Here is a 127,714-nt window from a genome sequence, read left to right as displayed (position 1 = left end):
TTGGTTTTGGATTGTGATTGATCCGAATTCGTGTTGCTAGGGATTTAGGTCCCTCTTGGTTAAGATCATGTTGTACAGGGCTTATTTTACCAAGGTTGTTTCGGATTTTAGTTGTAGGAAATTATGACGTTTAGGCTTTCAGTGACAATTTTTCCTTATTAGTAGTACTTTGATTTCTTTTGTTTGTTTACTGTGGTACTGATCAGAAAGATGATTGAGTTAGGAGTTTTTCTGCCGTGAGCCCTAAAGAAAGAAAGAGGATGATTAGTTTGGAATCTTGTTGTTGGGAAAGGTACAAGAGAGAGTTTAGTTTTGTTCTAAAGCTTGTAGGTTTGATTTTGTAGCTTACTACAGAATGGTATGTTATATTACAGTAAGCATGAAGAACATATTTGATTTAGGTTTTAGTTTCCTTCTTTGATTCGGATTAACCTGTACATTCCTTGCTGCCGTGAACCCTGAAGAAAGAAGAGGAGGATTAGTTCAGTTTAAGCATGAAAGACATATTCGAATTTAGGTTTTAGTTTCCTTCTTTGATTCGGATTAACCTGTACATTCCTTCTTTGTTTCGAAACATGCTGTACAAGAATTTTGGTTGTTAGGCATTCGTTTGTTTTCAGAGTGTGATGTACAAGAATTTCAGATTTTCTAAGGATTTAGATTTCCTGTTTGATTCCGGAACATGTTGCACAAGATGGTTCATAGGGCTTTAGTATCCTTCTTTGCTTTCGGAATATGCTATACAGAACCCGCTTAGTAGTTTCGAGTTTTATTTGCTCCTTTATGTTCTGTTGTAACATGGTTAAAAAGGCTTTGCTTGTCCTATGAAACCATTAGATTAGTTGGTCTATGTGACACTTATCATGCTAAGTTGTGTAGCATATTTATATATCTCATCTATTGGTTTTTAGGGCTGCCGTGTATTAAAAATGGTTCTATAGGGCTGTCGTGTATCCCAACCACTCTAGCTTAATTTGAATATGCAAAAGGGATAAGTTAATACCCTTTAATCTTGGTTTAGGGCTGCCGTGTATTAATAGTAGTTCTTTAGGGCTGCTATAGCATGAGGTTGAAGATTTTGTTAAAGATGGGTGCTTTATGTATAGAATTAGGTTTTGGAAGAGGTTAAGAATAGCATGCATGTTTATAATAAGCTTGCACAACCTTCTAATATTAAGCATATAGTTTATAGTCTTTCTATTACTGCCGTGGGCATAAACAACATGCATATCACGAACATGCAGTCCTCCACTTTTAGGGTGCAGATTTGAAGTTTGCTACTTCCTTAATGAGCAAGAATAGTTCTTTAATTTAAAGCATGTGTTTCATTAAATCTCTTTAGGAGATTATGAGTAGTTATAAGTAAAGAGAGACCAAGGTCTTGATAGGAAAAGATTAATATTTTAAAGTATAAGAAGTATAAGTTTTATAGAGTTTCAAGTTCTAACTAGTTTAGACCCTTTTTGTTATCAATTGTTTAACATGTTATTAGATTCTTTGTTAGTGATCCTTTAACCTGCAGTTATAGTTTTATGTTTGGCATGTTAGTTTCAGATTTCATGAAAACATTTTAGATGTAGATTTTCAGTTTTAGTATATGCAGCGAACTACTTTTTATTCCAAGTATATAGTTAGCTTTTTCTTTAAGCTTTTAGTTTCCCTTTGTTCTGCTATTAGGCAATGAACATAGAATGACTTGGATTAAGTATTGGTTTATTAGGCTAATTGGAGGTTGATCCGGCAGTGATTTTTGGTTTATTTTATGATGAAGTAGGTAGTGTAATCTCTTTAGTGCAGAAGTGTGGGTGAAAGAGTGAAGATGAGCATATGTAATATGTTATTTTGGTGAGTATCATGTACTAAGACTAAAGATGATTTGAATTGATGAAATGAATTTAACGAGTGAGAAGTATGTGAGTAAATTAGATATGCAAGTAGTAAGTTCAGAGTAGAAGTTTAGTTTAGAAGATGAGAAAAGAGATTTATATGTTGATCAATATAGATTTTATACTGAGAATTCCTTTCTGACCATAAGTATAATGGCATAATTGATGTTCAGAATTAAAGTACTTGGATGTGTCAATATCAAGGATTCCATTTGGTCTCAGCCGGTTACTAGAATCTGAAATTATAGGTTTATAATTGTCATGTGAGAATTTTAGTGCAGTTTAGATCTCCTTGTAGTGCATTTTTATTAAGTATTAGTGTGCAGATTTTTATTTAACATTGCAATGTAGATTTCTGTTAAGCATTGTAGTACAGAATCTTGTTAAGCATTGTAGTGTAGATTTACTTTAAGTATTTAGTTCTTTAGGAGTGCAGATTTGCTAATAGATAGTTTATGGATAGCATTGTAGAACAAGGCTTTAGATTTCCCTTAAATATGCATGATTGTGTGTTACCTAGTTGATTTCACTTATAGATGCATATGGAAAAATACCCTAACAGTATTTTGAGTTTAAGAAAAGTATAAGAAAGATAAAGAAACGAAAGAAAAATGCCAAGGCCTTAAGTAGATCCCAAAAATTAAGACTTTAGGGATTTTAGCACACAGGGTGCTTATTAAAATGTCAATACATTTAAAGAAAAAAGTAATTAAGATATTTTACTTTGAAGAGGCTAGTACCCGACTTCCAAGGTTGTCGTTAAACAAATCCAGGTGACCAATTCCAAAGTCTTGGCCCTAGTAAGACCAAGGTCTTTACCCTCGTAGGACTGGTGACTAGCTACCACAGTCTCTATTAGGGAGCGCGCATAAGATGGTACTACGCCTGGGCCCAAGAAGAAGTTTATTATTATTTTGAAGTATTAAAGTATAAGTTTTTGGAAAAAATGAAACAAGCTTCAAAGATGCTTAGAATCAGTAAGTTTAGTTCTTTAGAATTCTAAGCATTCAGTATTAGTTTTATTTGTTTCCCTTATTAGTTTATTGAGTATGATTAGTCTTATTTCTAGCATGCTGTTTAGACTTCCCTATGCTATTTATACTCTTTGCTATTTCGAGCATGAGCAGTATTGAGTTCTTAGTTCTATTCCATTTGCTATTGATTCTAGCATAAGCAGTATAGATTCTTATTTCTAGTACTTTGTTATTAGATGAGCATGAGTAGCCTTCTTTTTAGCATTTCAGTTTCAGTATCTTTTGTGTTTACATGCACATATTTGAGTTTTTGTTAGTTAGATAGCGCTTACTAAGCATTTTGCTTATAGATTGCATTTCCTCTTACTGCAGATACAGGAAAGGAAAAGATTTAGCAAAGGAAAGCGACAAGGTAGCGCAGATGGTGTGTGATGCCAGGACTATGGAAGTCTTGGGACTTAGTCTAAGAATTTGTTAGATTAATTCTGTATATAGGTTGATAAGAAAATTTAAACTGTAATTTATTTTGTTTCCGCTGTTCATTACTTGCATGATTTGATTTTATTAAACTACGTGGTGATGTTATTTTTTTTGTGTGTTTGATATATGTTCCGGCCACCTGTGGCTGATGTATATTATGTTTATATCTCAGTTTAAGGTCACCGGTATAGGGAAGACTCTGCTGAAATTTTTCGGTAGAGACTCCTCGTGATTTCGATCATACCGGTTAAGTAGAGTTAGTAGTTAAGTAACGGTCATCCTTAGAGAGTAGTATAGTATAGTAAGAAGGGTGGTCGTTACAGAAGCTGTTAGTACAGCGTGCTACGTGCAAAATAGAACAACCCTAAATAAAGTACATAATAAAACCTTTTTTGAAGTTTATTATAATAAACAACCCAATATAAAATATTTTAAAGTATTTGGGTGCCCAGCCTTCGTCTTAAACACAAGGGAACATTTAGGAAAATTTACTTCTAAAGTAGAAAATAAAATTTTTGTGGGATATTCACTCAACAGTAGGGGATACAGAATATATAATAAGGTTACATTAAGAATTGAAGAAACCACCAATGTAAAATTTGAGGAATCCAAACCAAACTTAGATCAAACCCAACTTCAGCCAATTGAATTCATTCAAAGCAATAGTAATCAAGAAGGAACCAATCAAGACTTAAATCATGAAGAGGAAGAAAGAACTCAAGAAAAGCAACCTCTTACAACCATAAGAGTTCACCCAAATCATCCAATTGACCAGATAATTAGTGATCCAGACCTAAGGGTTCAGACTAGGTCATCATTTAGAAACCTAAGTCAAATTTTTTTAATTTCAAAAATCGAACCTAAAACCATAGCTGAATCCTTACTTGACCCAGACTGGGTCATAGCTATGCAGGAGGAACAATTTGAGCCAAATGAAGTTTGGGATTTAATACCACCACCCAAAAATAAAAAAGTAACAGAAACAAAATGGGTGTTTAGAAATAAACTAAGTGAAACTGGGGAAATTACTAGAAATAAAGCTAGGTTAGTTGCTAAAGGGTTTAGTCAAGTAGAAGGACTTGACTATGATGAAACTTATGCCCCAGTAGCTAGATTAGAGTCTATTAGAATATTACTCAGTTATGCAGCTCATAAAGGGTTCAGATTGTATCAAATGGACATTAAATCTTCCTTCCCAAATGGATTAATAAAAGAAGAAGTATATGTAGAACAACCACCTGGGTTTGAAAGTCTAGAACATCCTAACTATGTATTTAAATTAAAGAAAGCTTTATATGGACTTAAACAAGCACCTAGGGCATGGTATGAAAGGCTAACTTCTTACCTAATATTCAAAGGGTTCAACCAAGGTCAAATTGACCCAACCCCATTCGTTAAGTTAATAAAAGAGGATATTTTTATAACCCAAATCTATGTAGATGATATAATTTTTGGTTCAACTAATTCAGAATTTTTAGATGAATTTACAACTCTAATGGAGCAAGAATTTGAAATGAGTCTAGTAGGCAAATTAACTTACTTTTTAGGATTACAAATCAAACAAACAAATGAAGGTAATTATATTTATCAACAAAAATACACAAAAGAATTACTTAAAAAATTTGGAATGGAAAATACTAAAGAAATAAAAACACCTATGGCAATAAACACAATCCTAGATGAAGATGTCAATGGAAAACCAGTTTACTTAAATTACTATAGGAGTGTCATATGTAGCCTACTGTACTTAACTACAAGTCGGCCCGATATCTTATTTGTAGTTAGTATGTGTCCTAGATACCAAACCTGTGCTAAAGAATTACATTTGACTCAAGTCAAAAGAATCTTTAAATACCTTAAAGGAACAACAAATGTAGGTATTTGGTATCGTAGAACTAATAATTTTGAATTAATAGGGTATTCTGACTCAAATTATGCTGGGTACAAATTAGACTACAAAAGCAAAAGCGGTGGATGTCAACTACTAGGTCCATCGCTTGTTAGTTGGTTTAGTAGAAAGCAACACTGTGTTGCTCTATCTACAACTGAGTTAGAATATATAGCCATAGGAGAATGCGTTGCACAACTATTATGGATGATGCACACTTTAAAAGATTTTAACTTAAACCTTACAAATGTAAAAGTATTAATTGACAATATTAGTTCAATTAATTTAACAAAAAATCCAGTGCATCATTCCAGAACCAAACACATTGAAATTAGGTATCACTTTATCAAGGATCTGTTGGATCGAGATCGCGCTAGAGGGGGGGTGAATAGCGCTCGCGGCTATTTTGTTCGACTATCGGAATTGTAAAACGTTCGTAGAGTAATTAAAGCAGCGGAATAAAAGAAACAAACACAAGAACACAGTCGTTTACTTCGTTCGGAGCCTAGGTCGACTCCTACTCGAAGGCCCGCGATCCTTGATCGCTTTCCGTGGGCAACAACTATAATTTCGTATGGATATTACAGATGAATTACAAAATGTAACTATAATTAAAATTATACCGACAACAGTAGTAGAAAGGAAATCTGAACTCCGGGTCGTCGGATTATTGCAACAGCACTTCGGAAGCAGCACTAGAGCAGACCACAGCAGAATGGAAGCTTGTGAATTCTTGTTGAGAGCTGCTGGTCGAGACCTCTTATAAAGAGGGTTCAAGGCGCCTTCATCCTATCCAAGGCGCCTTGAACGAGCCGAGTCACCCGCGTGGATCAGCACCGACCTGTCGAACCTTATCTGGTTCAAGGCGCCTTCATCCTATCCAAGGCGCCTCCAACCTCGGTCCAAGGCGCCTTGAACTCCATCCAGGCGCCTGGATCCACTCGCTTCTGCCTCGCACTCGAGGCGCCTCAAGCTCCATGGAGGCGCCACACTATTCATCCGAGTTGTAACTTGCTCCTTTGTTCTGCAAAATGTGTTAGTCCCAAAACACATACCGCAAAACAAAGTTAGCATAGTACACATAAACTAAAGTATAGACAGTCTCCGGACTAACTTCGGGTTTCCGACCGAAACCCTAGGTCGACCCGACGCCTCTTGTTCCCTCTACGGGAACGCGTCCTCACCTACTCCACTCGGGAGATTTACATGTTGCCAGTCCGATCGGCCGGACTTTGCTCGGCACTCGATGCTTCCGGACTTTGTGCTCTTCACGACCCGTCCAGACTTTCACCTGGTTCGCGACACGGGACTTTCCACCTAGGGTTACCACCCCTAGGACTTTGCTGAAGCCATCGACCTGCCAAGACTTTCCGCATAGGGTTACCACCCCCTATGACCTAGGGTTACCACCCCCTAGGGTTTTACCTTGACTAACAACAGTTAGGACTTTCCTGAAACACTCAGCAAAAGCTGTCAGATAACAACGCACCTTAACTTTGAATCCTTTGCCATTATCAAAACTTAGGTTCGATCGTCGGATGCTTCCCGCACCAACAATCTCCCCCTTTTTGATTATGGCAACACGTAATTCAAAGTTAAGAAAAATAAGATATGTAATAACTGCATAAAGTTAACCAAGCTTAAATAAACTTCAAATGTAATAATAGTTAAGCTGGAAACTTTTAACTTTGTAATATTAGACTCCCCCTTAATAAAAGCCCTCCTTTTATTAAATACTTTGAATTTTCCTTTAACTTTAATTACCTACTCTCCCCCTTTGCCATATATCAAAAATAAACCAGTTTGAGAGTAGACAGGGAAAATATTCAAAGAGGGAAAAAGATAAGTTTTCTTCTTAGCAAAACTACTTAGCCTTTTGAATTTTGGATTTCGCCAAATTTGAAAATAGTTAGCTATATTTTTAGCTTTGAAATGATTTGTCTTGAGAAAATGTTTTGCCAAATAGCTAAGTTTAGAGTACAATATAACTAAGTCTAGTTAAAATAGTCTTTTTTTAAAAAAAAAAAAAAATAGGAGTATTTGAATTTTCAATAAAAAGGATTTGTTTAGAAAATATGAAGTCACTTAATAAAAACTTTTAAACGGTTACAAAAAGTTGACTAGATTTGAAAATAATTGAATATTCACTACATAGATAAGTTTTCTTAAAAACTGTAATTAAGTTTTGAATACCCATTTTGAAGAAAATTTGATACTAAGGAAATATTTAGTTTTAGGACAAAGGGAGTAGCAGTAGTTTGTTTTCCAATCCAAGCATGAGTCAAATTAAATTATTGAGTTTAATTTGATTAAGTATCAGAGCCTTTAAAATAATCAGGTAACGTAATTTGATTAGAACCTTAAGTACTATCATGCTTGACCAAAAATTGAAACATACTTTTCCCAATTGTCTAACCTTTAGCTACTAGCTGATTGCCTAGAGGGCAGTAGCTTTCACATGGTTAGTCAAGTTAAGTCCTTTTGGTCCAGTTAGAATTGGCTAGAGCTGGAAGACTTGACTTGATTACTCTTTATGATGTGTTTAACGCCCAGACTCATATTGATGCACAAATATAAGCATTCCTGAGTCTAGGCTGTACCCTATGCATCTCACGCCTTTCTAAGTTCTTGTACGTGAGTTTAGTAAACTTCGACTTATCTCCAGTCATGTGTCTGGAGCAGCCACTATCCAACATCCATTGATCCAATTCCTACATAGGAAGTGGTTGAATTGTTTTAATGGATTGAAGTAAACTTGTTAGAGATAGATTTGCAAGAGTTTTGAATTTTGAAATAATTTTGAGTTTAAAAATAATTTTGAATTTGAGTTTTAAAATAAAGTCTTAAAATAATTTTGAAATTGAGTTTTAAAATTAAGTTTTAAAATAATTTTGAAATTAAGTTCTTAAAATAATTTTGAAATTGAGTTTTTAAAATAATTTTGAAATTGAGTTTTAAAATAATTTACTAATGAATGTTATTACTTAGTCATCTCACTCGATCTAAATTTTCAATCAGGGAATCCTATGATTGATGTGAGATGATTTATTGTTGAATTCAGGATTTTGGTTTAACTTGTGTTAGATTCAGGTTTGGCTTTGGGTTCAACAAGTAAGCATTCTTTGGATAAACTTCTGGGCTATGGTGAGTCACAAGGAGCTCATTAAAGTAACCATGCCTTTGAGGTTTTCCAAATAGTCCTACCCATTGAACTTAATACCAATACTTGGTCTAACTAGTCAGGATCCATTTAGGGGTAGCTTCGGTCAGTTCCACTTGGTCAAATGCACCAGGTCGAAGCCATATCTTCCTAGACATGCGATGCCCAAGCTTCCCTAACGTACTATCATCCAAAAATTTCACCAGTACTGTGGTTCAAGTTAACCTTAGTCCGTTTTAATCTAATCTTAATTACCCTGCCGGGTAATGTACTCTTGTTTTACCCATTTCGGGTAGATTAGGTTCAGTTACCCTGCCGGGTAGTTTAGTTGGGGGTGCCAGCGAGTCTGGATCCCTCATCTTTATTTTGAGTTTTACTTTCGAATTTTGAATTTAATTTTGAATTTTGAATTTTGAATTTAATTTAATTTTAATTTTGAATTTAAATTTAATTTAATTTTAATTTCGAATTTTTAATTTAATTTAATTTTAATTTTGAATTTTGAATTTAATTTAATTTTAATTTTGAATTTAAATTTAATTTAATTTTAATTTTGAATTTAAATTTTTTAAATTCTTAGGATTGTTTTTCTTTTTGCTCCCCCTGGATCATGGCCTCGATATGGTCTATCGAGGTAGTATATTTGATCCTTTGGAACCCAGTATTGTCCAAGTCCAACTTGATTAACCAAGTTAGACTTGGAGACCCATGCTTGGACTGTTTTATTACTTTGTTTGTTTATTAATGATATATAAGATTTATATTTACTTTTGTAACCTAGCCCAGTTCTGTTGTAGATGGCTCTTTGTGTCCCAAGAATCAAGTCCAAATTCTTGGAGCCCAAAGTAAACCGTTCTAAGGTATTTTCTAAATCTTTAACCCGATTTGTTAGACTTGAATTTTCTTCCTCAAGTTTTTGAACTTGAGTTGGAAATTCAGTCTGACTCTGGTCAGGTAAGGGTTTGGTGTTAGCCACTTCTTTAAGGACACTTACTTCCTTTAGAAGTGACTTAACCTTCAGGTTTGACTTAGCTAATTTGCGCAATAAATAGCTAACTAAAATGTTCAACCGGGAGATACTTACAGCGGGGTCTGGACCTTCGGAAATGGATTCGGATCCGTGGCTTTGCTCGGACTCTGCCTCAGACTCGCTCTCGCATCCGGATTCGACGACTTGGTCCCGGGCCATTAATGCAAGTAGACTCGTTTGTTCGAGCTCGTCGTCGTCGTCCTCCGATGAAGATTCGTCCCATGTTGCCTTAAGGACCTTTTTCCTTCTTTGCTTTTTGACCTCCTTCAGGTTAGGGCAGTTGGTTTTGATGTGCCCTTTTTGGTTACACCCGTAGCATGTAACTTCAAACTTCATCTTTGTATTTTGTGGGCCTTCCTTTGATTTTACTGCCTTCTTCAGATCTCTTTTGTCGAATCCTTTCGTCTTGTAGAGCTTCTTCACGAGGTTTACCAGCTCGGTTGTAATGTCACCTTCTTCATCCTCAGAGTCTGGTTCAGTTTCCGATGCTGGTTCGGATCTCCGTCGTGGTTTTGGTTCCCGGGTTCGGCTTGTACCTGCAACCAACGCAATACCTTTCTCGGTTGGCTGTGCATTAGTCTGCTCATGAAGTTCAAATTCACTAAAAAGTTCATCTAGTTTTAAAGAGGATAGATCCTTGGAAACTTTGTAGGCATCTACCATTGATGCCCACAATGTATTCCTTGGAAACGAGTTTAGGGCATACCTTATTACGTCCCGATTTTCTATCTTCTGGCCAATTCCGTGAAGAGAGTTAAGGATGTCTTGTATTCTTGCGTGAAGAGAACTCGCCGTTTCGCCTTCCTGCATTTTTAGATTATATAATTTATTAAGTAAAAGATCTCTTTTACTTACCTTGGTGTCATCAGTGCCTTCGTGGAGTTCGATGAGCTTTTCCCAGAGCTCCTTTGCAGAGGAAAACGGGCCAACTCTGTTGAGTTCTTCCTTGGTAAGACCACACTGAAGGGTGCCGGTAGCTTTGGCGTCGGCTTCTACTTTTTTTATTATAGGAGCGTCCCACTTCTCGCAGGGTGTGGTTTTGCCGTCGTCATCGACTGGCAGTTTCAGTCCTGTCTTTATGATCATCCATGTTTCAAATTGTATCTTTAGATACGTTTCCATTCTTCCCTTCCAGTAGCCAAAATCCTCTCCGGAGAATAGCGGGGGGCGTACAGTGCTGAAACCCTCTTGTTGGGCCATTTATAATATGTAACAACAAAGAAAGACAGAATATGTTCCAAGACTAAGTCTTGGATTAGTAGTGCTGGAATAAGGAATAATAAAGACGAACTCGAGTGGTGTTGCACCTACTTCGAGCAAAAGTTGATTCGAGGGAAAAAAATTAGAATATAGCTATAAGGCTAAATTCTAATTCGACTCCGAAAACAAAAAAAAACTGCGAAAAATTTGTTTTGAAAGGTGGTTGCACCAATTCAAAACGACCCCGCTCTGATACCAATTGTTGGATCGAGATCGCGCTAGAGGGGGGGGTGAATAGCGCTCGCGGCTATTTTGTTCGACTATCGGAATTGTAAAACGTTCGTAGAGTAATTAAAGCAGCGGAATAAAAGAAACAAACACAAGAACACAGTCGTTTACTTCGTTCGGAGCCTAGGTCGACTTCTACTCGAAGGCCCGCGATCCTTGATCGCTTTCCGTGGGCAACAACTATAATTTCGTATGGATATTACAGATGAATTACAAAATGTAACTATAATTAAAATTATACCGACAACAGTAGTAGAAAGGAAATATGAACTCCGGGTCGTCGGATTATTGCAACAGCACTTCGGAAGCAGCACTAGAGCAGACCACAGCAGAATGGAAGCTTGTGAATTCTTGTTGAGAGCTGCTGGTCGAGACCTCTTATAAAGAGGGTTCAAGGCGCCTTGAACGCGCCTTGAACGAGCCGAGTCACCAGCGTGGATCAGCACCGACCTGGTCGAACTCTATCTGGTTCAAGGCGCCTTCATCCTATCCAAGGCGCCTCCACTTCCGGTCAAGGCGCCTTGAACTCCATCCAGGCGCCTGGACCACTTGGCCTTTTCACTCGAGGCGCCTCAAGCTCCATGGAGGGCCTCGCTGTTCATCCGAGTTGTAACTTGCTCCTTTGTTCCTGCAAAATGTGTTAGTCCCAAAACACATACCCTGCAAAACAAAGTTAGCATAGTACACATAAACTAAAGTATAGACAGTCTCCGGACTGTCCGAGTCTGACTTCGGGTTTCCGACCGGAAACCCTAGGTCGACCCGACGCCTACTGTTCCCTCTACGGGGAACGCGTCCTCACCTACTCCACTCAGGAGATTTACCTGTTGCCAGTACGATCCTCCAGATCGACTGGACTTTTGCTCGGCACTCGATGCTTCCGGACTTTCTGCTGAACATCCGCTTCACCGGCCAGTTCAGACTTTCACCTGGTTCGCGACACCAGGACTTTCCACCTAGGGTTACCACCCCCTAGGACTTTTGCCTGAAGCCATCGACCTGCCAAGACTTTTCGCATAGGGTTACCACCCCCTATGACCTAGGGTTACCACCCCCTAGGGTTTTACCTTGCCTAACAACAGTTAGGACTTTCCTGAAACACTCAGCAAAAGCTGTCAGATAACAACGCACCTTAACTTTGAATCCTTTGTCATTATCAAAACTTAGGTTCGATCGTCGGATGCTTCCCGCACCAACAGGATCATGTCAATAAAGGAAACATTGAACTCAAGTACATTGAGTTAAAATCTAATTTAGCTGACATATTTACTAAACCCCTCCCTGAAAGTGAGTTTAGCAATCTACGCAGAAAATTAGGGATGTGTTTAATAGATTAGAAATTTTAAAATTATTTTCAAAAATGGTTATTTTCAAAATTCTAAGGTAAAATATTTTTATGCTTTCAAAATTTCCTATTTTTATAATTTCAAAAATAGTTTTAGCCTTAAACTAGGACAATCCCTTAGAAAGCATGTTCCCCTAGGGATAGTACTTGAGCATCTCACCAACACCTTAGGATTCCCTTGTTTGTGATTGCCAAACATAGAAAGGGGTGAGATGCATAGGCAAATTGCCTGGACTTAAGATGCTTATGTCAGTGCATCGATACAAGTCTGGGTGTTAAATACCAAACAGATATTAATCAAATTAAGTCATTCAATGTAGTTAAACACTAACTGATGCTTAGACTTAACTTAACTAACCAAGTGAAAGCTGCTATCCTCTAATAGTCAGTGAGAAACTAACTGATTAGACAAATTTTTGTAATGTCAAGTTCAGGGGGAAATTAATTATTTTTATACTTATTTTAAAATTAATTTTTGAAAAATACCTCTTTTTAAATCAAGTCAAACCTAAGTATTTTAAAAATTTCTTTGGATTTTTCAAAATTAGTTTTGAGAGTTAAAATCATTTTTGAAAATTAGCTTTATGTTTTTAAACTTTTCAAATTCAATTTTGATAATGACAACTTCTAAACTTAAGTTTTTGGTTTAAACCTTCCAAACTTATGTAAAAAGTTGATTTTTAAAATTAGACTCTTCATTTTGAAAATTATGGTATTATATTATACTTAAGTTTAAAAATATATTTTTGAAAATTGGAGGTTACAGACTCAGAGTTGAAAATAAGTTTTACTTAGTTAAGTTTTACAAACTCAAACTTGATTTTACTTAGTTTTAAAAAAACTTGACTTGTAAATTGAACTTAACTCTAATATTTTTTTTAGAAAGATTAAGTTAAAATTACAATTAGCTTTAAAGTTAAACAAATAGCTACTTTTTGAAAAAGATAAGAGTTAAAAGCTTAAATGTTTTTAACTTAAATCCCCCAAGATGATCTGACTTACATTTCTAAATTTTTTTCCTTTCATTTGTTTACGAGCTGCTCTATGTTAAATTTTTGATGAATGTCAAAGGGGGAGGGTTAGGTGGTTAAGTTAGTTAAAACAACAAAAATAACAAAATTTAAAAAGCTAACTTAACAACCTTATGCTTGTTTTTTACTTACATATTTTCACAAACTTAACCAGGTTGTCATTGCATCAAAATGGAGGAGATTGTTGGTGTCGTTAGCACTAATGCTCTAACTCAAGTTTTGATGAATGACAAAATATGTTAAGTTAGTTTCGTTATTATCTAACACTCTGATCGAGTATGCAGGAGAAATCCAGACAGGTCGACGGGTTGACCTGATGTCTGGCACGAAGCCCAGCTAGGTCGACGGGCCGACCAGATAGCTGGAACGAAGTCCAAACGGGTCGATGGACTGACCGGACGTTTGGCACGAAGTCCAGCTAGGTCGACGGGCTGACCGGATAGCTGGCACGAAGCCCAGACTGGTCGAAGGGTTGACCGGATGTCTGGCAAGTAAGTGGAGGTAAGTCACTAGAGGGGAGTGGCTGTGAGGATGCATTCCCGGGAAGGGAACTTAGACACCGAATCCGACTTAGAACCATTTCAGAACTCTAAGTCGAGATCTTGACTAGATTCCGGTCTCGAGGAGACGGAATCTAATTACTATTCTATTTAATTTTTAACTGTGCTTATACTCTGTTTTGCAGGATATATATCTTATATTTGCTTCCGGACTAACGTTTTCTTGCAGGAAGGAATCTGTTAGAAAATAAGGGTCCGGGCGCCCAGGAGGGATCCGAGCGCCCAGAGGTGAAATTTTATCCCAACGTCGCCTCGCCAAGTGGAGCTCACTGATTGGTTTGGCTATGTCACATCCAGGGTGCCTTGAAGGTTTGGGCGCCCTGAACCTCCTATATAAGGAGGGTCAAGGTCGAAGCTCCAATAACAACTCACGATTCGCTCTCTTGTGCTCCTGCGACGCTGCAAAGATATTCTGACAAAGCGTTGCTCCTTTAATTCCTTTTTTGTCAGTATTATTTCTATTTATTAGCATTCTTGTACTTCATTTGTAAACAACTATTTCGAATTGCTATTAAATTGTCCATCCAAAGCACCCTTGCGTGCGAGCCTTGGAGTAGGAGTCGACACAGGCTCCGAACCAAGTAAAACTATTTGTGTCGCTCTTTCATTCGCTTTATTATTTTCCGCTGCGTATTCTCGATATTTTTTTAATCGATATTCATCCCCCCCCTCTATCGAACGCTTACGATCCAACGACTTCTTCTTATGGCATTACCCAAAATTGTTAGATAGAACTAAGATAATTATTAATGATTTGAAGAGAGATAATAAAAAATTACATATGAAGATTAGTGAATTGAAGAAATGTAATAGTTACGAGGGTGCAGTTGATTGTAATGATTGTTGGATCGTGAAAGTCGATAGAGGGGGAGGGGGTGAATATTGATTTAAAACGTCGAAAAGAATATTGAGTACGCAGCGAAAAAAATAAAATTAAAGCAACTCTAACATAAGTAATTTTTTACTTGGTTCGGAGCCTTGGTCGACTCCTACTCCAAGGTCCGCACTCGTTGAGTGCTTTCGTTGGGCAATCCACTAGCAGTTCGAAAATTCAATTACAAATTTAAGGCACAAGAACTTAAAACAAATACCGACAATAGTAAAGAAATAAAGGCAGCACGTTGTTGGAGTCGCTTCGAGGCGTCGAAGGAGCACAGCACGGCAGAGCAAACTTTGGAAGGCTTTTTTGTGAGTTATTCTTTGCTCCAGGGTGCATCCTCTTTATATAGGAGGCTCCAGGCGCCCGGATCCCTTCCGAGCGCCTGGAATACGTAACCCGTCCAACCAGAGTGCTCCAAGTGGCAAAGTGATAAGGGGATATACTTTGCATTACAAGCGCCCGAACCTATGTTTTCCAGCAACCTGCAAGAAAACGTTAGTCCGAGGTAAAATGTAAAACTACCCTGCAAAATAAAGTGTTAGCACAATTTATATAAGGAATAAGTATTAATTAGATTTCGTCTCCTCAAGACCGGAATCTAGTCACGATCTCAACTTAGATTTTCGAAGTGGATCTAAGTTGGATCGACACCTAATGTTCCCTTCCCGGGAGCGCGTCCTCACAGTCACTCCCCTCCAATGACTTACCTCAACTTACCCGCCAGACATCCGGTAGCTCGTTGACCCGTCTGGACTTAGTGTCAGCTACCTGGTCAACCCGTCGACCTAGTTGAACTTCCCTGCAATACTAAATTATCACAATAGATAAAAACAGTGTTAACAGAATTCAAGTATAACCTAGGGTTACCTCCTAGGGTTGTCTAGCTTCAATCATTAGGACTTCCATTGTCTGGCTTCACTCACCAGGACTTTCTCCACCTAGCTTCACTCACCGGAACTTCCACCACCTAGCTTCACTCACTAAGGCCCGGCTTCACTCACCAAGACTTCCACCACCTAGCTTCACTCACTAGGGCCCGACTTCACTCACCAAGACTTCCACTTTGCCTAACCTTTGGTTAGGACTTACCTTTACTAGTCATCTAGTTTTGACTAGACTTCTCTCTCCCAAACATCAAGTCATGTTTGGGTCAACCCTTGGTCATATTGTCAAACATCGAAACCCTAGAGGTCGATTGCACCAACAATGATCTCCTGGAGGATGTGAACAACTTTGTTTCTATGAAGTTGAGTAATGAAATATGTTCACTGAATAGGAAGTTTAGAGTTGCTATTGCTGTAGTTGTATTTACTTGGATTTTGATGATTTTGAAGTGATTGATGTAATATGCTATAAGCAAATGAAGTAATGAAAGGTGTTTTGGGGTATTTAATGTTTCTTCTCAGTGTTTTATGGTTTAATATTTGATACAACTATCCAATCAGCATGATAAATGTATGGTGTTTGAGGTTTTAATATGTAGTTCATTGTTTAATTTTCCTTCTCAGTGTTAAATCTGCCAATATGCATGAGTTCATGGTGGAGATAGATGAGCAACAGTAGGTGAGGAACTTTTAGTTTCTAATTCTGAAATTTCTATTTGGAGGTTGTGAGCTACTATTTTTAGATTCTTATAGATATCACGTTCTAAATCTAAGCTAATGTTTTGGAGTTTGTGGCAGCTTACCATGTTCAAAGTTCCTTTCGTTACATGGTTCTTAGATTCTTATAAATATAAGATTTATGAAAAAATAGTTTATTTGGTTTCTTGAGCTTCATCAATATGATCTTTCGAAGTTCCTTTCATCACCATGAAGACCTTTTGATGGTAGTTGAAAAAAATAGAATTTAAACAAGATACAAACAATGGTCTTCAATCTGCAAGCTAAGAACAGTCCTCATCAATATGGAGATTCATCATTCACTTTAGTACCAACATAAGCATACAATATAAGAAACTGAATTCATTCAACAATTTCTCTTAAGTTACAATAGTTGCATAGTGGAAGAAACAATTGTTGGTTGCTACTCGGAAAACCTAGAGGTTCCATTGTACAAAAATTTTGTACAAAGGTCTGAACCTTTTCCTAGCTACCATGTGTTCTTTTAAATTAAATTTTGGATCGCCTGCGGAACTTAACACGTTTGATCCAAAACTTAATCTATTCGTTCTTTTAGGTTTTGACTTGGGTCTCCTGCGGAACTTGACACGTTCGACCCAAATCACCTTAAGTTATTAATTCCATTAAATATTAATTTCCATAATTGGTTCCGTGGTGAGGCACACGACCTTCTTAGATATGGGAGCAACCACCACCGACTAGACAAAACCTTTTATGGAAAGATAATATTTAATTTCCTAAAATAACTTTAGGTTAACCGAAAAGAACAATCAAATCACAAGGGAAAGAAAAACAAAAGAACACTATATCGAAAACAAATTCGAAACTCTAGAATCGTATGCCTCTTGTATTTAGTATTATTTCCAAAAATAACTAGTATGATGCGGAAACAAAAATTACTAGTTATACCTTTTAGAAAGACCTCTTGATCTTCTACCGTATTCCTCTTCTAACCTCGGACATTGTGTGGGCAACGATCTTCCGAGATGAGAACCACCAAGCACCTTCTTCTTCCTTGCAAGTTTCAGCCATCAAAACTTCTTCTAGGATGAAGAGGTTCGGCCACCACCACCATGCTCCAAGGGATACTAGAAACGAGGCTTGCATTCTCTCCTTCTTCTCCTTCCTTGATCCGACCACAAACAAAAGCTCCACCAAGAGATAAGTTTCGGCCAACAAGAGGAGAGAAGAGTAATAGGGCCGGCCACCAAAACCAAAGAGGAGAGGAAGGAAAAGAATAGAGATCATTAACCATAAAGCCTTCTCTATCCCCTCTTTTATAATCCTTGGTCTTGGCAAATAAGGAAAATTTAATAAAAATTTCCTTAATTCTTTTTCCATTGAAAAGGAAAAATTATTTAATTAAAAATAATTTTCTTTTTCAAATACAATGGCCGGCCACCTCAAGCCCCAAATCAAGGAAAGTTTTAATTAAAACAAGAATTAAAACTTCCTAATTTGTTTCCGGAAATTTATAAAAATTTCTCCAATAATTTAATCCCTTCATGATTGGTTAATAAAAAGAAAATTTTATAAATTAAAATCTTTCTTTTAAACATGTGGATAAAAAGAAAGTTATCTCTAAAAATTAAAATATCTTTTAATCTACAAATAAGGAAAGATATCAAATCTTTTCTTAATCTCTTGTAGAAACTTATAAAAGAGAATATTTAATTTTTAAACTTTCTTTTAAATCGTGAACATGGTTAAAAAGGAAAGTTTTTCTTAAAATTTAAAATCCTCCTTTAATCAACAAATAAGGAAAGATTTCAAATTTTAAACTTTCTTTTAAACATGTAGATGATTTACAAATAAGGAAAGTTTTTACCAAAAATTAAAACCAGCCTTTTAAACTACGAATAAGGAAAGAGATTAATCTCTTCTCTTAATCTTTTGTAGAAAGTTATAAAAGGAAATTTTTAATTTTTAAACTCTCTTTTAAAAACATGATATCCACATAAGAAATAATTTTAATAAAAATCATTTTTAATATTCTAGTGGCCGGCCACCTAAGCTTGGGACCCATGCTTTGGCCGGCCACCTATATGGCTCATCCACTTGGTCTTGGCCGGCCCTAGCTTGGGTTCCAAGCTAGCTTGGCCGGCCCCATTGGATGGGTAAGAAGGTGGGTATGCGGTGGGTATAAATCTCTATATACTAGAGGCTACGATAGGGACCGAGAGGAGGAATTGGTTTTGGTCTCCCGATGAAAATAAGCATCCCGTGTTCGCCCCGAACACACAACTTAATTTTATCAATAATAATTCATTCCACTAAAGAATTATTATTGAACTACCGCACCAATCCCAAATTACATTTTGGGCTCCTTCTTATTATGAGTGTGTTAGTCTCCCTGTGTTTAAGATAACAAATGTCCACTAATTAAGTAAGTTACTGACAACTCACTTAATTAATATCTAGATCCAAGAGTAGTACCACTCAACTTCATCGTCATGTCGGACTAAGTCCACCTGCAGGGTTTAACATGACAATCCTTATGAGCTCCTCTTGAGGATCGGACATTCTCAACCTAGATCACTAGGACACAGTTTCCTTCTATAATCAACAATACACACTATAAGTGATATCATTTCCCAACTTATCAGGCTTATTGATTCATCGAACTAAATCTCACCCATTGATAAATTAAAGAAATAAATATCAAATATATGTGCTTGTTATTATATTAGGATTAAGAGCACACACTTTCATAATAACTGAGGTCTTTGTTTCTTTATAAAGTCAGTATAAAAGAAACGACCTCTAATGGTCCTACTCAATACACTCTGAGTGTACTAGTGTAATTATATAGTTAAGATAAACTAATACCTAATTACACTACGACCTTCCAATGGTTTGTTCCTTTCCATTATGGTCGTGAGCTACTGTTTATAATTTATAAGGTACTGATAACATGATCCTCTGTGTGTGACACCACACACCATGTTATCTACAATATAAATTAATTGAACAACTACATTTATCATAAATGTAGTCATTTGACCAATGTGATTCTTATTTCTAGATAAATGTTTATATCAAAAGATAGGCTTTTAGTATACACTCTAACAACAATAACCAAAGTTGTTTTAGTTTTTAAGACTACAAAAGAGGGTTAACTAATATCTTCTAGCAAAACACAACTCAAGACTCCAGGAAACTCATGCTGAAACTGAATTATCTATATGAGAAACTTTTTGATTGCATCCTGCAGTTACATCAGTTTGAGAATAGATTAATATGAGTAAATATCAAGAAATTTCAATGACAATTGAACTAAAAATTTTAATAACTGCAATTACATCAGTTACATCAATTTGAGAATATTATTACTTGCATCCTACAATTACATCAGATGAGAACTTCATTGCTAGTCACAGAACAAGCAATCACATACTCCCTTCCTCAACCTACATTATCGAAGCTTGCAGAAACAAACTAATCACAAAATTTCACAAGAAAGAAGAACAAAAACAAGAAGAAGAAGCAACACTTGTGGATCTTTTTTTCTGAAATAAAAGACAAAAAATGGAGAATAATTAAAACCTGAACGACAATGGTATCTGAACAACTATCAAACCTGAAAATTTTTCAATTTGTTTAATGTTTGACAACTCATCTGGCTTTCTATCCATTGTAGAACCTTGTAACAAATAACAAAAGTAAAATCAATTATCACCAAAACATAACATCAAAGTAGGAAATTGCACCAAATATATAAACTAAATCTTTTTTTGAGACTTTGCCTTTGTCCTTTTCTCAATTTGCTCAATTTTGGATTATTTTCATTTCGTTGATGGATGCCCATGAGACCTTACTTTTAGTGGACTATGAATCTTTTTGCTCTCATTTCTTGATTCTTCATATATTATGTTACTGTCTTAGTCACCATCTAATGAATCCCCAATATTGATATCCATAAATCTTTTTTTGCTTCTTTCAATATCCCTATTAAAACAAAACACCTCTCATCATTTTTTGAGTCCCACTTCTTGTAACAATGGTTGAAGATTATTATATCTTCGTCTTTCCTCTACATGCTGACAAGAATCATCATAAATATTGGTGATTTGTTGATATCCACGTTTAATGCCTTTGCGCCATCGTTCCAAAATATAATTTTCTGAAACTGTAATGACATTTCTTTTCACGAAAACAGACATCAAATGTCTACACACAATTCCACGAAACTCAAAGAGACGATACAAACACTTTATTTGACATTGTAACTCACTATATTGTACCCAAAGGAAATTTCTTTTAGAGTTGTTCCCTCTTTTCCATATACAGTTTCCATCACCTCAAAAAAAAAGTGTTGACCCTTCTTGTTTCACAAATGAAGTATTACCAAACATCAAACCTCGCAGTTCATTTTGAAACAACTTGAATATCTTGTTAGTGTAAACACTTTGAAACTACTTTTCAATTGGATTGCCACTGATGAGTGAAATAATTGAATTGAAAGACGCAAAATTAGAATTATCTTCCTTTTCAATCTTGCTTTTCAAAGCATGCTCATATTGTTCAACAAACTGCTTCAAAGTTCTTTTCGAAATAACATAATCATCAAAAAATGCATTCACACTCTCACTTCTTTGACGTGTCGACATCCCTATCCAAAATTTATCTTTCACATACACAGACATCCACTTATGACAAATTTCATATAAAGAATGCAACCAATCATTTTTCTCCAAGCTAAATTCTTCGATCATTTTTTTTCCCAATTGCTATCACATTATGTGAATGTCAAAGAATTGTAAACAATATTCTTCAAGTTTCTCTTTATCCACTTATAGTTAGCATGACTATTAAACTTGGCTAGAAGTTTTTTAATAATATGTCAAAGACATGAACGATGATGTGAGTCCGAATATACCTCAAGAATTGTAATTTCTATGGCTTTGCATTGATCTATAATAATAGCTCGTGGAGCTTGTCATCTCATGCATGTCAACCATGATTTAAATAGCCAAATGAAAGTTTTTGAATCTTCTTTAGATATCAAACCACAGTCAAGTAATATGGATTCATCATAATAATTTACTCCAACAAACTGAGCAAATGGCATATCATAACTATTGGTAAGATATGTAATATCAAATGTAACGACATCAGAAAAAGAATCACATGTAGCTCTACATCTTGCATCATCCCAAAATATATTTCTTATGCGAGAATCTTCATCTACGTCAATCACATAAAAGAAATTTAAATTTCTACTTTGTATATGACAAAAGTAATTATTCAAGGCTTCTACATCACCGTTCCCAAGCCTTAATCCCCGTGCTTCAGCCACATAATTTCTACACTTTATCTCATCAAACGACAAATTTTCATAGCCACCAGGTTCAATAACAGATGATTGAAAACTCTTCCTCAAGATTATTCCCGCTTGATCATTCAACTCTAATTTCCTCTTAGTTTGAGAATATAACACTTTATTACATCTAAAATATATTGACTTCCTTGGACTTAATGGGTGATTGTGTTCTAGATGAATACTAGTAGTGACACATAATTCATCATTCTAAACTATAATATTAATCTTTGCTTTGCAATCTATTTTGCTATAAGGTTTAGGATAAAAGAAAATTTTCACTCTAGGAATGGTCTTACCATTTTTAGAGCATCTGAAAGAAAAATACTTCATCTGGCCATCATCTCCTTTTTTGAAACCCAACTTTGAAATACCAAAACCAAGACCTTGGGCATATGATTTGTAAAAATCATGAACTTCTTCTTCAGATAAAAATACATCCCAACTTGTGGAATATCAACTGCATTTGAGCTTGACGAATTACCTAACACTTACACATCACCCTCAATTAATAGTTCTTGCTCCATAATAATTTTACAACCTAAATTAAAACAAAATTGAAGATGGAAATAAATAATAGCACAAAGAAATGTTTAAGAACATAATTAGAAAAAAAACTGAAGATGGAAATAAATTTAATATATTTCCTTTGTTGTTATAAATACACATAACCATCAGTAGTAACAGACCATACAAGTTCAACATCATACTATATCTATAAAACTACCAAGTAAGTGCATCAATTGCTGCAAGCAAGTTAATATTGGCATGGTGCCTACAATAGTTTGATGCACAATACTTTTCTACAACAACACTGAAGAGCATTAAAAAGAGAGAGATCCTAACAATTTAGTCCGAAAGTCAAACTTGACAAGAATTATTATGCATAATAATGACATAGAGCCACCGAACGTAAAATAAGAAATAAATGAGAAATGATATTAGAGAGAATGAAACGCATGAACTTTTCAAATTATAACAGCAAAAGAAACATTCTTCGTGACCCCGAGAAGAATGGAAAGGGTAGGAGATACCGTCGAGGGAAAGGGAGAAGGTTACATCCTGCTCTGTGGGCTGTGAACACCACTGCCAGGTTGCATGGAGGCGGCAGCAAGCAGAACTTGTCGTCTGGAAAGAACTCGGTGAGGTAGATGGCGCAGTCAAAGGGATGCTTGCTGCTAAGGATCACGGATCATGACGTAGAGGAAGAGGGGGAGGCCGTCAATATGGGTCCTCGATGGGGAACCAACGACAGGGGTGGAAGGACAAGGGAGAGGTGGGGTGGCAGCAAGCGGAGCTTTTCGTCTAGTCACGACGTAAGGGGCAGCTCTCATGGAGGTGGAAGGACTGCTGGAGCTGGCGCTGGAGCCTGCCAGGGTCGGTGGGGAGGCGGCAACCGTGAGCAGAGAAGAAGGGAGAGGCGGGGCGGTAGCAAGTGGAGACGAGGCGATGGATATTGGCAAGAATTGATTGAAACTTTAGCATGGGCTCATGAATGCACATCTTTAGCATGGAATTGATTGGATGTTGGACCGCGACAGTCGACTAGAAGGGGGGTTGAATAGCCTGCAAAAACAAAACCAAAAACCCTTCTCGACTTTTCTTAAACTAACACTTGCATAAAATAAATAAGCAGAAAGTAAAAGAAGAGGCTCACAAAGATTTGACTTGGTTACAACCGGGGAGGCTGTTAATCCAAGGAAAATATCACACTAGTACTCCTTCAGGCAGAGAAGCCTCTTACAACAATAACGCACAAAGAAATAGAAGCTAAACTACAACTGGGAGCACACAAGTGTTGGAATACACAATTTCTGAGTTGATGAAAAGCTTCTGGACCAAGGTTGTATTTATAGCCTTGGCAGGGGCGCCCCGAAGTGTTCCGGGCACCCTAGGAGGGATAAAACTTTATCCCCAATGCATAGAACTCGGTTTGACCGAGATCTGGGTATATTTTCGGTCTGGGCGTCCGAAAGGGTTCCGAGCGCCTCGGACAGTTCCGGGCGCCCCGGGCGGGAAAGTCAACCCCATTGACTTTTTCAGCCCGGGTCTTCTGCTCCGGCTCCGTTCGCCTCAGTCTGAGTCTTCCGCTCGCTTGGGTGATCTCTGCCATCCGGAATAGAGCTCACCCGAACCCAACTTCCGGTCTTCTCGAGCAGGCTTCCGCTCCGAATTCTCATCCCTCGGAATCATCGTGTGCTTCCTTCTCGTCCACCAGCATACTCATCCGCAATCTTCGTCCCACAGTCGCACCCTGTGCCGACCTTCTCGCTAGCTGTGTCTCTTGCTCCCCGAGCAGTCTTCCACTCCGGCTTCTCGTCTCTCGGAACCACCGCATGCTTCCTTCTCGTCCGCCGATGTACTCTTCCACAGCGCCTCGTCCCTCAGACGCACTGCGTGCCGTCCTTCACGCTAGCTGCGTCTTCTACTCTACTCCCTGTGCTCCTAAGCTCCTGCACACTTAGATACAAGGTTAAAAACTGACAGGACCTAACTTAACTTGTCGATCACACCAAATAACCTTGGGGTTCCAACAAACTGACCCTTTTTTATGTGAGAAACTCAAGTTAAGCTAAGGTAAATAGACATTAAAAGAACTAAACTAACTAATTTTGCAATAAAGTGTAAAAAGAGAGAAAATTTAAATTTTGGTCTGTCTCCCCCTAGACTTATACTTTTCCTTCTCCCCTTTTGATTACATAAAAAATTAGGTTCAAAGAAAAACTCTAAGGGAAAAAATTTGAAAATTTGAAAAATTTTGCAATAATTTTCAACGAAAAAAATGTTATAAGTTAAAAGATTTCTAATTAAAATTTTAAGTAAGAAAATTTTCTAAGTAAAGCTGTAAGTAAGGGAAAAACAATTCTGACTAGGAAATTTTTTAGAAAACATTTTTGAAAAAAAATTCTAAGTAAAAATTTAAGCCAAAATTTCTAATTTCAGAAGAACTTTTAACTTATATTTCTAAGTAAAAGTTTTACGAAAAAAATTTCTAAGTAAAAAAATGTTTAAAAGACTTTTTAAAACATTATTTAATTTCAACCTTAATGTTTTGTCAGAAATTTAATTAAATATTTTTATTTCAATATTTTGGCTTCCAGGTCGTGACGAGACACTAGGTCTTCTTGGTTATTGGAGCAACAACCACCTCCTTAGACAAAGCCTTATAAAGAAACTCACTGTTTAATTCTCACTGTAAGCGCTAAATCTGATTAAAATTTAGATTAAGCAAGACTTAGGAACCCAATATAGGTTCCAGCCAACTGGATTAAGGAAGAATTTCTTAGGGACATATTTCTTTGAAATATTTCTAATTTGTCCCTTATAATATCTAAAATACCAATTTAAATTGTTAAATTTTCTAACATTGGTATTAGATGAGCATGCATAGTTTCTCAAGTTATTTAATTGTACTTTTAAATTATCATTTTCTAATTTAATTCTTTTGAATTCTTCTATTGGGCAAGATTTAGCTAATATTATTTTTAAATTCTTATTTTTTTTTCTAATTTACAGCAATCTTTTGTTAACAGTTTAACGAATTTAAACAATTTGTCGGGAGGAAGAGATCGTACCTGATTTACCTTGTCGATCGTGTCTCCCCCTAAACTACTGCTCTCTTCTAACGTGGCTCCCCCTTCGATGCTCTCGATGCTCATTTCGAAATAGCTTGACTCGCAGTCGTCGTCTTGATGACTTGCCATTAGTGCAAGTCCAGATAAGGCTTCGACTCCCGATTTGAACAACGTATCATCCCACGTCGCTTTTAACGCCTTGCGTTTTTGGACAGGCTTCTTACATTTATCTTTGTCCTTGTTCTTTAGCTTGGGGCAGTTGTCCATGACGTGCCCTTCTTCGTCGCAGTGGTAGCAACAGATGGTCTTTTTCTTTCTGCCCTGTGGATGGTTAGTTTTTCTAGACTTACAAAGATTCTTGAATCGTCTTACCATCATTACCATTTCCTCGTTGTTGAGAGAAGACTCTGACTCAGGTTCGTCTCTCAATGCTTTGAGGGTGACATTGTTCTTGGGCTCCTTCGTACCTGCACATCTTGATCGTGCACTTCAAATGTCAAGAATAATTCTTCCAATGTAATTTTTTCTAAATCTTTCAAAATGTAAAAGGCATCTACTAGTAATGCCCATTTTGTATTTCTAGGAAAAGAGTTTAGTGCATACCTGAGTGAATCTCGATTACTTACCTTTTCTCCAAGATTCGAAATTTCGGTGATGATTTCTTTAATTCTCGAGTGCAGATGCGTAACTGTCTCGTCTTCCCCCAGTCACAGGCTGGTGAGCTGATTGTGAAGTAGATCACGTCTAGCGAGCTTGGCTTCGGACATTCCTTCGTACAGCTCAAGGAACTTCTCCCAAAGTTCCTTCGTGGAGTCGTAGTTGCCGATCCAGTTGACTTCTTATGGCGGAAGAACGGTTAGTAGATGGTACTCTACTTTGTCGTTTGCCACGTAGTCAGCCTGCTCCTTTTTTGTCCAGTGATATTTCTCCTTACCTTCCGGTGTTGTAAAATCGAATTCCCTAATTAACATTAAATCAAAATCGATTTTGAAAAATACCTACATTCACTTTTTCCAGCTAGCGAATTCCCCTTCGAACTTCGGCGGGTAGATACTCGGTCCGACCATTATTTCGTTGCTTCGTTCGGCGGTTAGTCCTCCTGAAGCGCCTTGGCTCTGATACCACTTGTTGGACCACAGCGGCCGGCTAGAAGGGGAGTTGAATAGCCTGCAAAAACAAAACCGAAAACCCTTCTCGACTTTTCTTACACTAAAACTTGCATAAAATAAATAAGCAGAAAGTAAAAGAAGAGGCTCACAAAGATTTGACTTGGTTACAATCGGGAAGGTTGTTAATCCAAGGAAAATATCGCACTAGTACTCCTTCAGGTGGAGAAGCCTCTTACAGCAATAACGCACAGAGAAATAGAAGTTAAACTACAACTGGGAGTGCACAAGTGTTGGACTATATAATTTCTGAGTTGATGAAAAGTTTCTGAATCAAGGATGTATTTATAGCCTTAGTCGGGGTGCCCCGAAGTGTTCTGGGCGCCCTGGGGGATAAAACTTTATCCTCGACGCATAGATCTCGATTTGATCGAGATCAGGATATATTTTCGGTCCGGGCGCCCCGGGCGAGAAAGTCAATCTTGTTGACTTTTTCAGCCCGAGTCTTCTGCTCCGGCTCCGTTCGCCTCAGTTCGAGTCTTCTGCTCGCTTGGGTGATCTCTGCCATCCGGAATAGGACTCACCCGAACCCAACTTTCGGTCTTCTCGAGCAGGCTTCCGCTCCGGCTTCTCGTCCCTCGGAATCGTCACATGCTTCCTTCTCACCCGCCAGCGTACTCATCCGCAGTCTTCGTCCCTCTGTCGCACCCCATGCCGACCTTCTCGCTAGCTGCGTCTCTTGCTCCTCGAGCAGTCTTCCACTCCGGCTTCTCGTCCCTCGAAACTACCGCACGCTTCCTTCTCGTCCGCCGATGTACTCTGTCGCAACGCCTCATCCCTCAGACGCACCGCGTGCCGTCCTTCATGCTAGCTGCGTCTTCTGCTCGACTCCCTGTGCTCCTAAGCTCCTGCACACTTAGACCAAGGTTAAAAATCGACAGGACCTAACTTAACTTGTTAATCACACCAAAACAACCTTAGGGTTCCAACAGCAACAAGCGAAGCTTGTCGTTTGGTCACGACATAGGGGGAGCTCTCATGGAGGTGGAAGGACTAACTACTGGAGCCTGCCAGGGTCGGTGGGGAGGCGGCAGTCGTGGGCAGAGAAGAAGGGAGAAGCGTTAGGGTGTGGAGGAGAAGGGAGTTGCGATGGAATCAGGTTTTGTTCGTATTTGACGTGCTTCTTTTATTTTTTTTATTCATTTTTTCCTGCTTAATATAATTACTCCTAAATTTAGCACTATTTTAAAAAAAAAATTAGTATATTTTTCATTCAATTGAGTACCATTTAAATAGAATCTAATATATTTTTTATCCAATTGAGGTGGAAAAAGAGTCATGTTCAATTTGATAAAAAATATATTAAATTCTAGTTTAATGTACTGATTTTAAGAGAGATTATATCCATTTTTAGACTTTTTATATCTAACAATATGAAGGATAATTAGGTAAATTGATGTCCATTATGTTAGTTAGGAAGTGAAAATAATAATTTTTAGATATGGGGACTGCATACAAAATTTAAATTAGAATTGAGGACTGTATACAAAATTTTTCTTATATTTACATACACTCTTTACTATAATTTACTTCCATTACTTTTTTCTTCCAAATCAATCACTAACTTGAATATTGAAATGTTAATATTGGGGATCCTTTTCTTTCCGGCATTAATATTTTCGATGTGATAGGATGGCACAAAATCTTTATTTGGTCAATCGTAGAGTTATGTTCCTAATTCATTATTGTTATCGATTTGGACAGCAGGGATGATTTTATCATGATTCATAGCTGATGCAACAATGAAGAGCATTTACAATTTAATTTAAGTGGCAACGAACGACAATTACCGCAATCGAAGAAAACATGTGTTGATTTTTTAATAACATAGTGTTTTTTTTAGTGGCTTGAGGGATTTTGTCGGACATCACAATATCCATTAACGTGTGTTGATCTTGACACAAACTGTTAGGGCTGTGAGGATACAACGCTTCGAGACGAGAAGACAAAGTCCAATTTGAAGAGAATAAACAAAAGAAAATGAATCTTCCTGTACCTTGGTCGAAGAAGAATGATTCTTGTGCTTCAAAAAGATTCTAAGTTCTGAGAGCAATATAACCCTAAATTTTTCTTAATGATACGGTGGTGACGGAGAGAGACCTACTTGACATAGGATCAATTGTCAGGTGGAGTGGTCAACGTCCGAATGTCAAAGGACCGAACAGAGGACAATGGCAATCGTCGATCGGATAGTCAGGCCCCGACCGACGGAGGACAATGTCTTGTTAAGGTATGTCGTCAGAAGTACTTTCCTGACAAGTCTTTTCATAGGACATATCAAAGAGCATGCTCATGCCTCAAGAAGTATGCACGTCGCACACTAGAGCTCTATATAAAGAGGGGTTCATCATCGACGGAGATACACTTTATCTACTATTTGCGCATAGTTCTACAGTTGCTTCACTTTTCTCCACATTCTGATAACTGACTTAAGCGTCGAAGGGTCACCACCTGAGATCCCTTCCCTGACCTGGTACTAACGTTACCTATTTTGCATAGCAGAGCAAGGTCTTCAACCGATTAACGAAACCATCACATTTCCAATTTTCTACCTTCCCACTTTTGAATCACTTAACAAGAACAAAATAATATGTTCAATTGTAACAAATCAACCCCTTCATGTCTTATTGTTCAATAGTTAAATTTTATGGTATAATGGAATGATATCTAGTTATCACCTAGATATATTCATGACTAAGCGTATTTATAAAAATTTTCCTTTCAAATAAAATACATAACTAAAAAATATTAGACTTCTAAATCAGGGGCGGAGCCACGTTGATGATTGGTGGGGCAACTGCCCCACCTCAATATTTTGTACAAATGCCCATAGATATTATAAAATTACAATTTTGCCCCAGTAATTGCCCCAGTAAAAAAAAATAAAACTAGGGCTCGTCCTGAAATTCCTTCCTCGCTGTCGCTGCCCTCTCCCTGCGCGACGACGACTCTGAGTCTGAGATTTTCATTTTTCTCCGCTCTCCTTTTCCTCCTCCGCCGCCTTCATAGTCCATAGCAGCATAGCTTCTCCAGACTCCAAGCAGAACCTCATCGACGACTCGACGAGGCTCTCTTTTACGGTGTCGACAGCCGGCTTCCCTCCGCCTTGTCAAGTTGTCCTCGCCGCCACTCGTTGGATTCGACGACGCTAGTCACGCTACTGTGCTTACCTCCACCATCCACCCTATGACCTGTGTTGGACAATGGACATCATTCCCAGATTTCCCTAATTTCCACTGCTTTGTCCGCCGGATTCAAGACTTCGAGGACAACTGGTATCTTCCCCAATTTCACTTATTACTGCTTGCAAGTTGGAATCCATATCCATTCCATGATTTCTCTTATTATTTACTAGTTTTGGTTGATTAAATATTATTGACTTTACATAAGTTACATTACTAATTTACTAGTTAACTCACAAATCACATTGCAGTAAAATAACACATTTTTTCATGTGGGTTTAGTTGCTTAATCAATTAAGTTGCAGAATTGTACTATGACCTGGTGAATAATGCTTCATCTTTTTGTATACAAATCATCTATTTTCCTCTTGCATTCTTCTCCTTGATAAGTGTCGTCACTAGAAAATAGAAATCTTCATTGACTTCTGTGTTTTGTGATTGTCTCCTTATTGTACAGGACGAAAATTATCTATTTTTCTACTCTACTAATCTACTCTGCTTGAACAATTGTGTAATTTGTGTTATACTGTTGTTGTTTTTCTTGAACTAGGACTTTTGAATTTTGATCCTCTGCATCAAATCATTGAGGATCAAAAGTTCACCAACTTCATAATCAATAATGACATTCATTGCCCCACCTGTTATAAGGGGCCTAGCTCCGCCCCTGTTCTAAATCATCCTAAATACTTCCCGATTTACGTTAACTGCTGATTGGGAAATTTCTAGGAAGACAGTTTGATCGTCTCAAATTTAATATTATCTGAATGATTAATTATAAATTATACAAATAAAAAAATAATTTATGAAATAACCACGTAAGTTTATAAAAAAAAAATAGAGATCGAGACATCGAGTTTGGTACGGTACGGTCCGACCCACAATTGGTCGAAAAGTTTGACTTCCACAATTATAATTTTCAACAACCTGCTCCTGCGACAATGACTCCTTTTACCTGATTCTACCACTCGTTCTAAAATTGAGACTGCTTCAAAATTTAATCTTTTCTTCGCAGCAAGCTCCAAAATCCAATCTTTTGCTGGAATCGAGCTTCAAAATCCAACCTTGACTTGATCAAGTCTTCTCCCTTCCTCAGATCGTCTCTATCTGTCTCTATTTATATCCATTCAGTTCAATCTTCTTTCTCGTCTCAGTTTATTCAATTCAGTTGAAGATTTGTTCGAATTCTGCTCTCTGAATCTTGCAGTTTCTGGTTTCCCCTGTTTCTTCATCATAACTTGCAGACGGAGTTGATGGCGTTGCCGTCTTCCGCCTCCCCTGGCCGTTATTCTCCGCCTTTGTCCGACACCATGCACTCCTCTCTAGCCCAGGCCATCCCCAGGGCATCCGCCGTTGAGACGCCGCAGCACCAGGAGCGCCGGTTGAGCGCTTCGTTACATGTCCCTACCACCCTCTCCAACCTCCTCCATCTCCACGTCGGGAGCGCGCACGGCGCTGGCACCGCCGCCGGCGATCTGCCAACCCCGGCTGCTATCCGGCCCCACACGCCGGCCTTCTCCCCCAAAGAAGACATATCCTCTCTGTTCCAGGAGATCCACGGCCGCGGCGACTGGAGCGGCCTCCTCCACCCGCTCCACCCCTGGCTCCGCCGCGAGATCATCAAGTACGGCGAGCTCGCCCAGGTCACCTACGACGGATTCGACTTCAACCCCTTCTCCGAGTTCTGCGGCAGCTGCCTCTATGGCCGCGACCGCCTCCTCGCCAAGGTCGGCCTCGCGCGCACTGGCTACACGGTCACCAAGTACGTCTACGCTATGTCCCAGATCGAGCTCCCCCGGTGGCTCGAGCATTCCCTACACGCCGACGCCTGGAGCACTGACTCCAACTGGATGGGCTTCGTCGCGGTGAGCGACGACGCCGAGTCCCGCCGCATCGGCTGCCGCGACATAGTTGTCGCCTGGCGCGGCACCAAAGCGCCCACCGAGTGGTTCGAGGACATCCAGGCGACTCTCCGCCCTCTCGGCGACGGCCACGGCGACGCCAAGGTGGAGCGAGGCTTCCTCGACGTCTACACCTCCAAGAGCGAGAGGACGCGCTACAACAAGACGAGCGCGTCGGAGCAGGTCATGGCGGAGCTCCGCCGCTTGGTGAACCTTTACCTTGAACAGGGCGAGCAAGTGACGCTGACCATCACCGGCCACAGCCTCGGCGGCGCTCTGGCGCTGCTCAACGCGTACGAGGCCGCGTCGGCGCTGCCCGAGGACGTCCCCGTCAGCGTGATCTCCTTCGCGGGGCCACAAGTAGGGAACGCGGCGTTCGGGGAGCGGCTGAGGGAGAAGCAAGTGAAGGTGCTGCGGGCTGTAGTGAAGCAGGACTTGGTGCCGCGGTTGCCGGGTATCCTGTTCAACGAGCGTCTGAAGACGTTAGAAGGGGTGGGGAAGAAGATGGAGTGGGTGTACGAGCACGTCGGGGTGGATCTGGGGAAGGACCTGGTGCGGCGGTTGCCGGGGATCTTGTTCAACGAGCGTCTGAAGACGTTGGAAGGGGTGGTGGGGAAGAAGATGGAGTGGGTGTACGAGCACGTCGGGATTGAGCTGGGGCTGGACGTGAAATCGTCGCCGTTCCTGAAACATGGCGTCGACGTCGCCGGATTCCACCACCTGGAGACGTACCTCCACTTGGTAGACGGGTTCGTGAGCCGAGACAGGGGGTTCAGAAGGGAGGCCCGTCGCGACGTGGCGCTGGTGAACAAGGGGAGCGGGATGCTGCGGGAGGAGCTCCGGATTCCGCCGAACTGGAGTCAGGCGGCGAACAAGGGCATGGTGCGCAACTCCTTCGGCCGGTGGGTGAAGCCGGCGAGGGAGGCGGAGGACATCCCCTCGCCTTACAGAGAGGTTAGCGGATGCCCTGGCGGAAGAATTGGGGAGAAGTCGTCTGTACATTCACTCTGTTGAAGAATGATTCAAAATTAATAATTAACGATTAATGAGGTGATAATTAGTGGGTTGATAATTAATGATGATAGTGATTATAATTAGTAACAGTAGATAAAAAAAAGTTGTCCCTTAATTGTGGTAAAAGACGAATACGTTCGCCTCCAGTGTTCCCATCAATCCGTCCCAGGGTCAATACGGAGGATGTAAATTACGGGCGGCTACTAGTCTTTGGAATAGTGACTAGCACATAAGGGAGATATTTATCTCGGTTTTACCGATATTCGAACCCCAGATCTCATTATAATAACATCTCATGTGTTAACAACTAGACTCATTCGAAGAAAAAAAGAAATTATCCTTCAATGGAAGATATGTATATAGTTGATTTAGTGGGATAATGTTGAAATTACTACTGATTTGTAGATGTGGAGTTAATAAGATAGAATTGAAAAGTTAGTGTTTTGTTTAAGTTATGTAATTAGTTTATAAATAGATTATTTATTCTATCAATGATTAGAGAGAAATATTATGATTATTAGATTAGACAGGTGTTTTTTTTTCAATTTTCATTGATTCATAATGCTTGTGAATAGTGGTCTAAATTAGGATTTCCTTCCTCGATCTTGTATATGATAAAATTAATTTTCTCTCAGTCTCATATAGCGTCAGAGTGATTTACCTCACACTCTGGATCCTCAAAACAATAATCACGCCAGTGGCCTCCTTGACTAACTGAGTGTACATTTTGATGTATAATTTATTTTTAAATTTATTTACTAAATATTTGTAATATAATTTATAGTATTAGAGAATTTAAGATTGGATCATAACTTATAAGTATCTATGTATATGTAATTATAAATGTATTAAAATAATTCTTAAGTTGATGAATTGATGAGTTTGGATATCATCTATTTTGTGAGATTAGTCCTTGATCTATCTAAATAGTTGTTTCTTATTGACAGGAGACATTGAGATGTTGAGAGTTAAATGTGGATGCTAATTATGGTAGCTAATTTATTGAAGTGCTCTGCTATAAGATTTCATATAGTTATTTACATATAGAGATATGCCAATGAAGATTTCATTGCAGCTCAAGTACAAGTTTTTTTCGACTTAAGTTATCCAAGTCACCTTGGCTATTGAGACTTATATTTTGACAGCTTAAGCAAGCATCTCCATAGAGGTGTGGACCCAAGATGATTAGGTATAAGTCAAAGTGCTCGAAGGTATTTGAATAGTCCATAGAGGATTCACCTCTTCTTGCGAGGAGATGTATACCTTACGGCCACTTGTCAGGATTATTACTCAAAGTATATGGTCAAAGCATCACAATGTTAAGAGTATTGTACTCTTGGACACATGTACGAATAATTTGAATCCGTAGGACGAGAAAGTATTTCTTGGACTAGGTGTGACGTAGTCAACCTAGTTGAGACTAACACATAAGTCATGTCTTGAACTAAGTGGATATAAGACGAATGAAAGGAATGAGATACGATTCATTATAGCTATTAAAGAGTTTAGAAGTGGTTCTGAAATCAACTATAATTTTTTAGTTAATTGAGGATCATGATATACTACTAGGTGTCATGATGTACTACTAGGTGTCACTTATAATTGATCCATAATTAATGGTTAATTATGGACGACCAATATAATCGGGAACCTATAAGGTGACACACACTACGCGTTTATCTTAGAGACTTAAAATGAGTTTGAAAATTGAATTCTCAAATTGAGAGAGAGATAGAGTTTAGTTGGAATAAACGGAAAGGATAAATATGAAAAGATATTTATCAGAACGGAAACGCGAATGGACCATGACTATTGTAGGAGATATTGATTCATTATGGTTTGATAATAAACTAAAAGGAGATTGGTTTAGTTATGAAACAAATTAGTCTAATAATAAACTAAAAGAGTTTGATTTAATTATGAATCAAAATAGTTTAGTTTTAAACTAAACTTAATCGTAATGGTAATTGTTCGGGTTGACTTTGTTTATTGAATTTGGGAGATGACTTGTTCCCCAAGTCATGTAGAAGTATATAAATACCCTTCTATGAAGAGGAGATGAGTAATTTTATTCTTTGAAAGAAAATTCTAATTTAATTAGGACTTCTTTTCATCTTCTTCTCCCTCTCTCTAGTCTCCGCCCAAGCTCTTATCGCCCAAGAGTTACCACCGTCCATCTCTAACCACCAAATTCGGTGCTGAAGAATTCGGTGTCGATGAATTTGGTGCTGACAATTTTGGTGCCGACGATTTCGATACCAACGAATTCAATGTCGACGATTTTGGTGACGCATCGCCCATCAAATAATGTCGTGGGAATTCTCTCGGATTGTTTTATCTTCATGCTTGGCTAGTACCGATCAGAAATGAACGATTTGTGGCTTTGTGAAGCTATCTCAATGACAACTCAGCATGGATATGAGTAGAGACAAACTCCATTAGGTTTACTAGTTGATGTTCTTTCCAATTCACATCATCCGTTAGGTATACCTAAAATAAAAGTTATTTTAGAAAAATTTATTTTATGATCATGTCTTGCCGTGTTGTATCTTTGCATGTATGTGATGTAATAATTAAGAATTATTATGTTTTCATTTTCACTATGCATGTTTTCTAAAATATATTTTAGCACACAATTACATCGGGCATTATCCTACATTGCCCTCATGAATGTCATTATCGACGATGAAGACCTCACTCTCAAGGTTGTCAATAGCCTTTGACAACAATTACAAAGAACTCTCTCACGCTATTCAGACTCGTGACACCTCCATCTCGTTTGATGAGTTGTATGAGAAATTACTCAATTTTGATGTCCGACTCTCAACACAGTTTGATGTGCCTCATACTCCCACTGCCTTTGTTGTTTCCCATTACAGTAAATCATCTCCTTCTGCAGGTTCAGTCATAGGTCAGATTCGGTCTTCTGGTGCTTCACATGGCCGCGAACCCTGTGATCTGGGTCCTAATTGGCAACCACGGTCTTCGGCTACCACCCCCAATCCATGCCCTTACTTAGGGTGTTGTCAACTTTGTGGTGTCACTGGTCATTCTGCTAAGTGTTGTTTTTCTTACCAATATTTACCATGGATTCCAGAACAACAATCAACCCCTCCTCGCCAGGCCTACATTGCTGCTCAGGCTCACACGTCTTCTCCCCTGCTTGCTAACCCCATACACACCGAATGGCTCATGGACTCCAGCACCTCTCATTATGTGACCAACTGACCACTGATCTAGTCAATCTCTCTCTCCACTCTCCATACACGGGCTCGGATACCATTATTGTGGGCAATGACATTGGTTTACCTATCTCACACATTGATTCTCTTATTTTACCTAATTCTTCGCCCTTATCTCTTATCAATATTTGTGTTCCTTCCATGAAAAAAAAAATTAATTTCTATTGCCCAACTATGTTACACTAGCAATGTATCTGTTATCTTTTTACCCTCTTACTTTCAAGTGAAGGATCTACAAATGGGGGCTCTGCTCACGGATTTATATGATAATGGGATCTATATTTAGCCACTCTCTTGTTTTAATTCCATTTAGTGTTTTTTATTTAAATTTTCATTGCAATTCATGCCATTTTAATAAAAGCCATAAGCTTCTATTTTCTAGTTCCACTCTAACTTTCTCACCACCTCTCGAATTAATTTTCTCTCATGTATGGACCTCTCATATCCTCGTTGGATGATAATAAATATTATCTAATTTTTGTTGATCACTTTTTTAAATATATCTACTTTTATCCACTTAAACACAAATTTAATGTCCTCCCGGTTTTCATTAACTTAAAAATCTTATTGAAAATTATTTTTCTCCCGGGTAGGGTTGAGTTAGCTAGTGCGAGGTAGAGTTGTTATCATAAGACAAGGGTTCGAATATCGATAAAATTAAGAAAAAAAATCCTCGACATACTGATTAACTATAACTTTTCAATTTATCTCTTACATAGGATCATAAGATCGACCATATAAAATTATTGAGATGACAAATTCTATCTTTCGGTACCATTGTTGAAAATTATTTCAATCAAAAAATCATCTACTTTGACATTAATAATATAATGAGGATGAATTTCTCGGCTTAAAATCACTTTTACTCCTGTTGGGAATATCCCACTAACTGCCTCACCTCATAGCATCTCTAATACAAGGTTTGTGAGAGATTTTTAAAATCAAAAAAGTTGAATAAAAAAACTTGAACCTCTTATAGATATGAGGTTTGAGGTTTATAGTTCAAGAGCAATAATGAAAACTCAAACCTACTCTTTTGTATTAAAATTGATGTATATGAATGGAGTCATGCAACTACATACTATGACTTATATCATAAAAAAGCTCACTTAGAGCTTTACACATTAGGGATGTTTCAATGAGATTTTATAATATTGACATGGCATATTGAAATCATAATAAAAGCTCATTTAGAACTTTAACGATTGGAGATGCCCTCAGATGTTGGTGCAGGTTGTACTAACGGTCTAACTTAGGTTTTGATGAATGATAAAGTAAGTTAAGTTAGGTTTATTGTGATCTAATGGGTTAACAAGTGTGCAGGAAAAGTCCAGATAGGTCGATGCACTGACCGGATATCTGGCAAGAAATCAAGCTAAGTCGACGAGCTGACCGGATAACTGGTACGAAGTCCAGATAGGTCGACGGGCTGACCGGATATCTGGCACGAAGTCCAGCTAGATTAATAGGTCGACCAAATAGCTAGCATGAAATCTAGACAGGTCGATGGACTAACCGGATGTTTGGAAAAGCGGTAAGTTAAGGTAAGTCACTCGAGGGGAGTGACTTGGTGAAGACGCGTTCCCTGGTTGAGGGAACAATAGATGTCAATCCAACTTAGATCCATTTCGGAAATCTAAGTTGAGATTTTGATTAAATTCTGGTGTCGAGGAAACAGAATCTAATTACTACTCTACTTGTTATATATTATGCTAACTTTGTTTTGTAGGGTAGTATAATTTTTATTTGCCTCGGACTAACTTTTTCTTGTGGGAAAATGGTTTGCTGGAAAAGGTGGTCCGGGCACCCAAAAGGGATCTAGGCGCCCGGAGTGGTCCGAGCGCCCGGAATGCCTAAGGCTTATCTGTTCACCAGCTTGGAGCGCGCTAATTTGTTGGCCGATGTCACAGTTCAAGTGCCCGGAAGGGATCAGGCGCCCGAAACTACCCATATAAGCAGTCTTCCACTAGGAGCACTAAACACAACTTTCTTCTGCAATTGCCTTCTTGCGCGCTGCTCTAAAGATACTCCTGTAACACTGTGAAACTTCTCTAACAACCTGCGACTCTGATTTTTATTTCTCTTGTTGTCAGTAACTTTATATTATAGTTCATGTACTTATTGTGTAATCCTTTTCTGAACTATTAGTGGATTGTTGAACGAAAGCATTCGACAAATGTAGACTTTGGAATAGGAGTCAACAAAAACTCTGAACTAAATAAAATTTGATTTATTAGTATTATTCTTATTTTTCTCTTTTGTTACGATTTAATTCTCAATTTTCGACTATTCGTTCCTTCTAGCATTCTTTATTATTCAACATCAGACACGTCACGTATTAACCATAAATGTACGAATTCATTTTAATAATTTTATTTATTAATTCAATGTTTTTTAATGCTTTTAGTTTTGTTTTAATTTTCAACTACAATTTTATCTTTTTTTAAAATAAAAAGATACTTTATTTTAATCATCATTAATGTTAAACGATACGAAAAAGACTTTCTATCATATTTTTTCAATAATGATAGTGATTATAATTAATAATAGTAGAAAGATCCCATGTTGAATGTATTTATAATAGCAATCATGTAGTTGACTGAGTTGGATAATGTTGAAATTAAGAAATATAATAAAATTAAATAAATTTAGTTAGCCTTATTAATTATGTTTGGAATGATTAGTCTGTTCCATAAAAATTTTCATTAGTTAAGATTGTACTTAGATGATAATTTAAATATCTTATCATGACATCATAACATCGGGATAAGTAGCGTTGAAATTAATGATTAGTAAGTGTATAGTTAATCGGATATAATTAAGAAGTTAGTGGTTTGTTTAATTTAATGTAATTACCTTATAAATATACTATTTATTTTATTAATGATTAGAGAAAAATATTATTTCTTGACCTATTATTTTATTTTATTTTATTTTCTTACCATAAATGTACGAATTCATTTTAATGGACTAATTCAATGTATTTTTTTAAGCTTTTAGTTTTGTTTTAATTTTCAACTGCAACTTTTATTTTTTAAAAAAAATTAAAAACATATGATCCTGGGATCGACAGAGAAAGTGAGGTGGTTTTGACATACGTAATATTTCCGTATTATTAATTAGGTCATCCTTATTGTTGGATATTATAATATCTATTATTGGTTGTTATTGTTGTATTATTTTATATTCATTTTAATATTTATTATTTATGGATTTACCGTCTACTCATTCATTATATTTTATTTTATATCATGCGAATATAATTTAAATTTTATTTATATAATTTAAATAATTATTATTTAAAATAAATAATTATATTATTTTTAAATATATTTGTTTTATAAACCGATCATGCTAAAACCGTTGTGAATTTACTAGCCGTTAACTAGTTGTGGCGTAAATCTACTAGTCGTTATAAAAAAATATACCATAAATTCAATTTTATTTATTAATTTTTAATTTTTTATTTTAAAATTTTAATTTTTTTTAAAAATAAATTCATTGGATGCATGCACTCGATGAATTCTTTGAAAGCATTTAATTACTTGAACGCGTTTAAAGTCATGTTAACATTAACAAGTCACATTGGTTTATAACATGCAATGTATGTTATAAATTTTTTAATATAAACCCCTCCCTCACTATATAGGTGGGGTTTATAATTTTTTTTATAAACCTATATCAAAATTTTGTGACCAAGTTTATAAAAAAAAATAGTAGAGAGAGGATAGAGAAAGAATTTTAAAAGAAGTGGAGTTTTTAAAAAAGAGAAGTTTTATGATAATATAAAATAATTTTTAAATGAAGTAAAATTTTTAACTTTTGATGTGATAATGATATAACAGAGTATAAACTTCTTTAAGAGATTTACGACTATGGATACTATAATAACTTACCAACGTGAAATCCCATATTCAAACGTCACATTCATTCATTGCATGGATTTTAAACTCCGGTTGCTTTTCAAAAAGTATGATTTCCCTTATCAGCCCACCATACTGTGGGACTTAATCATCACTAATATTTTCATCACGCTAATTTTAATTTTCTAATTACTTTCTTTTAATGTTATGGGGCAGTGAGGATGACAATTTTATCTTTTATAAAATTAATCATCATTAACATTAAATAATACTAAAAAGGCTTTCTATGCTAATTTTTCAATATTGTTAGAGTAGTCTTAGCATCAGTTAAAATTATTGCAATGTTAATTAAAGTTAATCTAATATCAGTTAAAATTGCTTTGACTAAAATTACTATAATACACACACCGTCCGTGTGTCGATGCTCCTGGTGTGGCGGGCGAGTCGACGAGGTCGATGGGGCTTTGGTTGTTGGCGACAGAGCGACAGAGGTGCTCCGCGATAACTAACATGGGTGTTTTCATACTTAAATTCAAATTATCTCATATATTTATGATATTTTATTTAAATATTTAAATGTGATTTAGTATGACATGAATTTGGGCCATGGATATGGATTTGAGTTTGATCTATCTAAGTTGAGTTTAAAGATAAGTTCGAGGAGGAGAATCAATCTGGAGCAATCTCAGTTGTTCATATAAGATTCTAAAAAATATGGGCTTTCCATTATAATCCTGACCATCCAATTCAAGGAAAAGTAGATCATCATCATAGACCAAGATGGGGTACCTTTGATTCAAATTTAAACTAATTCTAGTTGTTGATCCAGATCTGAAGAATTTTGGACTGTTGATAGATCATCGGCTTTGATTCAAAAGATGAAACTATCATTTTGAAGAGGAGATAGTTAATAACAGAGGGTCGGGTTGCGCGTAGAACAAGGGATTATTCATCGCCAACAACCGCAATTCAACCTTCATTTACTGAGGTGAAGGGGTTTGTTATTCCTCATCCATCTTCATCTCCATTAGAAGCTCCAGCGATCCCACATCATTCATCCTCACCGATGCCATCTTCCTCCACTGCCAACAATTGGACGGGAGTCAAGGGGTTTCCCTTCTTCAATGCGACCATCATTCATCTTCACCGACACTTCACGAGAGTAAAGGGGATTTCCTTCTCTATCTATCTTCCACCGCCATTGCCAATCGGGAATCTCCATCATCAATGGAGCTTGTGAAGAAGAAGGGGATTCCCTTCCTCTCTATAAGTCCATTTCTGCCATGTTGATTAGATCTGTTGGTCCTTTGTCGGCCAGCTAGAGAAGGGTAAGTAGCCTGTACATTAAAAATAAACCTTTCTCAAACTTTACAGCTTAATTAAAATTAATACTTGCATAAAAAAATTAAGAAGCTAATTAAAAGAAAGAGGCATAAAAAGAGTTACTTAATTTGCAATCAGCGGATTGCTGATCCAAAGAAACTAAAGCTCACTAAAGTCTCCTTCAGAGCAATCAAAGCTCACAATTACAAAGCTAAAATCAAATGGAATCGATTACAAGTGTTGTTTTTAGCTTATGGGATTAGGTTGTATTTATACCCCTGATCGGGGCACTTGGAAAGATTCCAGGTGCTTGGAAGGGGATAAAACTTTATCCTCGTTGCATCGGATCGCGACAGTACGTGTTTGGATAATCTTTCTGGTCCGGAGGCCTGGACCTGGTCCAGGTGCCCGGACCACGAGTCAACAGCCTATTGACTTTTCAGTCCGAGCTCTTGCTTCGGTTTCGCTCGCTTGGGTGATTTCGACTATCCTGAATAGAACTCACCCGAACTCATTTTCCGGCCTTCTCGAGCAACCTTTTGCTCCAACTTCTCATCTCTCAGAAACGTCGCATGCCTCCTTCTCATTCGCCAGCATACTCTTCCGTAGCACCTCGTCCCTCGGACGCACCGAGCCCGTCGACTCTCTTCCGTACCGTCCTTCTCGCTAGCTGCGTCTTTCATTCGACTTCCTGTGCTTCTAAGTTTCTGTACACTTAGACACAGGGATTTCAAAACGCAACAGGACCTAACTTGACTTGGTTAATTACATCAAAACTACCACGAAGTACGTACAAGATCATCATCACTTTCGTCTCTGGAGAGCACCATCGATCAGCTATCTGCTGACCTTCCTCTTCGAAGTCATTCTCACCGTGAGCTTGGGGATTCTCTAGTTTGATTCATAAGCCTAAATTGTGATCAAGGGAGACTCAATCATCAATAGTTGTAGCTTCCAATTAGTTCGGTTGTTTGAAACACGTTGGTTGATTTCCTTTGTTCTATTGAAATTGAATTCGTTTAATTCCTGCATTGTTAGAGGGTGTATTCAATCAAGAGATTGAATGATTTTCATTGACTTTTTTTTTTTAATAATAGACTTTTGTAGAGTTGATAGATTTTTATTGACTTTTATAGTCTCACATAGTTGTGAAAAAAATTCTATAGAGTTCTATAGACTTTTTTGCAAGACTTTTATGAACACTTGTAAACTTCATGGAAACTATATTCTTGACGCAGTGGATACGATTGACTCCATTGATTCACACACGAATACAAGAATTTGATACCAAGTGATGCAGTGGATACTATCGACTCGGTTGATTCAAAAAATTTTATTAAAAACACACTTTTGAAATATAACGATAAGAACCCTTAATTGTGTAGTTTTCTGGAGAAAAAGGAATGTCGTATCTTGTGAGAGAAGAAAAAAGAGAGACATGTAGGTAGACCCGACCCTGGCCCGGGTCCAGCTCGGACCTAGCTCGGGCCTGTAACTGGGTCAACGGGTCGGTTGCTCGTTGACCTGGTTCACCGGGCTGAACTGGAACCAGCCCGGCAAGTTGCCGAACCGGTTCCAGTTCATTAAGGTCAAAACCGACGGACCACCGGTAAACCGCCGATTTGGCCAGCTGATTCAACATATTTTTTTCCCCGTTCGAACCGACGGCTCCTAGCCGTTGAGGAAGGTGTTTTGGATATTTTTTTCAACGGTTAGAATCATTTGACTTTTTTTTTATCAATGACTATAATTTACACACATCTTCTCTACTCTTAATCTCAATTTCGTATTCTCTATACATTTTTGTCTTCATTTCTACATACTTTCGTTTCTAATTTTCAATTACAGTAGAAGGAGGTCGCGAAGGTGCATCATCTCAAGCTTGGAATGGAAAGGAAATTGTGAATCCGCGGGAGGAGAGCTGCAACATTCAATCTACCATGATGAGATCGAGTACCTTTCTAATCCAACACCCAAAGCACAAGGAAGTACCTATGCAATTACTTCTAAAATTTAGGAAATTCCTCCTCTAAAATCTTCTATTTTCACTAAATATCTTGAAAATGTCACTCTTCCGTCAGGAGAAATGCGTGCAAAATGTAAGCACTACAATGCTTTCTACAAATTCCAAGCTGACGACGGCTATGAGTTATTGAAACGACATGTAGAAACGAAGAACTCGATGGAATATGGACTCAACCGTTCTCAAACACAATTATCAAAATTTTCTTCAACTAGCGGTAGTACTTATTCTGGTTTATTTTATATTCGAATAATAAATTAAGAGAATCATTAGTTAAATTTATTTCCATAGAATATCTTTCTTTTAGTTTTGGATCTAAATGCATATTTGAAGATTTTTTAAGATTTCGGACCGTCATGATATTTTTGTGATATGCACTGCATTTTTGAGATGTAATCTAATCCGTCCGATCGGCTAGGGGGCATGGAGACATGGGAATCTTGAGACAGAGGATTTGATCTCACCTACATGGAAATCAGATCATCTGTCCCAAGATTCCCGTGTCCCCATGTCCCCTCGGCGATCGGACCGTCATGATATTTTTGTGATGTGCACTGCATTCTTGAGATGTAATCTAATCCGTCCGATCGGCGAGGGGACATGCAGACACGGGAATCTTGGGACAGAGGATCTGATCTCACATACATGGAAATCAGATCCTCTGTCCCAAGATTCCCATGTCCCCATATCTCCTCGTTGATCGGACCGTCATGACATTTTTGTGATATACACTGTATTCTTGAAATGTAATCTAATTCGTCCGATCGACGAGAACATCCTCATCAATGCACGTGACCTGTCTCCCCATCAATGTACGTAAAGGGAATATCCTCTAGTCCAAAGGATCCCGCCTCCTGTCAAAGTTGCCCGTTAGGATGAAGTTTTCATCAACGGCCTATAAAACTCGAATTATTCTCTTTTAAACAGTGGTGGCTAGTAGATGCATCGGCCGAGCTTTCCTTCCTACTCCATATTCAATCTGCACCTTTTTTGTTAAACAAATAAAAGAAAAGAAGATTAAAAAATTATACGTCTAGCTTGCATCTCAGGCGATTAGTGCAGTAAAGAACGTCCTACTCTGATATTAATTTGTAGGGTCTTGTTTTCTAGAGAGGGTATATAGCGATATTGTCTTTTCTTCGTTCTTTGTCTTTTCTGATCGAGTTAGTAGCATAGCAAAATAATTAACATATAACTAAAACAATCAAAGGAAGACACAGAGACATCATATTTACTTGGTTCACACACTCATGGGTGCTACGTCCAAGATATGCACTTAGTAAGAGTCCATTAGTATTTTTCTCGTTTTTAGACTTTTCCAAAGGTAGAGAGACCTTGTATAGGATTAGCAAGAACAATCACAAAGATATAAAAATTAAGAGCATGAACATGTAAATAAAACAAACTCGTTGTGAACCAACTGGAAACCTGAGCGCCGCGACACTCCTCTTAGTACTTGTCCGACCACACATGCGAAGTTTGTAACACTTTCTGAGCATTAGCAGAAAATGAATGTTTGCAACAGATGCTTCAAGAAGTTACCTCGACTCCCCTTTTATATAACTCGATCGACACTTTTTTTGATCGACTGGACCTCTTTCTGGTCAACTGTATAGGATTGGATCGTGTGATAGAGAAGGGAGAGGGTGAATATCATTCTTAAAAGCTTTTCTTTTATTTTTTAAACAAATCAAATTGCAAGGGAAAATTACAAAACAAAATAAGACAAAAGGATTTACTTAGTTCACAATCTAGTGATTATTACTCCAAAGCCTACAATCCCTTGGATCACTTTCGGGTAGCCTATACACTAATCTTCACCTTCCTAGAATCTCTCAGAGGTGGAGAAATTAAGGCGAGAAATTAAGGCTTGTACAATGATATAAAGACTGATACAAAACTATTTTGTATTAAAGTGAAATATGCACTAATAAATGTTACCAACAACTGGAATAGATTGAAACTCAGCGTAGGTTATTGGTAGTTGATGAAGCACGAACGAACAAACCTTGATCACAAAGCAGAATGAGGAGTTGACTAAACTTTTATTTCCTTTACTATTTGATTCGATCACATCCGATCTACTCCTTCCATATATGTCCGATCGACTAATCCACTTCATCAGTTAACTAAACTTTTATTTCCTTTTTTACTTGGATACGGATTTGATATGTGTTTATCTACTTGGATCAATTGACTGAACCATCATGTTTGGTCAACTGAAGACTTCGGTCAACTAAAGTATTTATTTTTCTATAAAAAAATGTTAGCACAATAGACATGATAATAATCCTATTTAACATAGTTAGAAGTAGATAATTTTAAATGAATCAGACTGACAATTAAGACCATTTGATCTCGGTTTAGAACCTCTATTGGTTTATTCAGTCGAGCCAATGTCTAAGGTTGTTCCAACTGGGACACACCCTTATTGTCTTCCTGAACAAAAAGTCTCTCTAAGACTTACTATATTTACTCGCCAAACATCCGATTCAGCTGACCTGTTTGGTCTTATTCTTCTGCTTAGTGTCATATCGGCTTGATCCTCTAAAATTTTCTTACAAGTTGCAACACTAAATTTAACACAATAGATACAAATAGTAAAGTACACAACGTTTAGCAATATTTAGTCACACTTGTTTAGAGTTCAATTCTCTAAGACTTATCATTATATAAGGTTGACTTCCTTAGCATTTTTTTAAATAAGTGTTCGATCACTCTTAACATGCTTGAGCTTTTCTCTTGCTAAATATCCTGTCAATCTTGATCTGCATGAACTTACTTTTATCAGACATCTAGTCAACCTTGACTTATCTGGATTTTTCCCTTACCTAGGTCAGCTTTGACGTATCAGGGGTTCTCAGTTGCCTAGATCAGTCTTGACCTGTCAGGGCTTCTCACTTGCCTAGGTCAGCCTTACCCTATCAAGATTTTTTATTTCACTGTCAGATATATGGTCAACATTAACTTGCTTAGATTTCTCACCAACTCATTTCTTTTTATCAATTATCGAATCAATCCTGGTCCAACTAGATTTTTTTCCAATAAACATATTATTAAATAAATATTAAAATCCTAGAAATCGATTATACCAACTCGATCTCCGTCAACTCAGCCGTTATGTAATTATGTTGATAGCTTAGACTATTTATGTTATCAATGAATAGAGAAATATTATGATCTCCTTGTTTATTTCTTGACTTTCTATTATTATTTTATTTTCCCTTAACACAGATTACATATTAACCATAAATGTACGAATTCATTTTAATGGATTAATTCAATGTATTATTTTAGATGCTTTTAGTTTTGTTTTAATTTTCAACTACAACTTTTATCCTTATTTTTAGAAAAAAATACTAAAAAGATATTCTTTATTTTAATCATCATTAATATTAAACAATACTAAAAAGACTTTCCCTCCTGATTTTTCAATATTATTAAAGTAGTCTGTCCCTCCCTGATTAATATCTATTTCTCATTATATATATATTTTTTTGGTTTTTTTGAAAAACAAGATCTAGAAGAGAAAAATTATATTTTAACAGTAGGGATTCTCGATCCGTAAATTACATATTAGAAGATGATCCATTGCATGAGGACCCTTGATTTAGATGAACCCCATTTTTAAGTAAGTGGGATCCATCTAAATTAAGGGTCTAAAAAAATAAATCATCCTCTGATCCGTAATTTACGGATTAGAAGATCCGTGCTCATGTTTTAGAAAGACAAAAAAAACTAATAAAAAATAAAAAATAAAATAAAATTTGCATTTAAGATAAAGTTGAAGAGATAGTTTGATGGCAATGTGAATGTGATGAGTTTCATTTAATTTACATTCAAGTGAGCAATTCATCTTCCAACCTTTTAAGTGGACCATTTTATTTTGAAAAATAAAATAAAATAAAATAAAAGCAATAAAGTGTTTAAGCAATTACTCTAAAAAGTACATTATATTTTATCTAAAATATTTTATTATGGTCCCTATATAGATGCATTCTATTCTTATTTTACAATAAAAAGCTAATCAATATGCAATTTTTTGAATTCTTGAGTTGGCCTAAGAAAAATCTTATGGTTGACCAAAACAAGATCAAATTAAGTCAAAAACTCATATCAATCACCTTCAACAAAGGTGGTCAAATGACCAAGGATCTAACACCAGGTCAATGAGGAGCATTTCTTTCCTACTACATCGCCCAAGCATATCATCTGATAGTATCGATCGCAACAAAAAGTAGTTGGATAGTGCTACAAACAATAGAATTCAAAATTGTGATAATTCTACAGATAATCTGTCCAAAAGTAGTGTTTTTGTTACAAATAAATCAAAATTTAGTTTGCCCCAAATTAGAGTCTAACTAATCAATGATGTAGTAAGTTGATTTGTTATTTGTGGATTTGTTTCACTGAATCATTATCATCATGAAAGGAACATACAACATGGCAAAAGACAATGATTCTGGATAATTGGAAGTATTCAACCTAAGTGGTTAGTTAGCTTTTGGTTGCTAAAGAATCATTTGGTTTTTTACTCTGTCAACCACATGTAATTGTAAATTTGAAAGATGCATCTTAAGCAACAACATAATTGTTGTTTTTTTTTATTTGAAAAAAAAGGTTTTCAAGACATGTAGCATAACCAAAGTCTAAGGTGAATAATAGATACAGATATAACAAGCATTGTGGCTCAAGTATTTATTTATATTTCACTACTCAATATCAACCACTTAATAATATTTAAGGTCATTTAGATAGCACATGGAAATGAGTTGTATAACTCTTCCACCTAAAAGGTCACTTTGCATGGAAGGCAATCTTTTCATGACTCAAATTTGAGTTGAAGGAAACTAAAATAGTTGGTAAGGGTTTTCTCAATCGGGTTGGTGTCCCACTTTTATCATGGTGGTCCTTCTAACTATTTTGTTTATTTTAATTCATATGTCGTATTCATCTACCATTTCTTGGAAGAAGATTATCAATTTATTTTATTGTTCTCAAAGAATGAATCAAATATTAGCCACCAACCATAAAGGAATGAAGCAACCTTGATATTTGTGTTAAGGTCTCTACGTTCATTAACGAGGAACAAAACACATGAACAAAGACAGCTTGTAGTTTTGAGCATTCTCAATCAATAGGCAGATCTTTAATGAATCAGGATAGCAACAAATTAACAAAGCTAGGATTTTGCAAGCAATGATTTGTGTATGGAAAAGAAAATCATTCTACTGATCCATGTGTTAAGAGAGAGCACAATCCATTGAAGAAAGATGCAAGAAATACAACTTGTAGTGATCCATTTCTTATGTGAGTTCAGTTCCTTGTACCTTTAAAGATTAGATTCTGCAGTCGTTTACAAGGATCAGAAAGAATTCATTTCAAGACAGTAAGTCTTCGTCTTCATCAACAACTTTGTGGCCGTCCTGTATGGCTCCTCAAAAGCCTCTGCAGCCCAACAACCACCAGCCTCCTCGATGTTGCTGGGTCTGATAGCCAACAATGTCGCACCGTTCAGTACCATCCCACAAGGCAACTCCAGCCGGTGAGCATACCATAGCCGCATGCTTAGCGCCGGCAACAAGGTCCGCTGAGAGCCCCCTGAAGCAATCAATGGCTTCGCTCGGAGTTCCTGTATCTGCCGCTGGTCCATAGACAGCACTCCTTGCCCATCTGCGTCTGTGAGATGTAAGCTCTGTAAAGACCCGTGGTCCGCTGCAATTGGGTAGAGAAGATAATGGCGGGCGGAAGCAGCGATCAGTGAGCTGATAGTCCACACCACCCTGCGCTTCAAGCTCCCGTCCGTGTAGAAAGCGTCCGGGATGCCACCGCAGACGTCTCCACCAGTCGATGCGCCATTAAAGCTGGGAGTTTGGCCAGGGTTGGATGAGGATTCCACAGAGGCCGCGCCGAGGATGACACAATTCTCGAGGGTGGAGCCAAAGTTGGCCCTCCACTTCAGCAGAACGCCTTCGTTGGCCCCGAGTTCGCCGTCCGGGAGCTCTATGCGGAGGCGTCGGATTTCCTCAAAGTTCTTCAAGACTTCAGACGGGGAATGGTGAGGGACCTCGGATGAGGAAGGTTTCCCGTACGCAGCATCTGCGCAGGTACACGAGGGGGGAGGAGAGAGGATCTGACCGAGAGCTTGGAAGGGCTTGACGAGCGAGCCCAGGAAGAGATGGGTGAGCTTAGAGAAGACGCCACGAGGCTTACCGAACCCGGCACCAGCGCCATCGGAGGGGGAGGGCTCGTCGGAGACGACGCAGTCGACGCGGACGACGACGTCGTCCACATGGGCAACGAGGTCGCGGAAGCGGCGCGACACAGCGCAGAGCCGACCGAGGGCCCTAACGTCGCCGACCCGGTTGAAGATGACGAGAAGCAACGCGTCCGGCAAGACGTCAAACCGATCGACCCCCTCCTCCCCCGCCGCCGAGTCCTGGCCGACCGACCGCAAGCCGTCGAGATCCGCCACCGCCACCGAAAAGCCGTGCGACATCAGATCCAAATGAAGAACAAAAACAGCGCTCGAAAATCCTCGACACCCACCCACAATTCCGCAGTCCGATCGATCGGCCGATTGACGAAGAATCCAAACCCTAATGAACGAAGAAGGGGAAAGCCGAGAAAGGACACTCTCCCATTAGATTGCGAAGAAGAATATAAATAGAAAAAAAAATAAAGAATTAGAGGAGAGAGAGATCCACACACCTAATCTAATATCATTTATTAATTATTTTTTTTTATGGATTTAATCGATCATTTTTCTCCCCAAAAAATAAATTAAAATTAAAAACGAGTGGAAGAAAAATTCAATTCCTTTTCGTGCTCTGAAAGTATTTCTGTGATGCAAACGCAAACAAAGTATTTTCCTCATTTAATTAATTAACGAGTGAGATCAGATAATTACTAAACGGTCCGAATCTGACCAGCTAGAATATATACATGCATGTATATATATGGATATTTTAGTAATTTCATATGACAACATTAATTATATGTATGTCCATATATACATTTTAATTGGGAGATAGAGATTTCTAGCTGATCAGATTCTGGCAAGCAAGATTTATTCATATATTTATTAAGATCCAATCCGCGTAATTATCTTTGCCGATTAAGTTCCAGTTGACTGGCGAGGGTTGACTTCGAAACGGTCACGCGGGCTGACCGTTGACTTTGTCAACTTCGGTTGGCAACGGAGAAGCAAAGTGGGCCGGGCTCATTTGACCTCAAGCCAGGCCGGATGGGTTAGGGGTCCGCATCCGGATCCGCATACCGTCGGGCCGTTGTTGGAAACCGGTCGGCGATTTCTCGTCGGTTTCCTCGAAGCTCGAGCGATAAGAGGAAACGAGAAAAGGGGGCGAGCTGAGGAGGAGCGGTGAGCGCGCTTCCTGTAAATTGCCCTCGCCAACGCCATGGCATCCAATTCAGCACCCGCAGGTTAGTAATCTTTGACTCCCTTTTTCGTTTTGACGCGCATCCGTGGTTCCGTGTAATTCATCTGTTTTTTTAGGGTTTCCTATAGTTTTCTTTTTGTTTTCTGGGAATTGCTTTTGTTTTTATTCCCGATTTCATTGCTGAGTTATTTTTTCTAGGTTGGAAATATTTCCTTATTAACAAGATGGAATTAGGGCAGTTTAAATAAAGACGGCTTCCGGTGTCAATTTTCTTATATTTCTAGGGAGTTGGGAAGAAGGAAGGAGAGGAAATAGACTGCTGGATCATATATTGCCTTAGGAACATTGTAGTGCACATACTTCGACTAATCATTTCTTGAACTCGTAACCTGCTAGTTAAGTTAACGAATAACTGGCAATTCTAGAAGTTGAAAATTATGCTATTGATCTTTTTTTTTTTTAGTTTGTAGTTTTTCATTTAAAACACTTGGAGCTGGAATACCTAAAATATAAAAGTTGTTGTAATTAAAATATGACTCATGAAAGCATCAAAGTAACAAATTGAATTTTTTTTTTTTAAAGAAGAAGTAATATATAACCCTTAGATAATGAAAATAATTTATTAAATCATAACCTAAAAATAGATAACACCCAACCTATCATGACCTAAAAAGTAATTTTAAATATTTTTTTAAAGAAAAATCAACATCATTCCAATTAATTTTTTAGTAAAAATTATACTGGAAGAGTACCAAACCAACTTTAAACAAATTTTCTTTAGTATCCCTTTTATATTGATTATGCACTGATAGTTATGACAGTTCATTCTATCTTAAACAATGACTCAATGAAAACAAATTTTCATTAATTCCTTCCAAGTTGATTACGCAATAGTAGTTATGACAATTTATATTACTTCAAACCATCTCTATGATATGCAACTTTAGATTGCTTTGTGAAAGTCTATTTTTTTTTTATTTCCTTTGCTTTTAGTAGACATTTTTAACATTTCGTGCAAATAAGATGTTCAAGCAATACTCATTGAAATGTTGGGTTCTAAGTTAGCAACTTATATGATCTAGCACTTGTCTGTATCACTTCAGTTTGTCTATTTTGGTGCATGTTAATGGATATTTGTTATTCATTTCTTTCAGCTTCCCATCTTTGGCATCCGTTCTTTGAGATGCATATCTCTCTATTGGGTTGCCTAAGAACATATGGTTTATGATTTTTTTTCGAACATCTTTACTCTTAGTTGGCCTGTTCCCAACTTTGATAGCTTGGCCAAACTATGTGTCATTTAATTTGCTAACACCAACATTGGTTAACTTCAGTTCATTCTCATATTTTATGTGTTTTTGATTTGTCAATTACTCAGGGGCAGTGATTTTTTCATATTTTCTCTATGTTTTTGATAGTTTTTGTTTGGCATGTTCTTTTGTAGTTATTATTTGGATATGATTGCCTTTTCCTATTATGATTTTCTCCTAGTTCAGACTTCTGTTTTAAGAAATCCTAGTTTGTTAGTATTTCAACTCTTGAAAATCCTTATCACTGATTGCCACATTATATATTCTTATTTGAGATTCATGTGTTATGTGTTGATGACAGTACTCTTTTCAAGTGGAGTTTCCATAGACAGTTGAATCCTATAATTCAGACATTATATATTTCCAGGCATGATCAATATTTGTGGTTCTCAAGAGTCTTATATTATCTCAGTCATCTTTAATTCAGACATGATTTTTTTTTCCTTTCAACTTGTTTCCACAAACTTGAGGACTTCATCCTTTGTGATTTATGAATATTGGATACTTACAGGTGCTAGTTCAATTAACGCTCTAAACTTATTAGGTGCATTGACTCAATTAACTATTCAGCTTGATAGAATGAATAAAAAAACTAACGATCAGATATACCTTCATATTTGTACAAAATAAAAATAATTTTAGTACTATGTCACTTAATATGGTAATCCACAAACATGAAGAGTTGCAAATTAAAATTTAAGTTTTGGATGGCTGCAGGTCCTGCACCTCCAAAACCATGGGAAAGAGTGGCAGCAGGTTCATCAGGTTCTGCACCGTTCAAGCCCCCTTCTGCAGGCAGTACCAGCGATGTTGTCGAAGCATCTGGAACTGCAAAACCAGGTGAAGTTGTTCCAGTTGTTGACAGGAGTGCAACTACTATTAACAATACTCTTACAAGACCTGTGCCTCCGAGACCGTGGCAAAACATTGGCACTAGTTACGGAGGTAACTGTGTTGGGATCTTTTCCGAGTTGTTATCATCTATATCGTTAACTAGGTACTGAAACTCCCATTTCTTAAGCAGGCTACGGATCAAACATGTACAATTCAAGCTATGGTTCTGGCATGTATGGTTCATATGGGGGCCTTGGAGGATCATATGGTGGTCTTTATGGAAACAATATGCAATCAGGGTATGGGGGGCTGTATGGAAATTCAGGAATGTATGGAGGTGGCATGTACAATAGTGGCTTTGGTGGACCGATGGGCGGTTATGGTATGGGAATGGGAGGACCTTATGGTAACCAAGACCCAAACAATCCATATGGTCCTCCATCGTCTCCTCCAGGCTTTTGGATGTCCTTTCTTCGTGTGGTAAGATACCTTTATTTGAATCGAAGGATTCTCGATTTGTCTTGTTGTTACTGCTGATTGATGAAACAAGATGAGATGTGTGGCTTACTGTACTTCCATTATGGTTTGCAGATGCATGGCGTTGTGAATTTCTTTGGTCGAATTTCTATACTAATCGATCAGAATACTCAGGCCTTCCACTTGTTCATGACCGCTCTTCTTCAGGTTAGACTTGTAGCCAAACTTAGCTCTGTCTTTATTATTCGAGGATGTCACAACGTTATTGAAATAACCTGTTACCTAACATCTGTAGCTTTTCGATCGTTCCGGAATGTTATACGGTGAGCTCGCAAGATTTGTATTGAGGATACTGGGCATCCGCACAAAGCCTAGAAAACAGCAGCAACTGGGACCGCCTGGTGAGTTTCCAGCTGCCGCTGGGCAGCATTTTGCCGAGGGTCCTAAAGCTAGCGGTTCATGGGATAGCGTTTGGGCTGACGATATGAAGGGATCTTCCTAAAGTGAATGCGGAATTGTTTTAGCTCAGAAGTGAGGATCGTTAAACTTGCCGTCATCACTCCATCACTTGTGCATTTTGCTGGGAACCATCTGATTCCTCATGTTACTTGCACTAGACGTGCGTATTGTTTACGATTATGCTTTGATTACTTGTGTTTCTAAAACAGAAAGGAAAAAAATAGACATAATATGGTTTGTGCATTTGCAATGTGAGGAGTCCTGGTTCAGTGAAAATGCCAGAAGTTATTGCGATGTCTCTGAGATATCTCTGTACAAACTCTAGTATAATTTATGCACACTTAAATGTTGGTTTTTAGAATATTTATTCCTATTGAGCTTTAATATCTTATTTGTTGTCATACGTGCTTTATTTTTGAGATAAAGTGGATATCACATGTGTGACTTATGTAAAAGAAAAATATTACATGCCAATTGTAACAAATTATTAGAATATTTCTAGTAAAAAGTATAATCCTTTACGTACATCCATAAAAGTCTAATTGATGGAAGTAACAGGCTTCACAGAATACACAAGGATATACATTCAGTAAACTTAAGAATGCAATTCATAATCGAACTATTTGTACGATTGAAAGAGTGTGATAGAGGGGATGAATATCGTATTTTTAAAAATAATTATTTTATTTGTTAAAATTAAATTCGTACAGCAGAAAATAGAAAATATAATTCGGTTACTTGGTTCGAAGCCCAGATCGACTCCTACTCCAAGACCCACGATCCTTGATCATATCAATGGACAATCCACTAAAACTCTTTTTTCCGAAAACTTCGGAAAAAAACAATGTGCACAAATGAGTAAGATAGTAACAACTTACTATCTTAGTAATAAATAAGTACAATTACAAGCTAGTAAAATTATATTGACTTAAGAATGAGTATTCAGCTTGTGGACACTTCTTATAGCAGTAGCTTGCGTGTGAAGAGTAGTTATAACACGGACAGTAGTTTGCACAAAGATGAACTTCGAACCAATCAGATTTCGTTACCCGACCTCGAGTTCACTTTTATAAGAGTCGTCGACGTTCGATCGATCAATCCTTGAGTTCGATCGACCGAACCAGCTCTCTTCCATCTTCGCTGAGATCTGATGTTGATTCAATCTTCGGCATTTAATGACAATTAAGTGTTCGGTCGGCCGATCCCCTTGTGGGTCGACTTAACAGAGATTCCTCCCTGTTCGTCGAGATCTGGAATTAATGTGTCATTAAGTGATGATTGTTCGATCGACCGATCCCCTGGTTCGGTTAACCGATCAGTCGCTTTTCCTTCTTTGCTTCTGCTCGATTTGAACTGTGCCGAGTCATCAAGGTTTGGTCGACTGATCCTCTGATTCGGTCGACCAATCAAGTTTTGATCGAACCCTGCTCTGTTTTGGTCTGAACTGATATCTGTTCTGAGTTGATCTTGTTCGGTCAACCAATCATCTGGTTCGGTCGACCGATCAAGCCGAACCTGTAAAACAGTGTTAGACAAAAATCTTGCAAAACAAATATTAACACAGTAATAATATATCTAATACATGAGTAATAATAATAAACAGTTCAACTGTCTTAATCTCAAATTAAAAACCTTTCTGATTTCTTCAATTGGATCAGCGACCTTAGGTTGTTCCTTTCAGGAACACGACCTCACTGTCGCTCCTCCAGTTGCTTACCTCAACCTACCTGCCAAACGTTGATCCTCCAGATCTATTTGGACTTTTCATTTAGCCTTGATCGCCTTGCCAAGATTTTCTCTCGATCTTCGGTCCTCCAGACCTCTCGATCTCACTGCCAAGTGTCGAGTTCTCTCGACCCACTTGGTCTTTCCACCTGAATTCCACGATGTGCTAAGACTTCTCCTGCCTAACCTCCAACTAAGTCTTTCCCGATTGAATAAAAAACCTGCACACTTAATCAACTTATTAGATCACAACAAGATTTGAACATTTGACAATATCGAAACTTAGGTTTGATTCTGGTGCAACTGACACCACCACTATTGCCTTGAAAAGATATAGACATTATCACTCTAACTCCCACTCGGTTAACCTAAACAAAACCATTTTACATTCTTAAAACAAGGATATGGAAACATTATGAGTACCAATAGTCGACGAAACAGACAATTACATAGAATATTGCATAAAACATAAGAATAGTAAGCAATCACAACCCATAGTACAACATGGCGATCTGATCCTACCATGATGGATCGTCTTTGGTCCGTGACCGAAGTTGAGTGTATGGAGAAACACATTGGACCAACCGTGAACTATCCGAACAAGCTCATGTAAATATGTACAATAAATTGTTGGATCAAGAGAAAAAGAAAAACCTAGGGCTAGATACTACAACAACAAATAGAATTAGTCTCTTATCTCTCCACTTCCTTTGTTTTTGAAGATGGATTCGTAGGAATTTCATTATCTTCCCTTTCAGACTTTTGTGCATCTTTAAGGGGCTTCTTATTTGCTGACTGGTTTATTGCAACTTTATAGGAAGCTTGTTTTCCAACTCCTAAGCCTGCATGTTGTCAAAAACATGTTTGTGAGCAAGTGAGAACAGTTGATGAATCATTCATTCAGGATTTGCTATGTAGTATCCAAAAAATATAGAAGAACAATTGTCATAAATGTGTTATTCGTTAGGGAAATAAGTTTATCAAATTACAAGAATATGATGTGCTTGATTGGCACAATTAATGCAATTGTAGAAGTATCATTTTTCATGTTTCTTGAAAGAGAATTCAGCAACCTGATTGATTACATGCGTCAACTCTTATTCAGAAAGGTAGAATAAGGTAATATCAGAAGCACAGACACCATAACAAAGGAGCCAGAGAAGCATAATAAAGGATAAATAACACTAGGAAAAATGATATTTGATTTTTGAGAAAACAAACTGCTACAATGTATAAGGTAAAGTTTGAATATGTTATGCTTCTGGGAAATGTCATACCGCTGTTTGGTAATGACAACCTCCTAGCCTGTGATTCCAGTTGAGAAGTCCTCTCCTTTGGGTTGCTGTATGATCGAGAACCGATTGCCGAAACTCGAGAAGTGACTTCTCCACATGCCTCATGAGATGGTTTTTGTTTTGGCTTACTGGAATGAAGGGCAGAGGAGGTCATCAAGCTAGCAGATCGGGTTGACAAACAACCACTTCCCTCGGACATTGGAGGAATGGATTTGTGGTTTAGGGAATTGGATTGCAGAGTTGAAATGGGTTTTCTGCCAGTAGCTTTGGAGGGAGTCATGGGCGTGCTGATGGCATTCTTTCCTTCCGTCGTTCCATCTTCATTAAGTTTAACCCCATCTTTGAGATTAATATCAAGGAATCTATTCTCCCACGGACGGACAGCCATCCATCTCTCTAACCAATGCCAACCCCAATTATTTTTATCTGGTTCAAAACCTGTAGGGGCAGCTGGCTTCCTTGAACCAGCTTGCCACTAGAGCATAAGTGAAGTCAATTTAATGGAGGGAAAACATACCTAAATATTAGAAGATATATTACCACATATATACACTAGATATACACACTCACTTGTATAACTAAAATATTAGAAGATACATTATCAAGAATTAACACACTCCAGCAACTAATCAATATTAGCAAGATAGTGATCTTCTTCAAAAGAAAGCATACATATAAAAATGAAAGCAGAACGCCTTACTGGATTAACACAAAAATCTAATACCATATTTGAACTTACGTTTGCTGGAATAGAAAATAAAGATATAGACAGAGTTCCAGTTTAAATTTGAAAAGAGAAAGAACATTTATCATATTTTAGGCATCACTTTAATAAATTTCATCTATATACAAAAGAAGCTTAATCTTTCCTAAAAAACAAGAACAAGATTATTATAAAAAAAAAATTTGGAAATGAAAATTCAAGAAGTGAGAAAAGGAAACTTTCAGCTTATACAAGTAGCCAAATACCATGTGTTGTACTGCTATTTTCTTCCTGTTGGTGGAATTGGAGGGAGCAATTAGAAAAAAGGACAGCATAAGCTCAAATATTCCAGATTTGTATGTTGCCATGGTAAAGGTTAAAGAATGAGCACATTGATAATCTGAACTTCACAATCAAGCTTCGCTCTATATGACTTTACATTCCCATTACAGGATACCTGATGAGTGAGAGCATATGCCATCGCTCTCTCACGCTTGGCCGCAGCTTCTTGCCTCTTCAACAACTTTGCCTGAATTTCCTCCACAGAGCCAACAATGTCACACCATCCTTCCTGTATTACAATTGCAGAATAGAAGTCACTCCAAAAAGTTTAAACAGAAACAACAATTTAATTTATCTTGATGAAACAAAGACACGAGCACAAAAGGCCAAAATTTCATAAAATTAGGCACATCCTGGACTAATTTATGATATCATTAAGAAAGTAATTTGTAATTTCTAGTTAAATATTGGAAAAGAGTATAAAAGAAAAACATAGGGACCACCCAATGACTACCTCTTGCTGTTATTAAAGGATTTTATATAGGAAAGCTCCAGATATAAGACGGATGCATAAGATAGGTGTGATCATGAGGCAATTGATAGATGAAAATTGCAATAAGATTACAGATGGTATGTACTAAGTCATTCATTCCTTAATTTTCATTTAACCTAACAGTTATGTGAGATAAAGGATCACATGTTTTAGTTTGTTGCTATACAAAGTACAGAAAAATGCTCCTCTGGTAGATTACTTAGGCAGTTAGGCCTACAAATTCATAAAAGACTTGCAGAGAGAAATAGGTTGTGCCCCTAATCTTTGCAGGAAGTTAATCACAATGCATGAGAAAGGAGAAATACAGTTGACCTTGACCTTATCAAAATCATAGTTGTTAGTGTTGTTTTGGCAGCTTACCTCGATTTCTCTGACATGAGATTCATGTGACTCCTGTTCTTGAATCTTTTGATGCCCCAATTGACTTTCTAATGCAATGCGTACTCGTCTAGCTCTTACACGAGCCTGAACTCTGACAAGAGCTTGCATGCAGCGAAGAGTTATTGCAGCTTGCTTTCTTACAGCATGACCCCTAACAAGGGCTTGTAACCTTACCAGCCCTTTAAGAGCTCGTAAAGCTCTTCTAGCCTGGGTGGAATGAGATCGACGATAAAAAAGGGTTCATTTAAGTTCCTACTTCATGATTAATGTTTCATATCTCAATTTACCTCACGCTGTTGTAGTTGGGATTATTTAAAGAAAAAATAAACTAATTTGATATAAAGGAAACTTTTTGATGATATTTACAATACAACTAACAATAACAATTAACATACCAGGAATGCCCTGAAAGCAGTTTGAATGACTGTGGCAGCCCATTCCTCCCTTGTTTTTTCTTGAGTCTGACATGTTATTAGTCTGTTATTTAATGTGGCAGGAGACGAAGCAGAGTGTGAATCTGACTGGATAATGGTGTCTCCTGTTGATAGAGCTGTTCCAGGAGCAAACACTGCTTCTGGAGTAGTAACAGAGGTTTTTTTCTGGCCATGTTTATTGGAAGATAAGCTATTCTGTAATCTAGTGATACCGTGAGGCAGAGAATAATAAACATATGAACAATAAAACTGCAGCAACATCTCAAGAAAACATAAGACAGAGACATAGGGATGATACGATGAAAGGGAAACTGCTAGACATTATTTCAATTTTCAAATCAATATTATGTGACACAAACCATAATAAGTAATAGGACATATCAATCTTTATAGATTGTTTTTCATCATTCAGATATTCTATGGTTATTTGAACATACAATTAGGCTCAACTCATTGTAGGTTAGACTGAGATTTCACAGTCGTAAGTTGTTCCATTTGTCAATTATTGACTTGACATATAAGCTTATTCCAACAGAACCTATCTCATTCTTACAGCTAGAAGTATAACCCAAGAAGAATAAGATGCAACTCATCACCAGAAAAAATAATGGTCCAACAGAGACAAACCAGTAATAAAAGTCACATCCAAAGAATTTTACTCACATTTTTATCATTTTCTGGATATTGATCTTTTTCATGTTTCCTTATGCCAACTAATGATCTTAGCCACTTTGCAGAGAAACCCATGATGCATGTCAGTCAAACTTTAGACAATAACCTGCCAAAATAATAACATGAAAATTACAATCTAACCTATAGCATATTACTGATGGTTAATGATATTGGAGAAAGAGATTTATCAAACTGCAGGTTATTACATCATTTATTTGTGCAAAAAATAAAAACAGAGCATTCTGAAGTGTAAGCTAAGGCTAAATAATTATACTATTCAAAACAGATAAATTATATAGTGCAGTTCAGGATTATATAGGCATCTCTGGCAATAAAATTGAGTTTCCAGTTAAGATCAGAATGGAGTTGCCATTAGATTTGGTAAGAATACCTGGATTCATAACAGATATTGAAAAAGTGGATTGGTGCTATTCAGGGTAATAAATTTTCTGAAAGTGTCCAATTAGTCATACTCATCAGAAACCTACAAAAAAAAAGTGGCAATTTCCTATGATTCACTGGAATCAAAGTCTTACTGATCAATCAAAACTAGCTGATTCTAGTTAAGTTATTTCTTGGAATTGTTACTGCAGCATGCTTGATGCAACCAAGCAAGGGGTAGGATTAGGATTGACACAGTATAGACTTGGAACCATTTTATTTTTTCAAAAATAGGAAACTCCAGCAACATCAATAGTGATCATTTTTGTCCAATATACATAGTGCATCAAGGAAAGAAATATTCAGTACCATTTGAATTGGTACAAGTCCAACTGAACAGAAATCACTTAAGAAAATGAACCCCTCAAAAACCTAAACTGAATCTAACAGGGTCAGGCAACGTATCATTATAGGACAATTCAATTAAAAGGAGAAGTGTACGAGTGAATTCTTCTTCTTCTTCTATTGTTTAATGGAAGCTTTGCCTTGTATTATTATCTTCCCTTCTCAGGATAAATATCTCAAATGCAGATAACATGATAAATGGATATCAAGGCTGGTTAAAGAAGAAGAATTAGCTTGCTCGAAAAACTAAGTTTTTGACTATAGTTGACTCACCAGTTCCCTACTTGATCATATACGCTGGAGCTAGAACAATCAAATTCAATTTCATTCTCAAACGTCGAAATCGGACCAGCATTGCTCGTGCTAGACTTTGTGACTAGAACAAGAAAATGGAAATAGCATCCACGTAATTGAAGGGAGTGGATCAGAATCTCAAAAGCATAGCTTGGATAGTCAGATAACTCCGAGCAAGAAGGCAGAAGAAAATTCGCACTTAAATGAGAATGCAGAAGGGAATACCAAGAGATCATCGGATCCAAGACAGTAATGCACGAGATACCGATACATGAAAACGGGAAATTTACAGAAAGTGCATAAAGATTGACGAGCACCAAACATAAGAATCCAACCTGTAACTATCATTTCAGTCCAAGCAAGCGAATCGACCCTTTTCAGCTCAGAACAGGCACTTCACACCACTTATCTAACACCGGGGCAAGATCTCGCAAACAAAAATAGAACTGTCCCAGTTTAAGACTTTAAAAGTTCTTCCCAAGTGGTAAAGAAAGCGAGATTCGTCTAAGAAGATCCTAAGCGCCCCAATGCAGAAAAAAGAAATACAAGGAAAGGAAAATCAATAATAATCACCAAAGATCCCGCCTTTGAGGTCGCAGAACCCAAACGAAGATCTCAATTGCATCGGATGGAATCAAGAAGACGGGGGCAGACCAGGCAAGAGAGCAGATCTGATATCCAAGTCAACACTAGAAGTCCCACAGGAGGGAGTGTAGCAAGGGTTCGAACTTCGAATCGTCAGCTCACCTCGGGAGATCGATCCGAGGGGCGTACTGTCTCTGATCTCCTTCCCTTTTCGCTGTTTTCTCCGCCTCCTATCGCTTGTGGCCGGTAATTTTTCACCTGGCCTGCTTCGTCTTCTCTCCCTTTCCTCGTCTCCCTTCCGTTTCCGTAGTCGAGAGCACTCGCAGGACGGCAGGACGGCATTTTCTTACATTTTAGTTAACGGTTAAATAAATGACAAGAAGTATTTTTTTTTGTTCACTTTCATCCTTGGAATATACAATTTCACCTCTCCCTACGTTACATTTATCAGTTACGCCCTTAAACTTCATGATGAACTTTCCACTGCAAACGTGGCGACGATTCATTGGCTTAATTGGTGGGACCGAGATCGAAGCTGACGACATGTTATTCTGCAGGAGTCGTAAAAAAAACGCTCGTGAATTTGAAACTCGTTCCGGTACCCGTCTTGTGAATGAAGGTAGGGGTGGGTCCCTGCTGGTTCAAACACAGCTTGCTTTACTGCTAGGAAAAGACAAAATATTCCGACAAAATCCTTAAAAAGAATATTTTGCTTTCTCTTTTTCTTAACCATCACTTTTTATCAATAATATCCTTAGAATTTAAAGTAAAGGATCCACTTTAAATTTTGATAATTCATTACACGGTATTAATTACTCTAAAATTTTTATCATTTTTATTATTTTCTTCTCTCTTTTATTATTTATTTTTCTCTCATTATATAATATCTATTTTTCATTATCTAATTCATTCTCTTTATTTTTTCTCTCTCCCAAATTAAATAATATTTTAATATTTAAAGTATTTCTTAAATTTAGAGAAATAATATTGATAAAATCTAAATTTAAGAAATAAATAGGATAATTGATATAAAGATTTTTTAAGTAAAATATAAAATTTACCATAAATTCTATACTTAAAGAAAAATGATGTGAATACTATAATATCAATTGTTAGCAAAATAAAGAATTTGGAACAAATCATCAAAAGTAGATGATACAAGTTGTATAATTTAATATGAATACAAGGATATCAAAGGTAGATGATACAAGTTGTATACTTTAATATGGATACAAGGATATGGTCTGAAGCTGAAGTGCAATGTCTAAGAATAACCTTTATGAATATTTCTTAATTTATTCTTATAAAAATATTGATAGGGTGACTTAACCAGTTAAAAAGCTAAATATTTAAATTATAAAAAATAATAATAATAATAATAATAATAATAATAGAATACAAGAATAATTTTATCTGCATCTTAATTTTTTAGATATCATAATCTAAATTTAAAATGGTTGATCTAAAACCACAAGGTCAATGAGTTGATATTATGAATACTTGCCCCTCAGAAAGATCTAATGACTAACGTATAAATGTCATAATGAAATTTGAAGTTCGAATCTCAACAAAGCTGAAATAAATACATCCCTAATGTACTAGTCATTATTCCAAAGACTAGTAGTCATCCGTGATTTACCTCCTCCATGTTGATCCTGGAACAGATTGACGAAAACACTAAGGACAAATATATTCGTCTTTTATCATAATGATAGTGTGAATACTTTCTTATCTCGATGACTAAAGGAAATCTTTTTATTATCCTTAAAATTAAAATCAGCAAATTAATATCTAATTCCAATTAAAAAAAAACAACAAAACTATTTGTTTGGCAAAATGTTAAATAGCAAAAGAAAAAGTAGGTACAGAAGCAAATGTAAATGGAAAAGGAAAGGGAAATTCACAGTGAAAGCACAGCTTTCTTAGACTATGACCAATTAACTATCCTGTTTCTCTTCTAGTCAACCAGAAACAAAGCAGTTCAAAAACCAAAACAACAACAAAAAGATTATTTTCCTTCGAAGTTCTTACAACAAGAATAGATAGCCTTCCTACATATCATATATCCTTTTCAGTTAATTCGCGAAAAGGAAAGGAAATAGCAACCTAAATGTGCCTTCCGGTCGCTAACATTACCATGAGCAAGAAATTTGCAGCTCAGGCGGGTTCCGATTCATTGATAAAGGAGCCCACGTCTTTGAACCAGCGAATGAGGTTTCTATGATCTTTCACATACATCCAAGCTTGCAGAAATGGGAAAAGCTTCTCGTCGATACCGCGCGTCTCTATGAAAATATGGAATGCATCCCTGACCTTTTGGTCTAGTTCCCTGAGGTTGAAGAACCATGATTAGTGAAAAACATTGCATTGACATCATTAAGAATCTCAACAAAGTGATTCCATCAAAAGCATGACATTTATCTATAGTAGACTCTTGAAACCTTTTCGAATCCGAATGCCAAGCTTGAAAACAATGACACTAAAAATGTTTGTCATGCTAAACCTTTACAATTTCAAACATATAAAAAGGGATTGCATAATGCTTTGTTGGTTGCTAGCAGTCATAAAAGGGGATTGCATAATGCTTTGTTGGTTGCTAGCAGTCATACGTGAAGTAAAACAAAAACGACAGTAAGAATCTAGCCATACAAGCATTACTTCGTCTGAGTGACAAACGATTCAATCAAAAGGCAGCTTAGTTTATGAAGATAGAAGACCAAGTTTTTATAAAAGAGAAATTCAACTTTTATATTCAGCATTTGTGATTGTTAGAGAAATAAATGTAAACTACTGAACAAAAAAGAACACTGAATTCCAGTTACAGAATGTGAAAGTTATACCAATGGCTCTAAATGATTTCAAGGATATTCTTCAGGAATGTGGCAGGCCTTGTTTTGATACAGATAAACCAAAACATGCTCCATGTAAGGCTCACAAAACAAGTACATTGAGCAAGTTCTAGTAAACTATAAAATTATTAATATTGACCTTCTCAATTATATTCTAACAAACTTCTTCAGCAATCAACCATTCCCCTTCTCTTCTTCGTGGTAAAATTGGCCAAAACCGCTCCTTCATGAAGGCCAACAAGAGCACACTAATGCAAAAGCATGAAGTTACTCGGACACCAAATTGACATTAGTAGGAAATCACTCCGACACTAAATTGATGCAACACCAAAAATCAATCCGAAACTCACACAGAATTTGGATGAAGTGGGTAGCTATCTCGCATGAAGAAAAGAAGATCTCACAAAAAATCAAAAGGAAAAAAACTTTGATAACCGAAAATTGATTAATACGTAGAGACATAACACTTATAACCTCAATTCTAACCAAACTAGGAAAAAATTCATAATTGGGAAATGCAATAACCCAAGGAACACCTACCAAATCAAATGAACTCTTGCCAAACTAAAATATAGCAATGTTTTGGCAATACTGATCCATCTCAGGCGATCGCATTGGTATTAACCGATTTTGCCACCTGTGTTTGGAGCATCATATTAAGTTGAACCCATGATGTTCGAAAGAAAGATCTTACAACGATTTCACTAGATTTTATCATCAGTATGCATCTTCTTGGATTGTATTAGTTTACCAATATGTCATTCTAGAGGCATCAAATCTCCCATTTCCGGGTCTTGACCTTCTTGTTGTAGTGCCTAGTTGGTTGGCCAGCCATGTTTGTGAAAGTCAATCCTCCAGCTTCTCTAGGATCCTCGAAGGGTGAACTTCAGGAAAAGTCAATGGTCTTGATAGTCAAAGCTCAGGATAATCCTGGTTTCTAGAGGGAGGACTATTGCCTCAACAATGTCTCAGAGGTAAACTTTAATGTTATTCTTGGAATAGGTTAAGAAGCAACAAGGCAATTCGATGTGTTTGTTTTGCATCTCATCATGTCACTGGAACATATACTAGGATACTTTAAAAAAAGAAGACATCACTCAACCAAATCAGACATGGACTTGTCGAGAGCCTATTCATCTGTTATTGAACATTCCAATCTAGCAGGTAAACTTTATAGAAACTAGAATTTTTTTTTTTTTTTGGATTTGTTGTTATTCCTCAATGCTGAATCATGAAACTAAGGAATTTGCTTGAGACTCCAAACATAGTCAGCCCAAGTTCATCTAGGATGTTTGTGGCATGCTGAAGCTCTGCTAGAGGTTGGCCATTTGACCTTGAGCATTTGTACCTACGCTGTAAGATGAAAGTCTCAAAGAGACCAATTTCTCTACCAATGCATGATGTCGCTGACAGGAGTTTTGACCACCATTGATGACCTACTAGAGGAATTAAGGCTCATTATTAGTTATATAGCTCCTTAAATAGAATTTTCTTAATATTCTATCACCAATAACTTCAGTCTCCTAATATCAACGGCATCCATGGAAAAGATTAGATAAGGAAGACCAATAACCAATGTTCAGGAGTAAGACTAATGATGAAGTTGGTTGCTGCCAATATAGCAGCTTCATTTCATGAGCTTAAACCCACCTTGAGGTGAGACAAGGAATTTAGTTATCAGGCTCATGGCTATATAACACAATCCTGAAACAAATTAAGGATTGAACCAGCTGTAAACAGCTTCAATGATCTGTGGGCAATCAGACTTTGAAGTTGGCGTAGCAATGGTATCTACCTGGTCAATACGCATCGCCCTCTCCCAAACACTAACAGACTAAGCACATAACTAGGAAAACCAGTACATGACTCCCCCCACAATTGTTTGAAGCAAAATACAAATTTTAATTCTCCGTGGGTGTTGTTGTTTTTGTTTAAACAAAATGAAACAAAAAAAAGAAAACCGGGATCTCCTGTTCGTCCATCATAAGAACTACATCATCTAATCAATTCATTGCAATGCAGGCTGAAACCCCTTGCACATTATCGAGGAAACAAATGTTAAAACCCAGCAAAAAAAGTTGATAATTTCTCCTATGCAGAAAAAAAGTGAACAGAATCGAACAACTGAGAAGGATAAAAGATGAAGCGAAGAAAAGGGAATTGAACGAGTGGAAGAGCATACTGAAACACGCGTTCCTGATACTTGGCCATATTGCTCCGTCCAGCGGGCTCCGAGACATTGGGTCGAAGGCGCACGGCATGTATCCCGACGACATCTGGATACAACCCGCAAAGGAACTGAATCGATTCCTCCCGCCCAGGCTTGGACACATCGACATGGAGGAACAGCTGGTTGATCGAGTCGTCGCCATCGTCATCACCGACACCAGAGGGCATGATGTTCTCAAGTCGCATCACGGATATCGTGATCTCCTCCTCCTTGTAGGTTCTGCGGAGGACGGGACCATCCCGGTCCAGCGCGCCCTTCACAATAGAGTAGGCCGAAGGTGGATTAACTTTCTGAGCACCAAGGAGGAAGGAGCTTGCTTAGAGAATCCTAGTCCGAAAACGGCGAACACACACCATAAAAAGGGGAGAAATGTACCGGCGGCGGATTCATCTTGGAAACCTCGATGTAGTGTTCCTTGAGCGAGCGAAGGATGATGGAGTCCACGGCGGAGGCGGCTCCGGAAGACAGGGATCTTCGGTCGAAGGAGCGCAGGGGCAGGGAGGCGGCCCGGCCGCCGCATCGCCGCAAAATCTGAACGCCTCGTCTCCACATCTCAGCAATTCGTCTGTTCCGGTCCGGGTTTTAGAGAGAGAGAGAGGAGTATAAGTTCGAGTTGGTTCGACTGAATTTCTAACGGGTCCAACACGAACCGACGATCCGGCATCATAGATCCAACAACTCAAAGCGGCTCAACCCGAACCCGAGCCAGCTACCAATCCAGTTAGGACTAAAATCCCATACGCTATTGCCCTACAATCCCTACCTTCACTTTTATTCGATAAGTACTGGGCGCCACTTATTTATCCAACGCATCTACTGAGAACAAGACGTTGGGTAGCAAATTGCTGGGTAACGGGACCAATTCTTGTTAAAGGGCTATAAAATGCCCCCTTTCGAGCACAAAATTTTGGCCACATCCGGAAACTTCTGCATCTTCGCCCGCGATCAAGTTCCCCCTCATTTTTCAAATTCGCCGCCCATTCTCCCCCCTTTCCTGCCCAGATCTCGTCGCCCCTCTCTGCTCCTTCGTCGCCACTCGTCTTCACTCGCCGTGCCGACGCTACCGATTGCCTTTGCCAGTGGCCTCGCCGACGGCAGAGAAGGCTGGTGGAACGATGAAACGGAAGACCCCATCGGAACTTAGGGTACAGTTTACTCTTCTTTACTGGTAAACTCGATAGATGTCGGATTAATAAAAGACAGCTCAATGTTGTTCAATTGATCCTTTCAGCAGTCGATTGAACAATCATTGGTTTTTCTCTATTTAGATTTTTTTAGTTCATGTCCTGTCTTGTCGACCTTAGGTTTCCTACTCCAGGATTCTTGTTTTGTTTGTTTCTCTGTGATTCATTCACTCCTAGATTTATTTCATTTTTCATAGACCTGCAGGAGTGGGATACAAGAAAGTACGAATCATCCGTTTCTTTAAATTTTGACTGGCATGCCTACATTTTAGTTAGTATTAGATTCCTTAATAGGATTACAGTACTTTATTTTTTATCTTGTGTTTGCTTTGCCAGATAGGTACAAATACATCGATAGTTGTTTGTTCTAATTGTTCCAGGATTATGTTGATCTGATTTTATAAGGTCTTGGACAAATGACTATAAGTTCTCCATGGTGGAACTTTGAGTGTTTTTCTAATTGAGCTTTGCTAATGTTTACTATTTTTTGCAATTATCAAAGTATTTGACACTTAAGACAATTGTTTCTCAGGACAATAGATTTTATTAACCTAACAATTTACATTCAGAATTTGTTTGGTTAATGCACATTTCAATCCCATATGCTATACATCAAGAAGTAGATATAAGTTGGCTTCTGTGTTTATTATTTTGAACTTTCAGTAAAAGATGAAGGAGATGCCTGTAGATCCATCTCCAATTTGTATCATGGGGAGAGAGAGAGAGGACTTGGCATGGATATATATACATACATAGTGGTGTGACATGATTTAGGTGTCCATGGTAGAAACTATAAAGATGTATATGGCCTTATTGTTAGAGAATCAAATGTTTGATTGACATTAACCTACATGACAGAGTGAACAGTTGAAGCAAAGAAATGGTCAGATAATCACAGAAAAACTTGTGCCAACTCTTCTTGATCCAGAAAGGTAAGTTAACATAAAGCAATTCTCATATTTCTGAGGTCATTTTACTGACTGTTTGGGTAGTAATGAGATCAGGAAAGGTGAGCAGTTGAAGATTCAAAAATACTTTAACACTCGTGTCAATGAGATCTATCCTGTTAAGAAGTCAAGTGAGAGATGCAAAGTTCTATATGGAGATGCGAAGGCCAAGGTTTAAATTCTCATTCATTGGCACTAAGTATTCAACTACAAAAGCTAATCTGATGAATTTGCTAAACAGGAATTCTCTAGTGTTGATGGATATCCTAATGTTATTCCTAACCCTTCTGATCCTTCTTTACCAGCTGAGGGCAAAACATCAATTTTGTGGTATTACTTGCTTTTCTTGTACTTCAAACTATCTTCATTTAGTTTCACTGTTCCTACTAATGGACAAATTAAAGAGAAGTTCCTTCTTTAATGCAGTGAAAATGTGACTATGTTAAATAAACCTGAAGGTGCTAATAAAACGTGCATAGAGAAAAATTACCAAGGTTTCAGGAAGATTGATAGATGTAGCCAAAATATGCTGCGCAATGTTGTGGAGCTCCATATGGGAGATGAGAATCTTGATATTCCTGCCAAAATTGATATGGTATATCTTCTGCAAATTTGCTATCTCTCTAGTTTATGCTCCTAACTTTGTTTGGTACCATTTCTCATCATGTTCATGTGATGTGTTTCCTAGGAAAAAGCCCTAAAGGAGTTGGATGCTCGTAATATTCCTACCAATTCAACTTCGGTGCCAGTTGATTCTGGAAAAATTGACAATCAATCTCCAAATTCAAGTGCTTTTTGTTCTGAATTTGAGATGCCAGGTCCTAGAATTACTTCTGAGTTTGAGATTCCAAGTCCTAGAATCCCTTTTGATTTTACCTTGAAAACCAGCTTGCGGTTGGTTTTATCATCCTCTGTTAAATGGTGAGTGTTATAGTCAGACTCCTTAGATATATTCTTTGTAAATTGTAATATGTACAAAGTTTAAACATGCTGAGTCTATAGTCATTTATTGATTTCTGTATCTAGTTATCAATTGGTGACACTCTATACCTAAATTTAATGAGGTGCAAATTGCTTATTAAATATGCTTTGTTCTATAGACGATGGAGACCATAGTTTAGTGACAATAAGTAAAAATTTGAATGAGAAGATGGATTGTATCTGCTAAAAGCAAATGGATAGTGATCTTTTGTGTGGACTGTTTCTGGGATACAGTTTCTTTTCCCTCAATTTTCTAAGTATGATTCCACTAGTTTTTAACTTTTTATAATTATGATTCTAGTTTATAAGCACATGACATGATTTAGATGTCCTAATTTGTTCATCTCTTGAGCATCTCTTTTATTTTTATATGCTGAGAGGTTCAACCTTTAGACTTGTTCAAATTAGTGTCTAGCATATTCTCATTACTAAGTTTTGACATATATGGATTTTTTTAGAAAATAATTTCGTTGGTTTTATTAACAAGAATGGTATAAATTTGGTTTGTTGGACTTGTTTGCTTAGCCCTTGTTAAACTAATAATTAAATTAATGTGGCATCAAAGAAGGTATTACTGTCGATGTGGTGAGGTCATTTACACCTTTCATAAGAATCTACTTGCATATACTACCTACTGAATATCTGATGCAGAAGCATATACACAACACCTTGTTCCTTGTTTTATTTATGATTCAAGTGAATTGCCATTTAATAGCCTATCTATACCTTTTAAGGTGATTTCCAGATAACTTCTTGGTATGGTAATCCATCTGCATGAACTTAGTTGTGCTCACAGTTTATCGTTTGATTCTCTTGGTGAGTGTGGATATCTGTGGTTAGAGACATGTATCATTAATGCTAATGCTATGGGTTAGCTTTATTCCAATGATCGAGACAATGGTTTATGTCTGCTGGAAACAATTGGATTGTGATCCTTTGTGTGGACATTTATTTGTACTTCTCATCTATCTTCTCCATACCTGTGTTGTCCTACACCTTGACTCTGACACTTTAAGTGTGCACTTAATATTTCTGTTGATCACATATAAAAGATTCTAGAAATAACTATGTTAGGCACTACCTACATTGGTTATTCGTATCCAAGTACGAGTAACATAGTTTCCAACTTTGATTCTAGTTTATAAACACTTGATACATTTAGATGTTCTAATTTAGTCAGGCCAGGTCAACCTATTGCAACTTGGCTTGAGCACTCATGTTGGTTAGGTGATTTGTTTCGGGTAGTTCTGAGCATAGAAAAAATTGAACTGGCATTGGGATTTGTTGATGTTTACGAACCAGCTTGTCTGCTTTGGACTTTGTTATTATTGAATACTCCTGATTATCATAATTGTTTTCAGTATATTCTGATGCCGAATTTGTAGTCTCTCTCCATGTTTTATCGCCTTTGATGAAAAAAAGGTTAATTTCGCATGTAGGTGTCACAGGTCATTTGCAACTCCTTCAATTGATGCAAGTTGTAATCCATACAGCTTGTGGTCAACAACTGTAGATGGTGCTACTCCCCAGGTGAAATTCTATAAATCACTGCACTCATGGGTATATCCTCAGTCTTCTCTACCTGCTTCAGTTGTGTCAGTTTTGGCCTCATCTGCTGGAAAGGATGGTCAGTTATTGAACTACTTTTCTTTTTTTATATATTATTCTTTTGTATAGGTTGGCTACTGACTCTTGTATTTTGCCATTTATATTCATAATTTTTTAGACTCACACTTTTGGCTGAAAAGGCAGCAGGATTGGGAAGATTCGTTTCGAAGCCTATACTACATGCTAAGAAAGAACATTTGTAACATGTTCTATGGTATTTCACTAAACTTTAATCATATTAGTCTTCTATCATCTTCAACAACTATTTCACTAAATAGTTGGTTAGACAACCTGCATCTCTCTTTGCTGTTACTACATTATTATGACCTGAAGAATTATTTTTTTATGTGATGGCTATTCTTGGATAAACAGGCATTGCAATTCTGTGACAGACTAAAAAATAATTTATACAAATTACAGCTTACTATTACTTGGCGCAAGAAGTTACATGCATTAAGAAGTCTTCAGTTAACAATGTTATCTGAATTTATAAAGATTTGATTATACCGTCACAAAATACTATGTTTTCTAGCACAGCATTATTTGTTTTTATGAAGATTTGATTATGGCATCACAAAATACTATGATTTCTTACACGTCAATCTTTATTTATTGATGCTGACCTCTCCTTTATTTTATTCAGAATGCATTCTTGTATGTTGCATTTGATTCTTGTGAAAATTGCAGTTTATACTGTGCAGTTTGTGGTTTTGTTCATTGGGGGCAACTTACTTGGGAAAAAGAAGCGCTCATGTAATGCTTACATATCACAATCTACACATGGTCTACGATCCTTGCTAAGAAAAAATGTATGCTCAGCTATTTCATTAGGTAGCTTGGATTGCATTTATTATTCTTAACTTCTAGTCTAATCATTTAAATTGCATACTATATGCCTCTCTGCATTTGCTTGGAACGAGGCAAATGTTTCATTGAGTATCAACTGAATAGAACTTACGTTTTCATTATCAGACAGTGATTAATATATTCATGGTAGGTAACAATTGATCAATACAATTTAGTTGTGCTCGTTTCATAGGTATGGTAAAGAACTCACTCAAAGAAAAACTGATGAGAATATTATTAAAAATTAAAGAATACATTGCATAAGGATGTGGGAGCTCTCTTATAGAATGTAAAAAAGATTTATTCTCCTAGAAACAAGGTCTAGTTTTATCTGATTTATAGTAATTAGTAAGACTCAATAATGGGTCTTTATAACTAAGATTTTAAAAAATGGAATAAAAATTATATATATAGATATATATATATATATATATAAAATTTACTAGTTAATAGTTAGTTCCTAGAGACCAACTAGAGTGATGGCTGCCAAGTTGATGAAGCAAGTAAATTGGGTTTGTTGAATATACACTTTTGAGTTTTGGAGTTGAATATACGCTTGTGAAAAGCTAATGAGTTGGTCGAAAATATGGGAGAAGATGATAATATGTTGCAACTTCAAAATAGGAAGCACACACAGCAATAACTAAATGACACAATCTGAAATCATAAAATCACACAAAAGTATCAAATTAATTATTATTTTTTTTAATAACATCCTAATTTTTTTATGCTCATAGATGAACTTTTTCAGACAATGGAGAAAAGGATTTAGTTGCGTTCATTTTGAAATTTCATTTTCTGTTGAGAAGGGTTGTAAATAGCTAACTTCTTTGTCTGATAAACTTTGAACTTTATAATTATCAGAAAATAAGTTTTACTATGCCATTTGGTGAAGTTGAAGTGGATAGATCAACTGAGGATGACTTGGTTGAACTTATGGAAATTGAGAAGAAAAGATTGGGCCAGGTATCAATAACTGTCTTTTCAGGCTTTGCTATGCTTTATAACTTAACTCAAGCATGATGATAACTTGTGATCATTATGCAGATTTTCCATCCAAAATCTACAACGGGGGAAGTGGATAACAATACCTCTCGGTCCCTCCTTTCATTTAGTGGGCATGAGGAGGTCCAATCCCTATATGATATACTCATAAATTATAGGTATTCAATTTCTAACAGCTAACTGTGAACGCAGCCTTAAAAGAAATCGTTGACTGCTAATTGTTTACTGGCTATGTGCTCTTTAGGGAAACCTTGAATTCCTTTACTGGTTCAGATGTTCCTGTCTTGTATGCATCTGTCCCATTCCAGAATGCAACTTTACATGTTCCAGAGGTAAGTGTGCATGCAGACTTTTTGTGATCACTGTTCTTGTAATGCTGTTTCTACTAGTATGCTTACTGAAGATTTCTGCTGATTTTTAGATGACATGTAAGGAGATACGGAAAGGTGATATGGTCGTTCCTTCATCCAGTGGCTCAGATGCTAGCTATACAGAAACTATACCTGGTATATCCGTCGGTGATCTTTGCTTTAGTGTCGAACTAAAGGATGCAATTATTCCGCCATGGGTTGTGTATGGTGTTTGGTCTGTGATGAGCTCTGAGGGGACTACTTTCCAGTCTTTGTATGTTCAGAATCAATGAACTCCTTTGGTTAATTTAATCTTAGTCTTTAACAATTCCTGCATTGTACATCAATGACATGCGTGTTTTGAAGGATACATTTATGTATTTATTTATTGTTTTGTTTTGCAGTCTGAAGACGGAACCTACTTCACTTGCCCTAAATGTTGCTCTCAAATCTATCTGCTCTCAAAAAGAAGTGCCTGATGGTAATGCCTTTGGGCTTCCTGCTGCGGTTATGAATCCTTCTCTGAGAGGTGCAATTCTGGAGCGGCTCAGTTTTTCTGATGGTGTTTATACTGCTAACATCACTTCCATCCTCGATGATTAAAGAAACCAGTCCGGTAATGGAAAGGTGACACTTCCTGCAACTGTTTATTTACGTAAATTTGCGAGCCTTTGCCACAGATGTTCAAGCAGCTTGTGCGTCCGGAAGTCGGAATCAGGCCGTGGTGCCTGTGGTTTGTCTTGTCTAACCTGGAGTAGCATTTCATGCTGCACATTTTGTACTTATGTCTGTATCTTATTTTGTAGTTCACTAACATATGAACTAAACTTGCTTATAGACACAAGTTATTTCTGGTGCAAATTTACAATTACGTATTCTCCTTGTTCTGGTGTGTTTATCTCCAAAGGCTTTTATATTGTTCTATTTATTCTTCTTCCAAAGTTTGTCTCAGCATTAGGGACTAACCTAGGTTGGTTGTTAATTTGGTTTCACTTTAGTTAACCAATTCATTATGTAAGTACTTTGTGAAAAAAAAAATCACATCAACAGGATTGTAGTTGACCATAAGAGATTGTCATCCAAGAATCAATACTAATTATTATTTTATTAGCTTAGTTCATTCCATTTCAACTTTAACATGCCATTTTATTCTTATTGTGGATTAAGTTATTCAATATTGGAAGGACAATGGTTTATTCAATAGACTTCAATTCGCACGTGCATTACGATATCCAAATTTTAATTCAGTTTCAGGTGGAAAATCACGACCCAAAAGATGGACACTGAACACGAACAAACAGCAATGTTTTTATAACTGGACCGGTTCAACCATTAGGCCATTCAGCTAACTTTTTTTTATTTCACTTTACACAAGATACCTTTCAACGAAGCTTTTCAATGATCCAGTCAGGCAGAGTGACTACTGACTGAACCGATCGATCAACTGAGAATATAAGATGCTATAAGTAACATTAACGATCACCAAGGGTAGAGAACTAATCACATCCAACTTATAAACAACAAATAGTGTTAAATATGAAGCAAAACGAAATGGACTGCCTGCTTGCTATAGATGGATAAACATCATTTAAAATTAAGAAGTTGCACTCGGTATTCTCGTCGTAGAGAAAAATTGTGTACGAGTCTGAACATGATACATGGAGTGGAGTCTTCGTCGGTTCTTTCTTGTACATGGTCATGGAACACTAAGGCAACCTGTTACATCAAATCGCCCTATTTTACAACCCAAGAAGAAAGGTCGAACATATAACGAAGGTGGTAAAGAGGGATAGACAAAAAAGTGAAAGGTCAAAAGAGACACCCAACTATACCCTATAACTGCCCTCCTAATCCAAAATCTTATATACCAAATTATACTGAACCAACAATGTGGAAACCTAATATAGGGAGAAAAGTTATACCAAGAACATGGGCAAACCATTACAGGAGCTGAAGATAGAGCACCGATTCTGTCGTCAACGTCCTCTCAGCAACACCAGAACAATTCTGGTGACGAGATCCCACTTCATTTCACCTCACCTTGCTGCATTTATTTCTAAAATCTACATGTCATTCTCCGCTATCCATGCACTTGTGAGATGACAGCATGGGATGTTTTGGGAGGGGATCTAGTCACTTTCAATTATAAATTTTCACTGGCTTCTCGAAGGTGTGACGGTTCTGCAGGGAAAACACAGTATTACTGATATTTTGCCAAATTGATGAAACAGAGTCATAACAAGCTCAAGGGAAGTTTACCTGATTAGTCGTGTAAGCTTTTTTTGGAGCAGTGTCGGAATGCTCTAAACCAAGATACTGCTCCCAGGCTCCATAAATATCTCTTCTCTGCACCAACTTAAACTATGTCATAGGGACTAAAAAACAGAAACAAACAACAAAATAAACATACCTGAAATCTATTGGATACAATGTCTGAATCCTGGAGGTATTCAGGACGTCCAAGTGATATAAAAGCAAACTTCCACTGATTGAACAAAAGAATTATATTAGATTCATTGACCTTTAAATAAGTACTAAAAGTCACAAAAGTAACAAGAAAAAATAGTAAAATACCTTTGAAAATTCATCATCGGGAACTTGCAGTTTCTTCTGAATGCGTATTTTGATATCGGTTAAAGTCTCACCTTCCTTAATAACAAGGAAGAAAGGCTCTCCAAAATTCTGAACTTGCTGCAAGGAAGCATTAAATGATTGATTTTGGGGATGAACAAAAGAAACATGATTAAGATAAATTAACTAATTATACCCATAAAATATGATATAAAAAACAGAGTTGAAAACAAAGAAAAAATAATTAAGAAAATGGAATGTCCGTTATTGGCATGTAAGAGAATTCAAACAGAGGGGGAAAAAAGGGGAAGTTTCATGGCTAGAAACAATTTTTTCAAGAAATTAAATCAGTAAATCACGTGGTGTAGGGTGTATTGACACCCACAACATAATCCAAGCTGAGAAACCCAAATAGCCATTGTGCAAAAGGGGAAACGATATTGAAAAGGCACCATAGATTTAAAATAAATAACGCCCTCAATAGTTCTGGGGTCAATTTTGGGTTCCTTCTCCATGGATATATGGTTCCGGCTTTAGCAGAAAATTCAAGTATGCAATGAAGCATATGGAAATCTCTCTCTATTAAATTTGAACAAACAGAAGCATGAAAAGAAATTGCAGAATTGATGGATAAAGACAATTGCATTAGTTGAGAAGAAAGAATTGTACTCTTAAAATATAACTAATACCTCACATATAAATGAGACGCAAACATAACATCCAACAAAAATAATAAAGTCTGTGGGATCAAACCTATTACACAATATAAAAAAATGAATCTAGTAACTTATAACTCTCGTTCACATAAAGTAGAAAACTACCTTATGTAGAAAATAAAAATGAAGAAGAAACACGCAACGCATGATCAAGACATAACATTTGTTGGAATTGAGAGACTTGACAATCCTGCCAGACTTTAAAAAGATATATCTGATTTTCAAATCGGTAAAATCTTCATGAATATCAAATGGAAGATACCATAATTCCTATGCTTGCTAATGAAATGACTTATCAAGGATTGCAGAGAAATTAGAATATATGTAGGAGACTTAATATCACGAGTGAGACTGAGTAAAGTTTGCCACATATATTACTTCAAAAAGATAATAAGATGTCAAACAGGAGAATGTAAAATCTTCACATCTCCACGAACTAGAGAACAGCATAAGAGAGACAAAAGACTAAACAATAAAATTATTTTGGCACTTAGCTCGGAAACCTTGTAGAGAAAAATGCTATGATAGAGGTAAAAGGAAACATACATGAATTTTGTTGGTGGAGAAAATAAACTACACCAGACTTTATTAGAAAAGATATGATTCTATTCTACTTTGTGAAGATATAGCAAAATGACAACTCAAACACATTAAAGTTACCATTTGGTTCTGATTAGAATCTCTAGTAAAGTGATAGACATGAATCAAGCGATCATGAAGGCCAAGGCTTTTCTCTTCCTCCGGAATCTGCAAGGACAATACTTATTAGAAAAATCATAAATCACAAATATATGTAACAAAACCACCCAAATTTGTCTTTACAATGATAGACCTGCTAGGTTACTAGCACATAAGACAGCATCATAATGAATATCAACAAAAAAAAAATTAATTAAAAGTAGCCTCCAATGAAAAATTGAAAATGGAAACTAACCTCCTCTGCACGTAAAGTCCAGTACTGATCATTAATGTTTTCAATTTTCTCACCTGGTGGAAATATCTGCATGGACAAAAAGTAAAGATGGAGGCAAGAATACTTCAAAAAAGCTTTGAGTAGACAGAATTTCCAACTGTAGAGGAGCATGGAAAATAATTGGTGAAAGTTACTAAATGTCCAACAGGATAGTATTTTTGTCAGTACATGCTATAGAAAAAGAAATACAAATGTGAGCACATTCTCACTTTTAAGGTATATGAGACACTTTGATTTGCTAAAAGGCCAGTAATACCTTTCAAACGTAGCTGAGCAGATAATTAATTTTCTGGACCAATCCCATATAAAAGTAGTCAAAATACTAACAGTAACCTTGCTTATGTAAGCTTTTCAACCTTCCACTAAAAATATCAATAATAAAATGGTACCTTGTAGATCTTGTGATAGAAAACCTCAAGTAATCTGACTTCAGCATCAGGACGAGAGAGCTCAACCTAAATGGGGAAAAAGAACCATAAGAAATTGTAAGCTATACATCAAGCAGTAAAACCATGAGTGATAGTATGGATATCAGAAATTATATAAAGAACTATGTATAGACCATATTGGGTTGTGGGATCAGAATCAAAATTAAAAAAATAAAATAAAATAAAAAAAGAAAATAAAAGATATTTCAAAATAAAAAAAAAATGTGAATTATAGATAATCAAACATGAATATTACACATTGCAGAAGTTTTCCTTTATAATCTCAAATAGTTTCTGTTTCCAATAAGTCAAAAAATATAAATTACTAATTAAACTAATAAAAATAATTAATTAACAATAAATTGTTAATAATTGACGAAATAATATTAAATTAATTTTTGAAGTATTAATATAATTAAATTTATAAACAATTATATGTACTTATTAATTAGCTGTTCAATTTAATGATTAACAAATAGACTAATATTAATATTTAATTAATTTATATATGGAGGGTCATTCCGTGATATATTTTAGGAACACATGCAACTGCCCCCACGGGCAAGCACAGTTGGTACTTGCATGTGATGTCGCTGCAATAGGTCATGTACGAAATACATTGCGGGTCACCTAACCCCATGCAAAAGGCCACTGTGTTGGGTAAAGCCCACGTGATTTACTTCCCTTCCAAATCGCATTGAACATCCTGGAGGGGCCCCAAGGTGAGGGTTATCACATTTTAACCTTTGAATTCCTAAAGGTTAAAAGGTTAACCACAACGGCAAAAATTCCTGAACAACGCACCAAAGGAGCAGCAGGGTATGATCTTTTCCTAGATCAAATGATTGACATACCTGCAAGAGACAGAATGCTAGCAAAGACAGGAATAACTATGGAATTTCCAGAAGGATATTATGCAAGAATAGCACCAAGATCTGGAGCAGCATTACATCGGAAGATAGATAAAAACGTGGTGGAGAAGTGGGAAGTGGAAAATAAACAAGCACAACAGTACTTGTTATACAATACCAGTGGAAATTTTTACAATGGATTACAAGGATTGTCTTGAGTATTGGCTGTTTTAGCTCAGGAACTCAAGAAAGGCTAACTTAGAACTGAGTAAGACTTCGAGTATTTCTCGCCTGCCTTGCTAAGTTTCACACACTAGGATTATATAGGCGTTCTTAGGAGAAGATAAGATAGACCGAGTACACATTTATGGGCCCCATCGCATCTTATCGTATCTTTTCCTTTACAGCTGCCTTATCCCACTTACACTCAATTATTGATTACACTTTATAAAGGAACGGCTCCCAGGGGCTCAGTTCCTTAGAATATATACAAGTGTCCTCTCTGAGTGTCGAACAAGCATAGTTGTCTTCACCTTTAATGAGTGATGCAATAATAGAGCTTATCGTTTCAGCCAGTTGGTCTTTAATAAAGAGAGGAGCATCTTTGGTCTCATTAATTGTCGCGTCAGTTGTCCTGAACAAATCCTCTTGATCGTCATGAATATATGATACTGTGGTCACATAATGAATTAATCGGGACAAAGCATCAGCTAATTCATTATTGGTTCCTTCTATGTGCTCAAAGTGCATATCCACTCCTGTTCCTGTGATATAATCCACAAAAGATATCCATCTAACCCGAGAAGGTTTATTTTGTGCGATTTTGGTGAAGAACTTTATAATTGCATGGCAATCTGTTCTGAGAGTAACTTCTTTTTTGTCCAAGTAATGAATCTTCATAGCAGATAATGCTTCCATGCACGCATATATTTCTGCATCTATTGTTGCTTTTACTGAGGGAAATTTTCCGCTTGCGTATGCACAAACTCGTTCTGTGCTTCTTGAGTCAAATTTTGACTTTTTCCACCTGCAAATTCCGCCCCATCCTTCCATTGAACCATCTGTTTCAATAATAATATATGAGTCTCGGGAAGTTCTAAGTCTAGAAGTTCTTGAACTATTTTTCTGATTATTTCCCAATCAGAAGTTTTAAATCGTCGATCACCATTAGGGGAAGTCTTGGAATACAAAGGACCTAAGAGAGTACTTAGTTTCTTTATATATGGCCTGGCATAATTGAGAATCCCTAGCCAGGATCTAAGCCCTTTTAGTGTCTGTAGTTTCTGCTCATCAAAGTCGATGATCTTTTTAATAATATGTTGTTGTAGCTTGATCCTTCGATTTCTCACAGTAGCTCCCAGAAACTCAATTTCAGTTTGTGCCATTTTTATCTTTGAGGGTGTAACACCAATCCCTCCTTTGCACATATATCTAGCACTTTTGATAAGTATTGTACATGAGTTTCTTCTAAGGGTGATAAAACCAGTATATCATCAATATATACTATTAGAAATTCTTCACAATCTTTGAAACAGTTATCCATTTTTCGCTGGAAAATTGCTGGAGCATTTTTAAAACCGAATGGCATGACTAGCCATTCATAAAGACCTTGTGGAACTAAGAAGGCTATCCAGGGGACTAAATCCGGATTCATCATTACTTGATGGAAACCTGACTTTAAATCAAATTTAGAGAATATCCTGTTGTTTCCAATTTTCTTCAATATGAGGTTAATACCTAGTAATGAATATTGATCTTTGTAGGTATTATCATTCAACGTTTTGTAATTGAATACTAACCTCTCTTTCCCTTTCTTTTCTTTGTCTGTTGCCGGATCAATTGTTGTCCCTGATTGCACAATGAAGGTCATGGTTCTATGCCTGCTAGTACTTGGTCTAATGACCTTTAGTGACAATAAAGTCTCAATATGTGATTTAAAACTAGCTTCCATGGCAGGAGTAATATGTTTCAATGGTTTATCCTGAATGGTTAAATCAGGATTAATTATATCCAGAGTGCAAATAACTTTATTCTTTGCCAAATGTAAAATAGGGGTTTCACCAATATAACCGGAATCCTTTAATCTTTACATGATAGGTGCAAATTGTAACTGGAAATTGGTATTATATCCAAAACATACCTTTGAATTCAATTCTTCATTCAGTGTTATAAATTCTTCTTCCTCCATTTCTAGTTCTGGTATAGCATGTGCCTTCCGGGGTAGTATTGATGGTTGTGATACTCCTGTAAAATGTTATTTCTGTCCCCTCAATTTGTAGCCCACCTGCTACTGTTCTGATAAAGTTACAGCCCAAAAGCATTTGAATCTCATCCTTTAAATTCATTTGCAATTGATAAGTAAAAGGGATTCGAAACTTGTGACTACTTATAGTCATCATACCATCTTTAACCTCTTTCTTTGTTTCCTGCTGTGAATTTATCCCCGAGAAAACCACTTTATAATTTATTTCTTCAAAGGCCTCCTTTGGAAGGGCATCTTGACAAATACAACATTTTGTAGCACCAGTATCCAGGATGGCTTGTACCTTTGTATCTTGAATTCCCGGAATATGAAAAATAATTTCCATATTATATAATCTGTTAAGCAAGGATTTTGTTGGTGCCGAGAATGCCGCTTCGTTAGTGGAGCCAAAAGATCCAGTATCTCTTGGTGTGGATGTTAATATTTCAACTTCTTCTATTTGAGGAGTAATTATTTTTTTAAGAATGAATTGTGCTATGATGTCACCTGCTTCAAGGGAAATTAATGCATCTGAATTATTTATAATTAAGATTTGAATTTCACCTCTATAATCAGCATCAATTACTCCTGCTCTGATATCCATCTTCCGATGTAATGCTGCTCCAGATCTTGGTGTTATTCTTGCATAATATCCTTCTGGAAATTCCATACTTATTCCTGTTTGTGCTAGCATTCTGTCTCTTGCAGGTATGTCAATCATTTGATCTAGGAAAAGATCATACCCTGCTGCTCCTTTGGTGCGTTGTTCCGGAATTTTTGCCGTTATGGTTAACCTTTAGGAATTCAAAGGTTACCTCTTTCTTCTTTTCCTCCTCCTTCCCCTGTTTGAAAGGCATAAATTCCGAGTCAGATACATCATCATCTGTGTCTGCAATTATTATGGATTTCCCTTTTTGTTTATGAAAAGATGCTTGCAGATGCTGTGTGTAGTCTAGTAATTCCCGTATAATCTCTTCTTGTTTTTGGTAAGGAGGTACTATTGGTATCTCCTTATATGGAATGGTTTTGCCTAAATAATACTTAGCACAATATGGGCAAGCCGTCATTCTACAATGCAGACAATGAATTCGCATAGTGTCAGTTGTAATCATTTTGCAAAATGTGCAATAAAGATATTTGGAATCCGAGACGGTGGTATTTTCCTCCCAATTATGTTGGCAATTTTTCATTAAGTCGCCCACATAGATACGGGATCGCCATCCACATTCTTCATCTCTCATCATGAAAACTCCTTCCCATTGTAAATCTTCTAGAGCATACTTTGCATAATTGATAGGGCCGACTTCTCCTTCTGAAAGACTACAAATTGCATCAGAATCAGGTTCATTTAAATCAATAGACAATATATCATAATCAGAAGGTAAATCTAATTGGTCCATGATAGTTGCTCTGGCAATATTTCCTGTTTTTCTTTTACAATCTCTGGCAAAATGTCCAGGCTCCCCACAAATAAAACATTTGCATTTGTGTTGTTGTTCTGCTTTCTTTTTTTAAAAAACTTGGACATGTGTATCATGGGGTTTCCCTTTGTAAGTTTTTGACTTTCGTAAGCCAAATTTCTTTTGTTTTCCTTCATAGTAACCAGAAATTGGTATCTCACTACAAAAAGTCAATTCTTTAACGTTTCTCTGAGTTGCTGCTCTTTTGCAAATCTCTGCAAGATATTGATAAATAAAATGTATTCTAGACATCACACCGATCTGATTACTTGCATGTCGTGTCTTAAAGGCAGCTTCAACATCATTTGCTATTAATGGGGGAAGCTTTATGAATAATTTATCAGATAATTCAGGACTAATGAACATTCTTCCTGATTTTGTTGCTAAAACTTTGTAATCATTCAGGAAATTAAATATATCTTTCATATTAGAACAAGTAAGTCTTTGGAGATCAATATATGTCTGATCTTGTTCTACTATCGTACCTTGGTAGGGATCTTCTAATAGAATGAATCTTCGAATGTCAGATAATATATTTTGAGTTTCTCCTGCCATTTGTATCAGCTCCTCATATTCTTGTGCATACATCATTCTCCATTGAATCCACATTTTCTTCTCGTTTTTTCCCAGAAGATTTTCAATATATTGTACCTTTTGCTTATTATCAATCCAGGTACGCTCATTAACCAAGTTATTAGTAATTGATTCTCATCGAGAAATAACATCATGGTACTGGCCTATGTCTTCTGGTATGACCAACATGGCCCCAATAGTTTGTTGGGCAAGAAAGTGTCCATGTTTGATGACCATTGATCTTCCTTGAATTTGCCTTTGTACAACCATTATCTGGAAATTGTATGTTCCTTGTGCTGGAGGATAATTAATCAGTCCCCATTAATTAGTGATACCCAATTGTACGACCATTATCTGGAAATTATTGTGAAGTTTATGAAATGGATCCCAACAACAGAGGAACACGAGGAATTAATGGGCGGATTAATTATCCTCCAGCACAAGGAACAACTCCACACCTAAATAGCAATACGTAACTGAACGCTAAATTGGATGAATTTGCTAAACAGGAATTCTCTAGTGTTGATGGATATCCTAATGTTATTCCTAACCCTTCTGATCCTTCTTTACCAGCTGAGGGCAAAACATCAATTTTGTGGTATTACTTGCTTTTCTTGTACTTCAAACTATCTTCATTTAGTTTCACTGTTCCTACTAATGGACAAATTAAAGAGAAGTTCCTTCTTTAATGCAGTGAAAATGTGACTATGTTAAATAAAACTGAAGGTGCTGATAAAACGTGCATAGAGAAAAATTACCAAGGTTTCAGGAAGATTGATAGATGTAGCCAAAATATGCTGCGCAATGTTGTGGAGCTCCATATGGGAGATGAGAATCTTGATATTCCTGCCAAAATTGATATGGTATATCTTCTGCAAATTTGCTATCTCTCTAGTTTATGCTCCTAACTTTGTTTGGTACCATTTCTCATCATGTTCATGTGATGTGTTTCCTAGGAAAAAGCCCTAAAGGAGTTGGATGCTCGTAATATTCCTACCAATTCAACTTCGGTGCCAGTTGATTCTGGAAAAATTGACAATCAATCTCCAAATTCAAGTGCTTTTTGTTCTGAATTTGAGATGCCAGGTCCTAGAATTACTTCTGAGTTTGAGATTCCAAGTCCTAGAATCCCTTTTGATTTTACCTTGAAAACCAGCTTGCGGTTGGTTTTATCATCCTCTGTTAAATGGTGAGTGTTATAGTCAGACTCCTTAGATATATTCTTTGTAAATTGTAATATGTACAAAGTTTAAACATGCTGAGTCTATAGTCATTTATTGATTTCTGTATCTAGTTATCAATTGGTGACACTCTATACCTAAATTTAATGAGGTGCAAATTGCTTATTAAATATGCTTTGTTCTATAGACGATGGAGACCATAGTTTAGTGACAATAAGTAAAAATTTGAATGAGAAGATGGATTGTATCTGCTAAAAGCAAATGGATAGTGATCTTTTGTGTGGACTGTTTCTGGGATACAGTTTCTTTTCCCTCAATTTTCTAAGTATGATTCCACTAGTTTTTAACTTTTTATAATTATGATTCTAGTTTATAAGCACATGACATGATTTAGATGTCCTAATTTGTTCATCTCTTGAGCATCTCTTTTATTTTTATATGCTGAGAGGTTCAACCTTTAGACTTGTTCAAATTAGTGTCTAGCATATTCTCATTACTAAGTTTTGACATATATGGATTTTTTTAGAAAATAATTTCGTTGGTTTTATTAACAAGAATGGTATAAATTTGGTTTGTTGGACTTGTTTGCTTAGCCCTTGTTAAACTAATAATTAAATTAATGTGGCATCAAAGAAGGTATTACTGTCGATGTGGTGAGGTCATTTACACCTTTCATAAGAATCTACTTGCATATACTACCTACTGAATATCTGATGCAGAAGCATATACACAACACCTTGTTCCTTGTTTTATTTATGATTCAAGTGAATTGCCATTTAATAGCCTATCTATACCTTTTAAGGTGATTTCCAGATAACTTCTTGGTATGGTAATCCATCTGCATGAACTTAGTTGTGCTCACAGTTTATCGTTTGATTCTCTTGGTGAGTGTGGATATCTGTGGTTAGAGACATGTATCATTAATGCTAATGCTATGGGTTAGCTTTATTCCAATGATCGAGACAATGGTTTATGTCTGCTGGAAACAATTGGATTGTGATCCTTTGTGTGGACATTTATTTGTACTTCTCATCTATCTTCTCCATACCTGTGTTGTCCTACACCTTGACTCTGACACTTTAAGTGTGCACTTAATATTTCTGTTGATCACATATAAAAGATTCTAGAAATAACTATGTTAGGCACTACCTACATTGGTTATTCGTATCCAAGTACGAGTAACATAGTTTCCAACTTTGATTCTAGTTTATAAACACTTGATACATTTAGATGTTCTAATTTAGTCAGGCCAGGTCAACCTATTGCAACTTGGCTTGAGCACTCATGTTGGTTAGGTGATTTGTTTCGGGTAGTTCTGAGCATAGAAAAAATTGAACTGGCATTGGGATTTGTTGATGTTTACGAACCAGCTTGTCTGCTTTGGACTTTGTTATTATTGAATACTCCTGATTATCATAATTGTTTTCAGTATATTCTGATGCCGAATTTGTAGTCTCTCTCCATGTTTTATCGCCTTTGATGAAAAAAAGGTTAATTTCGCATGTAGGTGTCACAGGTCATTTGCAACTCCTTCAATTGATGCAAGTTGTAATCCATACAGCTTGTGGTCAACAACTGTAGATGGTGCTACTCCCCAGGTGAAATTCTATAAATCACTGCACTCATGGGTATATCCTCAGTCTTCTCTACCTGCTTCAGTTGTGTCAGTTTTGGCCTCATCTGCTGGAAAGGATGGTCAGTTATTGAACTACTTTTCTTTTTTTATATATTATTCTTTTGTATAGGTTGGCTACTGACTCTTGTATTTTGCCATTTATATTCATAATTTTTTAGACTCACACTTTTGGCTGAAAAGGCAGCAGGATTGGGAAGATTCGTTTCGAAGCCTATACTACATGCTAAGAAAGAACATTTGTAACATGTTCTATGGTATTTCACTAAACTTTAATCATATTAGTCTTCTATCATCTTCAACAACTATTTCACTAAATAGTTGGTTAGACAACCTGCATCTCTCTTTGCTGTTACTACATTATTATGACCTGAAGAATTATTTTTTTATGTGATGGCTATTCTTGGATAAACAGGCATTGCAATTCTGTGACAGACTAAAAAATAATTTATACAAATTACAGCTTACTATTACTTGGCGCAAGAAGTTACATGCATTAAGAAGTCTTCAGTTAACAATGTTATCTGAATTTATAAAGATTTGATTATACCGTCACAAAATACTATGTTTTCTAGCACAGCATTATTTGTTTTTATGAAGATTTGATTATGGCATCACAAAATACTATGATTTCTTACACGTCAATCTTTATTTATTGATGCTGACCTCTCCTTTATTTTATTCAGAATGCATTCTTGTATGTGCATTTGATTCTTGTGAAAATTGCAGTTTATACTGTGCAGTTTGTGGTTTTGTTCATTGGGGGCAACTTACTTGGGAAAAAGAAGCGCTCATGTAATGCTTACATATCACAATCTACACATGGTCTACGATCCTTGCTAAGAAAAAATGTATGCTCAGCTATTTCATTAGGTAGCTTGGATTGCATTTATTATTCTTAACTTCTAGTCTAATCATTTAAATTGCATACTATATGCCTCTCTGCATTTGCTTGGAACGAGGCAAATGTTTCATTGAGTATCAACTGAATAGAACTTACGTTTTCATTATCAGACAGTGATTAATATATTCATGGTAGGTAACAATTGATCAATACAATTTAGTTGTGCTCGTTTCATAGGTATGGTAAAGAACTCACTCAAAGAAAAACTGATGAGAATATTATTAAAAATTAAAGAATACATTGCATAAGGATGTGGGAGCTCTCTTATAGAATGTAAAAAAGATTTATTCTCCTAGAAACAAGGTCTAGTTTTATCTGATTTATAGTAATTAGTAAGACTCAATAATGGGTCTTTATAACTAAGATTTTAAAAAATGGAATAAAAATTATATATATAGATATATATATATATATATATAAAATTTACTAGTTAATAGTTAGTTCCTAGAGACCAACTAGAGTGATGGCTGCCAAGTTGATGAAGCAAGTAAATTGGGTTTGTTGAATATACACTTTTGAGTTTTGGAGTTGAATATACGCTTGTGAAAAGCTAATGAGTTGGTCGAAAATATGGGAGAAGATGATAATATGTTGCAACTTCAAAATAGGAAGCACACACAGCAATAACTAAATGACACAATCTGAAATCATAAAATCACACAAAAGTATCAAATTAATTATTATTTTTTTTAATAACATCCTAATTTTTTTATGCTCATAGATGAACTTTTTCAGACAATGGAGAAAAGGATTTAGTTGCGTTCATTTTGAAATTTCATTTTCTGTTGAGAAGGGTTGTAAATAGCTAACTTCTTTGTCTGATAAACTTTGAACTTTATAATTATCAGAAAATAAGTTTTACTATGCCATTTGGTGAAGTTGAAGTGGATAGATCAACTGAGGATGACTTGGTTGAACTTATGGAAATTGAGAAGAAAAGATTGGGCCAGGTATCAATAACTGTCTTTTCAGGCTTTGCTATGCTTTATAACTTAACTCAAGCATGATGATAACTTGTGATCATTATGCAGATTTTCCATCCAAAATCTACAACGGGGGAAGTGGATAACAATACCTCTCGGTCCCTCCTTTCATTTAGTGGGCATGAGGAGGTCCAATCCCTATATGATATACTCATAAATTATAGGTATTCAATTTCTAACAGCTAACTGTGAACGCAGCCTTAAAAGAAATCGTTGACTGCTAATTGTTTACTGGCTATGTGCTCTTTAGGGAAACCTTGAATTCCTTTACTGGTTCAGATGTTCCTGTCTTGTATGCATCTGTCCCATTCCAGAATGCAACTTTACATGTTCCAGAGGTAAGTGTGCATGCAGACTTTTTGTGATCACTGTTCTTGTAATGCTGTTTCTACTAGTATGCTTACTGAAGATTTCTGCTGATTTTTAGATGACATGTAAGGAGATACGGAAAGGTGATATGGTCGTTCCTTCATCCAGTGGCTCAGATGCTAGCTATACAGAAACTATACCTGGTATATCCGTCGGTGATCTTTGCTTTAGTGTCGAACTAAAGGATGCAATTATTCCGCCATGGGTTGTGTATGGTGTTTGGTCTGTGATGAGCTCTGAGGGGACTACTTTCCAGTCTTTGTATGTTCAGAATCAATGAACTCCTTTGGTTAATTTAATCTTAGTCTTTAACAATTCCTGCATTGTACATCAATGACATGCGTGTTTTGAAGGATACATTTATGTATTTATTTATTGTTTTGTTTTGCAGTCTGAAGACGGAACCTACTTCACTTGCCCTAAATGTTGCTCTCAAATCTATCTGCTCTCAAAAAGAAGTGCCTGATGGTAATGCCTTTGGGCTTCCTGCTGCGGTTATGAATCCTTCTCTGAGAGGTGCAATTCTGGAGCGGCTCAGTTTTCTGATGGTGTTTATACTGCTAACATCACTTCCATCCTCGATGATTAAAGAAACCAGTCCGGTAATGGAAAGGTGACACTTCCTGCAACTGTTTATTTACGTAAATTTGCGAGCCTTTGCCACAGATGTTCAAGCAGCTTGTGCGTCCGGAAGTCGGAATCAGGCCGTGGTGCCTGTGGTTTGTCTTGTCTAACCTGGAGTAGCATTTCATGCTGCACATTTTGTACTTATGTCTGTATCTTATTTTGTAGTTCACTAACATATGAACTAAACTTGCTTATAGACACAAGTTATTTCTGGTGCAAATTTACAATTACGTATTCTCCTTGTTCTGGTGTGTTTATCTCCAAAGGCTTTTATATTGTTCTATTTATTCTTCTTCCAAAGTTTGTCTCAGCATTAGGGACTAACCTAGGTTGGTTGTTAATTTGGTTTCACTTTAGTTAACCAATTCATTATGTAAGTACTTTGTGAAAAAAAAAATCACATCAACAGGATTGTAGTTGACCATAAGAGATTGTCATCCAAGAATCAATACTAATTATTATTTTATTAGCTTAGTTCATTCCATTTCAACTTTAACATGCCATTTTATTCTTATTGTGGATTAAGTTATTCAATATTGGAAGGACAATGGTTTATTCAATAGACTTCAATTCGCACGTGCATTACGATATCCAAATTTTAATTCAGTTTCAGGTGGAAAATCACGACCCAAAAGATGGACACTGAACACGAACAAACAGCAATGTTTTTATAACTGGACCGGTTCAACCATTAGGCCATTCAGCTAACTTTTTTTTATTTCACTTTACACAAGATACCTTTCAACGAAGCTTTTCAATGATCCAGTCAGGCAGAGTGACTACTGACTGAACCGATCGATCAACTGAGAATATAAGATGCTATAAGTAACATTAACGATCACCAAGGGTAGAGAACTAATCACATCCAACTTATAAACAACAAATAGTGTTAAATATGAAGCAAAACGAAATGGACTGCCTGCTTGCTATAGATGGATAAACATCATTTAAAATTAAGAAGTTGCACTCGGTATTCTCGTCGTAGAGAAAAATTGTGTACGAGTCTGAACATGATACATGGAGTGGAGTCTTCGTCGGTTCTTTCTTGTACATGGTCATGGAACACTAAGGCAACCTGTTACATCAAATCGCCCTATTTTACAACCCAAGAAGAAAGGTCGAACATATAACGAAGGTGGTAAAGAGGGATAGACAAAAAAGTGAAAGGTCAAAAGAGACACCCAACTATACCCTATAACTGCCCTCCTAATCCAAAATCTTATATACCAAATTATACTGAACCAACAATGTGGAAACCTAATATAGGGAGAAAAGTTATACCAAGAACATGGGCAAACCATTACAGGAGCTGAAGATAGAGCACCGATTCTGTCGTCAACGTCCTCTCAGCAACACCAGAACAATTCTGGTGACGAGATCCCACTTCATTTCACCTCACCTTGCTGCATTTATTTCTAAAATCTACATGTCATTCTCCGCTATCCATGCACTTGTGAGATGACAGCATGGGATGTTTTGGGAGGGGATCTAGTCACTTTCAATTATAAATTTTCACTGGCTTCTCGAAGGTGTGACGGTTCTGCAGGGAAAACACAGTATTACTGATATTTTGCCAAATTGATGAAACAGAGTCATAACAAGCTCAAGGGAAGTTTACCTGATTAGTCGTGTAAGCTTTTTTTGGAGCAGTGTCGGAATGCTCTAAACCAAGATACTGCTCCCAGGCTCCATAAATATCTCTTCTCTGCACCAACTTAAACTATGTCATAGGGACTAAAAAACAGAAACAAACAACAAAATAAACATACCTGAAATCTATTGGATACAATGTCTGAATCCTGGAGGTATTCAGGACGTCCAAGTGATATAAAAGCAAACTTCCACTGATTGAACAAAAGAATTATATTAGATTCATTGACCTTTAAATAAGTACTAAAAGTCACAAAAGTAACAAGAAAAAATAGTAAAATACCTTTGAAAATTCATCATCGGGAACTTGCAGTTTCTTCTGAATGCGTATTTTGATATCGGTTAAAGTCTCACCTTCCTTAATAACAAGGAAGAAAGGCTCTCCAAAATTCTGAACTTGCTGCAAGGAAGCATTAAATGATTGATTTTGGGGATGAACAAAAGAAACATGATTAAGATAAATTAACTAATTATACCCATAAAATATGATATAAAAAACAGAGTTGAAAACAAAGAAAAAATAATTAAGAAAATGGAATGTCCGTTATTGGCATGTAAGAGAATTCAAACAGAGGGGGAAAAAAGGGGAAGTTTCATGGCTAGAAACAATTTTTTCAAGAAATTAAATCAGTAAATCACGTGGTGTAGGGTGTATTGACACCCACAACATAATCCAAGCTGAGAAACCCAAATAGCCATTGTGCAAAAGGGGAAACGATATTGAAAAGGCACCATAGATTTAAAATAAATAACGCCCTCAATAGTTCTGGGGTCAATTTTGGGTTCCTTCTCCATGGATATATGGTTCCGGCTTTAGCAGAAAATTCAAGTATGCAATGAAGCATATGGAAATCTCTCTCTATTAAATTTGAACAAACAGAAGCATGAAAAGAAATTGCAGAATTGATGGATAAAGACAATTGCATTAGTTGAGAAGAAAGAATTGTACTCTTAAAATATAACTAATACCTCACATATAAATGAGACGCAAACATAACATCCAACAAAAATAATAAAGTCTGTGGGATCAAACCTATTACACAATATAAAAAAATGAATCTAGTAACTTATAACTCTCGTTCACATAAAGTAGAAAACTACCTTATGTAGAAAATAAAAATGAAGAAGAAACACGCAACGCATGATCAAGACATAACATTTGTTGGAATTGAGAGACTTGACAATCCTGCCAGACTTTAAAAAGATATATCTGATTTTCAAATCGGTAAAATCTTCATGAATATCAAATGGAAGATACCATAATTCCTATGCTTGCTAATGAAATGACTTATCAAGGATTGCAGAGAAATTAGAATATATGTAGGAGACTTAATATCACGAGTGAGACTGAGTAAAGTTTGCCACATATATTACTTCAAAAAGATAATAAGATGTCAAACAGGAGAATGTAAAATCTTCACATCTCCACGAACTAGAGAACAGCATAAGAGAGACAAAAGACTAAACAATAAAATTATTTTGGCACTTAGCTCGGAAACCTTGTAGAGAAAAATGCTATGATAGAGGTAAAAGGAAACATACATGAATTTTGTTGGTGGAGAAAATAAACTACACCAGACTTTATTAGAAAAGATATGATTCTATTCTACTTTGTGAAGATATAGCAAAATGACAACTCAAACACATTAAAGTTACCATTTGGTTCTGATTAGAATCTCTAGTAAAGTGATAGACATGAATCAAGCGATCATGAAGGCCAAGGCTTTTCTCTTCCTCCGGAATCTGCAAGGACAATACTTATTAGAAAAATCATAAATCACAAATATATGTAACAAAACCACCCAAATTTGTCTTTACAATGATAGACCTGCTAGGTTACTAGCACATAAGACAGCATCATAATGAATATCAACAAAAAAAAAATTAATTAAAAGTAGCCTCCAATGAAAAATTGAAAATGGAAACTAACCTCCTCTGCACGTAAAGTCCAGTACTGATCATTAATGTTTTCAATTTTCTCACCTGGTGGAAATATCTGCATGGACAAAAAGTAAAGATGGAGGCAAGAATACTTCAAAAAAGCTTTGAGTAGACAGAATTTCCAACTGTAGAGGAGCATGGAAAATAATTGGTGAAAGTTACTAAATGTCCAACAGGATAGTATTTTTGTCAGTACATGCTATAGAAAAAGAAATACAAATGTGAGCACATTCTCACTTTTAAGGTATATGAGACACTTTGATTTGCTAAAAGGCCAGTAATACCTTTCAAACGTAGCTGAGCAGATAATTAATTTTCTGGACCAATCCCATATAAAAGTAGTCAAAATACTAACAGTAACCTTGCTTATGTAAGCTTTTCAACCTTCCACTAAAAATATCAATAATAAAATGGTACCTTGTAGATCTTGTGATAGAAAACCTCAAGTAATCTGACTTCAGCATCAGGACGAGAGAGCTCAACCTAAATGGGGAAAAAGAACCATAAGAAATTGTAAGCTATACATCAAGCAGTAAAACCATGAGTGATAGTATGGATATCAGAAATTATATAAAGAACTATGTATAGACCATATTGGGTTGTGGGATCAGAATCAAAATTAAAAAAATAAAATAAAATAAAAAAAGAAAATAAAAGATATTTCAAAATAAAAAAAAAATGTGAATTATAGATAATCAAACATGAATATTACACATTGCAGAAGTTTTCCTTTATAATCTCAAATAGTTTCTGTTTCCAATAAGTCAAAAAATATAAATTACTAATTAAACTAATAAAAATAATTAATTAACAATAAATTGTTAATAATTGACGAAATAATATTAAATTAATTTTTGAAGTATTAATATAATTAAATTTATAAACAATTATATGTACTTATTAATTAGCTGTTCAATTTAATGATTAACAAATAGACTAATATTAATATTTAATTAATTTATATATGGAGGGTCATTCCGTGATATATTTTAGGAACACATGCAACTGCCCCCACGGGCAAGCACAGTTGGTACTTGCATGTGATGTCGCTGCAATAGGTCATGTACGAAATACATTGCGGGTCACCTAACCCCATGCAAAAGGCCACTGTGTTGGGTAAAGCCCACGTGATTTACTTCCCTTCCAAATCGCATTGAACATCCTGGAGGGGCCCCAAGGTGAGGGTTATCACATTTTAACCTTTGAATTCCTAAAGGTTAAAAGGTTAACCACAACGGCAAAAATTCCTGAACAACGCACCAAAGGAGCAGCAGGGTATGATCTTTTCCTAGATCAAATGATTGACATACCTGCAAGAGACAGAATGCTAGCAAAGACAGGAATAACTATGGAATTTCCAGAAGGATATTATGCAAGAATAGCACCAAGATCTGGAGCAGCATTACATCGGAAGATAGATAAAAACGTGGTGGAGAAGTGGGAAGTGGAAAATAAACAAGCACAACAGTACTTGTTATACAATACCAGTGGAAATTTTTACAATGGATTACAAGGATTGTCTTGAGTATTGGCTGTTTTAGCTCAGGAACTCAAGAAAGGCTAACTTAGAACTGAGTAAGACTTCGAGTATTTCTCGCCTGCCTTGCTAAGTTTCACACACTAGGATTATATAGGCGTTCTTAGGAGAAGATAAGATAGACCGAGTACACATTTATGGGCCCCATCGCATCTTATCGTATCTTTTCCTTTACAGCTGCCTTATCCCACTTACACTCAATTATTGATTACACTTTATAAAGGAACGGCTCCCAGGGGCTCAGTTCCTTAGAATATATACAAGTGTCCTCTCTGAGTGTCGAACAAGCATAGTTGTCTTCACCTTTAATGAGTGATGCAATAATAGAGCTTATCGTTTCAGCCAGTTGGTCTTTAATAAAGAGAGGAGCATCTTTGGTCTCATTAATTGTCGCGTCAGTTGTCCTGAACAAATCCTCTTGATCGTCATGAATATATGATACTGTGGTCACATAATGAATTAATCGGGACAAAGCATCAGCTAATTCATTATTGGTTCCTTCTATGTGCTCAAAGTGCATATCCACTCCTGTTCCTGTGATATAATCCACAAAAGATATCCATCTAACCCGAGAAGGTTTATTTTGTGCGATTTTGGTGAAGAACTTTATAATTGCATGGCAATCTGTTCTGAGAGTAACTTCTTTTTTGTCCAAGTAATGAATCTTCATAGCAGATAATGCTTCCATGCACGCATATATTTCTGCATCTATTGTTGCTTTTACTGAGGGAAATTTTCCGCTTGCGTATGCACAAACTCGTTCTGTGCTTCTTGAGTCAAATTTTGACTTTTTCCACCTGCAAATTCCGCCCCATCCTTCCATTGAACCATCTGTTTCAATAATAATATATGAGTCTCGGGAAGTTCTAAGTCTAGAAGTTCTTGAACTATTTTTCTGATTATTTCCCAATCAGAAGTTTTAAATCGTCGATCACCATTAGGGGAAGTCTTGGAATACAAAGGACCTAAGAGAGTACTTAGTTTCTTTATATATGGCCTGGCATAATTGAGAATCCCTAGCCAGGATCTAAGCCCTTTTAGTGTCTGTAGTTTCTGCTCATCAAAGTCGATGATCTTTTTAATAATATGTTGTTGTAGCTTGATCCTTCGATTTCTCACAGTAGCTCCCAGAAACTCAATTTCAGTTTGTGCCATTTTTATCTTTGAGGGTGTAACACCAATCCCTCCTTTGCACATATATCTAGCACTTTTGATAAGTATTGTACATGAGTTTCTTCTAAGGGTGATAAAACCAGTATATCATCAATATATACTATTAGAAATTCTTCACAATCTTTGAAACAGTTATCCATTTTTCGCTGGAAAATTGCTGGAGCATTTTTAAAACCGAATGGCATGACTAGCCATTCATAAAGACCTTGTGGAACTAAGAAGGCTATCCAGGGGACTAAATCCGGATTCATCATTACTTGATGGAAACCTGACTTTAAATCAAATTTAGAGAATATCCTGTTGTTTCCAATTTTCTTCAATATGAGGTTAATACCTAGTAATGAATATTGATCTTTGTAGGTATTATCATTCAACGTTTTGTAATTGAATACTAACCTCTCTTTCCCTTTCTTTTCTTTGTCTGTTGCCGGATCAATTGTTGTCCCTGATTGCACAATGAAGGTCATGGTTCTATGCCTGCTAGTACTTGGTCTAATGACCTTTAGTGACAATAAAGTCTCAATATGTGATTTAAAACTAGCTTCCATGGCAGGAGTAATATGTTTCAATGGTTTATCCTGAATGGTTAAATCAGGATTAATTATATCCAGGGTGCAAATAACTTTATTCTTTGCCCAATGTAAAATAGGATTTTCACCAATCCTTTAATCTTTGCATGATAGGTGCAAATTGTAACTGGAAATTGGTATTATATCCAAAACATACCTTTGAATTCAATTCTTCATTCAGTGTTATAAATTCTTCTTCCTCCATTTCTAGTTCTGGTATAGCATGTGCCTTCCGGGGTAGTATTGATGGTTGTGATACTCCTGTAAAATGTTATTTCTGTCCCCTCAATTTGTAGCCCACCTGCTACTGTTCTGATAAAGTTACAGCCCAAAAGCATTTGAATCTCATCCTTTAAATTCATTTGCAATTGATAAGTAAAAGGGATTCGAAACTTGTGACTACTTATAGTCATCATACCATCTTTAACCTCTTTCTTTGTTTCCTGCTGTGAATTTATCCCCGAGAAAACCACTTTATAATTTATTTCTTCAAAGGCCTCCTTTGGAAGGGCATCTTGACAAATACAACATTTTGTAGCACCAGTATCCAGGATGGCTTGTACCTTTGTATCTTGAATTCCCGGAATATGAAAAATAATTTCCATATTATATAATCTGTTAAGCAAGGATTTTGTTGGTGCCGAGAATGCCGCTTCGTTAGTGGAGCCAAAAGATCCAGTATCTCTTGGTGTGGATGTTAATATTTCAACTTCTTCTATTTGAGGAGTAATTATTTTTTTAAGAATGAATTGTGCTATGATGTCACCTGCTTCAAGGGAAATTAATGCATCTGAATTATTTATAATTAAGATTTGAATTTCACCTCTATAATCAGCATCAATTACTCCTGCTCTGATATCCATCTTCCGATGTAATGCTGCTCCAGATCTTGGTGTTATTCTTGCATAATATCCTTCTGGAAATTCCATACTTATTCCTGTTTGTGCTAGCATTCTGTCTCTTGCAGGTATGTCAATCATTTGATCTAGGAAAAGATCATACCCTGCTGCTCCTTTGGTGCGTTGTTCCGGAATTTTTGCCGTTATGGTTAACCTTTAGGAATTCAAAGGTTACCTCTTTCTTCTTTTCCTCCTCCTTCCCCTGTTTGAAAGGCATAAATTCCGAGTCAGATACATCATCATCTGTGTCTGCAATTATTATGGATTTCCCTTTTTGTTTATGAAAAGATGCTTGCAGATGCTGTGTGTAGTCTAGTAATTCCCGTATAATCTCTTCTTGTTTTTGGTAAGGAGGTACTATTGGTATCTCCTTATATGGAATGGTTTTGCCTAAATAATACTTAGCACAATATGGGCAAGCCGTCATTCTACAATGCAGACAATGAATTCGCATAGTGTCAGTTGTAATCATTTTGCAAAATGTGCAATAAAGATATTTGGAATCCGAGACGGTGGTATTTTCCTCCCAATTATGTTGGCAATTTTTCATTAAGTCGCCCACATAGATACGGGATCGCCATCCACATTCTTCATCTCTCATCATGAAAACTCCTTCCCATTGTAAATCTTCTAGAGCATACTTTGCATAATTGATAGGGCCGACTTCTCCTTCTGAAAGACTACAAATTGCATCAGAATCAGGTTCATTTAAATCAATAGACAATATATCATAATCAGAAGGTAAATCTAATTGGTCCATGATAGTTGCTCTGGCAATATTTCCTGTTTTTCTTTTACAATCTCTGGCAAAATGTCCAGGCTCCCCACAAATAAAACATTTGCATTTGTGTTGTTGTTCTGCTTTTTTTTAAAAAACTTGGACATGTGTATCATGGGGTTTCCCTTTGTAAGTTTTTGACTTTCGTAAGCCAAATTTCTTTTGTTTTCCTTCATAGTAACCAGAAATTGGTATCTCACTACAAAAAGTCAATTCTTTAACGTTTCTCTGAGTTGCTGCTCTTTTGCAAATCTCTGCAAGATATTGATAAATAAAATGTATTCTAGACATCACACCGATCTGATTACTTGCATGTCGTGTCTTAAAGGCAGCTTCAACATCATTTGCTATTAATGGGGGAAGCTTTATGAATAATTTATCAGATAATTCAGGACTAATGAACATTCTTCCTGATTTTGTTGCTAAAACTTTGTAATCATTCAGGAAATTAAATATATCTTTCATATTAGAACAAGTAAGTCTTTGGAGATCAATATATGTCTGATCTTGTTCTACTATCGTACCTTGGTAGGGATCTTCTAATAGAATGAATCTTCGAATGTCAGATAATATATTTTGAGTTTCTCCTGCCATTTGTATCAGCTCCTCATATTCTTGTGCATACATCATTCTCCATTGAATCCACATTTTCTTCTCGTTTTTTCCCAGAAGATTTTCAATATATTGTACCTTTTGCTTATTATCAATCCAGGTACGCTCATTAACCAAGTTATTAGTAATTGATTCTCATCGAGAAATAACATCATGGTACTGGCCTATGTCTTCTGGTATGACCAACATGGCCCCAATAGTTTGTTGGGCAAGAAAGTGTCCATGTTTGATGATCCATTGATCTTCCTTTGAATTTGCCTTTGTACAACCCATTATCTGGAAATTGTGTTGTTCCTTGTGCTGGAGGATAATTAATCTGCCCCATTAATTAGTGATAATTAATTGTACGACCCATTATCTGGAAATTGTGGAAATTGTGAAGTTTATGAAATGGATCCCGAACAACAGGAGGAACACGAGGAATTAATGGGGCGGATTAATTATCCTCCAGCACAAGGAACAACTCCACAATTTCCAAATAATAGGCCGTACTAAGGCAAATTCAAAGGAAGAGCAATGGATCATCAAACATGGACACTTCCTTCTGCCCAACAAACTACTGGTGCCATGTTGGTTATACCAGAAGACATAAGTCAGTATCATGATGTTATTTCTTGATGGGAACCAATTACTAATAACTTGGTTAATTAGCGTACCTGGATTGATAATAAGCAAAAGGTACAATATATTGAAAATCTTCTGGGAGAAAACGAGAAGAAAATGTGAATTCAATGGAGAATGATGTATGCACAAGAATATGAGCTGATACAAATGGCAGGAGAAACACAAAATATATTATCTGCCATTCGAAGATTCATTATTAGAAGATCCCTACCAAGGTACGACAGTAGAACAAGATCAAACATATATTAATCTCGAAAGACTTACCTGCTCTAATATGAAAGATATATTTAATTTCCTGAATGATTACAAAGTTTTAGCAGTAAAATCAGGAAGAATGTTCATTAGTCCTGAATTATCTGATAAATTATTCAGAAAGTTTCCCCCATTAATAGCAAATGATGTTGAAGCTGCCTTTAAGACACGACATGCAAGTAATCAGATCGGTGTGATGTCTAGAATACATTTTATTTATCAATATCTTGCAGAGATTTGCAAAAGAGCAGCAACTCAGAGAAACGTTAAAGAATTGACTTTTTGTAGCGAGATACCAATTTCTGGTTACTATGAAGGAAAACAAAAGAAATTTGGCTTACGAAAGTCAAAAACTTACAAAGGGAAACCCCATGATACACATGTCCAAGTTTTTTAAAAAAAAAAACAGAACAACAACACAAATGCAAATGTTTTATTTGTGGGGAGCCTGGACATTTTGCCAGAGATTGTAAAAGAAAAACAGGAAATATTGCCAGAGCAACTATCATGGACCAATTAGATTTACCTTCTGATTATGATATATTGTCTATTGATTTAAATGAACCTGATTCTGATGCAATTTGTAGTCTTTCAGAAGGAGAAGTCGACCCTATCAATTATGCAAAGTATGCTCTAGAAGATTTACAATGGGAAGGAGTTTTCATGATGAGAGATGAAGAATGTGGATGGCGATCCCGTATCTATGCGGGCGACTTAATGAAAAATTGCCAACATAATTGGGAGGAAAATACCACCGTCTCGGATTCCAAATATCTTTATTGCACATTTTGCAAAATGATTACAACTGACACTATGCGAATTCATTGTCTGCATTGCAGAATGACGGCTTGCCCATCTTGTGCTAAGTATTATTTAGGCAAAACCATTCTATATAAGGAGATACCAATAGTACCTTCTTACCAAAAACAAGAAGAGATTATACGGGAATTACTAGACTACACACAGCATCTGCAAGCATCTCTTCATAAACAAAAAGGGAAATCCATAATAATTGCAGACACAGATGATGATGTATCTGACTCGGAATTTATGTCTTTCAAACAGGGGAAGGAGGAGGAAAAGAAGAAAGAGGTAACCTTTGAATTCCTAAAGGTTAAAAGGTTAATCACAACGGCAAAAATTCCTGAACAACGCACCAAAGGAGCAGCAGGGTATGATCTTTTCCTAGATCAAATGATTGACATACCTGCAAGAGACAGAATGCTAGCAAAGACAGGAATAAGTATGGAATTTCCAGAAGGATATTATGCAAGAATAACACCAAGATCTGGAGCAGCTTTACATCGGAAGATAGATATCGGAGCAGGAGTAATTGATGCTGATTATAGAGGTGAAATTCAAATCTTAATTATAAATAATTCAGATGCACTAATTTCCCTTAAAGCAGGTGACAGCATAGCACAATTCATTCTTTAAAAAATAATTACTCCTCAAATAGAAGAAGTTGAAATATTAACATCCACACCAAGAGATAATGGATCTTTTAGCTCCACTAACGAAGCGGCATTCTCGACACCAACAAAATCCTTGCTTAACAGATTATATAATATGGAAATTATTTTTCATATTCCGGGAATTCAAGATACAAAGGTACAAGCCATCCTGGATACTAGTGTTACAAAATGTTGTATTTGTCAAGATGCCCTTCCAAAGGAGGAGGCCTTTGAAGAAATAAATTATAAAGTGGTTTTCTCGGGGATAAATTCACAGCAGGAAACAAAGAAAGAGGTTAAAGATGGTATGATGACTATAAGTAGTCACAAGTTTCGAATCCCTTTTACTTATCAATTGCAAATGAATTTAAAGGATGGGATTCAAATGCTTTTGGGCTGTATCAGAACAGTAGCAGGTGGGCTACAAATTGAGAGGACAGAAATAACATTTTACAGGAGTATCACAACCATCAATACTACCCCGGAAGTCAATATCTCGGCACATGCTATACCAGAACTGGAAATGGAGGAAGAAGAATTTATAACACTGAATGAAGAATTGAATTCAAAGGTATGTTTTGGATATAATACCAATTTCCAGTTACAATTTGCACCTAGCATGTAAAGATTAAAGGATTCCGGTTATATTGGTGAAACCCCTATTTTACATTTGGCAAAGAATAAAGTTATTTGCACTCTGGATATAATTAATCCTGATTTAACCATTCAGGATAAACCATTGAAACATATTACTCCTGCCATGGAAGCTAGTTTTAAATTACATATTGAGACTTTATTGTCACTAAAGGTCATTAGACCAAGTACTAGCAGGCATAGAATCATGGCCTTCATTGTGCAATCAGGGACAACAATTGATCCGGCAACAGGCAAAGAAAAGAAAGGGAAAGAGAGGTTAGTATTCAATTACAAAACGTTGAATGATAATACCTACAAAGATCAATATTCATTACCAAGTATTAACCTCATATTGAAGAAAATTGGAAACAACAGGATATTCTCTAAATTTGATTTAAAGTCAGGTTTCCATCAAGTAATGATGAATCCGGATTTAGTCCCCTGGACAGCCTTCTTAGTTCCACAAGGTCTTTATGAATGGCTAGTCATGTCATTCGGTCTTAAAAATGCTCCAGCAATTTTCCAGCGAAAAATGGATAACTGTTTCAAGATTGTGAAGAATTTCTGATAGTATATATTGATGATATACTGGTTTTCTCACCCTCAGAAGAAACTCATGTACAATACTTATCAAAAGTGTTGGATATATGTGCAAAGGAGGGATTGGTGTTACACCCTCAAAGATAAAAATGACACAAACTGAAATTGAGTTTCTGGGAGCTACTGTGGGAAATCGAAGGATCAAGCTACAACAACATATTATTAAAAAGATCATCGACTTTGATGAGCAGAAACTACAGACACTAAAAGGGCTTAGATCCTGGCTAGGGATTCTCAATTATGTCAGGCCATATATAAAGAAACTAAGTACTCTCTTAGGTCCTTTGTATTCCAAGACTTCCCCTAATGGTGATCGACAATTTAAAACTTCTGATTGGGAAATAATCAGAAAAATAGTTCAAGAACTTCCAGACTTAGAACTTCCCGAGACTCATATATTATTATTGAAACAGATGGTTCAATGGAAGGATGGGGCGGAATTTGCAAGTGGAAAAAGTCAAAATTTGACTCAAGAAGCACAGAACGAGTTTGTGCATACGCAAGCGGAAAATTTCCCTCAGTAAAAGCAACAATAGATGCAGAAATATATGCGTGCATGGAAGCATTATCTGCTATGAAGATTCATTACTTGGACAAAAAAGAAGTTACTCTCAGAACAGATTGTCATGCAATTATAAAGTTCTTCAACAAAACCGCACAAAATAAACCTTCTCGGGTTAGATGAATATCTTTTGTGGATTATATCACAGGAACAGGAGTGGATATGCACTTTGAGCACATAGAAGGAACCAATAATGAATTAGATGATGCTTTGTCCCGATTAATTCATTATGTGACCACAGTATCATATATTCATGATGATCAAGAGGATTTGTTCAGGACAACTGACGCGACAATTGATGAGACCAAAGATGCTCCTCTCTTTATTAAAGACCAACTGGCTGAAACGATAAGCTCTATTATTGCAGCACTCATTAAAGGTGAAGACAACTATGCTTGTTCGACACTCAGAGAGGACACTTGTATATATTCTAAGGAACTGAGCCCCGGGGAGCCATTCCTTTATAAAGTGTAATCAATAATTGAGTGTAAGTGGGATAAGGCAGCTGTAAAGGAAAAGATACGATAAGATGCGATGGGGCCCATAAATGTGTACCCGGTCTATCTTATCTTCTCCTAAGAACGCCTATATAATCCTAGTGTGTGAAACTTAGCAAGGCAGGCGAGAAATACTCGAAGTCTTACTCAGTTCTAAGTTAGCCTTTCTTGAGTTCCTGAGCTAAAACAGCCAATACTCAAGACAATCCTTGTAATCCATTGTAATAACAACACATGCAGCAACACCCATGGAAGAACCCACACCATCATTGCACTTCATCTTCTTCAAAAACTTAAGAGGTCATGCTTGTCTTCCTACACAAGAAGACAAACCCATCATCCTACTCAAGAACAGGAACATATCCACTTCGGCACAACTATCTTCTAGCAAGGCACAATCGATCTTCTCAAGGTTTCTTCCTATCATAAAGGCAATACTTAGTAGTCAACTCTAGATCTTCATATAGAGATATCAGCCAATTTCAACTGATTTCTTCTATTCTCCTATGATTATGACGAATTAATTCACTAATTTCATCAATTATAGCCTCACTATTCTAGATTTCACACATACATGCAGGGATGTGTGAAAAATCACCCAGAAACAGATCAGCAGTGATTGATCGCGATCCAACCTGGGCGATTCATATCAAGATCAATCGAGATTGCCATCCACAATTAAAACAATAAAGTCAATGCAACATATAGTGAATTATATTCCTTCTGTCACAAACTACACTTTCAAGAAGATAATAAGCACATCACATACATGAAATTACCTTGGTCTTTAGGTCATTGATTACATCAGCTACGGTGCTATTCTTAGGAAGTCTGATGATGTGAATTACCACCTGAAATCAAAACTATCTAGGTTTATGAAAGCTTCATAAAACAACAGTATAGACATAGAAGAACTGAACGTTTAAACCACCTCTTCCTTTATGGCATGATGGAATGCTACTTTCAGAGTTTTTAAACCTTGCAATTCGGGCAGAGGAATATCCAATATCTCATAGTACAAAATGTCAGAAGTCTGTAGCAGTTGAATCAGTATGAATTAATTGTAACAAGATTCACTGAAAACAATTAGTATTGGTTATATAACCTGGTTATAATGAACAAGCATGTCTACAAGGTGGTCCACACCCCGGTACTTAATGGGTTGTGGTTTAGGCTGCTGAGAATAGCAGTTATGAGATGAAAGACGAATTTTTGATGGATCATCTACACCAAGTTGACGTGCAACCCTTTCAACAACATCGTCATATGTGAAAAGTTTAGATCTGAACAGGTATCGTATCAGAGTAAAAGGTTAGAAAGATAACTTAGGCAGGTATAATAATCAAGTATACAAGTTATCTATATACTCAAGTACTTACAATTCCAAGGAAAAATCCTCCTCCTTTGGCTTCTCCAAAGCCCGAAAAAAAACAACCTACAACATCATATTATCCAAACATTGAGACCAAGCCTCTCAAATCCATGGTAGGGCAGAAGAGAGTGGGAATGTAGAGGATTAAATAAAGAATATAATAGACCAAAAGTTGGCAAATACCAACCAGTCAGCACTGATCTCCCATATTACATTTTGAAAATGTATGGAGAAAATGGTAGGTAGTTACTTCACTCTTGCTTGCCGACTGTTTATTTTGCAATTTTCTCACTCAAATACCCCACAATTTATATTTTTTGTTCCTTTTAGAGGTGCAGCATGGATTTTAAGAAAAGAAGAGGCAGAGAAAACACTTGACAGTTACTAATTAAAACTGTGTAAAGGTATAATATCACAATGGTGTGACATTACCACCAAGAAGACACTGCTTAGTAGTCACCACAACCTGATTAGCATTCATATTTTGTACTTCAATTGTTTTAGAAGCATCAAACACAAGTAGTTAAATACAAGCAGATTCTCTCTTGAATTTATAAGAAAATTTGAAAGAGCTAATTACTAAATCTTTTTGGTCGAATGTTAATTACTAGATCTATCTGTCACTGAGGTCTCTGTAGTCTGCACTCCCTCAACTACTGGTGGACAGACCAGGGGGCCTGAAGGAAGGCCTTAATGATCCATCTCTCTCTCACGGCTCAAAATGGGTGAGACACTATGGCTACTGCCCTACAATGCCTTCCACCTGCACAACTGCAAAGAAACCATTATCAATCCGCCTCTATTTGGTTTCTCCATTCTTTGCTTCTACCTTTGTGATTCTGTCAGCCTCGTGAACACTCGAAAATAACATTATTTACGCACCTCAAAACCAGCACTAAAGTCTTAAATCTAGTCGGTGACAAGTCTTTCTCCATTACAAACTCCATACCATTCAGAGTTTAGTGACACAACATAGTGTTCCAACCCATGTACAATGCCTATAAGACTTCATTCAGCAATATAGGTTGGGGCTTGTTAGGTACCTCAAACTCTGATCCATCCTCTTCTAGAGCAATCAATCCATTTGAGATTGTGGTTCCTATGAGCCCAACAGCAAACCCAATAGCATCATAGGTTGTGCGATTGAGGAGTAGAGGTAGAGGTACAGGCAAGGAGGTGCACTATAATGAAGTTGATGATGGACCTAACCAGGAGGATGAAGTCTAAGGCTCTTTGAAGTTGAAGCTGGGGCAGCAGGCCAAGGACATAAGAGCTCATGCTGATGAGTTCTTCCAAGAGAACTTTAAAGAGCAACTGTATTAAATTAATTAATAGTTGCTGAGTTGGCAAGTGATGTAGACCACTTGGCTGAATTGGCATTCCATCAAAGAGTTAGCAATGGAGAGATGATGGTAAAATGGGAGATAAATTTGTTTGAGAAATCTACTGTATGACAGATTTGACAGTTTGAAAGACTGATGGATTAAAAAATCTCTACAAATACGTGATAGATTATATTCCTACTTGGAAAGATAGATTCAATTCAACAAAGAATACAATTTTAGGTTCACATCGGTAGAAACCGAAGTTATACATTCACTTCTCAATTATAAATTAGAAAGACAAACCTGGCGGTTGCGAACATACTCCAAGAAGGAAGGAACATCAGGATACCGAAACTGGTTTCTATTTGTTGATGTTAAAGATTTTTGATAGCAAATGATATCTCCATCTTCAAGCTACATCCAGAGAGATCCAGACAAGCCAATGAGTAGGAAAGCAACAAAGAAAAGTTAAAAACATTGTGCATTGTATTTACCTGGCTTGATTTGAAAGATATCCGCTTGTCAATATGCTCACACATGACAGTTGGTTCGAACTTTATTTCCTAAATATTGTATAGTGCAATTAAATCCTTATCAACATAAGACACAAAACAAAAAACATAAATGTAAAGAAGGATGTTTAACTAACTAGGCGTATTCATCTAATAAATAAATAAATGTATGAAAAGTAAGCACATGATTAAAAGGAGAGTTTTATGCCCTGTTTTTGGGCACCTTTTTTTTAAAAAAAATCTATGGAAAAAATTGAGAAATACAAGCAGATTTCAATTTTTTTTAAATCTTAAAGCATTAAAAATATGTTTCGTACATTAAAAGAAAACACTTTTTTAGACTCGAATATCTGGAGAGTAAAATGGTATTTCAACAGCTAATCTAATGGAAAAAGGGGAAATGTATTTGGTATGGCAGTTACATGATTACTAATTCTTTAATTGCTCCTATTTGGTAGAAAGATTTTCAAAAGGAACATAAAAATGAAAAATTAATCACTAAAAGGATTTAATTAACATTTCGTCTTATTAATATGCACAAATTCTGAGGCTAATTCTTGAAATTAACCTACAATTAGTTCTAGTGCCTGATAACAAAAAACCAGGTAAAAGAGAAAAGAAAGAGTTATTATGAAAAAACTAAAACTTTAAGTTTGCCGTAAACATTTCAATTGATAATTAGTGTCATTACTGTGTGCTCCTAAAACACAAAGATCACTTTTCAAATGTTGCAAAAAGTACATCGAATTGGAAAAAAAAAATCTGAAAATTGTCAGTTTCAGGATAATTTTGAGACAAAACGCATTTTCCAAAAACCAAAACTTAAATTAAAAAAAAAAGGTTCCCAAACAGGTGCAAAGAGCTACTCCTGGGTTAATTTTAAACTGGAATACAAGAAATCTGGGTTATGGTCTTGAATTACGTAAAAACAATAACTGGACTTTGTGGGAACTGTATTTTTCGTGTTAAAATTCAACAAACAACTAATAAAATAAGTTTTTCTTCGTCCCAACAATATGATTAGCCAACTTATACTTCTTACTCTGAAGAATTTTAACATGAAGGAAAACTAAAATACAAGGCGTGACAAGAAATTCTAAAATTCCTTTTTTCAGCAAATGATGCTATCCATCATTTCTTTTGCTTCAGCATAGTTATTGCTTCAACTCAGCAATTTTGCTAATGAAAATTAAAAATAAGGTTAATCTGATAATATATGCATGATGTAAAAATAATGCTATCACAATTAAAAATAAAAATACAACTTGCAAGGTTTCACAAATTTAGCTTAATATTTGTCTAAATTGTTCCAAGTATGTTGGTTTATGCATTTGCTATGCATTCATTCTCTTTAGACCAAAAATTTATATCAAAATGCAGATGATGAGATAAAGAGTTGACAGAAACTAACTCCACAGCATTGAATGGAAAACAAACCTCATAAAGATCAATTTCTTCATTTGGAGGAAATTCAGCCATTTCAATCAATTTTGAGAAAACTTCAGTTGGCTTTCCCAGAGACTTCACGAATAGTCTTCCTACAAATCTACAATCCCCAAAAGAAAACACACGAAAACAATAAGGACAAGTTCTACCAAAAACAAGTAAATATATATCTATAGGTAAGTGTTGTGCTGGGCGCCCAACGCACGTGGGGCGCTTCATTCTGAAATCAGCCACTGCAATAGAAAGGCTTAGCTGATATGCAAATGGTGAACCGCTACAAATCCTACACTGGCTTCTACTCTCACAAATGAAATTAAAAAAAATAGCAAAATTAACAGGTAAGTTATAATACATACTTCAGATCTTCTTTTTCAGGATCATATAGCTTGAAGAAAAGTAATATCTCCTCCTTGGTTTTCGATGGTGGAGGAAGAAAGTGAAGGTCCTAGGTTGCAACAATTGTCAATTGAAAAATAATTGCATCAGAGAATATGCTAGCTACTTGAAACTTTTGATGCGAAACTCTTCACCTTTACTTAAACTGTGACTAGAGATATTAAAAGAGAGCACCCAATTACATGCAGGTTGTTCAAAGATGCCAAAGCTACTTACCGGTCCAATTTCTACTTCCAAGAACAGCTTCAATTCAGCATTATGAGTCTTATTTGAAACCTCCCTAAGCTGTCCAACCTATACGTGTTAACATAAGAGAACTATTTTCATGGGGCAAATAGGAGTAAATGAATCATATTGCAATGGCAGCAAAATTCATGATACATGAAATAAATAGAAAGTAGTATTATTGAATATTAGTTTGTATTCTACAAGAAACAGAGGAAATGTTTTATCAAATCATGATGACACGAATAAATATTTTCTCAAAGATGGAACAATCCATGAGGATTCACAAAATCTATCACAAAGGATACATACAAAGTGGAGTTGAAAAATGTATAACGAAAACTGCAGGTTGAAGTTTGATCACTGTGAAAGATTTTCTATAAAATGTGCTCTAGAAATAAAAAGTAGACCACCCATATGAGCCAAAGAAAAGTGGAAACTTTAGTTCGCAAAGCTTCCAAGGATAAAACAAAGAAACTATCTCAACCCCAGGACTACCATAACTAGATGTTAGTTATGGAGCCATATAAATAATACAGACACCATTTAAGAACTAATCAGCAAAATGAGCAAACAAATGAGTTGCACTTTGTGGGTTTTATATATCTATCAATCTTACTTAAAGCCTGTATCTTGATCTCTGTCCTATAATATTTGTAACAAATTCTACATAAAATCAAGCATTACAATACTTTAGGAAAAGATTAAATGACCATAAGCACGCTAAAAATAATTAATGATGTTGGACCCATGCCTCAGGTCTGAATAAGACAAATCAATTACTAGAAAATAAGATGATTTGGCTAAATCAAATCATGGTGCTAACTCCTAGTGCCTAAATTAATTTTCAAAAAAAGGTCAAATGTAGAAAAGAACCAAGAAAATAAGTTGTATTGCATAAATTCTATATCTTCTCTGTCTAATTAAAATATTATATTTAGATCTCTTGGTCATGCAATCTTTATGAGTTTTACAAAAGGAAAACATTACATCACTGATTTTTAAAAAAAATGATGGCAATAGTCACTCCCAAAAAACTGTTACACATCCTCAGCCCACACTTCTATATCTGGATGAGTACTGAACTCCTGGAAATACTTGGACAACATGACTGACTCAGATAACAATTCTAACTCTATTACTTTCAAAATGTATCAGGAGCAAAGTTTAAATTTAGGGAACAACGAAACATGAATCAGCAAGCTCAAGAATGACCTCCAATCCAAGTCCTCTTATTGCTTGCTTTAGATAGAGAAAATCGGAACAAAGTACCAACAAATGGATACATTCTTTGACATATTCTCATGGTTGAGGAACTGCAAAACACAGCTTCATATGAACAATATCTTGATAAGCCTAAAGTATGCATAAAATATTGCAGCAATAACGGTTCATTCTCAGAAATCACAAGCAATGCTTTTAAACCATTTACAGCTTCAATATGAACAATATCTCAATAAGCCTCAAATATGCATAAAAAATTGCAGTAATAATGGTCCATTCTCAGAAATCACAAGCAATGCTTTTACACCATTTAGAATACAGGAGTAGAAAGAGAAGTGACTATACTCACAGACTGTGTTTCCTCCTGGGGTGTCAAAGGCCGATTGGGCCGATATGTATGGTTTTGTCGCTTGGCCCACAACCAGAACCGCTGAAACTGAACTGGAATACCAAATTCTTTGAACACCTCCTCCTGTCAATTAGATGAATATGTAGAGTATTGGCATTAGGAAAATTGCAAGAGGGCAATGAAAAAACAAGTTGTAGTCACTAATGAAAATATTTAAGGAATAAGGAGATTGTCCAAAATTCTGCAGAACTTGAGGCTCAAATATACTGGAGCACCAGAATGATTCTAGATTTTAAGACAACTGTAACATGCCCAAGTGATGCAATCACACACACTATATATGACTTGAAATAAAAGGGTCCAAAAGATGCAAAATTTGAGTTCCCTCTATGAAGTGTACATTTATAACGGCAATGCTCTAAATAATTTTGATAAAAATCAAATTGGCATCTCTATTTCCCTTGGTATATAATCAAAAAAGTATAATGTTTTGCATTTTGCATTCTCCCAACTAATAAGTTCTTAAAAACAAAACTATAATTTCATATAAATGTTTTTCCTTGATTATTCATAACATGAAACTAACTGACAAGAGTTGTCAAAAGTGTGAGGCGCAAAAAAACACTCAAGGGTCTTTGGGCTTAAAGTGCAAAGCGAAGCGCACGCTTTACAGAAAAAAACGTAATAAACAAAAGGACTCTTATATTTATTAAAAGTCTTTGAAAATGTTTTTAAAAATCCAAATGACCATAAACAAAATATTCTTTGATGAAGTTGTAGATTATTAAAAAGACTAAAAATAGATCAAAAGTCTTTGAAAATGTGATAGAATTTTTTAGAATATAAATCTGATTTATATGAATTAATAAAATTTATTAGAATTTTTAAAATTTTATATATATATATATATATATATATATATATATATATATATATATATATATATATATATATTATTGGGATAATTTAATTAGAATTTATAATTATCCTATTTAAGTTGGGAGTTGATTGAATTAATTAAATCCGCTCCCAAAGTTTTTCATAGTGCTACAGTAACCACGGCATCGCGATGCCCCAGGGACGCCGAGAGCGTCATGGGAAGGGTAAAAAAATGTTTCTGCACTTCGCACAAAAGAGAACACTTGTGCTTTTGTATGAAGCGCACGCTTCAGAGACCTCATATGCTTCTGAGGTCTCTGAAACGCAAGGTTTGTGCCTCGTTGTGCTCCGCGGTTAAGCGCGTGAAGTGCTTGCTTTTAACAACTTGTGCTAAACCACATTAAAAGTAAACTAATAAAATGAATCTTGTTAATGAAGTATATATTTATTCATACATGGACGTCTTTTGCAATTCTATTAGTCACTTTCATTTGTTCAAATAGCTTAATCATTTTTATGATTTCACCTTAAAATGATTGAATGGCAACTGCTTTTGGATGCGAAAGGCTCGAACTTTGTCATGGTCTACAAGATCAAAAAATATTTCCTTTCCGATCTGTTCCATCAAATCCTCATTCCGAGCTACCTGACGCAAAGGTAAAAAAGATTCAATTGAAATGAAAGCAAAGTAAAAAAGTCGTCTCAGTACCATGAAACCCAACAGCAAACCTTTATGATAGTATACAGATGAGCCTCAGCTTTCTCTTTCTTCTTGTGCTCCTTCTCTTCTTGTTCCTTCTTCAACCTAATCTGTAGATATAAATTGTGAATTATCTGAAAAAATACTCAACCAACATACAGCTAATGATCTCACCAACATACTCTGAGGTGTTCTGCAATGTCTTTCTCATCAACATCACACATAATTTTCTCCTTGTCACTTTCACGAATGTACACAAGCATATAAGCATTGGAATACTTTGTAAATTTAAAAGTTGTATTGTTCAAGCCTGGATTTGTCTGAGGTAACTGCAAGACCCAAATGGTAAAAGCAAAACATAGTTATATACAAGTATAGAAAGGCATTAGCCTCAAACAAGACAGTGGTCAATGTTTGAACCTCCTCTTCACCACCATACTGCTCCTCGAGTGCCTTTTTAGCATCTTCCTTTGTTACTTTCTCATCATCAAACTTAAACCTGTGACAAAAGATTTCTTTACTACACATATTTCATAAAAACCTACTATTTAGAATGTAGTTCACTCTTAAAATGGTTGGCAAGAACCCATGAATTCAATGATCAATTAGTGAGTGTTGCAGCCTTGCAGGTTCAAGCAAGGTCAAATCCAGTTTATTCTGGAAACTAAAACCAGTCAATTATTAAGAAAACGTAGTTGCTTTTCTGCCATTAAAACATATATGAGCTCATTATATAGATTTGATACATCAGCAAAGAAGCTGAGCCCCAACCATATGGAGTCAGCCACTTTGATTTTGCCCTACCATTAGACCATATAAAATAATATAATAACAGCATTAAGTTTTTCTATATTCCTGCTAATTGATTTAAATGGAATTTTGTTTAGCCACCCTTTAATTCCCACGCCATACAGTAGAATGTTGATCATGGTACAAAGCTTTACTTGCTGACAACAGAAAAAGTAGAAACCAACATTGAGAATAGAATTTAAAGTATTTAGCTAAATCTACAAAAACATAAAGTTCACAGCTTCGTGAAACAATCTGTCATTCATGATATTGCATAAAATAAAAAAAACTTCCCACAAGCTATTTCCAAATAGCGAGGACTCTATGATTCAGAAATATTATCTCAGAAAAGAAAATTAAGCAACACACTCAAAGTATCAAGCAATCTTTCACCATATTTCTCTTAGTCAAATTTCACCATATATTTTGAAGAACCTAACAGAAGTGATAATTGATAGACGATACAAGCAAAAGGTTGAATACCACAGATGTGATAGAGTTGGCCGGATGAAAGCATAATAATGTCCACCGTGCACCCCGCCACTGTGAACAAGAACACTGCACGCCAGAGAAAAAAAGCAATATAAATGTCACTACCGCTTAGCATCTTTAAACTATTTGAACCTCTCGGCTTGAATCTTTGAACTATACTTTATTTCATAAGGTTGTAGAAAACCACACAATATGCTTTGCTATCATCAAGAACCAGTTAAGATGTATTAACATTGTTAACTATAACCCATCTTGATGGTAGATTGCTGCTATAAATGAGATTGACACTCTTGCAAGAAAGGTGGAATTTCACCCCAAAAAAATTGTAGAAGAAAAAAAAGCATTCCCATTATGAAGCTAAAACTTTAAGAGTTGTTGTACATTCCACTTGCTTTTCTGGACAATGAATATTTGCACACTGTGGAGCAGAATGATGATTTATTGATAGAGATTGTTTATTTAGAAGGTGAAAGCTGAATTTGATAGTACAGAAAATAGTTGAAAATTCAAAGAATTTAATTTTTAGCACTTGGGAGAAATTGTAGCATTTTCTGTCTATCCAAATTGTTTAAATGCAGTTGTGATAAGTGATTCTAATAATACAGTTTGGGGCCTGGATCCACCACTCAGTTTCTATAATATCTAATTTCCTTGATTTAAAAGGGAGATTACCTGTGAAGAGTATAGAGATTTCGAACCCTCCTGTCTGCATCAGGAGAAAGATATTTACCATTATCTTTATCAAGGTCCAACTGAAGTGGAAACTCGTAACGATCATTTATCTGCAAACCAGAGAAGAATTGCTTATAGATTAGAAATAGAAAAACATATCATAACTATACAGTGGTATCAATAGAATGCAATTTAGCAAGTAATCATTTATATGAAGTTTTAAGTTGAAAATTGAACCAACATATGGAATTTTGCACATGATATTCTCAATTAAAGTTACAAAGTTTCACCACGAGAGTAAAAATTTAACTTCATAGAATAAATCTTCGAGTCAATGGTCAAAGAGACATAAGAAGCCCAAGAGAATGTAAACAGCAGCCTGGTGGCTGGAAAGAACCAGTAAAAGTGCAACGAGACTCATAGGTGGATCTGTTTGGTTATGACATTAAAAATCAAGATCAAGTTTAGAATATATTAACTAAGATTCATTTTGGAATCGTAACTTCACTTCTATTTTTCCAAAAATTGTGCAAAATCAAATAGGTAATTTTATTACACTATGTCACACAATTATGCTGTAAAAAGATCTCCAATATTTGACATTATTTTCTAATATCAAGTATCAATCATATCCATTACCAAGCCAAAATGTACCATTTGGGTCTTCGACTGTACCGATAATGTGTTGGCACAAGTAAATATCATTGCAGCAAAAAGGCAAATAGTAGAATTGATGTCAAGTTTAAATAGCCAAAATGTAACCATATCGTTTACCTATCGTGGTTATCAATCCAAGTCCAAGTCTAAGTTCAACTCTAGATGATTAAATATATTTATGGACATCATGACATGTAAAGAACTGATTTCAATACTAGACTTCATAAGAGTATTATTTAAGGTCTTGGAAAATTCCAGAAACTACAAGAACCAATGCTCTCATTTCACGCACATTGATTTTGATATTTGTAAGGTATAATGTGAAGTTGAGGTACTTATTATTATTATTAACTTGTTGCTCAATGATTTAAATATAATTGACTTCTAATTGTTATAGGCTTATATTTGAAGATACCATTTAGCAGCTATATAGAAGGATCATAGAATTAGATCTCATTTGAATTAATTTTTGCACATTCTGAAGTATGCCGAATGTCACCATAGCACAACGCCTAATCTACACTATTTTAATTATAGACAAACTCTCACATGGAACAATATTTCGACCATAGTTTTATGTGTTAAAAATGATAAAATACAAGAAAACGGTAATTCATAACCAAGCTTTGAAATCTTGAGCTTTGCAAAACTTTAGGCATTTAAATAGGATAATACAATTTTGGTACCATGATAAAGTGTTGGCACATGGTATCAATGGTGAATTAAAGGTGGAAGGAGATAAAGAAGAAGAAGAGTGAGTTACTTATCTGAGGTTAAAGTTTAAAGGATCATTCTGTGCAACAGTTTGATCCCCGACTGGAATAATATAACTTTGGCATTGTATTATGTTAGCACTCAACATGCTTTAGTATGTCGGGAACTAGAGATGCATTTAGATATATTTATTTCTTTAATACCACAATAATTGAACAATCGATTGAATTAAATTTTCTAGCAATTATATTGTGCTCATATTTGAGGCATTTCCACGTGTCAGACCATGACAAAATAAATTTATATGAATATTACTCATATAGTCCCTTTTCATTTAGATTTTATATTTTTAATAAGTTCATATCAAACCAATTGGCAATTGAATTTAAAAATATATTTATTTCCCTTCAATATGCTTTGGAATGAATTCATATAAATTTTATTATTATAATCTTCTTTCACGTAACTTATTTATTTATAAAGATATTCTTGTTGAAACTAGATAATCAAGTAAATTAATATTCTAAAATGCAGATAAACAAATAATAAATATTACTAGAATTCATCTTAATGCATATTACAGCATGTCGAATCTCAGCACAGCATAATACTCAGACACATGTGGGTCATAGGAGAGATTCCTTGATAATTGATATAGCCTATAGGGTTTCAATAATTTATCAGTCATATGTTTTGATCATACCAGTGATATGGTACAAGATTTCAAATTATGTTCATGACAACAAAATATAATTTAAAATGAAAAGGTAGGATTTTGTATTAAAAAGAGAAAAAATTCGACCATATTTCATTGACAAAATTTCAGGATCTCAAGGAGAACTACACAAGCTTAAAACCCAAAACTGTTTTAGGAACAAAATATTCAATGAACACAATTAATGCATAGAAAAGTGCCAAAGCCTCACTGACCTTCACCATTGTATCTCGCATGAAATCATATTCAAAACGTTTAAGCTGGAGTTGCAAAACTGGGGGGAAGTCAATGAATAGAACACCTTTCTTAGCATCCTGAGCGAAACACGATTTTAGACGTAAAAGGAAATCCTCAAGCATCATAGCACCACAAAGACAAATTTTTTAAATTGCAGGAAAATAATGTACAAGTATCAGTGGCTCCAACTTCTAGATGGGGAAATTACTTATTTCCCCTGTTTTGCTAAATGCTTTATGGAAAATCCTTAAATTGCTCATTTTTATTTTTTAAAAAAGGCAGTCATAGCTAAAAAAAATGAGCATCATAGAAACATCAGAAGGAAAAAAATGAAGAGAATCACTGAACCATAATTAAGTATGTTGCATTAATAAATACAAGTCAAGTAAGAATTATGCAGCACGGATATCATGTTTGCCAAGACATTCCCTTTTCTGTATGTCAACAGTATACATTAAATAAAACAAAATTCAATATTAAGAGTCACTAAAAAAAAGTTACATAGGAAATGTTAAGGGTCCTGGCGAATAATTAAGCACTGTCAATGATTTTATCGAGCAAGATAACAAGATGATTTTTGGGAACTCAGAACACAGCAACAAACCACAGTATATATTTTTTTATTTATATAATCTCGAAATTCAAAATTTTATAGAAAACAAATAATGAAAGAGACTTACCTCTGTCAATGTCATGGCAACGAACCAAAAAGACCAAAAAGCAAATTCAAAGTTTTATAGAAAACCAATGACCAAAGAGAATGACTGCATATCATGGCAAGAACAATAAAATACAAACAAATTTAATAGTCACATACAAAGCACTTTTACCCAGCATAGAATATGATTATGAATTTAGTGAGGATCAGAAATTATGTAGCTATTAATTAAAGAATCTCTGTATCAAAACAGATATAATAGAAATACCTGTAACCCATGGTTTTCAGCTTGATATTTATTATCCCCTTCAAGCCGCTCTACTTCAACATATTTATCAAATGAAGCATAAACATCTCGGCAACCCTTTACATCCAGCTGTAAATCTACACAGAGTACAACCAAGAAGCATTAATTGTAAACATATAAAAAAAATGCAAACTCATAACAGTTCCATACCATAGAATGACTCTTTTCGAGTGGATTTATAGTCGACATTAATGCATTCAATATAATTCATGTGATGTCCTTCAAATAAATGCTGGATTGTGCCCTCAACCACAGTTCCCTGTGCCAGTATTTCAAATACAACAATTTGATGAATGAAAAGACCAACATCAACACTTAACGTAGATTGTTTAAGCACAATTTTCAAACCTTCATCTTGTCTTCCAACTTTTCACAAAGAACCCTATTAAGTTCTTGCACATCATGTTGCATAAAAGAATCATATGTATCCCAACCAAAAGATTTTGTCAATTCCTTCGTGGCAACGCTGTTGTCACTGTACTGAAGCTTATAGAACAGACTCTGCAGTGCCAAGGGAATGCTCCCTGATGGCATATCATTCTCTGTCGTTGGCATATGATAAACAGCCTGGAAATGAGATTTATAGGATTATTCACCGAACAAAATGATCATGCAACTAAATGAACTATCACTTCTACCTTTCTGAAGTATGGAATATGATACAAAGTCTGAAGGAGAGAATTCATGTAACAAGTAGCTCCTTGGTTTTTTAAACCAACATAGCCGGTTTCCTTTTTTGAATCATAACTCCAGTAATCTACAACTTTACGTACAGTAACTTCAGCTTCAATTACACATGTATCATTGACTAGATATCCTCTACTTGGATCATAGAGTTCACTTAGAGACATAAACGAAGTGAAACCCCAATCACTTTCTCGCCCATTAAATTGGTGTTGTGTATCTGTAATCAAAAAATGACAAGGGCAATGCTAAAAATATCATGTTTTTTTTATTTTTGCTAAAATCAATATTTTAACAGAAAACAGAATATCAGACATATCCTTATGCATATGCATAGAGATGTAACATGCAACAATTCCAATACATTTGGTAACAACCACTTTGAAACCTTCACAAGAATTGCAGTCATATTACCTACCTCAATAAAAAAAATAAGTTTGCTTGTGAAAGCTCATAATGGTGTCACATGTCCAGTTGTAGACTTATAAACAGCGTATCAATAAAAAGTTCATATGATGTCCTCCTTGTCTGATGATAGAAATAATTTATTTTGTAGACAGTTTAATTTAATGGTTACAATGTCGTTCGATAAAAAGAAAAGAAACGGTGTAACTGAGATGCATGGACATAAATTATGTAAAAAAGAGTTTTGGGTTTTAAGATCTTTTATTCAACAAAACATTAAAGTACGTATCATTAATAGGATACGCAAGGTTGAAACAAAGAGGAACTTCAAGATTCTTGCAAAATTGTCATGTGCCTTTTAGCTAAAAGAAATTTGTATAAGATAGTAGTAAGACCTTTGATATTTTCTAGACCAGAGTGATAGGCAATTAAAACACAAGACAAAGAAATAATGTAGAAAAGGTGAGAATAATAATAATAATAATAATAATAATTTAGTTATAGCTTCAATGATTGAGAAAATGAGTAATGACAAGTTGAGATAATATGAATGTCCAAAAATGACCAAAGGATCCAATAGTCAGTAAGTTAAAGAGATTATAAAGGTGTGAGGATTCTGGTTTATGTAATTGAAAGTGACATAAGATACATGTAGCCATCCCTTAATAGTTGAAACTAATATCCATGATGATGTCGAAGATATTCACCATTAACTACCTTTCCTGAAAAGAAAACAATGCTTGTATTAACATTCTCTAATGTTTTCATTTTGTTTAATTAGGGGAGATAAACCATTTCATAGAGCTAAAATATAATCCCAAATCACCTCTTATAGACACCTCGATTAGTAGCTAGCAAATTTTGACAAATAATTCAGATGGCATTCCACAGGTGACCAACTTAGTTCACTTGCTTATAAATATAAAGACAAAATAAGTCAATGTTGGCCATCCATACTAGAATTCACGTCAGCAAAATCTGCAGACACTTCTGTTAATATTTCAAGGGGAGAAGGAAAATGTTTCAAAAGCAGATATAATAAGGTATGGGAAAATGATCTTAGTTTTTAAATAAAATAACTTCTGATGTATTAAATTCTCAAAATAATGTGATCTCTGCATCAAGTTATCATCAACAGTTGTTTTGCATCTCTTATATTTCATTGTGTAGTTATATGCTTCCTTGACACTTGGCTTTCGTCATTCTTTAAACTGTACAAGGAAATTTTAGAATAGAAATTTTGTTCATTATCATAATGCATAATGGTTTGTGAGGTGCCATATCAAAATAAGTCTCATATGTGCCTGTGCAGAGGTTTATTAGCATACTTATATTGCATGGAGGTGTCTTCCTCTAAGGTGATTAGTCATTTTGGTGGACTAAGCTCTCCATTTACTTCTTGAACCACCAGAACCATAGCAGTGATATGGATCACGAGTAGAGCTACAGCTCTACAACTTAACAGATGTTCACATGACAGAGTGTCTCTATCTTCAACTATAGGTCATGTTGGCCATGGAGATGGATTATTGGCAGTTAGGTCACTTGCAGTAGAAGCTGTTTTTGGTGTTGAATGTGAGAGAATTGCATTTTGAGAGAGTTGTGTTGTGATCAAGAACTAAGAGCTTAAAAAGGCATCGTGGGGTACATAGATTGCGAAGTTAAGTGTTGTAGCATGGGTAATAGAAGTGTTTTCTGACTGTGAGACGAGTGTTACTAGAGAGAGATTGTAAGAGCTTATCCGTCCTGTGTTTTGGAAATTAAATGAGACAAAGTTTGATTAAGTTCACATCAAGTAGTTCTTTCTACATATAAAAATAGTTTCCCCTCTTGACAAAAGCAACGCCACTCTCATAGAGAACAAGGAAGTATTCGTGCTTGTAATTTCTGAGCTTTCAAACTCTCAACCAAATTGGAAGTGGTTTTCCTTGGCGCCATTGAATACTTGTTCTGAACTGTCAAACCTCAGTTTCCAGCAATTTATGAATTCATTTCAGAATTAATCGCACTCCAAAACACTCAAGTTCCTTTTGGATTGGATGGAAGTCTATTGAGGTAAGTACTCATATTAAACAATAATTGACTTCTCCCATGGATCCTGATGAAAAGTGAAGTTGTTTTAAATTGGATCCACTTATTATATTTTCTCATGAATACTTTTAGGCAAAACTAATGAATGGAAATGATCAAAAGTTTCCATTCACAAGGGATGAGGTACCTTTTCTTATTGTGTACTTTCCATGAATTTGATTGACAACTGCAAGTGAGAACTGAGCATATCTACTCCAACCATATGGCAAAGTAGCTGAATCAGCAACATCAAGGTATAAAGACAAGTGGTCTACATTATTTCCCTTGGGAAAAATTAGCACCCGCCTGTAACAATCAAGTCAAGAAAAAGGTCTTCAGTGTCATTAAATTACTAAATCCTAACAGAGAGAGCCAACTCATGCATATAGAATACAGAGCCATGAAGGCACTAAATGTTTCAGCTTACCATTTATACCCCACGACATGGAAAATGTCAGAATAAAGTTTCTTGGTATTCAACCTGGAGAAGTTTTCAATTGTCCACCTGTATTTTAACGTAGGAGGATCCTCCACCTGCTGGTTTTCTGAAGCACTGACTGTCTCAGCTGATAAAACTAACACAGAAAAAGCGAAACGTGAAAAATAAGAACAATAGTAAGCCAAACACACTAAGCGGCGCAGCCGAAAGCAATTTTATCTTCAAATCAGTAGAAGCGCTCGAAATCACTACTTTCCAGCAACCAACTATAGAATGCCTCGCAATCACGAGCCTCGGCTAAAAAATCAATAACAGTTACCTTCCATCGGCTGGGGTCCCTCCGTTAACTCCCGATGCGGGACCAACATCTCCTCGTCCTCCTGCTGCTGCAAACACACACGCGCACGCGCGCGCAAATTAGAGCCCAGATCCATAAACAACCATGCAGCTTCGATAACAAAAACACCCTAGCAGACTCGTGAAGGGTCCAGTGGAGATCCAATTCGATCCGAGTGCCTGGTAGGCAGCGGCCCACTCGAAACCCTAGAACTGACGAGAATTGCGCTGGAGCGAGCGAGATCAACAGGGCAAACCTACTCCTTCCCCGAGCTCTAACTAACCAATAACTAGGGTGACGAATGAGGCGTCAGAACGAGGGTGCGAGAACCATACTTCGAGAGGGGGCGGCGTCATCATAGTCATGGGAGGGTGGTCGCTGCAGCAGCAGTTACGATCCGATCCGAGGCGGAGGATCGCCGGTGGAGGAAAGGAGAACTGAAGGGAGGCGATAGAGGAGGAAGTGCCCTTCCACGGGATCAAGCGACGAAGCCTAAACAGGAAGTCGGTACCGACGACGGGCGAAGGTTTTTATTACACGTCGACGGATCGGGAGCAAGAACGCGGGTCCCATTATCGTCCCTCGTGTCGCCACAGTAAGAACCTGGGTGCGACTTGGACTGACCCGTCTCTTCTATTAATTTTAACAAAATGTGACTTTAATTTATAAAAACCAAATTTTATTTTATTAGTTACTCGCAATAAAGGGACATAATTATTTTTTATTAAATAAAATTAGTACATGATTAATTAAGTATTTAGTTAAAAATTAAATTAAAATAATTAAAGAATTTTAAATCCATCAAATCGATTGGGGTTAATTCGATTTTTGACTGAGTTAACTAAATTTTTAAAAATCTTATTTGATTTTAACTTAGAAAATAAGATTTTATTTAATTAATTATATATTTAAATAAAAAATGATTAGATATTTGTATTAAGTTTATTTGGTTTAACCGAATTATAAATTTTAAAATCTAAACTAAAAAATTTACATGCAAGTCCATGTTGGGAAACATAATTTTACATGTAGTCCTCATTGGAATAAATCTTTATTTCCACTCCCTAGTCAAATATATTTACCTAATTGTCCTTGATATTTTAAGTATAAAAAATCTAAAAATGAGTATAATTCCTCTTAAATTCAGTACATTAAATTATAATCTAGTATATTTTCTATCAAATTGAACATGATTGTTTTGTCCACCTCAATTGGATGAAAAATATACTAGATTTTCTTTAGATGGTACTCAATTAGATGAAAAATATACTAGATTTTCTTTAAATGGTGCTGAATTTAGAAGAAATTATATTAAGTAGGAAAAAAGTCTACTCAATTTAATATACTCAATTATGATTTAAAGTATTGAATTTAATAAGAATTATATTCATTTTTAGACTATTTATACCTAAAAATATATGAACGGCAATTTTAATAGAAAATATACTCGAATATACTAGATTTTTTTTAAATGATACTCAATTGGATAAAAAATATACTAGATTTTCTTTGAATAGTATTGAATTTAGGAGAAATTATATTAAAATAGAAAAAAAAATCATGCTCATTTAATAGAAAATATACTCGATTCTAATATAAAGTACTGACTTTAAGAGGAATTATATTCATTTTTTTGAACCTTTTGTACCTAAAAAATTTGAGGATAATTAGGTTACAATATTTGCATGAGGAGTTGAAGTAAATAAAACTTTACATGTAGGGAGTGGAAGTACAAATTTTTATGAGTGGAGATTGCATGTAAAATTCAAGTTGTGATTGAGGATTTTTCTCTACTTTATTCTTAAATTAACTAAATTAATTTTTTAAAAAAAAATTGAAAATCAAATTAATCTAACTAAATTTTTAAAGCCAGTTCGATTAATTTAAATTTTTTTAATTTTTAATCACTCTTAATTATTTTTATTTATTTAAAAAAACATATATTTTTCCTATATTTGACCTGAAGATTATTTTTATTTTTACCTAATTATTTTCAAATTTAAAATGAATAAGAACAACCCGACTTTACATACCATACTTGTGTGCTATGTCTTGAGTCTAGTCAAAATTGACCCGGAAGATATCGAACTTCAAAGTTAAAACAATGAGTATCTTATTAACACTTAATAGTTATACATATCAATACTTAAAAGGTGTTATTATCCATATAAATATTTATACTAAGTTTTATAAATTTTATATATACTAAGTCCTATAAATTTTCATATACACATGAGTTATAAATTTTTATAAACTTAATGAGTCATATAGAAAATTTTTTTATACACATATTTGGATAATAAATTTTATTTATATTCTATTATTAATCCAAATTTGATAACTGATCCTAACCAAATTAATTTAATTAAATTAATTTTTAATTAAATCTAAACTAATCAAATAAACCTACTTAATTGAATTATTGGATTTTCGAACACTACTCAATTCGAACTATATAATATGTAAGCTTCAAATTTATAGGTTTAGTTTAATCACAGTTTTTGGTGGACTACTCATCAATGTTGCTCTATAATTGTCCATGTTTTTTTTATTTGATTATCATTAGAAATAGGGAGTTTTGCATGTTCAAATTGCAGTGTACGAATTCTAAGTTTCGAATTTATTTAAGGGAAGTTTTATTCACAGATTTTATAGGTTATTCATCTTGATGATAACTCTACAATTACTTCATGTTTTCCATGTGATTAACATTAGAAGATAGAGACTTTTGCATGCTTAAATTGCAGTGTAGAAATATTAAGTTACGGATTTTATAAATTCTCAAGCTCGTTTGTTTTAGAAGATGATACCATATTAATTCCTACAACTTTCAAGATTCGGATTTCATAGATTTATGTGCTCCTCTGTTTATTTAGAGGATGATATCATGTTAGAACTTGTAAGTTTCATAAATTGCTTAGTGTGTTTGTGCTTATACTCTTGCTTCACGTCATGATAATTTAGTAGACTATATACATGATATTAATTTGCATGCTTATGTTTAGATTTACGATTATGTCATGTTTAAGTTGTTATGCATGCTCATGCTATATTGATGCACAAGTTTATACTTAAGCTCATGTTATGAATTTGTATGCTTATGTGAAGATCTATGATTATGTCAATGTTTAAATGGTGATCATGCTTATGTTAAGTGCATAATTATATTTATGTTCATGTTTATATAATGAACATGGTTAAGTGTAACCAATGTCCTTAGTCCGAGAGTTCACTAAATATATATGGTTAAGTGTGACCTATCATATCCTTAGCCTGGAAGCTCACCAAATCTATGTGGATGAGTGTAATCAATGTCCTTAGCCTGGGAGCTCATCAAATCTATAATCTATGTAATTGAGTGTGACCGGTGTCCTTAACCCGAAAGCTCACCAAATTCTATATGGTTGAGTGTGACTGGTGATCTTGACCCGGGAGCTCACCAAACCCTAGGTGGTTGAGCGTAACTGGTGACCTTATTCTTGGAGCTCACCAATCCTACGTGGTTATGTTTATGATTGTCTATGTTCATGCTCATGATTATGTGTATTTCTATACTTAGCTTATTTACATGTTGATGCTTATACTTGTATGTTTATGTACATGCTCAGGATCAAGTCTATTGTTATTCGTAGCTTATTTATATACTTATGTTTGTGCTCTTATACTTATGAAGATGCCTATGCTTATGTTCATGATATGTCTGTAGGTAAATCCTAAGTTGCCTAGCATGTGTTTCTCTTAATATACTAGATTATAGGCGCTAACTATTGCATAATATGATTTTGAGCATGCCGAATCTCTTGACTCATACATTTTAACTTTTTCAGGTAATGAGACGAATGAGGCAGGAGGCAATTACCAATAAGCCAACACGGGACAATGACAGTACAATCCGAAAACCTTCCAGTTTAGTTTTCATATTAGCTAAATATTTCCTTTCGTAGAATAAATTCTAGATCATATGACCCGTACCAAATGTTACTAGTAGTTATTTGTTTTAAGAACTATTTAAGTAATTTAGTTAAATTGAGAATATATTATAATTGTAAGTGCAATTATGATTTAGGACGTTCATATATTGGGGGATATATGTAGAGAGAGAATTGTTATGCTATGGACTCTATCCTGCGGATTGTTACGGACCAACTGACATGCCATATTATTTTATTTTTTTTAATACAACATTTCCTCTTTCTTGTTTTTTTTCTTCTGCTTCTACGTTCTCGCTACATGCTCACCGCGGCTCGTCACCAGTCCAATCTCCACTCCGCCGCTCTCGTCTCTACTCTCCTCCACAAAGATGGTGCCAATCCACACGATCGACTGCATGTCCACCTTCACCCGCCTTCCCCACCCGAAGTCCACGTCGTAGACTTTGAACCCCGGTGACCCGGCAACGGCCAGCGGCCTCTGCATCGCGATCGCGTGGTACTTCTCCAAGTCTCCAACCACTTGTCGGCATCGCTTAGTGCCTCTGCCTTGAACTGCTTGATGCCTTCGTCGGCGATTCGAGCTGCCACCACCACTCCATCTTCTCCCGCAAGGTCGCCAGCCTTCGCCTTGCAGAAAATGGTGACGATGCAGTTGCCGAAGTACTCCGCCGGAAGCGCCGGTTGTAGTCGTCCCCTGCAGTTTCCTGCAAACACTAAGTGCACGGTGCTCTTGGCGCTCAGCGCTCGCGCCTTGACGTAGGAAACCCATGCGTAAGCGTACGTCGCCACGATGTCGGAGCAGCGGAAAGAAGCGTTCTTCGCTTTGGAGGAGATCATCGCCTTCAGCTTCCTGAGGTCGTCGGCAGCGAGGGTCATCGTGCCAATGACCGCGTCCGGATGAGCGAATTGGACCATCATGGATTCGTCGTTTCGTGTGTCGGCCGCAAGGCCGAATAACACAGAGTAGGCATCATTCGGATATGGAATTGAGCTCCCGTTGAAGGAGGGCGGGGCCGGCGACGCCTTTTCGAGTCCGGAAGCTCTACGAGCCCACGACGAGGCGCAACAAGACGAAGAAGCAAAAGAAAAAAAAAACAAGAAAGAAGAAATGTTGTATTAAAAAAATAAGATAATATGACATGGCAGTTGGTCCGTAACAATCCGCGGGATAGAATCTGTAACATAATAATTATATATATATATATATAAAATCAATTTTCTTCATATCTTTGTTAGAAATTTAATAAAGGATATTTTAAAAAATAATAGATGATAGAAGTGTCAATTTGGATAGATCGGATGGATTCAAATCGGATAGAAATAAAAATATTCTTAAAAAAAATTCATCCCGAAACACAATCTAAAAATCCTAAACTCGAATCCAAATTAGGATAACTTAACTAACATGGCTAATCTGACCGAGATAAAAAAAATATTTTTTTATTATTTTCTCAATAATCTTTCATTTTTATTCTAATACTTCTCATTATCACAATAATATTCAACTATTAAATACATAAAATATCTTAATTTTTAAAATAATATTTGATTTAATTCAAAAAAAATCCTAAACCCTAATTCAGGTTAATCCAGGGCAATATAAACCCAACCTGATCTTAACATAACCTAAAAATTCTAAATCCAAACTCAAAGACCCCCAATCCTAACCCCGATAGATTTGATTTATTTTTGACAACTCTAGGTCATAACAAATAAATTTATAAAACAAGGTGTAATAGGTTTCAAGTTTTCACTCATACATCATGATTCAATACCCAATTATGATATATTTATAAAAAAAATTCTTCCAAATAGACTTTTAGATTATCTATTCTAAGTACTTTCTGATCTTAACCATCGATAAGAAACTTTAATAAGGTTGAATCAGTCTTCCAAAATTTGATATTATTTAGTTTAATACTTTATAAATAAATTTATTAAAATAAGTGCAAAAATGTAGAAGTATAAGTATTTGAGAGCTACTTCCCCCGTCTGACACACACCCCCTCCACCTCCTTTCTCTCTCCCTGCCAAAAGACGCATGTAGTCTCCTCTTTGTTTTTTTTTAATTTTTTTATTTTATTTAATTCTCATTTAGTTTTAATTTTTTAATTAATTTTATTTAAAAATAACTCTCATACAATTATATTTTTAATTTTATTTAGTTTTATTTTTTAATTAATTTAATTTATTATTTTTTATCAATACTTTATTTTTCAATTTTATATACATTTTATTTAGTTTTTATTTTTTTAATTAATTTAATTTATTATTTTTTTCATAATACTTATATTTTTTCCAATTGATTTTTTTTAAATTTATTTTTTTTATTAATTTTTTTAATCAATTTCTTTATCAATTTTTTATCAGTTTTATTTTTTCAATAATTTTTTTATATGTTTATAATCTTTTATTTTTTTTAGTTTATATTTAAAATAAAAAAAAAATACTACCAATTAATAATGAACGCATTCATAACTTAGGAACGAACATATTTTTTTCAAATGAAGAGTGCATGTAATAATACAAAAAAAAACATAAAAACATATAAAAATAAAAATCTTAATCAATATTACCTCCAAATTCTGCTCCCGATGCGTTTGGTGGCGGTGCACCTATTACTTTGTACCACAAATGAGCGCGTGTCCTGTAACGAGTGACCCATCCTTTAGCTTCATACGATGAATGTTGTCACCACCAAGTTGGAATGGGTGGTACATGATAATGAGGATATAAGAAAACTTTTACGAAGTGATTGCCAACATGAGAAATAGCTATTTCTCGACGCTCTTGGTTTGGAACTGGAGGAGTTCTTAATGGCAAGTGAGTAAAACAACTCCCAATATTCTCACCAAATGTATGAAGTACAAGTTGTACCTTGATGCGATGACAATTCCCAAAGGCATAGTGTCCATCCAATATATTTCTGGTGCCCACTGCTCAAAATAATTCAATGAGAATAATAGATTGGTTACCAAATTTGGATCTGGATAAAGATGATCATATAGATCCTTATTTTGTTGAATCTCTTCTATAAGTTCAAATCGTACTTGAACCCAACCTTCTTCACCATACCCAATTAGTGCAGCTATTGCCCTGAATCCACAATGACCATCAGGTTGAACATCAACAGTGTGAGAAATATAACGCTGCAGAGGCACAAGTAATTTCTCAATATAAGTATCACAGATGGGTGGAACTGGAGAGTGATCATGGGTCGTTTGAGTATTGCGAACCTTCGACCCTCTTCCACATCTTCCTCTCCCTTGAGATGTTGCAATCGGTTGAGAGACCCTAGATCCTGAAGTGGATGCTTCTCCGAAAGAAGATATGCGGCGTCCACTTTGCTCATCGCTACCCGTAGGTCGACCTCTATGTTATGTGTTGTATGAAGGAGCTCGCAATGTACTTTGAGATGGATCAATCATATCAAGAAATTTGTTTATCATATGCTCTCGCATATATGGATCCATCCCATCTAATATCTCAACAACGTGGGATGTCCTGTTAGGTTCTGCTCCCTCGTCATTAAACTAATGTACGTGCATCGACAATCTCCTCCAATGAGCGTTGATACTCTGAAGCGGAATTGGAATAGAAAAGTAATGGTAATGTGCAATACCATGCTCGCATGGCAATCTGTATACAATTTTGATAGAATAGTTGCATCTGCCGGATAGCTGGTGAGATGCTTCCTCAATACATTTTAGCCGACTAGAAATCAACTCCATTGCCTCTAATGA

At 36.0% G+C, this 127,714-nt stretch overlaps 9 protein-coding genes and 1 long non-coding RNA gene across 29 annotated transcripts; 4 read left to right on the top strand and 6 right to left on the bottom strand.

The window, feature by feature from the left end:
- The first annotated feature begins 30,428 nt into the window (after window positions 1–30,428).
- On the top strand, window positions 30,429–32,542 carry LOC122040625 (phospholipase A1-Igamma1, chloroplastic-like). Its single transcript, XM_042600012.1, has one exon. It carries the CDS (start codon window positions 30,838–30,840, stop codon window positions 32,497–32,499), a length of 1,662 nt encoding a protein of 553 aa, XP_042455946.1. The 5' UTR covers window positions 30,429–30,837; the 3' UTR covers window positions 32,500–32,542.
- A 15,647-nt stretch (window positions 32,543–48,189) lies between these two features.
- On the bottom strand, window positions 48,190–49,612 carry LOC122040624 (F-box protein At5g46170-like). Its single transcript, XM_042600011.1, has one exon. The coding sequence runs from the start codon at window positions 49,447–49,449 to the stop codon at window positions 48,316–48,318; it is 1,134 nt and encodes a 377-aa protein (XP_042455945.1). The 5' UTR covers window positions 49,450–49,612; the 3' UTR covers window positions 48,190–48,315.
- A 624-nt stretch (window positions 49,613–50,236) lies between these two features.
- On the top strand, window positions 50,237–53,793 carry LOC122040623 (peroxisomal membrane protein 13-like). The gene is made up of 5 exons (XM_042600010.1): window positions 50,237–50,393; window positions 52,378–52,605; window positions 52,685–52,974; window positions 53,086–53,178; window positions 53,267–53,793. The coding sequence occupies exons 1-5, from the start codon at window positions 50,369–50,371 to the stop codon at window positions 53,471–53,473; spliced, it is 843 nt and encodes a 280-aa protein (XP_042455944.1). The 5' UTR covers window positions 50,237–50,368; the 3' UTR covers window positions 53,474–53,793.
- A 1,791-nt stretch (window positions 53,794–55,584) lies between these two features.
- Window positions 55,585–61,474, bottom strand: LOC122040621 (protein IQ-DOMAIN 5-like). Of its 13 annotated transcripts, XM_042599998.1 has the most exons (9): window positions 61,303–61,474; window positions 61,129–61,226; window positions 60,891–61,001; window positions 59,467–59,581; window positions 58,765–58,998; window positions 58,349–58,576; window positions 57,611–57,724; window positions 56,433–56,925; window positions 55,585–55,997 (listed from the first exon to the last, which is right to left on the bottom strand). In XM_042599998.1, exons 4-9 carry the CDS (start codon window positions 59,548–59,550, stop codon window positions 55,849–55,851), a joined length of 1,302 nt encoding a protein of 433 aa, XP_042455932.1. In that variant the 5' UTR covers window positions 59,551–59,581; window positions 60,891–61,001; window positions 61,129–61,226; window positions 61,303–61,474; the 3' UTR covers window positions 55,585–55,848. The 13 variants fall into 13 exon arrangements, with proteins under 13 accessions (XP_042455932.1, XP_042455939.1, XP_042455935.1 ...); XM_042600005.1 differs by having other exon boundaries at window positions 58,765–59,005; window positions 61,129–61,474; XM_042600001.1 differs by having other exon boundaries at window positions 58,765–58,968; window positions 61,129–61,474.
- Window positions 61,475–63,065: 1,591 nt separating this feature from the next.
- Window positions 63,066–66,815, bottom strand: LOC122040620 (uncharacterized protein At2g39795, mitochondrial-like). Of its 2 annotated transcripts, none has more exons than XM_042599994.1 (3): window positions 66,595–66,815; window positions 66,172–66,509; window positions 63,066–63,469 (listed from the first exon to the last, which is right to left on the bottom strand). In XM_042599994.1, exons 1-3 carry the CDS (start codon window positions 66,769–66,771, stop codon window positions 63,298–63,300), a joined length of 687 nt encoding a protein of 228 aa, XP_042455928.1. In that variant the 5' UTR covers window positions 66,772–66,815; the 3' UTR covers window positions 63,066–63,297. The 2 variants fall into 2 exon arrangements, with proteins under 2 accessions (XP_042455928.1, XP_042455929.1); XM_042599995.1 differs by having other exon boundaries at window positions 66,172–66,473.
- A 319-nt stretch (window positions 66,816–67,134) lies between these two features.
- Window positions 67,135–74,022, top strand: LOC122040619. The gene is made up of 14 exons (XM_042599992.1): window positions 67,135–67,364; window positions 68,262–68,335; window positions 68,396–68,522; window positions 68,592–68,680; window positions 68,777–68,945; window positions 69,039–69,271; window positions 70,771–70,958; window positions 71,058–71,153; window positions 71,627–71,748; window positions 72,650–72,751; window positions 72,833–72,948; window positions 73,035–73,122; window positions 73,212–73,414; window positions 73,545–74,022. The coding sequence occupies exons 1-14, from the start codon at window positions 67,335–67,337 to the stop codon at window positions 73,741–73,743; spliced, it is 1,836 nt and encodes a 611-aa protein (XP_042455926.1). The 5' UTR covers window positions 67,135–67,334; the 3' UTR covers window positions 73,744–74,022.
- A 705-nt stretch (window positions 74,023–74,727) lies between these two features.
- On the bottom strand, window positions 74,728–81,515 carry LOC122040617 (ubiquitin C-terminal hydrolase 13-like). 4 transcript variants are annotated; one of them, XR_006128663.1, is made up of 9 exons: window positions 78,464–78,541; window positions 77,790–77,855; window positions 77,362–77,427; window positions 77,088–77,174; window positions 75,715–75,831; window positions 75,551–75,625; window positions 75,400–75,486; window positions 75,063–75,321; window positions 74,728–74,856 (listed from the first exon to the last, which is right to left on the bottom strand). XR_006128663.1 is itself a non-coding variant. In XM_042599990.1 (8 exons), exons 1-8 carry the CDS (start codon window positions 81,498–81,500, stop codon window positions 75,280–75,282), a joined length of 555 nt encoding a protein of 184 aa, XP_042455924.1. In that variant the 5' UTR covers window positions 81,501–81,515; the 3' UTR covers window positions 74,728–75,279. The 4 variants fall into 4 exon arrangements, 3 of the variants coding, with proteins under 3 accessions (XP_042455924.1, XP_042455923.1, XP_042455925.1); XM_042599990.1 differs by lacking the exon at window positions 78,464–78,541 and adding an exon at window positions 81,486–81,515 and having other exon boundaries at window positions 74,728–75,321; XM_042599989.1 differs by lacking the exon at window positions 78,464–78,541 and adding an exon at window positions 80,820–80,882 and having other exon boundaries at window positions 74,728–75,321.
- A 1,605-nt stretch (window positions 81,516–83,120) lies between these two features.
- LOC122043502 lies at window positions 83,121–88,824 on the top strand. Its single transcript, XM_042604136.1, has 14 exons — window positions 83,121–83,153; window positions 83,464–83,552; window positions 83,649–83,817; window positions 83,911–84,143; window positions 85,643–85,830; window positions 85,930–86,025; window positions 86,498–86,619; window positions 87,521–87,622; window positions 87,704–87,819; window positions 87,906–87,993; window positions 88,083–88,285; window positions 88,416–88,637; window positions 88,691–88,743; window positions 88,817–88,824. Exons 1-14 carry the CDS (start codon window positions 83,121–83,123, stop codon window positions 88,822–88,824), a joined length of 1,722 nt encoding a protein of 573 aa, XP_042460070.1.
- Window positions 88,825–89,597: 773 nt separating this feature from the next.
- LOC122040614 (ubiquitin C-terminal hydrolase 12-like) lies at window positions 89,598–120,535 on the bottom strand. 4 transcript variants are annotated; one of them, XM_042599987.1, is made up of 32 exons: window positions 120,375–120,535; window positions 120,022–120,088; window positions 119,691–119,838; window positions 119,412–119,569; window positions 116,743–117,008; window positions 116,453–116,671; window positions 116,255–116,363; window positions 116,066–116,181; window positions 115,118–115,216; window positions 112,817–112,926; window positions 112,136–112,210; window positions 111,284–111,362; window positions 111,046–111,192; window positions 110,893–110,973; window positions 110,690–110,809; window positions 109,285–109,407; window positions 107,703–107,780; window positions 107,447–107,535; window positions 107,082–107,190; window positions 105,627–105,695; window positions 105,436–105,546; window positions 103,815–103,870; window positions 103,541–103,718; window positions 103,367–103,468; window positions 103,215–103,286; window positions 92,660–92,725; window positions 92,232–92,297; window positions 91,958–92,044; window positions 90,585–90,701; window positions 90,421–90,495; window positions 90,270–90,356; window positions 89,598–90,191 (listed from the first exon to the last, which is right to left on the bottom strand). In XM_042599987.1, exons 1-32 carry the CDS (start codon window positions 120,402–120,404, stop codon window positions 90,150–90,152), a joined length of 3,351 nt encoding a protein of 1,116 aa, XP_042455921.1. In that variant the 5' UTR covers window positions 120,405–120,535; the 3' UTR covers window positions 89,598–90,149. The 4 variants fall into 4 exon arrangements, with proteins under 4 accessions (XP_042455921.1, XP_042455922.1, XP_042455919.1 ...); XM_042599988.1 differs by having other exon boundaries at window positions 120,022–120,085; XM_042599985.1 differs by having other exon boundaries at window positions 120,022–120,517.
- On the bottom strand, window positions 92,732–97,273 carry LOC122040616. Its single transcript, XR_006128662.1, has 3 exons — window positions 96,345–97,273; window positions 95,940–96,236; window positions 92,732–95,833 (listed from the first exon to the last, which is right to left on the bottom strand). It is a non-coding gene; the product is annotated as an uncharacterized LOC122040616 (long non-coding RNA).
- Window positions 120,536–127,714: the final 7,179 nt, after the last annotated feature.

Source organism: Zingiber officinale, chromosome 2A (assembly GCF_018446385.1).
Source record: "Zingiber officinale cultivar Zhangliang chromosome 2A, Zo_v1.1, whole genome shotgun sequence".
Taxonomy (NCBI): Eukaryota; Viridiplantae; Streptophyta; class Magnoliopsida; order Zingiberales; family Zingiberaceae; genus Zingiber; species Zingiber officinale.
The sequence above is the reverse complement of the archived record's forward strand: the minus strand, read 5'-3'. Positions and strand labels throughout refer to the sequence as shown.

Coding starts and splice junctions, on each gene's coding strand:
- LOC122040625 (XM_042600012.1), top strand. CDS start 30,838: ATGGCGTTGCCGTCTTCCGCCTCCCCTGGCCGTTATTCTCCGCCTTTG.
- LOC122040624 (XM_042600011.1), bottom strand. CDS start 49,449: ATGTCGCACGGCTTTTCGGTGGCGGTGGCGGATCTCGACGGCTTGCGG.
- LOC122040623 (XM_042600010.1), top strand. CDS start 50,369: ATGGCATCCAATTCAGCACCCGCAG. Junction 50,394..52,377: donor ATCCAATTCAGCACCCGCAG/GTTAGTAATCTT, acceptor GGATGGCTGCAG/GTCCTGCACCTCCAAAACCA. Junction 52,606..52,684: donor CATTGGCACTAGTTACGGAG/GTAACTGTGTTG, acceptor TTTCTTAAGCAG/GCTACGGATCAAACATGTAC.
- LOC122040621 (XM_042599996.1), bottom strand. CDS start 59,550: ATGGGTTTCTCTGCAAAGTGGCTAAGATCATTAGTTGGCATAAGGAAA. Junction 58,999..59,466: donor ATCCAGAAAATGATAAAAAT/GTGAGTAAAATT, acceptor ACTAGATTACAG/AATAGCTTATCTTCCAATAA. Junction 56,926..57,610: donor CATATGCTCTCACTCATCAG/GTATCCTGTAAT, acceptor CTTATGCTCTAG/TGGCAAGCTGGTTCAAGGAA.
- LOC122040620 (XM_042599994.1), bottom strand. CDS start 66,771: ATGTGGAGACGAGGCGTTCAGATTTTGCGGCGATGCGGCGGCCGGGCC. Junction 66,510..66,594: donor CCAAGATGAATCCGCCGCCG/GTACATTTCTCC, acceptor CTTGGTGCTCAG/AAAGTTAATCCACCTTCGGC. Junction 63,470..66,171: donor TATCAGGAACGCGTGTTTCA/GTATGCTCTTCC, acceptor CTTCAACCTCAG/GGAACTAGACCAAAAGGTCA.
- LOC122040619 (XM_042599992.1), top strand. CDS start 67,335: ATGAAACGGAAGACCCCATCGGAACTTAGG. Junction 69,272..70,770: donor TTATCATCCTCTGTTAAATG/GTGAGTGTTATA, acceptor TTTCGCATGTAG/GTGTCACAGGTCATTTGCAA. Junction 71,749..72,649: donor GATCCTTGCTAAGAAAAAAT/GTATGCTCAGCT, acceptor TATAATTATCAG/AAAATAAGTTTTACTATGCC.
- LOC122040617 (XM_042599991.1), bottom strand. CDS start 78,526: ATGCGATTTGGAAGGGAAGTAAATCACGTGGGCTTTACCCAACACAGT. Junction 77,175..77,361: donor GGACTTTACGTGCAGAGGAG/GTTAGTTTCCAT, acceptor TTGTCCTTGCAG/ATTCCGGAGGAAGAGAAAAG. Junction 75,626..75,714: donor CCGATGATGAATTTTCAAAG/GTATTTTACTAT, acceptor TTGTTCAATCAG/TGGAAGTTTGCTTTTATATC.
- LOC122043502 (XM_042604136.1), top strand. CDS start 83,121: ATGTCTTCTGGTATGACCAACATGGCCCCAATA. Junction 83,818..83,910: donor TTCCTGCCAAAATTGATATG/GTATATCTTCTG, acceptor TGTGTTTCCTAG/GAAAAAGCCCTAAAGGAGTT. Junction 87,623..87,703: donor AGAAGAAAAGATTGGGCCAG/GTATCAATAACT, acceptor ATCATTATGCAG/ATTTTCCATCCAAAATCTAC.
- LOC122040614 (XM_042599985.1), bottom strand. CDS start 120,136: ATGGATCTGGGCTCTAATTTGCGCGCGCGTGCGCGTGTGTGTTTGCAG. Junction 105,696..107,081: donor AAGAAATTGATCTTTATGAG/GTTTGTTTTCCA, acceptor TACAATATTTAG/GAAATAAAGTTCGAACCAAC. Junction 90,702..91,957: donor ATTCTAATCAGAACCAAATG/GTAACTTTAATG, acceptor GCTTCCTTGCAG/CAAGTTCAGAATTTTGGAGA.